At 43.5% G+C, this 144,179-nt stretch overlaps 4 protein-coding genes and 1 long non-coding RNA gene across 12 annotated transcripts; 4 read left to right on the forward strand and 1 right to left on the reverse strand.

The window, feature by feature from the left end:
- The first annotated feature begins 394 nt into the window (after positions 1–394).
- Positions 395–6,548, forward strand: dera (deoxyribose-phosphate aldolase (putative)). The gene is made up of 9 exons (XM_041030219.1): positions 395–528; positions 1,542–1,639; positions 2,019–2,166; positions 2,496–2,591; positions 2,734–2,868; positions 3,315–3,443; positions 4,734–4,846; positions 5,284–5,433; positions 6,267–6,548. The coding sequence occupies exons 1-9, from the start codon at positions 498–500 to the stop codon at positions 6,321–6,323; spliced, it is 957 nt and encodes a 318-aa protein (XP_040886153.1). The 5' UTR covers positions 395–497; the 3' UTR covers positions 6,324–6,548.
- Positions 6,549–21,744: 15,196 nt separating this feature from the next.
- Positions 21,745–23,626, forward strand: LOC121175964 (microsomal glutathione S-transferase 1-like). Of its 2 annotated transcripts, none has more exons than XM_041029859.1 (4): positions 21,745–21,890; positions 22,393–22,525; positions 22,831–22,922; positions 23,166–23,626. In XM_041029859.1, the coding sequence occupies exons 2-4, from the start codon at positions 22,409–22,411 to the stop codon at positions 23,410–23,412; spliced, it is 456 nt and encodes a 151-aa protein (XP_040885793.1). In that variant the 5' UTR covers positions 21,745–21,890; positions 22,393–22,408; the 3' UTR covers positions 23,413–23,626. The 2 variants fall into 2 exon arrangements, with proteins under 2 accessions (XP_040885793.1, XP_040885794.1); XM_041029860.1 differs by lacking the exon at positions 21,745–21,890 and adding an exon at positions 21,974–22,127.
- A 146-nt stretch (positions 23,627–23,772) lies between these two features.
- On the forward strand, positions 23,773–26,244 carry LOC121175963 (microsomal glutathione S-transferase 1-like). 2 transcript variants are annotated; one of them, XM_041029857.1, is made up of 4 exons: positions 23,773–23,900; positions 24,511–24,654; positions 24,757–24,848; positions 24,934–26,244. In XM_041029857.1, exons 2-4 carry the CDS (start codon positions 24,529–24,531, stop codon positions 25,178–25,180), a joined length of 465 nt encoding a protein of 154 aa, XP_040885791.1. In that variant the 5' UTR covers positions 23,773–23,900; positions 24,511–24,528; the 3' UTR covers positions 25,181–26,244. The 2 variants fall into 2 exon arrangements, with proteins under 2 accessions (XP_040885791.1, XP_040885792.1); XM_041029858.1 differs by lacking the exon at positions 23,773–23,900 and adding an exon at positions 24,241–24,372.
- Positions 26,245–31,094: 4,850 nt separating this feature from the next.
- On the forward strand, positions 31,095–92,548 carry LOC121175965. Of its 6 annotated transcripts, none has more exons than XR_005892842.1 (15): positions 31,095–33,872; positions 39,039–39,125; positions 41,549–41,693; positions 41,884–42,076; positions 49,336–49,419; positions 56,312–56,414; positions 57,027–57,166; positions 65,088–65,225; positions 68,006–68,299; positions 68,457–68,666; positions 71,166–71,283; positions 74,383–74,465; positions 79,472–79,571; positions 89,871–90,294; positions 91,826–92,548. It is a non-coding gene; the product is annotated as an uncharacterized LOC121175965 (long non-coding RNA). The 6 variants fall into 6 exon arrangements; XR_005892840.1 differs by having other exon boundaries at positions 68,453–68,666; positions 91,826–92,546; XR_005892841.1 differs by having other exon boundaries at positions 68,453–68,666; positions 89,871–89,954; positions 91,826–92,545.
- Positions 49,372–84,421, reverse strand: lmo3 (LIM domain only 3). Its single transcript, XM_041029856.1, has 4 exons — positions 84,226–84,421; positions 80,552–80,765; positions 57,015–57,140; positions 49,372–49,941 (listed from the first exon to the last, which is right to left on the reverse strand). Exons 1-4 carry the CDS (start codon positions 84,248–84,250, stop codon positions 49,836–49,838), a joined length of 471 nt encoding a protein of 156 aa, XP_040885790.1. The 5' UTR covers positions 84,251–84,421; the 3' UTR covers positions 49,372–49,835.
- Positions 92,549–144,179: the final 51,631 nt, after the last annotated feature.

Consider the following 144,179-nt stretch of genomic DNA (forward strand, 5'->3'; position numbering starts at 1 on the left):
AGAGTAAGCAATTGGAGCAATCAGGAGTTGGGATTCTGCAGACCCTTCACATGTCAGAATTGTACGTGCACTCCCTGTTATTCTGTCTCACATCATATTCAAAAACTTTCTTCCAGCAACAAAAAAATGGCTTTACTTTGAACATCAGACATTTTATGATTCTGTTTGTAGAGTCTCAAAAACCAAACAAGGTTTTTAATATAGCCTTGATTTATTTATTTTTCTGTGTTATGTCCCTTTATATGTATAAATACGGCATATGTATTTTTTATGTTCTTTCTCAGCGCCGTTAGTTTGCCTTCATGTTAATAAAGTTAATTTAAAAAAAAAAAACAACAACAAACAGAATTTTACTTTGGAGGGATTCCTTTTCCGCAGGGCAAGCGTTCCATGTTGTAGTCCGGAAGTGGAGTGTTGACAGGTCAGTTCGGCTAGCGGGAGGCTGTTGCTGCTAATTTCAGTATCTGTACATCATTAAACACTATCCCTCCTTCAACATGTCCGCCAGGAACCCGGGGACCAAGTTCGGTAAGTAAAAATCATTTCCTGGAGCATTTACTGGAGTGTATTTTTACGCTGTTGCTGTAGCTCAATTCCTTTTGAGCACGTGTGGTCGTCTCCGTTTTGCTGTGACTTTATTCCCCACTTCTCATTTCGCTAACATTACCTAACGTTTAACCAAGGAATACTATAATTCTGTGATTTGCCTTGCACCACTTTTCAGCTTGTACCGTTTAATGGTTAAAAAAATCGAGCAGCTCAGAAAGACAGCGACGTTCAGCGTAGATTTAACTCCTGACAGTTTAATGAGTAACATGTTAGAGGTGACTGACCTGCTGAACATCGAAATGTTACCGTGTAACTTACTATCATACCTACCACGCTGACATATTATTATAAAACTGCTGAGTTTCAAATGACATGTATCGTTATATAACACTAACTTAATTTTTACTTTAATATACATGCTGTGATAAGGTTGCCATGACTACAGTCTGGGCCCCTCATGACTGTAATTGAGAACTCATGACAGCCCATCTCCCCCTGCTCAGCTGACTAGTTAAACCCATAGTTTGTGCCATAGCTCAGTAATGGTTTTAGTACAGTAAAACCAGTTCTCTGACATGGTTTGGTTTGATGATGATGTTATTATGTGACTCAGTTACATCTATTTCCTTGCCACCTTTTTCATGTTCATGTGTTCTCTGTTAAAGACTGGCTTGTTTAAAGTCCAGTTGACACACTGGGGTATACGCTGGATGTTAAAGATTAAATAGTCCATCTATGCAGTGTGGCAGACGGTGAACTCATTCTCCAAATCCTAGGCCTTTTAATTTCTAATTTGAATTTCTGTGCACATTTGTTCCTGGATGTTTCTGCACTACTTAGTCTAATGAGAAAATCTGTATCTCTAAAGTCTTAAACGAGTAAGCAAGGAGAATACTTTCAAAAGGTTTTGAGGGCAGAAATAGTTAATTGTAAACACACTGACCTATATATCTATATTTTTTTTATGTATGTTCCCTACTGATGGGCATCAGACCCAGAGTGGATATCCAAAGTGAGGGTGAACACTCAGGCTGTCCTGAAGAGAGCTCAGCAAATCCAAGGACAGAAGAACCTCAAGAAACAGTGGCAGGTAGAGTTTACCTTTCACCTGCATCCAACATGATGACAAGAAGTCCATATTACTTTAACAGATAATGATGTCCATATGCATTTATCCATCTTTACCTTTATGTATATGTATGTTAATGTCTATTTGTTTGTATTTATATTGCATCTATGTATTTTTATATTGCAGCATTCATGTATATTGTGATATAAAAAGAGTTTGTCAATCAAGAAACTCTGCACAGATGCATAATCAGACACAAATGTCTCATTTTTGGGTGATCACTCTAATGTCCACACTGTTTGTTTGACAAAGCATCTGTCAGCACTGAGAATTAACTCTGAAGCTGGAGTCAGATGAAAACTGTTTACTCTGATGTTGTTTCTGTGGGTCTGTCCTGCAGGCTGCCTGGCTGCTGAAAGCTGTAACATGTATTGACCTGACAACTCTGGCTGGTGATGACACACCATCCAACGTCCATCGGCTGTGTATGAAAGCCATCCAGCCGATCAGATACGACCTGCTCAGGAAGATGGATATGCACGACAAAGGTTTGCTTCTGCCACTGCCAGAAACACCACATGTAGACCCAGGACTCAGTCACTGCAGCTGGACACTACTGTCATCATACTGCTGACTGTTACAGCCACTGTGATGATTTACTTGGTTGTTATGAATACATGAGGGAATTGATGGAAGAAACAGGGCTTTGAATGAGTTAGAAATAGTTATGGTTTGAGCTTCAACCTAAAGCAGCAAGCTTGTTGAGGACTGTCTGGTCATACCAGGATTCAGCCTCCAGAGGGCGACAAAGACCAGTTTATTACCATGTTTCTTCTTCAACTCTCTGCTCCCTGTGTTGTGTTGTGTTGTGTGGCAGGAGTGACCACAGCAGCAGTGTGTGTGTATCCGTCTCGTGTGGCTGATGCAGCCGCGTCATTAAAAGCAGCCAACTCCAGCCTCCCTGTCGCCTCAGGTAAGTGAACTGAATCAGGCCTCATTTGCTTCAACTAAAGTGACTTTGTAGTGTAAGAAAGAAATGAATAGTGAGCTGAAATATGTGGGACTGTGTGTGTGTCTTGAGATTCACTGACAGTGCGTTCTTCCTCCTCTCCCAGTGGCCACTGGTTTCCCAGCGGGCCAGACACCGCTGGAGACGCGTCTGCAGGAAGTCCGTATGGCGGTGGCTGATGGTGCCACAGAGATCGACATCGTCATCAACAGGACGCTCGCCCTCACGGGACAGTGGGAAGGTAACGCTGTGATCACAGAGGCTAACTTTCTCTGCATGGATGGGTTGTTGTGTTCACTTGAGACAAAAGTCTGTTTTGCTTGTGACAATGTGGGAGTGAGAAGAGCCTTACTAAACAGCTGACACAGAGTGTGTGAGTGTAGTGGAGTCAACATGTGTGTGTGTAGGGGGGGGGACTTGTGCATTTACAGAAAAAGTATTTGCAAAACACTCAGAGAGGGAAGCTCTGAAGAACTGATCGTTAGGAGACTGCTCCTTATTGAGATGTGGTTGGATCTTCAAAACACACATCTGCCGCCTCCCGTCATGGCCGCCACTGTCGGCAGGGAAGGTTTGCTCACGTGCAGGCGGGTTGTGTCAGGTTGTTTTGGTAATAGTGGTGACCCTTTGTTCCCATTTTGATCCTGAATAAAGTATGTCTAAAGTGTTTCCTCTTTCCGCCTACAGCCTTGTACGACGAGATCCGTCAGTTTCGGGAGGCCTGCGGTGACGCCCACATGAAAACCATCCTGGCTATCGGAGAGCTGGCCACCTTCACCAACGTCTACAAGGCCAGCATGGTCGCCATGATGGCTGGTCAGTGTCACCACCTACACTCAGTACGGTGCCTTCATGCATCCAGTGTGTAGACACAGATGTAGGACACAAGCTGCTGCTGCTGCTTTGCTAAAGCTCGACTTATCGATTTCTTTGTGGTGTCAGTGGTCTGAATGGCACTGGAGAGGTTTTAAAAAGTCTGAAGTCAGTAAAAAGTTGAAGGCTTGGTGTAATTCCTGCTGCCATCCAGCTTGTGGCGCTGCCGCTCAGCGATTTCTTTTCCCTTTTGAAAAGGCGAACCTGATGAATGGAGCTCCCCCTCTCTCATGCACAGACACACACTTGCTCTCTCTCTCTCTCTCTCTCTCTCTCTCACACACACACACAGAGTGTGCTTAACTAGCCATCACATAATAAGCCGATTACAGAACCAAATTGTCAGGGGCTCTGATAGAGATCATTATTAAAATGCATTGCTTTTGTCGCCGCACTCGCTCCTTAATCTCCCCTTGTTCCTATGAATTGCGTATGAGATTCCTGAAATTGAATGATAATTTCACCTATTAATCTCTGATGCAGGCTATTTTACTCTGCTGTTCCCCGCCAGTATCCCCCTGCCCATGCAAATGAATAGAGCTTCATTACCGCCACCCGCATTTAATAACCGTTATCCATTATCTGGTAATTAAGACTCCCCATAACGAATCTTAAGGATTATGCCAGTTTGAGGAAGAGGGGGGAGAGAGGCTGAAAAAAAAGACCTGACTGGAAGAATACATAGAACATGTCTTTAATGAAATGGAAAATGTTCATCTTGTTCTGTTCAGTAATGAACAGTCATTATACACCAGGGAGGCAGAAGGGGCGATTTTTTTTTTTTTCCCCCTTTCCTGCAGCCCGCAGTTTGTGGGTAATCTATTAAAGAGCATCATTTCATCTTCTATTTTTATCAGGAAAGCTGGTAAAACATAATTGGCTGTGAAGGAAGGGAAGGAAAAATTAAGGATTTTATTGATGAGCGTGCAGCTGCCCCTCTGTTAGCCATCAGCGGCAGCATATGTTCTTGTCTGGCCAGGCCAGACTATCAGAGTAATGCCCTGTCCATCCTCTGTCTGCACCCTCACCCTCACTCGTGCTGCTGCTGACTCTGCTTCCTTACTTTAGCAGCTCGTCCCATGTGAAAAATCCTCCTGTGCAGGTTGGAAAGTAGCAAACACACTGACAGATGAATGATAAGTGCAACGTTGACAACATTTGCAGGACTGTATTACATGCTCCGCTCCGTGTTGCCGTGTTGAAGGCTACATGTCACCTGTTAAAACCCGACAGGTTCCGACTTCATCAAGACGTCCACAGGAAAGGAGGCTGTCAACGCCACTTACCCGGTTGCCATAGTGATGGTGAGAGCCATCCGTAACTACTTCTTGTGTACAGGCCACAAGGTACAGTACTTAACTCCTGCCTTTCTGTCGGCCGTGAATATTTCCTGGTTAATGAGGAGAAGAGAATGTGGTTAGAGCACTGTAGATCAGCTGCATGGAGGTTGTCGTCTCTACTTGAAGTATTGTCTAATTTATTAGTTCCATTGTGTAACCAGCTGTAGGATTTTAAAGGGCAGGAACTTGTAAATCTGCTCAGTGTCAGTAAGTGGAGACACAAATGTCTGAGAAGATCAAGACCAAGAATCTACACAAACCTTAAAACAAGGACATGCAGTGTTTTTACTACCTGTATAGCCACATAGAAAAATACTATGTTATTTTAGTAACATTTATCAAATTTAGGGCAGTTAGCTGTTTTAAACTATTAAAGTTTCGAGTGTAGTCGAGCTGTAAGTGAGTTGGGTGTCCTGTTGACAGAGGTGTGTGTGTTCTCTCAGGTGGGCTTCAAGCCGGCAGGGGGGATCCGGACGGCTCAGGAGTCTCTGGTGTGGCTCACTCTGATCAAGGAGGAGCTGGGCAACGATTGGCTCTGTCCTCACCTGTTCCGCCTGGGAGCCAGTAGCCTGCTGGCTGATATTGAGAGACAGGTGAGGACACACACACACACACACACACACACACACACACACACACACACACACACACACTATGTTACTTTTCTGTATAACATGACCTTGGAATTATAAGGTTCTATTTTATATTTTTATCTAAGATGAGTTATTTACATTAGGAAACTATTCTTTGATGAATTGAGGTCCAAAAAATCAATGATGTGAAGGTTCACAATAGATGATTTTATTACAGACACTGTAAATGACTCTGTTACAGTTGAAAGTCATTATTTCTCTTGTTTGAACTTGGTGAAAAGCATCAGCTGTCTTACTTAAAAGCTAATGTTCAAACTGTAAATGCTAATGTTAATGCTCCTGCGGTGTAATTGTTCCTTAGAGAGATAGTGTTTATTATTATCAGCTCAGAGTTTAGAGACAGAAATTATGGCTGGAGTTTTAATGTCTAGAAATCAGACATGAAATCATATTTTTTTTTTTTTTTTTTGCTGCTTGTTTGTGAACGTTTTAGTAACCTTATGCTAACATGCTCCTGCTACTTGGGTTGGCGTCTGTTTTCCTTGTACCTTGTGTATCTCGGCACGGCGTAAACAGATGACAGGGATTACACTGAGAGCTCAGACTCTGACAGTGAAAACTCCAGCTTATTCAAGCAGAAAAGTAGAAGAAGCAAATTTGGGAGCAGAGAGGAGAGCAGACGAAAAAAGATGAACCGGCAGACGAGAAGGAGCGGCGAACGTAAAACAGCAGCTATCGACAGAAACCGATTAGGATAAAAACCTGTTGCTGAAATTTTTTTTTGTGGTAAATCTTTACAAACTTTATTGACACAGTTTGTTTTCTCCGTGCAGATCTATCACCACGTGACTGGACAGTATGCAGCCTATCACGAGCTGCCTATGGCCTGAAGATGTGGACCTCCAGTTTTAATGACCAATCAAAACCTCAGACTCACCATACACGCCTGTCAGTGATTGTCCAGGGGACACACTTTGACTGACTCATCTAGTCTCTTAAAACAATATTTATCAACGTGGGTTTGTCCTTTAGATCCTGAAAGTCTTAAAATGATAACTCTAGCACTTGTCTAAAATAATAAAGATAATGTTACAGAAATGTGGAAAGATAACTGGCTCCTGTTCTTCCGAACTCAAGGACTCATTGACAGATTGGATTGCTTAGAAATTGAACTTTGAAATTGAACATGAAATTTTTTCATGTATTGCAACCCTGGGAAAAAAAAAAGGGTAGCCACAGAGCGAGAATCACAGAGGCTCCATCGCATCCATGAGGCCTCTTGTACAAGCCACACGTGTGGTTTTTTTTCTCGTGTGCGCTCGTCAAGTCTCCGACACATTCCCGGCAGTGTGCGCTGAATCTGTTATCGAGGCTCCCTGTTTGCGCTTAATTTCATAAGCGGGGGAAGCTCGGCCAGCTGAAGAGCGCTGGGGATTAATCAGGGGTTAAGTGAGTTTAAAAGATCTGATTGAACAGCTCACAAATTTGAGGCTTCATTTGAAGACAGAAAACTTTTCTTCTCCCTTCCCTCTTTAATTAAGATATCACAGGCCTTGACCTTGACTGGAACAGAGGATAAATGAGTAAATTAATTGTGTGAGGGATGGGTGTGTGTGTGAGCTTTTGGTGTGGGGAGGGGAGGGGAGGCGGGGGTGTAGGATTAGGTGTCAAACTCATGGGAGAAGGTTGGCTTCAGAGCGCAGGGTGGAAGTGCTGGGAATGGGGCCATGCTCGGTGAGGAACTGTAGGCGGTGCGTTGACAAGGGCGAGTACAGGAGTTTGAATCATTTTGTGTGAATCAATTTGTGTGATCTGTTTAGAGTGAAACGATGCAAACTGTTCCAGCAGCTCTGCAGCAAAATAGTTCTTTTTGTTTTAAAAAAAGAAAAAAAAAAAAAAAGAAACCCTCCCCCATCCCTGTGTGAGGTGTGTAAGCGTGAATGATGGAGTGAGCCTCTGTGGTCTGCTCTTGATGGATTAGTCCCACTTACGTAAAGGCATGTAGATCATCTCAAATCTGGTCCATCGGTCAGTGCGCTGCCACTTGATAAGACAGAGGCACGGAAGCTGGAACTTGATTCTGCTTGATTGATTCTCGGGGCTATTCATAAAGATCCCAAGCGTGTGCTCGCACACACACATGCACAAACACACACACAACAGCAGAGAAGTAGACTGCTGCAGGACTAAAAGTTTAGCAAGGTGTGCCATCTGACTAGGTCCTCAGGTTTGGTGCTCAGAGTTTTACTGTGATTACATTTGACTGAGACTTTTTATTTTCATAGGTGCGTTTCTTTAAAAGCCCCATCTTTACTCAGTTGTTGTTTACATACAGAAAGTCACAGAAGAAAGAGCCCCCGCCCCCGGTTTGGCTCTTCATTTGAAGCTTTCTTTATTTTCATTTTTCAAAAAAGTAACCTACAGAATCCCTTGATCGTGAGGAACGTGCAGTCAAGAAAGCAGTTTCAGAATTTTGGAGAAAACATGTCTGAGAATTTATCATGAAATATTAACCAGTGTCTTGTCATTGGCCCTCTGATCATTTTAGACTGAAGCCACTGCCAATCACTGAGCAGGCTCCGGCCTGTTTGACATGAAGGACACAAACGACTTAGTGATGAGTGATGGAAGCTGCTGTTGTAAAATAGCAAATGATGAATTTTCAAACTTGTCCACAATGTCCACACAGGTTTAGGAGCAGCTGTAGTGTGACTTGTTGGACATCATGAGGTGCGTGTGTGTTTGATGTGAATTAGACAGCGTGTTAACTTGACAGTGTGCAGGTCTGGATGAACACCCCGGCAGCAGCAGCAGCAGCAGCAGCAGCCGGGGCTGAATTTGTCACAGGCGGTGATCCAGTCGCTCATACCTGACAAATCGGCTCGCTCAGATTGATTGGTTTCCTGTTGTTTAATTCATCAGTGTTTCTTTAGCCTGAAGCAGGTGTGAAAAAAATAACACTTTCTGAGCCACCAGCACCTCACACATAGTTTATGATGAAGAAAAAATGGCCGGGGCGGGGAACAGTGTCAGTAATGGCCTGACTATCCATTATGGGCCACGGCTCTGATTTGTCATGCTATTTGTGGCCCGCAGAAGACACACCATGTACATGCTTTTATTAATATCCCCAGATGCAGCTCTGCCATTGGCCTTCACAGCCAATTTGCTAAAGAAGGACTTATTTGACATATTTGTGTCTTTTTTTCATTTTCCCAGAGCGTAAGTAGATATGCAAATCAATATCCCATTCATGTCATTCCGTTTTAAAATATTCCTCTAATATGAAATGTTTGAATCAGACGCCAAACATAAATCAAGTTTTTTTTTTTTTTTTTTTTTTGTGTGTGATGAATTTTTTCCTTTGAGCTAAATAAATTCATTAGCCACGCTGTGGGGAGAGAATAAAGACGTGGCAGCTAATGTAGGAGGTCATGTGTCCAGCAGCGAGCACACTCATGTGTCCCAATGAAATGTTTATGGAAAGACATCAGGACTGGTAGAACATGGGAATAGTGTTTCTAACAGATTTATTTAGTTTTTATTATTTTGTTCTATGTGAAAATTCAGTCCACTTTTCCACATATTTGAAGCATAGTTGTGTTTTAATATCCATGTTTCTTTCCCCCTCTTCCTCCTCTTTAACTTCTGGTTTTATCAAACTTTCAGATTCTTTTAATCTATTGCAGTATATCCAGCATCGCCAGCAAAGACCCTACACTCATCCGCCGTGTTCTCCGGCGGTTTTTGTGTTGAAGACGTGAACTTGGTTGATTTTGCCGTCTCTGATCACCGAGCAGGGCTCCTCCAGGTACCCTTTCCTGTCTCCTGACCCCAAACCCTCCACACTGATTCGCTCCCAGCCCCTTAAATTCACCCTGTCTTCCTGTTTCTGTCAAATTTTTAAAAAACTTCAGACACATTTTTATTACCCACGAACACCAGGGGCCCACTCTCGAGCAGCTTGTCAGTGTTTTGTAAATATTTTAGATTCTATAGTTCCTCTCAGAGTCCGAAAAAATCCGAATGGTAAGTGAGGAATTTAAAAAGACAAAACAGGAAGGCAGAGTGGAAATGGAAGACTACTCTGTACATGCTACCCCCATAAACTGTATGTCCTTATCAACTCTGGTACCACCGATGGTAGGTACATCACCTGAGACCTGTAACCTGTAAGGTGCTATTTTCAACACCTGTTTTCCTGCTTTGACCAACTGAGATGTTTAAACAAGATCATCTGCAGATCTAGAAAAAGTCATCTGTCCTCAACAGGCCGCAAACTGCAGCTGGTAAAATGGCTGGGAGCCCCCCGTCCCCCCCTCCTCACCCGCTGAGCTCGACAGATTCAAAAAGCTCCCGGCTACACTACAGGGGGAAGTTGAAAAAGGCTCAACTTTATGTAAATATCCTCTGACGCAGTGAGAGCGGCAGCCTGGTGAGAACCAATAACTGTATATATATTTATATATCTTTGTATGTAGCCATTTGTGAGAACCAATTGCTATCTTGTTGATTCCAGTGGAAATGGAAGCACAGAGTTGTTTACTAGTCCACTTCACTACATGAAGGAAAAAGCTGGTTGTTGCAGTCTCTGACTTCCCAGTTCTCTATGCTGCTATCTGCAACAGGTTTTTATGGTGAGGGGACATAAAACAGAGGGACAACGTGTGGAAACAAGTCTTGGACACTGTTGCTGCGTCCGGCTGCAGCGGAATACATCAAAGAACACCTGTGCAGTCGGTGTACAAAGTACAGACGCTGCCAACTCCTGTGTATCTGTATGAGTGACTGCACCATGAGAGAAGAGACCACATCACACCACACCGATCCTCGCTGCAGCTGACCCGTGAGTTCTAGAATGGATTTTAAGATTTGACTGCTTGTTTTTAAAGTCTTAAATAACCTGACTCCCGTCTACATTTGTTATCTGTTAACCTCCTATAAGCCAGAATCCTGCTAATGGTTTCTAAATCTTGTTGTAGATGTATATTTTTGGATTTTATTACTTTTATTCTTTGTTTTTCCCGTAAAGCACTTTGTAACTGTGTTTTGGATGATGACATACAAATGCCATAATTATTAGTATTAATATTGTTGTTGAAAATACTTGATTGAACAGATTTCAGTGATGTTTAGTGAGGCCTCTTTCCTTCTGCTCCTCTGTTTGTGCCGTGTACCACACATGAATACAGCCCCGTGCATCAAAATACATCTTTAATGAGACTGAGAGAGATTATCAATAATATCACCCACATGATCCTGCAGAAGAATCAATACAGCTGGTCTGTGTGATGAGTGAACTACTCACAATTACTTGTGTAGACTTTGGCATCTTTTCCTGTCCGGTCGACCAAACTCTTGCAGCAGGAAAGGACACGTGTGTGTGTTTTTGTTGTGTCTTTGTTGCTTCTTTGTGGGGTCATTCATAGAGGGCCTGAGAGGAGCTAATGTGATTGGTCATTACTGAGGCCTCCACCTCCACCTGCTGGTTCTGTATTCCTGCTAATGATGTATTCGGGCTCCTCTTCTATGCCGCTCCCTGTTGCGTCTTGGCTTTGCTCGCCCGTTTGTGTTTGCGCCTGCTGCATTTTGCTTGCGTCTGTGCCCCAATTTCAGGAAACCAGGTGACCTGGTGCGTGCGAGCATGTGGTCAGCGCCTGTATGTACCCGATACTGTACATTAGACTGCATTGATTCCTTATTAGAAGCCACTTGAGGTATGTTGCGCTGTTGCGCTGTTGAACTTGGCTGCGTTTTCAGGCCGGTCTCCAGCATCCACACGGCTTTGATCACAGATGGCTGTAAAGCTCGTCCATCGCTAACACAGCCAGGCTGAGCTCGAACATCCGAGCAGAGCCCCCGATTCAAGGTTGAGGCAGGTGAAACTCAAAGAGAGAATAATTGGCCCTCAGATTGCAATGATATTAATGATACAATTAGAGCCGGCCTTTGGTTTCCTCTGTGCCAGAAACAGGTAGTGATAGGTGATACCGGGGGACTTCACTAGTGTCAGTCTGATCCCTCTGATGCCGTGCTGATCCCACAAAAGTGGGAGGCTGGCACACTCTTGCTCAGGCTCATTTCCCATGGTGCACTCTTTGCCTTTGAGTTCTGACCTTGGTTGGAGGCTCCCTTGTGGTGAGAGAAGAGATGGAATACATGTTTGAAAGATCAAAACGGTCCGGGCTCACCTGTCTCCACAAACACTGGCACAGAGTTTTCACCAGCCCACGTTCATTATAAGAAGATGATCAGCATTGATTCGGCCCAGCTCCAGGACACAGCTGTGCACTGTGGAGCGAAAAAAAAAAAAAAAAAAATGACACAGTTTACCAGCACTGAGATCTGCTTTACATGGGCTGACTCTGAAGTAAAGGCAACTTCAGTCCAGAATTAGAGAAAAAAAAAAGAAGATAAAAATTTCATCTTATACAAGATATGAGAGAGAAAAAAGGAACAGATCATCAGACTGAAGCAGCTGTAAATAACAAAAATAAAAAAAATACAATACAAACCACAACATATTAAAATGCTTTGCTTCTCTAATGCAGAAACAAACAGCAGTAAAGTCTGTTGGATTCATGATCTCGCTTCCCTGACTGAAAGTTGCCTGTAACGCGGCGTATCTCAGGTGGGCCTGGTCGGGGTTTCAAACTTCGCCTCGGAGTCCTCCAGCAATAATCTGAAATTCAGAGTTAAGAAAGTTGATGCATTTATTTATTCATCCATGTTTACTCAAATTCTTTTTTTCTTCCTCCAGGACATAGGTGCAGCTTCTTGTGTGTCTCCTCAACATGGGTGGTTACCTGAGGGAGGGAGGTGCTGTGTTTTTTGGTGGAGCTTCTTTTAAAACACCAGCCCTTGTTCTCAGCAGTAGCTTGTGAGGGGGGCCTTTGCTGGGACCACTGCTGGGGAAACTTCACAATACCTTCCTGTGGCAATAGAGAGGCTTTCTTATCTATTTTGGATGATACAGTCACACATCATGAAAGAGCCCCCCCCACCAGCCCAGGTGGATGTGTCAGGTATGGAGGCCAGAGAGGTTGCAGGATTTCAGGGAAGGAGGGGAGAGGTGGGAGAAATAGTGAGTTATAAGTTAGGTAGTAGTTGTGAATTTCGACTACCCTCCAAAAACAAAAAAAACAAAAAAGGGTGTGAAGACGCCAAGCAAAGATGAAAAATCTCCTACATCTAAACTCTACTTCTCCTTAAATCTGCTCTTTCAAATCTCACTCCTGACTGAGCTGATTTGAATTAAATCAGTTCCTAGATCCCTCTATAGAGAATAATCTACATTCAGCTCAAGCGTTGGGTCAATAGCATAACCACTGTGAAGCACGAGGCACCGCTGAGACAGTGGGGGAAATTTGATTCATGGCCTAGTAATATAAATCTAGAGAAATCTCTGTCAAAAGAACCATGGTCAGAATAATTGTTTGCAATGGGAAATCTCAATGGAGTCCTCAGAGCTCATTCCGAGGCTTTTGAAGTGAGCGCTGACATTGGAGAAACTGAAGGGCGGGGAGGGAACGAGGGGCCTCTCAAATGAAGAAAGATGAAGCCGCGCTCACCTCTGAAATTGTAAGCAGCGCTTCCAAGAAGCCGTCAAGTTTGCCAGAGTAAACCGAGGTGCGCGGAGGGGAGGGGGCGGGGGGTCCTTAAGCAAAGGAAGACCTGAATATCTGCACTTGAGGAGATCATTAAAAATGAAACAAGTTGTGTTTGCAAGGCCGGAGAGTGAGGTGGTCTGAACCGCGCGGATTCAGCAGAGGACCTTGTCATTCCCTTCAATATAGTGGCATAACAAAACAGAGCTGGGAGTCCAAGAGAGAGAATTTATTTTAAACATTATAAACCACAATAAAAATGAAAAAGAAAGAAAAATCTGGAAATCATTAAAAACCTTGAATTTATTATCAAATGCTTTGATGCCCAAGGTCCCACCACAGCGTGCACTACGCTGAGTAGAAACAGTCGGGAGGCCGATGAGGTCCGGACTGGTCTTCAGCACCACGTACAGTATAGCTGCTCTTCCTTCTTTCTCTCTTTGACTAGTTCTGCTGTGGAGCCACAGCTCAGGATTCAGTGATTCAGTATCAGACCTGTCTTCTGTTCATGCTGAGACACGCTTCCAAACTCCTTTTAGAAATGCTTTATTTACCACAAACCTTCGTCTCTTACATGAAGTCATACAGAGTAAAAAAAACTATTTACCACTTGATTATTTTTTCATTTTACCTGAAATAGTTTTTGTAATAACTTACTAGAACTTTTTGATGCCATTCCAGATAAGCACAAATGTTTAAAGGAAGGACTTCAGCATTTTAGGAAATACACACACTAAGTACAGAGCTGGAGTCATGACTTGGTTAGTTTGCAGCTTGCCCACTTCCGTCCAAAGTGCAGAATATAGATAAGTTAAAGAAAATACTTTAAATGAATCATGTTTCTGTGGATGTATGGAGAACACGAAACAGCACACAAAGCCAAAGAAAAAACTAAAGGGAAAAAAAATCTGGCATAAAGGACACGCCAGGATTTCTTCTGGAGATTTATTTGCTTAAAACAAACAAAAAAAAAAAGCTAACAAGTTACGATTAAACAGATCCACGCTTCTGAATGGATCTGTCGGGAATATGAGGGGGAAACTTTGTCTGTCAATCACAGCTATGACAGAATTGTCACAGTCTATTTGAAGTCTGCAGCAGGAGTCAACACGGGACCCGCAACGAGTAAATAAAACATGCTGCTTTACTTTGTCTTCGCCGGGTTCATTGGGCGCCCCCCACCCCACCCCACCCCATCCCTGATCAAAAGAAAATTGGCTTTGATTAATCAATCAATATCCCGGCGGCCTCTGTCCCGTGCATTGATCTGCCGACTGACCTGCCCTGCACAAAAACCCACCCCCATCGATTTTTCTTTCTTTTTCCGCCTTTAAAATGTTCTTCTGTTAAAATGTTGTTCGTACGGAGGAATGTTCTGCAGGTCAAGCTGCAGCCGTGTGGGTTCCGGGTCATAACTCTGTACTTTGTGAGAAATCTTCATCTGAGGAAACCAACATATTTAAACTTACAGAGGCTTCTGTGGTCTTAATTTCAGCTTATGTCTGCCTTTGAATTAATATGAGTATTCATTGCTATGGGTAATGTTTGTTTTTTTTTTTGTTTTTTTAATTTCACCACATTATGACGCTTTCCAACCTTATCTTGTAGAAATTCATTAAGTTTTATATACTAATAATCTGCAACAGCAAATACATGTGGGAAGAAATGTGATTCTGCCTTAATTACATTTTTTAATCAACGTAATGAGGAAACATTTTTAATGAATGTACAGTATCAGACAGCTTTAACTCTGGATGCATTTGTGGAAGGTTCACTGATGATGTGCGTAACTCGTGGCAACTAAAGCGTGATTAATGTTTTTATGATTATGTTTAGGAGACTCTCTAAGCACTTGGTGAAGGTTTGGGAAAGACTGCAGTGATAGTTTAATATTAGAAGATAGTTTGGGCGTCAAATGTTGTATGTTTCTAAATATAATCAAGCAAATGTAATGAAGTGGAAGAAAAAAAAAAAGGAAAGGAAAAAGATTCAATCCTCACTGAAGCAGGAGCTAGAATATGTTGACTTTTCTTATGGACGAATCCCTGTCTGTGAAGTCAAATTCACCCCAACCACCTCCTTATAGGCAGCGTTTCACATAAGACTGTAGCACAGAAGAGGTAGCAGTTATTTATGCTTCTTGATGAACGGCAGTGCATCCATCCTTTCTGCACGTGTTCTCTGCAGATACGATTCGTTAGCATGATAGTACCAAACCAGTCATGACAAGACTCCCTGAAGCTGTGCAAACTCACTGAGTCCAGCTGTAACACAAAACTCCCTCTAAAACCACAAACTGGGGTAACAGTGCAATGAACTATATTTATTAGTGAGCTTTAGAGGCGCTTGTAGGTGTGTTTTTGAACTTTGTGCAAAGCTAAGCTAACCCCTGCTTCCTAGCTAGGCTAGGTTAACCACGTGATCTCCAGCCTCTCGTCTCACTCTCCGAGTGTCACCGAATGTGACCGGAGGTGGACGGTGAGGACGTCATCCAGTGGTTACACCCAAACTAGCGTAAGTGAAGCAGAACTCCGGAAGAAGCCATCTGGAGAAGTTTCTCCTTCTCCTGATTTACGGATTCTTTAAAACCCTGCAGGGGTGATCACCAGACAGTTTATCTCATTGAAGTGCTCCAAGGTTCCATTTCAAAGACGCGTCTACGCGCTCCTCTTGGTGGCATCGTTGTTTTTCATGTGGTCCCATTCTTCCGGAAAAATGCAAATGAGTGTAATTTCAAATGACAACGAAAGTAAACTTCTTTTCTGAGTTGTGTGCGCCAGGTTCCCTGTGGGGGACAGGGAGCCGAGAAAAACCCTGCTCTAATTCTGTCATTGTCAAACTTTGACATAAGCGATTGTTCAGTTGCCTTTGTTGAGTGATACAATGGGTAACAGGGTCCCAATTCCTCCATGTTAATTTTTTAAAAGAAAGCACAAGACATGTATTCCTTGAAGAAATGTTTGCCGCTGCTTATGCTAAATATTATAACATTCAGGCAGTGATGTCTTTTGTTTTTTCCCTTTTATCTCCTCTTATCCACAGGAGGCCTTTACCTTTGCCACCCAGCCTCATAACAGCATCTCAGAAATAATTTAAGTAGCCCTCTTTAAAAAAAAAACACTAAGACAAGTCAGAAAAATTCAGATTCGAGATCAAAGTGCGCAGTTTCTCTGCAGCAAGGGCGAAGGCTGACTTCCTCCAGCTTCCTCTCCGACAGTACACGATGATCAAGTGCGCTGTTTTGTTAAAAGGATCCTGTCCTGGATTCCCAAGATCTACCCGCAGTACATATGTCTGCATATTTACCAGCATATGTGTGTGTGTGTGTGTGTTTGTGTGAACAGCAAATGAAGTATCAAGTTGAATGACGTTCTCTGATGACAGAAGCTGCACAGTGTGAGCACCATAATGTTCTGCCACAGCTCTACAGCAGCTCTGCCACCGCGAAAATGTAAATACGTTATCAACAGTGACCGTTAGCTTCCGCCGTAACCTTTGTTTTAGATGGATGTGAGCCTGACTCGTGGCTTGAGGCCAGGTGAGGCATGTACACACTGCGTTCAAACTCTATGTGGATTTATGGAGTCAGGCTATTATAGACAGAAAAAGTTTCTCAGACTTTCAGTTTCTCCTTTTCCTTTTTTTTTTTTTTTATTTCCCTCTTCCCCTGTCACATAAATCTGGGGAGAAATCTGGGGGAGGAATTTCACAGAGAAGAAGTTCTTTAATTTCATCAGGCACTCCCTGACTGACAAGCATCATTATGGATAAAATTATCTTGGTAATTATCCTGCCCAGAGGAGATTTATATCCCTTTGTGAGGGCTGAGAGGGAAAGCATGGGATGTTGAGCCGTGGTTACATGCCTCTCTGCGGTGTGTGGAGAGAAAGGGCTTTGTTAAAATAGCGCCCTAATGAGGCGCAGCCGCTCCTCCCACCGCACGGGAGCCTGGCCTGGCCTGACCGCCCGGTGTGCGTTGCTTTTGTTCAATTATCTCCGTTTGTGAAGGAAACCTGGCTACGCTCATATCAGATATCCACATCACTGTTAGCTGGCTTTCATAAGCAGGAGTTTGATGTCAAATGAAAATATTCTGCTGTAGTTTCTAAGGTCTGGTCTTATGTCAGTTCTTCATCTTGATGTTTCTGGACTCCAAACAGAATATTTAACACAGGACAGTTCATAGATTTTAATGCCAATATTTGCTATTTGTTATCTCAGATGTAGTGCAGTGAAAATCAGTGTTGTTGTTAAAAGACAAAGCAGGTTTTTTTTTTTGCATGTTTTAGTTCCACAAATCACTGGTCAGTTTGCTTGATTTGCTCATTTTCACAGTGAATATAGTGTAAAAAAAAAAAAAGACATTTGTGTGCTTGTTTCCAAACGTGGATGTGGTGGCAAACGCAACTAATAGAAACACAAATGCACTGTTTGGTAATGGAGAAGTAATTAATTTGTCTTTGTCTTGTTTATTTCAGGCACCAGGCCACAAACTGCAGTGTTGCCTGTGAACAACCCTAACGAGGCATCATGGCAAACTCAACTGAACCCAACTGAAAAGCTCTGCAGAGATAAGATAACCTGCTCCGACTTGTTTGGCGCGACTACTCGGAAAAGCTTACTGCAGAACAAGTGTAACGACCGAGGTGAAGGCTGAGAGGATAAAGGTCATCAAAGAAAAAAAAAGGAAGTCCTCAGATGAAAGGATCACTCAGCGTGAATGCTGCCTGACACGCATTAGCATCACCCTCGCTTGCCGTACACGCTGACCATAGTGACAGTGCGCTAATCAGCTCTGAAACAAGCTCACTGAGGGAATTCATCCACGGGCCTGTCCCGCTCGCTCACGGAGAGCGGACGCGTTCTCCCAGCATTCAGCGGGGGCTATTAATGCTAAGTAAGATCTTATTATTCACTGAGGGGCCCCAAAGTGAACCAGAGATAAGGAAGGCTTGATGACACATCCAGAATCACTGAGAACGCAAAAGCACGGCTGATTTGGATTCTCTATCCACTTCTGCTCATCAGCCCTCACAGAAGGGGGAATGCTGGTGAGAACAGGAAGCTTCTCCCTTATCAGTTTGTATTCCACACGACATATGTTACACGGCGAAGGCGCAATTCAGTTATCTCAGCATTTAATCATAGGGTTAGGCAGCAAGGATGACTAATATGTTTTCGTGTACTCATCATAAAAACATGTAGGGGAAAAAAAAATTGCTGTTGTCATCATTACAGCTCATTTCAGGTGCTACTTCCTGTGCTGTATAAAGACAATTCCCACATGTCAATTAATTCATATGATCTTAGGAGTTTGGAGGCAAGTATTAACAAAGGTTTTTTTCGTGACCAACAGAATCCAGCCAGCATTATGCTGCTCTCAAAATGTATTTGCTGTTAAAAACAAATAAATAAATAAAGGAATGTAGAGAACGTTGGAGCCTCTCGGAGCTTTTAGCTCCGTTTGACCTTTATTCTCTTTTCAAACATGTCCGAACCTTTAGCAGCAGCCGGTGACAAGAATTTTAAGCGCTGCCATATGTACGTCTACCATGTAATTTGCTAAAAAAGGTGGATGTAAAGAAGGTGCTGAGCCGCTATCAGTGGCTGGTGAAAAGACAAAGCCTAACGGCCTGAGCCTAATGAGCAGCTGTGTGGTCCTCATTAAGAGTGTAGAGTAACCGCTGATCCTTAATGAGCTTCTTCATTAAGATCCATTTGGAAGGGAAAAGGTCTGAAGGCAGCCAGGCTCAGCACCTGGAGCACCAGGGGCCGGGGTGCCCCCATCAGGAAAAAAAAAAACGTTATACACTAAGTCACTGAATGACATGGCAGTGCAGGCATCATTGGTATCATGTACAAAAACATTTGATGACATTATCTATCTATCTATTTTTAGGTTTCCTTTCTTTTCTTGCAGTCTTTCCTTTCTATCTGAATGGCGTGAAATAATTTGCTGAAGTCCTTTATGAATAATTTTAAGTTTTATCCAGCCTCATGTCTCAGACTGTGATAATTCAAAGAGTCAGTCCAGAGTGTTTGTGGCACTGAGAAGACTTTATTCATTGTTTCAAAGCCGTTCCTTTGTCTTTATCTTTGTTTACAGCCATCTTTTTTCTTTTTTTGGGACTTGTGTGCGTCAAATTACCTGCCAGTCACTTTACAGTCCCCCTGTGCTTCTCCTGGGACACTTCTGCTGACTTCTTCTTTCATTACAGGTCCCAAGTACAGACAAACACACAGTGTGAAGAGTTAGAATATTTCTGTCTTTTAGATTTACTTCCATGTTTAGGATGATCGTCCTGCTGCATCACCTGAGCTTCAGCTGGTCACAGCCCCTCTGACATTATCCTGTAAGATACATTCATAAACTTGGGAATTCATGTTCTGTTCGATGGTGTGGAGCTGTCCAGGCCCAGAGGCATGCACACAGCAGCACAGGCTGCTCTTGGGCAAACTTCAGGGGTTTTTTTTTTTTTTTTTTTTGGAGAGCATCTGCTTCCTCCACTGCAGGACACCATGCACTGTAACTGACCTATGGTAGACTCATGTTAACCAGCTGTAGTGCTTCCTCTAAAGCCTTTATTCGTTACTCTGTGGATTTTTTTTTTGTTTTAATCTCATTGAGTATTGATTGAGAGTCGGGCCTTTGAAGTCATCTCAGCTAGGTGCCCACTTCCAGGGAGAGTTAGCAGTAGTACCAACCACCGACTCCCCTGTTATGAATTGAATGTGTGTGATGTTCAGATCATTTATTATGCAGTTTTACGGCCGTTTGGCATCATGACACGAAATCAGTCTTTGGTGACAATGCCAAAATCACCCGGGGGCATGCTGTGAACACCTGAACGAAATGGGGAGAAAAAGAGGGGGAAAAAAAAAAGAAACAAAAAGACAACTCATCAACAGACACACACACACAGTCTCATTCAACAAACTTGTAACCAAGACCGTTTTAAGCATTTTATTCACTGAACAATTAAACCAATCATTAAGATAATTACCATTTCACTCACATGCCTCCATGTCCCATGAGGCCGGGGCTCAGTCTCTGATGGGGGGAGGAAGGGACATAGACGAAGCCATTTCCAGTCCTATTTAGTTTCCAGTGCTGTAATAAAAACTCTACAGACCGTCAACAGAGCTGCTTTACGTTAGCATCAGGTAGGAAGTCAGACGACTATCCACAGGTATTATGTGCTGACAGACAGCGTTCAGGTCTATGGATGCATCAGTGAAGGAGTCATGTATGATCTAATAAGGATTTGATAGTTGATTACATGTGTTACTTGTATTATGGCTTTGATATGATTCCTCCATTTGGGTTTTTTTTTTTTTTTAAGCTGAACAAATTGCTACCAACTCATCATCAATACGGTCTTATCTGAGCGGTTTCCTCTGCCTGGGTGCTGGTCTGATTTCTTATTTTCTCGCTGCCCTTGGGCACACAGAGATGTGAATAGGGTCAAATGAAACCCTATTGCACGAGTTAATCACACAGTATCTACAGCTTATCCCACAGGTTGCAGCAAAAATGCTCGCACTTATCAATCCTCCGGGACTGGGGTGGGGGGTGGGGGGTTGTTGGGGGGGTCACCTTCCACACCCTGATTATGTGCTGCCAAATTTATTGGGCTCCACTGTACCTATGCAATTCCATGCACTCAGCATTCTGCTGTCATTGATTGGCTGCATGTGACAGTGCTGCAAGTAATGTGGACACCGCCGCTGATCAATAAAAAAATGTATGTGCCTCGAACCTAGGAGGCATTCTGTAATGAAATCAATAGCAGTGCTTGGCTTCTGGCATTAAGATCATTGGCCAGGCTGTTATTTAGTCATTGTTGTCCTACACCAGCAGCAAAACCTGGCCACCATAAGAAATCAATGGCAGCATATCGCAGCCAGCATCCCAATTACTGGCAGGGGCTGGTGAGAAATCAATGCAGCTTTTTTGCCATTACTACTCCTTGTGGGAAATCACAGGACATTATTTTTTACTTGGGGAATCTGCTGCACACAGGACAACGCTTGGCTGCTGATATGTAAGATCCATCTGAGGCGCTCGGCTTCCATTTCATGATATGTGATCATAATGTATTGATCATTGGCAGCTCCTGACCAAAAAAAAAAAGAATCAATTTCAACTAGTAAACTGGTTATTGCAGAGAAATTAAATGTTACGGCCGAAAATCTTTATATGTCTTCAACTGATAGAACCACTGCTGGGGTCTAAAGTATCAATGCACACCTTGCAGACAGATGTTGTTCCTGCAGGACCAGATGTTAAAGAAATATCCGAAGGTATCCCACAAACTGTAGGCTTGACACATTCTGTGAATGTGTAGAATAATTCTGCAGAAAAGTTAATTATACTACTACTGATTTAATAGTCAACCTGCATAAATGAATGCCACCGTTCTCTCTTTTTGTCAACACTGAGTCCACAGAGTTAGGGTGAGGATAGGTTCAGGTCATAGCCCATATCTGACACCAGAATCTGATACCAACCAAGCAGAAAGGCCAAAGTCTAGTGTGAGTTAACACAATATATAGATCAACAAAAAATGCTCTGTGTCTGCTGAGCTTTAAACCTGATGGATTCTAAAATCTAAATGCAAGTCATTGTCCTGGAAAAAAAACCTTTTAAATACACTGATTTCATGTGGTCCTCATGTGTGAGGAAACACAGGAAAACACACACACACACACCCACACACAGGAAGAAATGCTCCGTCACTGTGCTCGTCCCCGCCCCCCCCCTCTTTGGGTGAGGGGTCGGACTGTTTTTTAGTGCAGATCCAGATCAAGATTCAGACTCGCGCCATTTCTGCAGAGGCACCACAGGACGTAAGTTGAAAAAACTTAGTTAAACTCTGAGCGTATTTTTGACAGTAGACCATTTGTGAAGCTTTGTGAAGCTTACTGAGAGTGTTGTGTTTAGACACGACTTGCTTTGACACCCAGGGGTGCAGTTACAAACTGAAACTGGTTTGCTCAGTCAGACGGGCTGGGTCTGTTTTGTTTTCACGCTATCTTACAGACTGACAGTAGCCTACTCTCCACTCTATGGTATAAGCCACAGCTGTAAGTAGTTATAAGGCACAAGTGCACTCTGAATAATAATAGTGTATGAATAGTTTATTGTGTTTATAAGGATATTTTTATACCACGTTTGTGTAGGAACTTTGAAGGCTTTTATTTTGGCAGCCATTTGTTTTTGCTGTTTTATTTATCCTTGTTTACTTCAGATTTCATTTCTAAACTAGAAACTGATTTAAATTGTGTGAAATTTAAATGATACGAGACAGAACGGTGAACTAAACTTCAGCCTCGTCCTTTTTCCGTCCAGCTGGAAATCAGCAGAGATGGAAAAGCTGATGGAAAATGAGGTATTCATGGCTTTCGCCACCTATGCTGCCATCGTCATCATCAAGCTGTTGCTGATGGGGCCTCTGACTGGATACTACCGCGTCACCAGAGGGGTAAGTAACAACAGTGGTGCTTTCAACACCTGCTAAAGCATGCTAGGTCTTGTTTTGCATTAGTTTTTATGAGTTTACGACACAGGGTGTATAAGGTCTCTGGATGTGTTTAGCCTGCACTGGACTGAAAAAGAGAATGACCAGAAAAAAGAACTTTACAATGGCATGCCACACCTGTTCTCCTTGTGCATTTGCATTTCTGCATTATAAGATGGAACCTTTTAGCCTGACTTGTGGTACGCAGAGGGAGAGGCAGAGGTAAACACTGCCGACTCTGAGTGTGTGCCATCTCTCCGTGTATTTAGGCCTTCTCTAATGAGGAAGATGTGGGCAGAAAGTCTGAAGAGGAGAAGAAGAAGCTGCTGAAAATCCATCCAGATGTAGAGCGTGTTCGGAGGTGAGATGATCTGGCTTTGAAATGCAGATGCTACAGTCACACCGGTATTTCATCAGAAAGCAGAGGTTGATTTTCAGAAATACTGTGTGGGAAAAGAATGATGTGCAGTAGCACGGCCTTCATCCTTCTGATGGTTGCAGTAATTATGATGGGGTCCAAGGAGGAAGTGAGGTGATGTTAAAAAGTTAGTCATTAGTTAGTTACGTTATATTCTGCGTTGTTGTTGTTGTTATTGTTGTCCAGGTGTCACCAGAACGACCTGGAGAACATAATTCCCTTCGTGGTGATCGGCCTTCTCTACGCTCTGACCGGACCCGAGCTCTCAACCGCCTTGCTTCACTTCCGCCTCTTTGCCGGGTCTCGGATCTTCCACACCGTCGCCTACATCGGCGCTCTGCCTCAGCCCAGCAGGGGTCTGTCCTGGATACTGGGCATGCTGGTCACCTTCTCCATGGCTTACAGGGTGCTCAGCACAGCTCTCTTCCTTTAGAGACGACACTGGAGCAGTAGACCCTGCTGACCTCTTCTAAACACACTTACATTCCTTCATGAAATCTGAAATTTCTTTGCTTCCTTTTTTTTTTTTTTTGCTACAGCTTTCTGAGCTTGATTATTAAACATTCTGTTGTTCACTCTTTGCATGGCCTTTGACTTGCTGTGGAACTATGAATGGAAACTATATTTTTAATAAACATTTCCATCAACTTTATGTCAGGTTAATTATTTGTATCAAGGTAATGGGGCAGGTACTAAAACTCATAAGAAAGTGGTTGGAAAGTGCAAGTATACTACACCAAACCCGCGGCAAAGTTGTTACATCTGTCATTGGCAACAACAGTGACACACAAACAGTGTCCGTCCCCGGGCCAGGACTCCTCCCACAGATTACACAACCTGAGGATAAATTCCAACCGTTCATGTTTAACTGACCTTAACTCGACGTGTGTCTGCTGTTCACAGTGACTGTGCAAAAACAAGGTAAGATCCACATGCTGCATCCTACACTGCATTATACAGAAACTCTAAACACTGCACACCTCCCAAAGTTAAAAGAAACAAGTGTGTGTGAATATGTATAAATGTCTTTACGTGCTTGTGAAACAGTTTTGTTATTGCGTGTCAGACCACATTCAGGGGATCATGGTTCAGTTTTCAGATTTATCTACTTTGTCGGGAAGGTCCCCGTTAATAAACCAGGACACACAGAATGCAGAACATACACACTTTAGTTTTAAATTGAACTTTAATGTTGCATATTTTAAAACAAATTAACAATCAATCAGCACACCAAAAAAAAAAAAAAACAAGTCAGGCGTACTGGTTTGTAGTTTTGGGGCCTTGTGGGGCTCTGGGCCCCTGTGGTGGGCTTCCATTTTACCCAGGAGGCCTTTCAGCCTCGCCTGATGGAGGGGTCTAGGTCTTTGTCTGCTAGACCTGCTGCTTAAACACAGTGAGTTTAAGTACAGATAATATGAACATGCACAGTGTGCTGTGGGTTAATGTGGCTCAGCTGATCTCAGATCAGCTTTCTTACATTCTGACATGTGAAGTGTAGAAGCTTTAAATTTGTGCGTCTGTTGTCGTGCAGTCATTTCTCACAGGGACAATGTCACCAGTGAGCAGCGTGATGGACAGCCAGGTCCTCCTGTCGTTTTCTACCTATGCCACCATTGTCATCCTGAAGATGATGCTCATGTCACCTTTGACCTCTTACTTCCGCCTGACAAGAAAGGTACTGTTTTCACCCAGCTGCCACACAGCAGTATAGGACATCTGTAAAGACAAACGGTGTGAGACAGCTTTGGACCTGACCTGCTCTCCCATGTCTCTTCAGGTGTTTGCAAACCTAGAAGACACCAAATTTGTTTCGCCAGTGGAAGACAAGAAACTGGTCCGCACAGATCCTGACGTGGAACGAGTCCGCAGGTGCAAATCACCACCCACCAGTGTCCTTTTCTGTTGTCCCACTTCTCTAATGTAGTGCTTCACATGTGTTGTTATTGTTGTCCAGGTGTCACCAGAACGACCTGGAAAACATAATTCCTTTTGTGGTGATCGGCCTTCTCTACGCTCTGACCGGACCCGAGCTCTCAACCGCCCTGCTTCACTTCCGCCTCTTTGCCGGGTCTCGGATCTTCCACACCATCGCCTACGTCGGCGCTCTGCCTCAGCCCAGCAGGGGTCTGTCCTGGATACTGGGCATGCTGGTCACCTTCTCCATGGCTTACAGGGTGCTCAGCACAGCTCTCTTCCTTTAGAGACGACACTGGACCACACATTCACATCTACATTTCCATCTTATGTTTAATTTCTGTGAATTCTAGCTTTGGAAATTTTGCTGGAAATCAGTCAGGCCTTTCTTTGCGGTGCACAGCATCATTTTTACCCAAAATGCATTAACAAATATAACAAAAAAGAAATAAATTACATTTTAAAACATATTCAAGGAAAAAAAAATAGAAAGGAAACGCAGGTGAGAGGGAGAGGATCACAACAAACCATTAGGCCCTGGAAACAATTTCAAACAAACAAATTAGTAAAGCAAACAGACACCAAGGAGATATTGATTTTTTTTAAACTAAAATACTAATTAAAATAATTTTACTTGGACTCCCAACAATCATGGGAAAGTCATAACTGAGCAGCAGCTTGTATTTACTGAACTTTTTAAAGGTAGGTTGGTTTATATTCATGTAAACAAATCTACATTTTCCATCGTCTTTTCCTCTCTGAACTTTCATTTCTAATCCACTCACTGTTCCATTTTCTGCTGGTGTTAAAACAGTGTGATGGTTCAGACACTATCACAGTTTGTGTTTCTCAGCAGATTGTAATGTAAATCCACCATTTCTAGAAATTAAACTCATCATTTTGATATTTTTCCTGTTATGAAAGACAAAGTATTATTCAAAAAAGCTACTGGTACTTTTATTAGTGTTGTGTTTTATTACTGGAAATTGTGAAACACATCTGCCTCATCATGTATTTTTACATAATTCAGAGTGGATGCCCTGCTGCATTGGTAGCAGCTTAAGAGCAATTCTCCATTTTTGATTTTGACTTTATTACCACAGCAGAAAATTAACTAAAAAATCAATATGTGAGTCGTATTTTATCTGTTTTTTTTTTTTTATATTATAACACATATTTGGTTCATTATTCATTTCCTTTAGAGACTGAAACCGAGATAAAACGAATCACACTTTGATTCCCTCAGCAGCTGATGTCAGGATGAATAATGTGTAATAATGTGCTGCCAAATGATAAAACAAACACAAAGAACGGCGCCATGTGAGATTGGGAGATGGGGGGGTGTATTAAAGAGCCGTTTCTGAAATTCACAGTTTATGCTGCTCTGTACTCCTCACGTGTTAATTACTGTGTACAACTCTTTTTTTTTTTTTTTTAATTCCCTCCTATGTTCAGCAATGTGGGAGTATTCCAAATAAAACAGTGTCCACGCTCTGTCTGTGGGAGAGACCCAGGACAGGAAAAAAAAAGACGGTGATGCTTTGGAGGCCTGTGAACCTTCCACTAGAGGGAGGCATTTTAAAAGTCAACTGAGTTGCTCCTCATTAGGAGTCATTTATGGACCAGGTGCAGCTCATAAAAGAGCTTCAGCTCAAGCTATTAACTTCATTAGCTTTGCAGAAAACATTCCTCTGCACATCCGTCGATGCACTCTGCCAGGTGGAACATATTTATGCGGAGACTTAGTGTTGAACTAAATGTATGAAACAGCAACAGCTTTAGTATCATTTAACCCAATTTGCTAACATTTTCCTCCAGAATAATTGCCGTCATCCGATTCCCACTCGCACTGGCTGCTGGGGAAAGGGAAAAAGTGCGCTGACATGTTTTGGATGTGTCAGCTGCTGATATGATGAATGCCTCACGCTGCACATGAAGGTGACTGGCTCCAGCACAGAGCAGTGAAACCCATGGGTGGGCACTGTAAATAGTGGAGTGAAATTACCATGAAGGCTGCTTTTGGCGGCTCCTCGTCTTGCATTGTGTCCCGTCCCTGTATAAGGAGAAGAGCTTTATGGGAGCTCATTTGTTCGGGACCCTTGGCCCCTCCAGGGTCTGTCATTCCTCAGACGAGCCAGGCATTTCACAGCTTGGGCGATGGGGGCGGAGGGGGGGTGTAGGAACACCCTCAACCATCTTCCATAACTAACAGCGTCAGACACACCCAGGAGCCTTACTCACACTGCATACAGTGTACGCTGGACTCAACCTCTCCAATGAATGTGCTCAAATACAGCTATTTCTCTTAAGCACAATATATTTTTTCAGCTTTGTCTGGATTGTATTTTTTCATGTATCTTATTAACATCGATTTTTTTTTCTGCAAAAACTCGTAGCAACTGCAGGTGTCACTTTTTAAAAAAGTTAAATTCAAATGAACTCAAACTAACACAGTTAACAATCCGTTCAGTATACTGAAAGCTGTGTTGCCTAAGAATATGGGTTAAATGACAGGTGTGTCAAAGGAGACAGGGTTGGTATGGACACGCATACAAGCATGCAGCTTGTATTGTGCACTGTGGGCCTGTTGTACTGCAGGCCCTCGTGTATGAGAACCTGATTAGATCCCAGTAGCGTCTCCAGTTGGAGATGCTGCCTCTGTGTGTCTGTTTCATTAGCCGTCATCCACATACCTAAGATCTGCCCTGCCGCCTTATTGTTCCGCTGGTTAACTGTACAGCCGCTTCATTAGGCACAACTTCAAAGTCGCGCTCCACGTCGGCACGCCGAGGTGAGCCAAGATATTTATATCGTACAGCGGCCTTCCAAAGTCCTGAAAAATTAATGGTTGGAAGGAATCAGACTCAAGGCTGGCAAAGACAATTATGAATCATTTGGGGTCCACCAGGTGGACATTTTGAGGCCACGTTTTCTTTACTCTGCTTTCTTCTCACCAGGTTGAGACAGGGTGCGGTTGCAGGATGCGGCGTGTTATCCTCCTGAGCATTTTCAGCAGGATGAACCAAAGTCTGCTTTCATCCCAGATTCTACCAGCTGTCTGCGCGGTGGCAAAGCCTGGAGTACAACACAGGTAAAACACAGGCCGTGTTATGACTCTGCTTGTCCTCTCAGCACCGCACATGCAATTACATGACTTTTTTTGCAATGCAATGCATGCAATTACTTTTTGTGTGAACACCTGGCAGGAACAGGACCAACGTCTCTGAGGTGATGGAGAGACGAGACAGTACATGCTGCAGCCAGGGGATGACGGCAGACTTTCCCCCCCCACTTTTAAGCAAGATGATCCAAACACTTACATACATGTATGTATGAATTCTAGAGACTATACTTTGACTTTGAAGTTGCTGTTTTGGATGGTCACTCCTCCCACATCTCAGCTGCCCTGACCTCAGAAACTAACCCTCCTCCTCTTTGTTACTTCATCTCTCTCTCATCTACAAAAATGTCATAAGACCAGGCTGGTGGAGGCGTGTATGCATACCCACATTCACACTGGTGTATAAACACAAACACAAGCACAAACACACACACACACACACACAAAATCCAGCCTGATCCTTCCAGCCAGCTGACTCCTCGTCATATGTTTCAATCTGTGGCTGAGCATGGCTGGGGTCAGCAGATTGCTTATGCTGATCCCAGTGATTGGAGTGCAGGTGATTACCATAAGCAATTTAAATGTTATTGATTTAACCTCCTGCGTGCTGTAATTGAACACTGTGGCCGAGCATCCAACTTTACCCTCCCCACCCACCCCTACACACACACATACACGTACACATACACACCTCCGGATTCTCTTCTTTTTTTTCATTCCAGCTTTTTCTTCCTCTCTTTCCCAGCACTTTTATCGCTTCAGCCCTGTTCTCCTCTGCTTCTGTTCTTCCTCTGCTCACATTAGTCTCCATGCTAAACATGCAGGCCTCGCTGTCAGTCTGTATCCTCGGGCAAGGGAAGAGGTGGAAGCACCAATAGCCAATCAATAGGCAGTCTGTCATGGTAACAATGGAAATGTTCAACTGACATCCAGCAGCGGATAATTTACAGTCTCACCATCACTACTTTTCCATTGTGCGAGTGTGTGTGTGTGTGTGTGTGTTAGAGAGGGTTGGCGAGTGGAAATGGCACATAAAACTTTTTCTTTTCTTTTTTTTTTTTGCATTAATAAGAATCATTTTCTGATAATTCCACTCTTCAATAGACCATCATTACTAATCACCAACCTTAACACAAAAGCCCAATTTTTTTTTACTTAATTACAGTTTGGGTGTTTTTAGATAACAAGGACGGCGTGATTGTAAATTACAGAGTGGAATTGACAAAAAAAAAAAAAAAAATGATACTGACAATTCTTTCATTAAAATATTCCCAAATCTGTTTCATATCTTCTTCATTATACCGAGCAATAATGGAGGACTAGATTCAGCACTCGATCAATTAATAAATGGAGAAAACTCCACCTGGGAGACACACTCGTGCATTCTCCATTTTTCATTACGCGCTGCCATTCCTCATGAGGGATCACAATTTCTTGTTTTAATATTTTAGTGTTCTAACTTAAGCTTCAGAATTCTCTCCAGGTAGCACACTAGATCATCTTGACATTTCAAAGTACTGAAACCTTTGGAATAAAGTGTTTTTTATTAAATTCTATTAACATAATTTATGCTTGTCAGGTGCCTCACCTCAGTGGCAGCTGGGTTTTGGGGGTTGGGGGGGTGGGGTGGGGGGGTGCTGTGGAGAGACTCAAGTACCATATTTCATCCTTTGGTCCCCTGTCCGATGGAAGACCGGGCCCTCTAAAACACGTGACACAGCGGTGATGATTAGTGCCGGAGACAAACTGCCCAGCGTTCAGTGTCATTTTTCACTTCCTGTTTCAGCGTGGCGTCAACCACAGAGAATTTCTGAGAGGGAGCTCTTCATTTGGCCATCACCTCCACAAAGAGTCTAACAATGACACCTTGTGCAATGGCACCTTTGTCATTTATCTGTATATATACACATACAGTATGTTTCTATGTAGTATTAAGTGAAAGTGACAGAGATTCAAAATCCTGTCTTGTGTCTTGTAACAACTCTAAGGAAACCTCCTCTCTTTGCTGCAATAAAGGCTCCTGACTTCCATCCACATGAAATAATTCAAGCTATGTCTGTGATTAATAATATGCAGAAAGTTCAGCAGCGCAGACATCCCATGCAGCATGATGAAGCAAATCGCAAACCATGCCATTCGGAGCGGCCTGTTTGGAGTTTAATGAGTTCTGCGGGAGGAAAATCAATAACCTGGAGGGAGGCTAATTAACTGCTAATCATTCAGCCCCGTTTTGGCAAGACATAAATGTTGCCAGTATGAGAAACCAGAGTTGATAATAGATAAATCCAGCTACCTTTATTAAAGAAATAAAAGCTGCTGGGTGAGCTGTCGCTGCAGGGAATCACTGCTTAGCCTCCAAAATAAGGTCCATAATACACCAAGGCTGCACTCAAAGACGTTATGTATCAGAAAGTTAGGAAGATATTCTCATCAGCTCTATGTGTGAGATAATGCTACCATATGAGACAAAGATTTAGATTAAATTTAGTTCAATAAGATGATTCATTAGGATGATGAGGTACAAACCACGACTGTTACTATGGTGAATGTGAGATTTGTCCCAAATAAGATGGAGGAGGTAACGGCGCTGACTAGAGGGAGAATCCAGAGTGTGGCATCATGTGTGGAGGAGACTGAATATATACAGAAAAAGGATCAGTAGACATAGAAGATGTAGGTGAGAGGAGGATGTTAGCCAAGCTGTGTGTAAGAAGGAGCATGCTGCTACACTCTGTCACCATCATCCACCACTTATAGCATCACTGATACTTAGCACCGTGGTACACCACAAAATTGTGCAACTGCTTTTGTGTTATTTTAATTTTATTTAATTAACAGACATATTTTTTTCAAGGTCTAATATTATAATACTGTTTTAATTCTCACGTGTATTGTGCAGAGGGACATTGCATGTGAGCAGCAGCCAGGTGGAACTTTTGGCAGGGGGAACTGTTGCGCACTGGTTCGTCTAAGAGGGGGAAGTTCCGTCCACACCCCAGAGGCAACGTGGACCACGCACAGGTAACTGTCTTTCTTGCAGCTCACCTTTCTTCTGTATTCTACAGGTAAAATGTGCCAGTTTCAGTTCTTTGAGTTTTGCTTCACGTGGGCAGTTGTTACAAGGACACTTGAATGATGATTGAGGATTTTGTCGAACTTTAAATAACTGAAGAATCTCGCCAGACGCTATGTTGCGGGTCTATTTCGCCCTCTACCTTGTCTTGCAGGCAGGTCGCTAAGGGTTAAAGGTTTATTTGTTTTACACACTGTTTTATTTGGTCTCCTGTACATGAAGAAAGCTGTGACAGTTCAAAGGAAAATGAAAGTGTTTTATTGTTAACTACTTATGCACTTTTGTGAAAAACCCTATAAAATATAACAGTTAGACTGGGAAGGTTAAATATTCCTCTGGGAGTGAAAGCTGTTTATTAATTTAGTGTGTACATCCAGAATATGAAAAATGAGTGATTGCTTGTTATAGATGATAGGCAGATGTATCCAAACTGTTCCACAAACCAAGCAGCAGCACACCTGACTTAATCAACTGATCTCAGTCTTCAGACAGCTGATTGGTCAAACGGTGTGCTCTTGACTGGTTGAAATAAAAAACCTGCAGCCACACGGCCCTTTGAAATGTGACTGTGAATGGATTCTGTGTAGTACTATTGAGGTGCTGATATTCTTGGATTCTTGTTTTATATTTATCATCATATTTATCTGATGTGTCACTATTGTGCAATAAGACTTCATACCATTTTTCTGTCTGTGCAATTGTCTTCCAGTGTGATATTTTCTTGCAATGCTACACACTGTGGTCATATCTGTAATAGGTGTGTATCATGTACATAGTTTTTATCTCTCACTCAGTCTTTTTCTTCTTCTTCTTTTTCTTCTGAGCTGCTGTAACAAGTGGATTTCCCCTGTGGGGCTCAGTGGTAGTTTCATCTCATCTCATCTCTCATCTCTACGAGGACTAGAACAGAGGAATATGTGGGGTTGAGATGTACTGCAGCAAAGTCAGAGAGCATCTCATTCTGCCGACGCCTCCATTTGTTACCGAGTGGTGTGCAACTAGTGAAGCAAAGACGCTCTGCTCGCCACCAGCACTGATGCACAGCAGAAAAAAAAAGATAAGTTTAATAAATGTATATTGATTTCATAGTGTAATATTGTTGTCACTCTGCTCTACACCCCCCCACCCCCCCCCCCCACCCCCCCCTCACACCCCCAGCAACATGACAACACAAAAACATGGGGTTTTTATTAATGATGATGTTGGAAATATACCCTGGCTCTCACCAAACAGGCACGCTGAAGAGATGAGAAGGTGATGTCAGAATTTGCTGAACACGCCTCCGTCTCTTCTCCCACATGCTATCGACACTTTGAAGCCTAGGGAATGTTTAAGTATTGAACCTGAGCAGGTGCACGGGTGCTGCTGATTGCATGCACGTTGAGATGAAAGATTATTTTCAGTTAGATCCATGTTTTGTGAGAGCTCCAGGTGCGCAGGCGGTCGTTGGTCCCTACATGCAGCACTGTGCAGCAAAGTCAGAAGTGTGTCCAAAGTGACGGGGACTGTGGCTGCCATAGACCTGTATTTACGTTGACTTTGTCAGACGATGTTGTGATCATAAAGTAGCGTACACCTGTAGATTTTTATCAGCAACCAGCTCGCAGTCGGCTCTGCTGAAACCAAATCCATTTCTTTGTATTTCTTATCTGCCCCCCCCCGCCCGATGTCTGCATTAAAACACAGCAGAGGTGACCACAAAGAGGACAGGAGCGTGGGTCTTCATGCATTAGTTATTAATGGTTGAATGCTATCTCTCCACAGAGAGAGACTGTAAAAACTAATGTACGAATAAAAAGGTCACAGCTCCTGTCCGAGGTGTTGAACCTGGAGGGGGGGGGGGGGGGGGGGGGGGGGGGGGGTGTAATCTCTTTCATAAGCTCTAAATTATTGATGTATAAAATTAGCTGCAGTATCATTGGCTGCGTTTACACACAACACTTTCAGCTGAAAGCATCATTGCACATGATGCAGTCGAGAGGCCTAATGGGGGGGTGAACATTCCCAAACAAAAGAAAGGCAATAGAAAATAGATTTTCAACTGTCTGCAATTTAAATACTGCTGCGTGGTTTGTGGGGGGGGGGGGCTAACAGATCAAATATGAGAATGTTGCACCAATGGACCATTAGTAGAACAACGTATAACATTTTGTGTTAGTGCAAGTCTGATAGATGCTGCATATCGTGCTCTGTTGGTACTGTATGGCAAGGGGATTCATCAGAATTGTGGCTGAGTTTGCATGAGGAAGCCGTTTGGAATAATTCTTGAGTGAATATCCTCACACACGAGCACCACTTTCCACTGCTGGGCTCCTTTGAAGAGGCTCGATCCTGCACAGTGCTCCAAGGCCACAGAGGTTTCATCCATGAACAACAACATCTCATTTTTTCTCAATGCCTCTGAAGAGCCTGTGGCCTGGTCTGATGAATCCACAGTGCTTCTATGGCAAAGGACTGAAAAGAAAGTATTTATAATTACATATCCTGTGTATATGTTTGAGATGCTGCAGCTTTGATACATTTAAAAAAAAGAAAAAAATCTATTTTCATTTCAGCAGCAGCAGGCGGGAAAAGTCCCCCCTCGTCAGGAAGAAATTGCTGCTTTTTATGATGTGTTTTATTCTTCATTTACCAGTCTTTTACCTGTGCTGTGTAACCATAAGCTAAGTCAGTGTGTTTTTCCTCGTGGCAGGTCGCAGTTTGTTCCCACCCCAACGCCTCTCCTGCTCCAGAAGTTGGTCCATGCACACAGCGGAGACAGGGCAGTGGTGAACATGTGTGCACGGTGAGCTTAAACTGCTGGCACGCAGAGCAGCGACTGATCGCAAACACTTTCTGCAAGACACTGTATTCACTGCAGAGCTGTCAAATGTTTTTTTTTTTTTTTTTTTTCCCATAGAACTATTATGGTTTCTGTACTGTACTGTGCAGGAGTTAGGCAAGGCAGGTATATTTGTACAGCGCTGGTAATACGAAGTGCTAAGAAAACGAATCGTATGATACTAGTTAAACTGCTAAATTATTTTGTTAGTATTGTGTTAATTGCTAAATTATATGCAATTGTGTAGACAACTCTGCATTTGTTGTTTCTTCACTCTTATATTCAGGTTTTTCTATTAATTTGACATTAGACTAACACACATTCACACCTATAGGCCATGTTAGAGTTTCCACGAAGCCCAAGCTTATGATATATTGTACTAAAGTTGTATTTATATTTTCTAATTTAAGGGTATTTGCTTGACAAGTTGCCAAATGCCAAAACACAGTACACTGTGTGGAGAATGCTTTGACAGGCGGTTGTGAGCTCCCTGAGTCTGAAGACTTTACTCAGGTATAAGTAATGCATGATGATGGTATCACTGTAGGTTGTTCGGCGTTCAGCTGCAGTGATGTATCTGCTATCCTATCAGCTGGCGTGTGATCATTTCGACGTTTCTTCAAGGCCGAGGAGCCGTAGACAAATCTGCTCCTCGTAGGCGAAGACGGGAGTACAGAAATGATGTCAGTGTGTTAGTTGTGTTGCCATCCCTCTGACAGATCAGATTGTGAGGGATGGAGGAGGGTGGGAGGTATGAGGGGGTGGAGGTGGGGGGGGGGGGGGGGGTTTGCATCTGTCACGGCAACATCCCTCGTACGCTGTAGAGTATGTCACTGATGCTGCGGGTGGCACGGCGACGCGGTGGAAAACCAGAGCCTGCCAGCAAAATCTGGGATCTGGAAACAGCAGCATGAGGGAGAGAAATATGGAGACAAAGCCTAAAAAAAAAAAAAAAAAAAAAAGTGCAAACAGATTTATTTGGCCTGTACGTGGTGTGCTTTGGCTTTCACCCTGTGGCACTTGTAAATCAATAATTGAACGGAGCGAGGATAATAGCTACTACACACACCGTACACTCTCAGCATGGTGAAGAAAACTCATTTGGAGGCAAAATAAATTGCTGCTCGTGGTCCAGAGTTGCTCCTGTGCACCTGTCTCCTTTCAGGAGGATGGATGGAGAGTGCTGCCGGTTGTGCACACATTAACTTGTATGCTGCGATTCCGTCCAATGCTATACATGTCCTCCAACATATAAAGCATTCATCTGTTCCCTCTCCCACTTACTGTCACAGTAAGTCTGAAAAGGTGTGACCTGATCCCTTCATCTCTCAGATTAGAAAAGCTACCGGATCCTGGCGACACCCCTGCGGTGAGGTCTGCTCTGCTGTGGTTGTTCCATAATGAGATTGTGAAATGCTGGCGCAGGTAGAGCGTCAGCTGCACATTCCAGGCTGCCAATCTCCTGTCCTACCACATCCCAGATCCTGAGTCCTACTTGATTCAGGTCTGGAGACTGGTGGAGGTTCACTGAAGTTCACTGAACTCACTGTCATGTTTGTGAACCCGGTCTGAGGCGACTTTAGCTTTGTGACATGGAGCATTATCCTGCAGGAAGCAGCCATTAGAAGATGATAGGCTACGGCCATAAAGGGATGAACATGGCTGCAGACTTTCAGTATCAACATTGTTTCTGGGCTGATGTTCCAGTTTTGTCTGGAGTTATATCTGCAGCGTTTTGATTTTGGTACAACATGAGCCACGTTACCATGGCATTAGGCATCAGTATTCATTAATGATTGATACTGATGATGAAGGTGTTCCCCTAACATTTCAGCCATTCCCAAGAAAGGAGCATGTCACTTTAATTAAACTTTAGTTTTTGTACAACAATGAGATCTGTATCACAGATAAAAAAAATATATATTACTACTAGCAGTAGTAGTACATTTAATTCCATCATCTGCAGTTTTCTTCTAATGCTATAAATACACCCCTTGTTTTTTTTTTTTCATTTATCTCCTGCAGCAGGCTGTATACATACCGAGGTGCATATGCAACTCAATTTAATTGTCCCTGCAGAGATTAAACCAGAATGCACAAAAATAAATATCAGGATCAGGAGTTTATGAAACTGCATCCCAGAGAACACGGGGAAGGTAAAGGAGAGTTGGGGAGGCAGCACCGATGAGGCCTGTTCCTCTAACTGCTTTTTGATTTCTTTACTGTCCACCGGCTTTGGCAGGAGGAGCGCGGAGAAGCAGATTCATTTTTGACGATGGGATCAATACAGAGATTTTCACCCCCCCCCCCCCCCACCCCTTTTCCTGTCCTCCTGACACAGACACATCTAATTTATTGTTTACCTTGCACTTATTGAGTTTTGAACATTGTTAAATCATACCTTTCAGCTGTTTAATTTCACCTTGCGCTAGACCTTCATTCCCCCTGAGCATTCTGTCTTTATACATGCTATCTGTTCTGAGTACAGAGGAGGGATGAAGAGAGTGGAGAGAGAGAGAGAGAGAGAGAGAGAGAGAGAGAGAGAGAGAGAGAGAGAGAGAGAGAGAGAGAGAGAGAGAGAGAGAGACAGAGACAGAGACAGAGACAGAGACAGAGAGAGAGAGAGAGAGAGAGAGAGAGGAGAACAGAAGGAGAGGGTGCTAATGAAGCTTTCCTCTCCATTATTTTGGTCTCTCCCCTCTCCTATGGCTTAGGTGCTCCTGCATAAAATGCTGATGCGCCCCCCCCCCCCCACCAACCTCCCTCCTCCCTCCCCCAGGTCTTTCTTCTCCATCTCTTCCCTGTGGCAATAGATCAGATTTCCTCCAGGGAAATCATTACTTGGCATCATTACCATTCCCAACACTTTTATGTACTACCCCTTGTTTCCTCACTCCATTGCTTGATTAAGTTTAGGGAGGGGAGCCCCAATAAATAGGTCTTGGAGGAGCTGCTTTGACTGGGGGGGGTACTTTGAGGGTACCAGAGTGAACACGCGTGTCTTAGGGGACAACTCTCTTTTCTGTCCAAAATTTCAAATGAAAACCTCACCAGAGTTTCCAGTGAGAACCAGGCGAAACTCCTGTTTCAGCCGATGTTCCAGTTAAACCTTTATTAGCAAATGGTAATGACTTTAGCAGGTTGCTGACTATGCAGAAGATGTTTGTTCCAGCTCAACATAGCTAGACTGTTTTGATCAGAGGGGGACGAGTAGTGAAAGGAGCGAGTAACAGTGAGTGCTGTTCTCAGTGTGTCATAATCTTTTTTTTTTTTTTTTTTGTGGTGTCTTTGAGACATGATTTGTGTCTTCAGACTTGGACTTGCATTTAGTGACCCATCAACGTCTCTGCTTCAAAGGGGTACTCCACTGATAGGCTTTCAGTGCATTGCCCGTGCTGATTCTTTTAAAATACCCTTCCTGCAGCATGTTGATTACCGCTGTAACTCGCTCCCTGAATGGCTGTATTTTTAAGATGTGAACCACATATTGATAATTCATACCCATAGTTTTGGTGTCTTTGTTGTCCCTGCAGGCAGTCCCAGGTAAGTCTTGATGCCTCAGTAGTGCGAGGGGCCCCGGGATAAAGCCTCGGGCAATGGCTTTGGCCTGGCCGCTCTCCAGAGACAGTCAGCCGGTCTGCTCTATCTCTAGAGGTAGAAATACAGGCACTCCAGTCTCTGTCAGCAGCTACCCTGTCTCTCTCTCTCTTCTTCTTCTCTCTCTGATATTCTGTTTCTCTCCTCCTCTGCCCACATATTCAACCCAAAGTGATTTTACACCCTGTGAGTGCTGCACGTGGGCGTGCTCTTTCAAAATGTGCAAGTAGGGTCAAGGGTTCAGCGGCGGAGGCGGCCAAAAGATGTCTTTCATGATTTCGCCAATGCAAATCCATCTCAGCGAAGAGAAAGGGGGGACACGATGAGAGTCATGTTCACAGCAGCTGTGTGAAGTACGAGGAGCAACGTGTGTGTCTAAACACGTACTCGTTATTTAACAACGGCAACAGCCATCCCTCCTCGCTGCAAGACTGAATCTACACAGCAAACCATCCCAAACTGTCACAACAGTAACTCCCACGTGTCTGCTGGATCCAGTGCTAACACGGCTAACGGCGCCGTTTCAGGCGTTGGGGGGTTGATTTCTGCGGCAGCCCCACAATCCCACCGACTTTCCTCTGTTCCTGCTTTTGGAAGGATTAGAAATGAAGCTCCGTCAGCCTCTGCAGGCCTCTGCGGGCCACCTTGGCCTTTCAGGCTGGGGCTTGCCAGGGTATTAGGGGTGTCAGGTTCTATGACGGGACGGTGAACAGTAATTACAGCGAGGCCCCGGCCCCTGTCAAGATCCCCCCCTGGTGTCAAGAGGACAGCGCTGTATTGGCAGGAGGAGCACCGGCCCCGGAGTCTCCAGAGGACCCATTAGGACAGAGGCCCAGTGTCCTGATCAAGCCAACCCCTGTGCACTTCCACTGCACAATTACAGCTAGGCCCACTCATTTGAGGAGCTCACCACTGTTGTTAGCGTCTCCTCAGCCCACAGCCTCCTTAATAACGCACTCAGTAGCGAGAGCTAGCAGACCAGCAGTCAGCAGGGTGAGACGTGCAGGGTGAGTTAATGATGGGGGGTGGGGTGGGGGGGGGGGGGTTACGGCTTCCGTGTGATGTTACATAAGATCTGATTGGAAGAGAGAGATCCTGACCTTGTGGTGCACTGGAGCCATTACTGAAAAAACAACAAGACTGCAGGCTTTGTTATGAGGAGGGTTTGGGTTAATATTCCATTCAGGGCACATTGTGGACGTCTTAGCTCAGAAATAAAGACATAACAGGGTTACTGAGGATCAGAGGTGGTTTCTTTTTATCGTTTGCTTACTTTCATTCTAATTATGTTTGTCAGTAAAAACATTATGTGGCTAAAAATATGTAGACATGTGAAAAGCATGTGATTATCTGAACATATGCGTGAAACGTATCTGAATAAGATAGATAAGTAACTCCTGAAAGTCTCGTCTTGTTTGTTTTGTGTCATGTTGTGTAATTGATGCTGCCATTAATCTAGTATGTTTTCAGGAACCGGTGAGTACATCTATTGCATCTGTTGCGTTTACTGTTTTCCAACATCTGTTGCTGCAGATCTGGGAGTAAGATCCAGCCTATCAAGGATCCGACGGCTCGAAGAATCAGAGCAGCAAGGATTTATCAAAGCACCCACAGCAAAGAGTAAGAAAGAGTGGTGTGTGTCTGTGTGTGTGTGTTACAGACAGACCTGCCATTAGGAATTATGGACAGGGGGACAAAATCTTCCAGCATGGTCAGTTTAAGATAAGTTCTTTAAGATAAGCCTTGTAGTGACACAGATGGCGTCTCTGTGACTGTACACAGGTTTTTGAAAACACCAAGGTTCAAAAACTGAGTTTACTGGAGGATCATGGGACATGTACCCCCCCCCCCCCCCCCCCCAAAAAAAAAAGAAAATTTGGCTTTCCTCATCTACATACGTGCATTTTAAGATGTTTGCAGGGTAAAACCATGTCTGTGGGAATTATAGAAATGTGTCGCTGTTTGAATGTGATCAGGTCAGTCAGTTTTTCTTTGTGTTGAACAGCACAGGGACATAATGCTCTTCCTATCCTGGACACGGTGGACTGTAAGTCCTCTTCCTCTCTCGTCTTCATCACCTTCTCTCTTTCTCTTCCTCTCAGTCTCATCATCTTTGTCCTGTATCTCTTCTCTCTCCAAAGCTGAGCTTTGATTGATGCAATCTTTTCATTTTCGTCTGTGTCAGTGAAGAAAGTAAACACAGGGTCAAATCGATATTTATATGCAAATGTTACCAGCCTCTGCTAGGATGCACCTGCAATGAAAATAAAAACATATAGGGGTATGTACCTCATTGAATTATTTCATGACTTTTAGCATATGCACTCAATATTGTTATGGATTTGAGACGCATCAGCTGTAATGTGTGTTTGTTCTACTGAGGAAAGGATTTGGAATTTTCCTTGTTAAGGTCTTTTAAAAGTTTTAAAAAGAAGTGGTGATGATCAGTTAATCCAACATGGATGCAATCAGATTGGGATCATCACCATTGGTGTTTCTGAGGTTGCTGCGATGTGAAAAGCAGAACTTGCCAAAAACATAGTCCACCAAAGTCTTAAGTGTAAGTCAGCGCTGCTCGCCATACGTAGTCAGAGGTGAAAGACAAAAGCGAGATAAGGCTTTGTGCTCCGAAAAGGAGAAAATACGTGCAAATAGTAGCACTGAAACTCTCCCTCTACTTGCAAATGACTTGCAGATTAGAAGTTCCAAAACAGAGCTGATAAAGATAACAGGTGTAGAGATGTAAAATGTAAACACATGTAAATCCACTCTCAGTACAAACTTTAGTGAATGGCCTCCAATCTCATATAGCAACAATTTATAAATACTGATCAGCAGACAAAGACATTTACACAGGTCAGACACACACACAAACACACACACACACAGAAACACAGCGCCTCCAGCAACCCCACTGGGTTGTTTACCTTCGCTATCTAGCTCTGAATAGCTGCTTGTTAGGATTGCTTCAGACTCTCTTCAAACTTCATTTGAACCACGTACTCCTGTTCCACATTCCGAGTTGGGACGAGTCCACGACAGTCATTTTGGCTTGTTGACCCCCCGAGTTCCTCCCTCAGTTCCTCCTCACGTAGTGACTCAGAAACCGCGTGCAGCGCTGCCTCGAATAAAAACAGCATCGGTTATCACAAGAAGCAGTTAAAAGCATTAGGCCTGTCATCGGCTGTACTAGGCGAGTTTATTTGTATTCACCTGTCAACAACAAGGCAATTCAAAGTGTTTTACACAAAGGCTCGAAGGAAAGAAACACAAGACAACGTAAGAGATACATTTAAACCGGATTTAACTCGGTGAAATGAAATAGAAGATAAAAATAAAGACTAAAACAGATGAAACAGAGAAAAGAAAAATGACAGCGCAGTTTACAGTTATTTTACCGGCACTTGAAGCCAACCCACCTGGAGAATAGCGCTTTGTGCTATTGTAAAAATCTTCATACAGTGGTGGACTTTGTTTGTTTTGTATACATGTTCAGCTTTCTTTACTATTCCATTGGATCCTCATAGCTAGTACCTCCTTCACCTTTGGATGGTCAGCAGTGTATGGCAGCGAGCTGCCCAGAGTTTTTGGGAGTTGCTTGCGATGTGTGGTGCGGTGGTAAAGAGAGATCTTGATGACCTTATGCCCCCTGACGGGAGTGCATTGCTTCAATTTGCCGATGATCTCCTAATGGCCTCCCCTTGAGAGGAAGCCTGCAAAAACAGACTCCATTCTCCTCTTGTAACGTAAGGCCAAACAAGGTCACAGCGCATCGCTTGCCAAGCTATTCTTTTGTCAGCCTGGGGTTACTGACTTGGTGTATGTTTTGGAAAATGGACGTCTTCTTCTCTCTCCAGACAGAGCGCCTCCTACTCAAAGTTCTTTCATAGGAATGACCAATTATTGCCAATATTCAGCAATAATCGGTCATTCCTAAGAAATTCACAACTGTAATCCAATGGACCCTGTACCTGACCCCAGTCAATAAACTGAACACATGACATGTAAGAGACAGAGTCAAAGTGCATCTGGTGTTTTCACAGAGGACAGTGCCTGGTACTGCTGAGCACGAGGACCATCCTGAAGGTGGAAGGGAAGGTGGAATGGATCCACGCCACAGAGCGAATCCTCTGTGCAACCCTGTATCTCCTCCTTGGCGTAGGAGGAGCTGCCTTCATCCTCCTCAATGTAAGACAGTCACCAATCAGGATTTATGTATGTTATACATCCACATACCTCTCTGATTCATGTGTTTGTACATGAATCACAGAGGTAGGAAAGATCACAGCTGTAGGAGCTAAGACACTGGACAGAAGATACCAACACGCATGATTTACCTGAAATACAACTAACCCTTGCAACTCTCCACCCTCTTCAGCTCCAGGAAGCATCCAAGTGAAAACCTTGGATCACGTCCAAATAAGACCGTTGCAACGAGATTTGGACGAACTGCGAAACCTGTTGCAGGGATGACTGCAGAGCCGGGCTTCAGTGTCATGGTTTGAGGGCAGAATAATCTCTTTCACCCCAGGAGCGCAGCCAGTGGCGTAGCCAATGAAGCCCTTACACAGGTAGGTTTTCTGGGTTTGTTGTTGGGTTTGTAGTTCTCGTGCTGTCAGTAATTGTATTTGGTTAGAGAAGCCGAGACTCTGTTCCACTTTCTGAAGAAATAAAATACTAAATTATTTGTAGTGACAGTGTGACTGAGCCACTCTGCGTTACTTTGATCTCAGACTTTACATCTAGCTAAAGGCAGGACAAGTGATAATAATAGGACTAGTAATAGGACAAATACTAAGACTTATAAAACAACAGTAAAGCTAATGATAATGAGATTAATAGTTGGACTAATAATCCAGATGTCCATATCCAAGTGTCCACACACCTTTGGCCATATATTGTGTCTTGCACATATACCCTTTGATTTCCGTTGGCTGCTCATACATGTAACTTGAAAGTTGTGTGAGTGTGTGTTGTGAGTATGTAGGAGGCCTATTGCTTTCTGTATTTTCTAAAACCACCTCCGTTTATCGCTGATACACACATTTCTCCTCAGATCCCCCCATCTGCCCTGTTTGATTACACTCATCCTCTGGAGAGAGGGGAGGAGAGAGAGAGAGAGGGGGGGGGGGGGGGGTTGCAGTGCCTTTGAGTCTCCTCCGCCATTTCACACAACAAAATAAGACGTTTCATCACACAATGCTTCTCCACCAAATGAGCTGGGTGAAAATTGCCTTTTGAATAATCCGCTTCTTGATTTTTTTTTTTCCTTTCTTCCTCCTGAAAGGTTTTCTGAAGGTTATTGTTGAGAATAATGCAGCTCCTGCCCCCCTGCAGATGACAATCATCTTTCCAATTTGTTTGAGATTAGGTCATATGGAAACAGCGCGTCGTAAACACACAGTGTCTGCATGCCGGCGATGGAGAACGGAGAGGGGTGGCACCGCTTCCCCCCTGTTCTGGGTGCATCCAGCTTTGATTGCCATGACACTGGCAGTGGGAGAAACCAGGGCAACAAACAAACAGAAATCCACAGATCTCTGTTACTAACTGGGCGAAAGAGAGAAGCCGAACACCCCCCCTCCCACCTCCTCCCGAAAGCAGCATGACCAGATTGGATGTTTGATTTGTGGCTGGATCAGTAAACACACTACGGCTTCAGCTGCTTCTTTTGATTCAACATAAATCATATCTGAGCAAACAAACGAGTTCTCAGTGTTTGAGATACGACAGTATTGACATCAGCGGTGCCATCTGAAAAGAACATTAATATTTCTCTTAGCGCTACTAGAGGCAGACTTTTATCACCGAGACACTTAAAATAGCATTGCGGTGCATGGGTTCTGTTGGTCAGCTGTGGTGTGTGTGTGTGTGTGTGTGTGTGGGAGGTGGATTGCAGTAATTTTCCTTGCATGGTTGAGATGGTAGACTGCGGCCTAACAGGGCATCTGCTAGAGGTTAACCTGCTACATCAAAAGAAAGATTTCTGAGACCCTGGAAGCTGAATGCCTGCAGAATCCTGACTGCACCCAGGCTAATGGCAGGCAGATTCCTCAGCGGTGATAACTCGCCTAATGCCTTCTCCGAATAGAAGATCAGTTGACTGAGTCAGATTAGTACTCGAACATGTGTTTGAGATGCAGCTAACGCAATCAATGTGGGTGCTAATTGTTTGTCTCCGAGACACATTGACATCTTTTGCTATCTAGAATTGTCAATAATCAGCACGACACCACAAAGCTCAGCGATAAAGATTAGCCTGGTAATTACACAAAATAACAAATTTAATCGACTGCAAACCTCGTGTAGAATATATTTAATCGTTAGCAAGTTTATGGCGCGTGCTACCGCAGGTAGGCAATTTGAACAGAATTAAAAATTCGAAGGCCCTTCTGGCAACCCTAGAAGACGGCGTTCAGTGTACATCACAGACTACTAGACACACGTGTTCGACAGAGTGAACAACTTAGTGATATTTGCGTCACTGAGCAATCGCAGCCGGTATACTGTATGTTATCTCTCTATGGAGGCACATTATGTGGGGGACCACAAAGATCTGTATTAAATTCAGCAAGGAATATCTGGATACCTGAGTCGGGGATGTCAGAGCGGCTGTTTTGACTTTTGACAGTTGAGGGAAAGTGGCTGCTTTGACAGGAGCCATGACTGAGGTGTAGCAGGAGCTGCGCAGCTGTTATCTTTGAGTATTGCCTATAAAAAATTGTATAATTCACTGTCCATTGCTCCCTGTCCCCTTCCTCTGTTGTGACTGAGATTAAGGCCCCAAAATGGTTTTGACTGGCACTCAAAAGCACCAAAGTGGGTCTGGTTTAAATGGACTATACAGATAATCAACAGAGACGGAACATCTACATGCTTAGTGATGATGTTGCTCTTTAACAACAACTTCAGAGAGCCATAACTTTGGTACAAACAACCATTATCCGGACAATAATGTGTTAATTCAATGTTTGCCTTTTCTTTTTGTAGCGCAAATGTCATCATTTGTTTTGACTGGTGAATGGGTAATGGCGACCTGAGCGTTGTGCATTGCTGCTGAGGGCTGACTAATCTTTCGGAGGGTTGTACTCGGTTGGGCAGTACACTCAAATCAGACCAAAAATACAAAAGTCCATTATCCCTGCAATAAAGAGTTAATGACCCAACAACGGGAATATATTTGCCAGGGCGCCCATCTCCTTGAAAGGGCCAAAGGATAAGGAGTCATTAAAGCAGTGTTATCTGGTCCAGATAGCATTGGCATGTCTGTGAAGATCATTATTTTTGCCCCTGGAGCCGTTTGGCAAAGGAGAGCAGGGCTAACTGCACACCCAACGCTTACTCCAGGGTCAGCTGTGACACAGGGATGAAGACGCTAACGATACACAGCCTGGCAGTTAATGCTTTTTCTAAATGGTCTTAATGACTATGGACCCTAATATGGTAGAGCTCGGGCTCTCTGTTTTTCTTTGTGCTTTGTCAGCTCACTATAGCTGCCAGGGACACAGCCGAGTTGTTGCTTTTTTCATTTTCTTTACTTTTTGAAGGGTTTCTTCGACGTTGATGTGTTTTTTTTCTTTTCTTCTACCGGGAGGGGAGCACACATCTCGCGGCCCCTCGGCTCATGGCCCCACTGAGCCGTGAGCGGTTTATATTGTAATAAAGACTCTTAAATAAAACACAGTTTCGCAGTGTTGTGCCTCCCAGTTCAGCCTTCCCTTTGGTAAAGCTGAGTGTTTATACGAAGGAATACCCCAAATTTCAGACAGATGAAAGGGAGCAAGAAGAAGCTGACTTAAGTAGCTCAGACTCAAGTAACGTGTTGACAGAGGAAATCATGTTTAGTGAGGCTCAGACCTTTATTCTATTTATGAAAATGCAAAACGGGAGAAGATTTCACTGCTCTTTTCATGCCTAGACCACATTGGACCAGGTTCAGATCAGACACCACTTAGACTCCTTTAAATATTCTTTAAGACACAGACAAACAACAAAGGTCATATTGTGGCAACACTGTAAATCAGTAAAGTTAGATAAAGTTTTCACAAATCTCAAACTTTCGAAGAGTCTCTGGCTTCTCTGGGATAATCTAGTCCAGATTTGGCCAGTCTAAGTGTAGTGGTTTTTGGCTGGTCAGCCCTATAAATGCAAATCAAGACCTCAGAACACTCTGGAAGGCAATGAAGGAGGCTGAATTTTTGAAGCATTTTTCTCACATGGAAGTAAATTGCACAACAAGCAGCTTGGTGGTTTGGATTTTGGGAGATACTCGTCCAATCATTGCAGAAGTTTGAGGAAAAAATGATGGTAAAAGCTTTTCTGAGCTTTGAGGAGCCATCATCTCTATTGACGGAGGCAAGGGCAACAATCAATTCAAGATCACTCATTTTTGTCCATAAGGAACAGGAAGAACCTCCTCCTCTGACACCAGCTTACCCTGTGATTGGCAGCTTTCCTCCTTTTCATCCTTCCAGTCAGGCCTCCAGCTACAGCAGAGAGGAGCTGACCCGTAGATAGAAAACTCACCAGTGCCTTCTCATCGACTTCTGGGCTTAATGGAAAAGCGAGTATTTGATGGAGATGAGATCCACCAGCACCAGAGAGACCCCATGCTGTACTTCCCCAAAAGAGGGAGATCTGGTTCTCACTGTGAAGAGTGAAGTGGAAAACTGGAACGATCAAAGAACTGTTTTTTAGAAGAGGTGGATCAGGCAAATATCTCAAAACCCTAGAAGAATTATTATTTAAATGTACTCCTTGAAGTAAGTTAGACTTTTTAAAGTAATTTGGGTGAACTTAACCTTTAAAATTAGGCCAAACAAAAAGGAAAATACATCGGTATTGGCTGTTGGCAGCTTCATTTTCAGACATTGCCTTCCGTAAACTGGGCTTGGTGCCATCATGAAAACATAGTTTTTACCATAATGCTCCTTACATTGTTACATACACCTGTTATATACTGGTAAACGCTTCTAGTATTCTCCATTGGACTTCTTCTTCTTCTTCTTCTAAGCCAACAACAGACCTATGTTTGCTCAGGGCCCATAGAAAAACCACCGTCATTTATCTGCATATGTTGTAATGTTGCAGACGGCCATCACATTGTGTTTCATCATCCCTGTGACCACAGAAAACATGGCAGTAATGATGTTACATTATCAGCAGCAGGACTCAGGGGATAACATCTGACTCCAGGGCAGCTGAGCCATAATAACCCCTGACACATGTCTGCCGTTAGTGAGAATTCTTCTTCTGGTTACCACGCTTTCTTTTAATTTGACTGGGCTGTAATCTCCATCTACTGCGAGTGTTTTCATCTACTAAAGGACTTTCAACAGCTTGAGCCTAATCAAAGAGTTTCTCTCTCTTCTTTGTGTCTGTGGATAAGGAAATTCAATTAGCTTAATTGGCCTGGATATTATGCTCTGTAATGTGGTGTCGACAAACTTCGCAGGGCACTTTAGAAGCACCTCACTAATGAGAGCAATAACTTTAATCCAAATGTTTTACCTCGACATTCCAGATGATTCTAAATTGAAATCCAGGTAATTAGTTGAAATAACCCACGAGGAGATAGATGGCAGCCCTTCTTGAAGTCTGCTAATGGCAAAGTATAAATGAAGTGTTGGGTTTTTTTTTTCTTCTTCTTCTTCCATGTGTGACACATGACAGCACCAAAATAGAAGATCCACTTTATTTATTATATTTTTTTTTACTCTGACTAGATGAAAGCCTATTGTGTTTTTAGAGCTGAACAAGAGATGGATTTAAAAAAAAAAAAACGTGAGTAGGTCTCATTTGAAGGGGAGATTTCAACACTGAAACCAAGGCTCTTCGCTGAGGCAACATGCTTAGCTGGTTAGGGTAATGAACAGGGAACAGGGCTGTTTCTGACAGCTGGTTTGCATGGAATGCTGCGCTGAGCTAGATACTTAACCTGTGTTGCTTCAGTAAACATAGCGACTCATAAATGGATAGGTAACGTCTGAAAGTGCAGACTTTCTTTACCTGTAAGTCTGAGCTTTACAACAACTGAAAAAACAAAACACAGGCTTAGGAAAACAGGAGAAAAAAAAAGGACACCACACTCACTGGTAACACAATAAAACTGTATTACATTTGTGCTTAAAATTATTACAATTACAGTATTTACAAGCGTTGTCCTAAAAATAAACATCTCATGCTGGATGACACATAAAAAGAAATCATTATACAATAGCAAGCAAAAATGAATAGTTCTTTTATGTACACCCATAATTTACAAATTAGAGAAGGATCTTTTCTTTTCAAGCTAAGAAATGGTGGCGGGCGCCGTCGCACGCACTCAGATGCTGATGTTTAATATAGAAATATCGATGGGTTGCTTGTTTCGAAAAAGGGTGTAACTCCTCCGCAGCAGGGAGCCATCGTGGCCGAGATGACCGTGTCTTAAGGTCAACTGACCTGTTGTTGGACAGGGTGGTTTAACTTGAACCCAAAGCTGTGCGTGAAAATTACAGGGCCGCCCTCAACGTAAGCCAGCGATTGAGAAATCAATCATCGATTCGAGTTACCAGCATGTCAAACGATGCCAAATTTCGGACAACCGGTGATGCACTGAATGCTTATCAAATAAATAGTGTACAAAAAAGGTAAACAACCCCCCCACCACCACCACCATCCCAGACCGATCCCTACACCTCTTCAACCGCTACAACAGCCTGCCTTCATGAGAATCTCCCCACGTTTCACTTTGACCAGTCTGAAAGAAAGGTTTTAATAAATAGAAAGACTGTTTCCTGCAAAAAAAAAGAAAAGAATATACAGTCTTCGTTCACAAGAACAGAGCCTGGAATCACAGTCCAAACCCAGGTTGTCCCAAATACTGCTGAAAGTCAGAATGCGTTTTAGGAAAGGAACTGACTCTTGTTACCCCATGAAAGATCTCACACAGCCAGACCGGTGACCGGTGTCCACAGGCATGAAGTCTGGTCCATAACGTTTAAAGCTGCTTTAATTTGATTCTTTTTGGCCACTTGGGGGCAGCAGAACAAGCTGAAAACATAACATCTCACACACACACTGCACTATCAAACAAATTAGCAAACAGTTTCCTATTTACACATCCAGCAGACAAAGACAAAAGTTGTGTTTGTCTCCACCTGGTGAATGTATGTCCAATATTCACTCTCCTTTTGGGTCTGGTTTTGGTCTCCACCGAATAATCAACTCAGTGTGACCTCTGGTTGGTGCTGAGTAGGCAGGAGGCTAAAAAAAACCCCCACAGCTGAATGTTGATTCATTGCTTCATCACTACTAGAGGCGCCTTTTGCATTAGAACTAGTGATTTTATGCAGTGTTAATAAAAAGATAGATCCTGATTAGTGTAGCTTTAATGTTTTCAAAAGCCTTTCATTGACATTCTAAAACAGCCAACCACAACTTTTTGCTCGTCGAGTCTGGAAACCTATGTGACACTAGTTATCCAGAGAAGAGTCTGATTGTTTGCCCGTTAGCCGACGCAGCTTTGTGATTTGGTAGCATGTCGATATACCTTGTGATCAGCTTTGGAATCTTAAGGTTCTGAAAGGACTAATATGGACCGGACCGAGCCTTGTGAGACTGCGCGGCAGACTAGTCCTCAACCTGAAGAGGGATCCACATGCTCTCTCTCTCTCTCTTTCTCTCACACACACACACACACACACACACAGCAACAAATCAGTCATCCAAAGGCGTTATTTTTGCCGCTCTTCAGTTTACATTCACTGTGTTTTTAATCTGATATCATACAGTAAAAAGGTCTTTATCGCAAAATTACATTGATTGACAATACCTCTGTGTGTTTTAGATTCAAGTAGAAGTGGCTGGACTGTGCAGTGAGATGGGACGCTGTCTGTCCTTGTCAGATGAAAGGAGACAAGTCTGGTTTTGGGTGAGTTAATTTTTTTTCTTTTCTTTTTTTTTCCCCCCCCCCCCAACAACTGGGAAAACACCTCTTAGTTAGAAATTGCTCTGAGGCCGGTGTTTGTTGGCCAGAAGGAAAGAGGCAGCAGCCGTCAGTCACAAACAAAGAAATGGACAAACTATTTTTTTCATAGTTGGAGTTGGTTGTATGCTTCCAGGGCCTTTCCCTGCCACACTGGCGTCTCTATGGCTATTTTGTACAGCAGAATGTGTCCACCTTCCCAGGGAGGCTTGCTTAGTTATGTACATGTGGGGGACAGGAGATGGACAGGAGGCAATAGTGCTTTTTGTTGTGTGATTGCAAGCTCTCCTTCAGTCTCTCTCTTTCTCCCACTCCTCCTCTTCTTCCTCCTCCTCCTCCTCCTCCGTGTCGGCCTATGAGGGTCAGCGGACCTGGGGAGCGTAGCCCTCCTTCATCAGCCCCTCCTCGTAGTCTGTCTGGCACAGGATCATGTTGTTCTTCAGGAAAAACTTGTCTCCCACACAAAACCTGCACCACACAAAGAGACAGAAGGGGGCGGGGGGGGGGGGGGTTTACATAAGCATCAAAGCCAGAATCTCATCATTAGTACTGAGCTGTAGGCTAGCAGCCCAGCCGGCTGCAGTGGTAGCTTTCTGACTATAGTGCAAAAATCTCTACCTTAGCTACCGTAACCCCCCCTTCAGCTGCAACGGTGCTGTGTGCAGACAAGGAGTTCTCCTCTAGGAAACAGTCAACTCAATTACATGGGGGAGGGGGTGCAGGGCTTGGGGGAGGTTGTTAGTTTGAGTTGGGGGGTGGGGGGGGGGGCTCTGGTGTATATGAATGGAATTATCTCTGTTTCAGGCCAGGGTTCCTTTCCACCTGCAGCTACTACAGAAACCCCCACCGACCACGGCAATCCTGTCCTGCTCCAGCCAGGGGGGCCCACAGTTACGCTTGACCTTTCAGTACAGCACCAAGTGGAGATTATGTTGAACACGTAAGAGTGGTAACTCTCGCTGTATTGTCCTGAGGGCTGCTTATCTCCCTCAATGTACAGGTTGGACAAGGTCGGAAAGCAGCAGTGCCAGTGTTTACCAGGGGGGAGGTGGGGGGTGGGGGGGTGGGGTGGGGACAGCGAGTCTCGCCTCCGTTTGACTTCCCTGGATGTCAAGACTGCTGAGTTCAGTGCTGGGAGCTGCACTCAGCGGATGCAACTCCGGGTACCTGACGAGCTCGGGCTGTTCGCAGCATTTATTCAGGGCTGCAGGGCAGATTGAGAGCATGATTTGTTCCATCCACTTGGGACCAATTAACAGGATTCAAATACACCGTAGGTACTGGCACAAAATACTAAAAAAGCGTGAGAATGGTGTGGAAATAAAGCCAAATGTTCTGAGGAAGGGATGACATTTCGTTTGAAATGGAGTATGATATAAAGCTAAATGCTCACAGCGCTTAAGGTTTCTTTTTTTTTTGTGTGAGTGTGTGTGAATTCATGAACGTGTGGGACGAGGTACGAAGTACATACGAAGTACATAGGGATCGGTAAACCACGCTGATTTTAGGCATGCCATCCTGCCTATAGGAAACGAATGGAGCAGCCCTTTTCGATTATTAATTATCTTAGTCACGGCTGACAAATACAAACTGATGTGTTTCTAACAAGAGAGAAGAGAAAGCAAGAGAAGCCAAAGTCATAGCCTAAATCCCCCAAAACAAGTGGCAGCACCTTAATTTCCCCCCTTTATTTTCTTATGTAACTGCTCCAATATATTTCGTGTGAATTTTTACCTTCTTAAATGACCATTTAAAGCCTTCGCGCTGCCAGGAATGAAATTCTGGGATGAGAAATGCTTAAAACCCCTCTATGAAAATTTAATTTAATGTAATCATTTTTTTTTTGTCAAGAGAACGAAGGCCTCAGCACATTTAGGTGCGATGCAAGAGCAAGTGTGTACAGCCCTCTTCTCTCAAGATGCGATGTGTTTTGCCTCCTTTAACTTTATCATTATGTTGTGTGGAGATCAACTAATAAATATTTATAGTTTATAGATATTAAATCTAAAAAATATAAAAATGGATCTTGAAAGTATTTCTCCCATAGCCCTGAGTTAGCTTTGACAGGAGTCTGATGCTGTACTTAGCCTATAACACAGGTGAATAACAGCATAATGAGCAGCTGCTTTAGTCTAAACCTTGATGAATTATACAACTCAAACTGGATTTCTGAGTTGGAGCTTTTCTATCCTCAGCTGATCCCATACCCATCCCATCCCACTTTACCTTTATCATTTATAACGATTTTGGGTTTTTTTTTTTTACACCTTCTCCCCTCTAGTCACACCGCCTCTCCCTCTTCATCATCCTCTTCCTCCCCCTTCTCCTCCCTTTCTTCTCACAGCTCTTATCCCTGCCCCGCACTTATTTCACACGGCCAAATTGTTTCTGCTCGGTGAAATGTCAACAGCATATGTGACATATGTGCACCAGTTATGATGAGGATATTACACTGGGGCCCATCACGGGCATGTCTAATAAAGGACCTTGTGATGCCCTAGTATTTCCACTTTCTTAAAAACAATTGCATATATATATATATATATATATATATACATACACTATAAATATGTATACACACTTGGGTTGCAGCTACTAGATTTTCAATAAAAATTCATATATGAGTGAGTTTGTGTTGTTCACAGCTGATATAATAAATAAGGATAAAGATTTTACTGTATTAGATTCAGCAGTATTAGCCTATAAAACCTAACAAAGAAGCCCGACTCACCCTGATTTAGAGGAGTGATGTTGTGCTTATGTTAGTGGATTTTTCGGAAAGCGAAATCGGAAAATGAAACATTAGCCAGGAGCAGATACCACGCTGGGTGATTTTAGTCCCATCTACAAAGGGATGCGATTGGTCAATTTTTACTTTCAACTGAGGCAGACAGTCGCTGACCTTAACCAAACCATAGATTCAACTTAAACTCTTTTTTTAAACTTAAACTTAGACTTTTTTTTAACACAGATTTTCCTTTATTTTGACACCCATCTGTACCTATACTATAAAACATGTTACTGCTCAATACCCATCACAGGAGCTGGCTATGGCCAAGCCTCCATCAAAGCCCCCCCCCCTGTGTACAGACTGTATGATATTAGGTTGTGGATTCATATCATGGTTCCTAACTTTGCAGTCACTGGGCTTCTGCTGGCGCTGTCTTCCCCTCCACCTGTACCGCCTTCACTTTCTTCCCTCCATCTTCCTTCCTTTACTTAGAGGTGACTGTGACTAATGAGTCTTTAGAGACCTATTGTTGTAGGAGGAAGAGAAAGAATGGCTTCCACAGGCACACACTTAAAAGATGTATTGCGATGCCAGCTATTTGCCTCGGGGGCTCGTGTTAACTAGAGTATTCACTTTCCACACAAATGAAGAAACAGGGAGATTGTCAAAGAGAGAAAATAGTCTCAACTGCAGCAAATCTAATTACTGTTAGGATGCATACAGGTTCAGAAACACTTGGCCCGATGACACTGATGCTTAATTGTAACACTATGTTGTAAATCTTCTCTGGCAGATTGCTGCTGGGCAACCAGACAGCAGCAGCAGTAGCAGCAGCACAAGGACATGCTGAAGATGTTTTTCTTTGGGGAATGTAATGTAGAGCGAATATAATTTCACATTTGGAGAAGATCAAAAATTTTTTTTTTTATTTATTTCGTTTCCATCTTCGGTGCTAAACGTCCACTGCTGTTGCTTTTTAAAATGCTCCCATGTTTTGTTATTTCTGTCTCCGTCTACGACGCTCAGCACTCACAGACTCATACAGAAATCTAGTTCAGATCTAAACTAATGACGTCCACCGAACTATTCAGCCCATTGTTCAGTCTTAAAACTGGAACCTGCTATCAGGTGACCACTGATGGTACACAGCTAAGATCTTTAGAATTCGGAGGATTTATGAACTGGCTGTTGGTTGAAACAGTGTTCTATCTTCTCTGTGAGCTGAGAAAAAAAAAATTGACGTTTATTTGTATAAAATTTGTCATTTTTTCACTTTAAATTGTGATTTCTCTCCATAGTGCAGGAGCATGTAGTTGAAATTGTATTCTCTAGTGGGCTGGCTGCACAGGCTCTGAGTCCTCAACACCAATCATACACAAAGTGACAACTGTGTCCCTTATTGCCTATTAGGCCCCTGTCTAACAAGCCTAACTCATGACATACAAGGCACTAGTGGTTGAGCTTAGCTGTGCTGAACCCAATTGGTGTCAGTTTCTCCTTCCAAAGCTCCAGTGTGGAGCCTCCTCCTCATATCAGCACTGACCTTCCCCTGCACTGTCACCCGTCCTGCTCTCCTCTGCTCCCCTCTACTCTAACCTTCCTCCAGCCTCCCTAGACTGTGGCCTCCAGCTCATCAGGGGGAAATTGGGCCAGCACTGGCTAGATGATGAGGCTGGACGACAGCCCCATCGATTAGCTGTCCCCCAGGGCTGATCTGTGGCTAACTGCTTGCTGGATGGAGTCTCATATCACTTTCCTTATTCCCAACACCCCCCCCCCCCCCCCCCCACACACACACCCTCACCGACACCTCCCCTCTCCTCAGAACCAGCTACCCCCGCCTGTTCGGCTCTAAGTCCATGGTGGTGCTTCCTTTCCACCAGCTCAGGTAGGGGAAAATAACAGGTCTGACTGGTGGGAAGGTCACGACGGTAGATTTATGTCCAGTTTAACAGAGTAAGGCCACAGTGGGTGCAGACATGAGCAATCAGAGCCAATGTAGGATCCTATATTTTCACTGATAGACCAGGGACAGGAGCTATTCACTCGCCTCAGCTTGATACCATTTCAAAGTCATGCACAGAGTGAAGAAGAAGGGGGGGGGCTTTTGCTCTCTGGCAGATACACAAGTAAGATAACTGGTTAGGCTGTTCCATTTATCTCATTCTGAAGTCTTCTTTCGTGGCAAGCCAGAGATTGGCGACAATTTGACGGAGATGATGACAAAGAACGAGAAAGCGGTTGCAGGTCACGATCACAGTGACATGTCCACCCTCAGCTATCAGGACAGTCCTTCCACCTCTGCACTAATTAGTCTATCATTTAAGCAAGGCCCTTTAATAATAGCCGAGCACGGCAACGGCCATTAGAGTCCTCCAGTGAGTCCCTGATGAAATCTGAATAATGACTAGCTTTGGGTTCCTTGTCCTTGCACAGTGGGATACAGTAGGGTGGACAAAGCTATCCAAAGTTGGATAGATGCATGAGTGAGAGTGTGTGTGTGGTGGAGTGTGTGTATGTTCATACTTGATTGTAGCAATTCAACCTTCAAACGCCAACATGGGCTGCGGCTGACCTGCAAGGAGCAGTGGATAATTACACCGCGTGACCCCCGGTGACCTCGTGATTGCCTGCTCTGTTTATCAGATTTCACGTTTTATGACAACGTTCCGCAGAGAAATCTCTGGGCCATTTGTGAGATGGATTAGATTGCCTTATCGAAGGGGCCCGTGGGGCGGTGGTGGTGGTGGTGGTGGTGGTGGGGTGGCTGGGTTTTCATGTTTGTTTGAGGCTGGGAAACAAGAGGGGGCAGAGCTGGTACAGACGAACAAGGCGGCAGATCGGTATGCCAGACAAAGAACTGAAGCCCATTTCCAGCACGGCTGCAACAAGATGTTGAGAAACTATTCAGGGAATCTTAAGTGAGATCTCCTGATAGATCGCAGGCTGAGCCTGAGAAAATTTGTAAAGGTCATTCTATTAATCAAGATACAAATGTTGAGAAACCCACTTAGACTTATTTAGTAATGGTGTGGTCGCCCCTGAGAGCGCGTTAAAACAAATCCCAAATCCTCTAACAGACAGCCATCAGTTAATTCTGTCACAACGTTAGATTCAGTACTTCAGAGATGACGTCTCGCTGTGGCATTAAACTCAAAGACAGCTCCTCTCAGAGCAACAGCCTGCCTCTAGATAGACAAGAAGGAGTAAAAATAGTCATTTGTGCATCAGAGTTTGATTTCAAAGTTTAAGTCCCTATTAAAATATGTGTTCATTAGTTATTTCAGCTGCCTTTTTGGCACGGCTGTTCCACTTGAATGTGAACTCAGGCAAAACAGAGGGATCGGCTAAATTTATATTCCTGCACAGGTATCCTTGCCCCCCCCACAACAGCTCTATCAATATAAAGAAACAAAATGGAAACCAAAAGTCAGAGGCGAGGAACAGCTTCAATTAAAGCCGGTGCCATGCGATAAATCTTGGCCCGGGTCCCGGTGAAATTGTGATGGGCATCTGAACGCCGCTTGCCAGGCCATGGCGGACCACGTGAAACACACTAAAGTCGATTTTATTCAACAGTTCAGCAACTGCCCTAATGTAAAAAGAAAGATTTGCTCGCGCTTAAATGGGTTTTAATGTGGGAGAGCAGAGTTGGCCTGCCTGGGCCTGGCTGATGAAGATTAGCTGACTTCTTCCATTAGGAGAGGCTGTCTGGTGCAGCCGGCTGAAGTGGCAAGACAATAACCGAGTGCTAATTGTGCGTAACCAGGTCCTTTGCCTTTAGCATGCACAATGTGTCTGGTGTGTGTGTGTGTGTGTGTGAGGGTGAATGTGGGTGCTTGTGTCTACACTGGTAGGCTGAATGGTGTATATATATACATTATATATCTATATATACTGAGTCTATATACAGCCACAGTATCAGTATATGTGTCAAAAACAAAGTCGAGTTCTGGAAGAATGATGAGAGAAACCCAGGAACCCAGCCAGCACGTAACCATCCTGACGTTCCCCCCCTAAGGTTTTCTGTTGGATAGTGTTTCTTGTAACCTTCAAAAAACCTTTGATAACATTCTTTTTTTTTTTTTTTTTTTTTTTGTTCATTAGCTTCAAGAATGTTCGCAGAAAGTCTTTGCGGTGCTTGCATCATGTTCAAGTGACTACAGACTGGGAATATGGCTCCTGTGAGGCTTCCCAGAATGCCGGAAGGGTGAGTTTTCCTGCAAGGTTCCCATAACTATGCACAGGAATGTTTTACATATGTCAAAAAGAAAGAAAGAAAGAAAGAAAAAAAAAAGACAGGAGGAGACTATGTAGGGAGACTTTTTTGCCATTCAGGACAGGTATAAACTCTGGTGTCTTTAGATGTGGTCGGACAACATCATAACCTCGTTATGATGTGCACTGGTTTGGTAATGGTGACAGTGGAGGGTTTTCCTAACACTGAGTTCAGTGCCTCCATACTGCTCCCTCTCCGGTGCTGTGGCCCTGAAATCTCTGACCACTTCCTGATGCAGGTAGAGGCCCCAGTAATGAAGACGGATGGGAAGCATATGTACGGACACGTAACTGCACCTGTAGCTCTAGGTCGACACTGTACAGTAGTAGTGCAGGATCATAATCACCGCGCTGGTGTCCAGCAGGTGTCCTTAAGGCCTCGGACGTGTCTGTTTGGTCACCGGTTAGAGTGATAAATCTCCGGCGTGGGACTGTGAGCAGCGCTCAGGAGTCGCTGTGCTGCAGTCTCCCAGCCGTCTTCCTGGACTCAGGTATGGGGAGAGGAGCACGGGGCGTGAATCTAATCACTCACCTCTGATTGCAGAGCTGGCACGCGAAGCAGTCCAGGTGGTAGACGTTCTCCTTGGCCCTCATGACCATCTCGAAGGCTGGAATTAGCTTGCTGCAGGCTGCGCAGTTCCCTGTTACGCCAAACAACCTGAGCACACAAAGAAGACACACGATGTAAGTCATTCCTCCAAACCTCAGCACACAACTGTAAGTTTGTGACAAGTACAAATGATTAGTGTATGAGTAAAACCGCTTTGTGCTAAGCTAAGCTAGGCCAATACCCCGTTTTCCCATAAATTCTGGGTGATTGTTCCTTTAATCTCACACATACAACTTTCAAAGGGACAGATTGGACACATGAAATGGCAGTGAAATACTGTGAGCTGGTCTCAGAGCATGTCCTGGATATACAGGTGCGAGTGTTTACCCACTGACTGTTGAATGCATGATATGTCATTTAATAAGTTCATGATGAAAGCTTCAGAGGATCAGGAGATTCGCCTTTCTTCCATTTGCATTTGCATTAATTCTCTTATTTTATAATCCAGAGTTTGCAACCTAAAGGACACGAGCACATCACATTTGAACTTTTGAACAATTCTGGCTCCACCCACCCCTGTGTCCTCCCCTTTGCATCCCATCATTCCTGGAAATACACCCAAAACAGAATAACAGGAGTGCGACTGCTCCTGCTGCTTCTCGGGGCGGCTCTCGGAGAACGAGAGTGACAGCTGTCAAAGCGATTGCGATAAACACACTAACACGCGCTGCTGAGACGGATAGGGTCTCTGAATCAGTTACAAAAATAGGTTGGACAGAGCTGGGCTACAGTAGCGCAGCGGAAAAAAATAAAATAAAAAAATAGCAGGGCCACAGCTTGTGCCATAGAAATAGATGGGACACGGCTACCACTACTGCCCAGGGAGGACCCTATTATTTCCTCGCCTGCTCCGGGGACATTAATGTGAGTATTCATTAGGGATTCAGGGCTGTTACTACACAGCGACCTAGACCAGGCTAGCAAGGGAGGAAAAAAAAAATCTGATAACAAAATCATATAACAAAATAACCTATTAGGCAGACTTCTTGAGGCACTTTTAGCCGTCGTTGTTAAAATGATAAAACGGCATGCCACTCTCAGAGTCTGTAAGAGATCGCAATCTGATAAATGATCTCAGGGCTTGGGATATGCAGGGTTGTTTATTAACCTTCAGAAAGTATGTTTCCCAGAGGCAAAGGAAGCAGATAGATTGTGCCCTCATAAATACCTACAGAATTAAGGACCACTGTCAACACACCGTGAGACAAGGAAGGATATCTCTTGTAACGTGGTAGGTGGGTGAAAAGACGTAGAGGGCCGATTCAGTGGATTAGCGCTGACTTAATTAAAATAATTATGCCCTTTTTTTTTTTTTCCTTTGAGCAGTTTAAATTTAGATACATTTGTGCTGCTGCTTGTCCTTTCTCTTTTCTGCACCAATGTGCATTGCTGGAAGGGCTTCACATGAAACAGATGAAATGCTGAGTAATTGATCTAAAAAAAAAAAAAAGAATAAAAAAAAAGAACAAGAAATGATAGATTCAGTGTGAGGTAATGAGCTGGGGTGTTTGAGCATAACAGCAGCACTTTGTGTGGCAGCTTACGACAAAGAGTCATAATGCAGACGCCTCTCGCTGTGCAGGGGCCAGTGTCCTTGTCTTCCACTAACCTGAATCATTTTCAGATAGCATACACTCAAGGCTCTGGATTATAAATGATGGAGGGCATTTGTGTAAAAAAAAAAAGGAAAAAGAAAAAGAAAAGAGAAAAACAGCATTTTAAGCTTTCTGCCTGTCAGCTTGAATCAAAATGGTGTTCTGTTTTCACCGTTCGTCGTGTCTGTCCATGCTCTTCTCTCATCTCTTGCAAATTTAAGCTGGCCTGTGCTGCTCAAAAGGACTGTCACACCACTTTGCTCTGAGAAATTCTGGGTGAAAGTCTCTGTATCTGTGAACATCCAGCGTTTGTGTGTGTGTGTGTGTGTCTCCCAGTCGGTGAGCACTTTTTTTTAACATCTTACATACGCTGTGTTTCAAACTGCTATCCTCTTATTTACATTCGGTCAGGCTCTGCTGGTGGAACTGGTGAGATAAATGTCAGCATGGCTTCCTCTGCTAGCAAACAAAAGTCTGAAAACAAACAAAGATCATAGCAATAAAAAGATATTTTTATGACAATGGACAGAAGGGTCAAGGTCACAACTCCTTAGTGTCCTCAGTTCCAGGAACTCGTGCCCAAAGCAGACGGAGGACAGTGGAAATAAAAGTAGAACCTGTGACAATGGACGTGTGTATTTACATTAAGTTCCCGCTGTGGAACAGGTGAAACCTCTTGGTTGTAATGTTCCGCTGTCCAGAATGTGTGTTCTTATGTTCTTCACTTTGAAGAAAATAAGTTGGGCCAGATGGATAACTCAGCATATAAATGACATCACTTTAACATGACGTGTGTTATCATTACGGGCGACGATCTGAAGCCATTCGTATGAAAAATGCCGCTGTTGGCCCAGCTGTGATAAAGTGTCTATCTCCCTGTCAGTGTAGGCTTGTGCGTAGCAGTGGAAGTGTGTGTGTGTGTGTAGCTTTTGCTCGGTTCACTCTCAGTCTTCGTTTAACTGAATTTCTTACAGAGGTAACTGCATTTAGAAATGTTATTACCGCCAACGTTCCACTTTTTAAAGCCTCAGTTATCAGACTCTGAATATACATATTCGGCTTTATGGTCATTTTGGAGGCTGCAGTTTGTGGTGCTGTTGAATTGTACTCAATAATACAGGTGTTTCTATTATTTTTTCCATCGTATTTATATCCGTGGGGGTAGGCTAAATAACAGAAACACCTCTTTGTGTAATGCAAGACAGGGATTATTTTTTTTTCCATCCAGTGCATGCTTTTGTTATTAAGGAAATGGTATCCATGTGAAATATTCACTCAATAAGATAAAACTGAATTAAAACAAAAATCCCAAAGACCCCCGACCAAACTTCCAAACTTCTGGCAGCTTCTCATCCACTTGTTTGCTGCATAATTCATCCCGTACCTTCCCGTGCTTCTTTAACCGCTGCTATAAATGATTAAACCTCCTAACCTGTGCTGACTTATGGGAATACATACATCACCTCCTCAAATCAAACAATTTTTCTAGTGTCTCTGACAAGCTGAGCTTTTTTTTAAAAAAAAAAAAAAAAAAAAAGTGCTGATAACAGTCTTCAGAGGTTTAACCAAGCTGCATGTCTGGCAGCCAGAAACACCCAGCCAGCCTGACTTGCTGGGATCTTGTGTGGCAAACGCTCTTCAAAAAAAAAACGGCTGTGCACAGGAAGCCCCTGCCTCACCCTGTGGGGAGGGAAGATAGATGGAGCGTACCTGCCACTCGTCTTTCATCGTTCCGCCAGTTTGATGCTACAGACGCTAATGGCTCTCAAGGGAGGGGGGGGGAAATTAAGCGTGGTTTGGTTATAATGAATTCAAAGGCACAGGCTAAAACCCAGGACGCGGATGATGGTTTTTAGAGGCCTTGTGTGGAAGACCCAGGGCCTGGGACTCTGCGCTTTTAGCACCGGATTATAATTTGTGATAAATAATATAAATTTCAGATGCATCTCTCTCAGGCTGACAATGACACAGCTGTGTGCCATATCTAGGAGGCAGCAAACTGTGGCTCTGCGGAGAAACAGAGCAACATATGTAGAATAGAGGGTTTGACATACTCTTCGTATCCATTGCTGACAAGACAGCATGTATATTTAAAGAGGCTGAAGATACAACATGAAATTAAAATTCAGGCTTTGCTCAAATCTGAATTTGAAAGAGAACAGAGGCAGTCAGTGGCCAATACCTTGTTTCAGTCAAAAGGCATTCACTGTGCATTACAGCCTGGTGCAGCTCAGTGGTACCTATTTGATGGGAGAAAAACAGACACCAATTAAATTATTCCACAAGGCTTTAGCCCAGTGGACCCCAAAAAAAAAACCCAGTCTGTGTGTGAGCCATCGCCCACTGCCCAGCCCGCCCTAGGAAAATACATTGGTGTCAGCCCCCCCCCCCCAACTTCCTTGGTGATTACTGGGGTGTAGGGAATAAAATGAATAATCCTTGACTTTCTACATGGAGCCACAGATACTGCTCAAGGCAAACACGCCTGATGGTGGAATGATTTTTTCCAAAGCGTCCTCTCTGAATGTATATGCTATTTTATATTATGTCATGGTTGGATCGCGTCTGAACCCCCACCCCCAACACACACACCCACCTCAAAGAATTTACCTGCACTGCTTTGAGGTAGAGGAAGAAATCTTGTGCATAGATGGATATCAAAAGATGGAATAGAGAAAACATATATTTTTGTTGTAAATTGGGTGAACTGACCCTTTAAATCTGATTGGTGAACGCTGCATATTGAACAAACTTTGGTCAAACTTTGAAACGAGCATGAACCAATTTACAGTGGCGCTATGCTCTCCCCTCTCCTCTCTCCTCTCTCCTGTCTCCTCTCCCCTCTTTCCTCTCCTCGTCCCTGCCCCAGCCCCCGTCTCTCCCATCTCTCCCACCACTTCAATTGCTCCAGCCTCGCCATGCATTTATCAGCGGCTGGATTAGAATTTGTTTCCTCATAAACCATTGATCATCGGCCTATTACTAGGCAAATGACAGTTAATTACCCACTACATTAACCACCGGGACCTGGGGACCGACTCCCTGTGCCATCAGTCAACATGATGAATGTGGCAAGTTCAGTAATGCACGGCCATTCCCTCATCTGCCTGCCACGCTGAGAACAACACCTGGATCTCACTTCCAGGCACCCAGGGAAAATCTATGGCAATCTGCATAATTACAGGCTCAGGGTTAATAACGGACAAATGATTTGCTGCATCTCAATGTAGGCTTTTTTTTTTTTTTTTTTTTTTAATGGGGACTGTGCTTTGTCCATTGGATGATCCACCCTGGCTGGAGCTGTTGCTGGTGTCCCTCTTGGAATTTAATCACAGTGAGGAGAAGCTAAAGTTTCAACAGTCCGTCCATGCAGCGGGGGAGGGTGGGTGGCACGAGAGGCGAGAAATAATTGATTTGATTTGATTTGCCCATCGATGCTTCATTACAGGAAAATCCTGACATGAGCAGGGGAACACAAACTGAAAGGTGGGGCTGCAGAAATCCGAGGCGCTGATGTGAAGTGTGGTGGTCGGAGGGGGGTGGGGGGGGGGGGGTGCGGGAGAGGAGAGGAGACAGTTAAGGGTGGCAGATGTAATCAGACTCATGCATTGCTCAATTTAGTCCTCCCTGCATGTGTGATTGTCAGTGATTAAACAACTCTAGGGGCAAAATTATTTCAATTACTGCGGGCATGACCTGGGAATTGTCCCTGGGATAAGATTTTCCTCCTTGAGTGCCCCGACTTGCCTGGCTGCCGGCTCTATCAGTTCTCATCTGCACCTGGACTCTGATATCCTAATGATGAATTATGGCCTGCTTTTTGAGAGACTGCCGACCATACAGAGGAACGTTCCCCTGAACTGTCAACCCCGAAGAGCAGCCGTAGAGCGCTGCCTAATTAGCTCCTATAGAAACTCCTTGAAAAAAGAAAGGAAAGAAGAGAGAAGCTACTGGTGGCATGATACTGTATTAAATATATGTTGCTATAATCAAATGTTAGCTTTATCCAAAGTGAGTGCTTTGACAAATCTTTGGAAATGTAATTTTTTATTAAAATTATGTCCTAACCTATTAAGAGATTATCCCTTATCTTTAACCTTTAACCCCCCCCTTTAAGCATCACATCATTTGTGATCAAAATGTACTGGTCTGGTAAAGTTTTTCTGTCCTTCAATGAGAAAGAACTCTTTAAAAAAAGAAAAGTGTACTCCAAACAAAGTAACCAGGAAACGGCTTTCAGCACAGTTTGTTTGGCAGTGCTGTGTTTGGGTCCATTTTGGAAAGGGTGTAATGAAAGATTTTGACCACCACAGGGGCCAGATGTGCAGTTCGATAGGCACTTCCCCGCGCCAACCCACCTGCAATCCCAAACCGGGTGCCAGGCTGTAGCACACTAGCCCTGCAATTATCTGCACCAAACATGCACAGTCCCACAAGTCACTGCTCTTCACAGCTAATTTAGCTAATCTCAACTGGAGGGGACGGTCCAAAAAAATAATGTGTCCAGGCGACTGAACTGAAGCATTTTAGAGAAAATGAAAGTGTTGTGTCCCGCACAGAGACAAAATGGTGGCTTTGTTGTTCCAGGACAGAGAGAGAGGGACAGAGGTAGAGATCTGTCAGTGCAGAAAATGTTGCTGATTCCTATAGAGATGGACTAAGTATGTGTTTTAGAATCAAGACACAACCCACAAAGCTTCATTTTAAACTATGATGCAAACTGACAGTGACATCGCTCATTTAAGCTCTAAGGTACTTTCACATTTTACAAAGCAGCGAAGGCTCAGTTGTTTTCCGTTTTGCTATTAGCAAAGATAACAATAGCCTAGCTTTCTAATAGGCCGACCGGGTATAATGACCTAAAAACAGTTCGTGTTCACGTGGGCACCTGACTATCACCCTGAATAACTCTGAATATTTAATTACAGACACCAGCAGCTTGATACTAATTAGATTTTTAGAGTGTGAGATTTCAGGAAAAGTCACAGTAAAACTCTTGATTACTGTTTAACCCAACGTACAGAGACTGGCGTAGGTTTTGGGATTAGTTAGTCAAGTTCATCACCTTGAAGGGGTTTTTAGTTATTAGTTAATGGGGGAGCTGCTTTACTTAGATATTGGAAATGACAAAAGACTGCTGAGCTTTGGTTTAATAGCTTTCTCCCCAAATCATAAAGGTTGCACTTCAAATGCAGGCTAAATGATGTTGCTAACGGAGGCCTATCATTTTTTGCCATCAAATGGCATTCTTTCTGTGCTTTCGGGAAACAAAACAAAGGCACCCCACTCTTAACCTCTTCTTAAGGAAATGTGACCCCTCTCATCAGGACAATTAAGTGCTGGATGGAAACAGACCCTCCAGTATGCGTGACCCTCCTTCAGACTCAATCACTCGTGATTACCGGCACCCAGTTTGACCCCTTAGCATTTTCGGATTACATGTGAAAAGCCCAATTTAATTACAGAACTTCAGAACACACGCATTTTCGAGCTCTGGCGTTATTGGTGAGGTAATTGCTAGATGTGTGAAGAGAATTGTGGTGTTGGGAGGTTAATGGCAGCCAAGCTTTCCCAAGCACAACATAACAATTATAGTGTGCTTTCAGAGCTTTTAACATCTATGTGCCATCTCATTAAACTGCAAACTGAGGTGGAAGCTGCCGAGGTACACACACACACACACACACACACACCATACACACATTTCTTTCTATTATATTTTCTGCCATTTGAACCTTTAAGAGAGACAGAAAAAAAAATGACAGAGAATTTCCAAATGAGTGATGTGTTCACAAACATTAGACTTATTCCACTTTAGTGACAGAACATGCACAAAAAAAAAAACAAAACATGCACAGCAACTTCCTGTTGTTGGTTCATCGCTTCCAAATCAGCATCTGGAAGATGCTGGCGTGACACATGGCCCCATCAGGTGAAATCTGATTTGACTGACACGTTGTTGAAACACTGACATGGATGGGAACATTATAAATATTCCCACCGCTGCCTCCAAGCCGACTGTCACAAGCTGTCAGCAGCACAATCTTTTCATAATCATTCCATTCTCTTATTATGCTCTCTGCTACATATCAGAGGAAATACCTGAACTGTCTGCCATCAAAAAAAGGTCAACACTCTCTCCCGACAGTTTTTCTTTGATAAATGCTGCGGCTTTTTCTGTCATTCAAGGAAACGGCTGGAAACTAGGCTGATATATCTTAATATTCTCAAGAATACCTGCAGTGAAATGTTTCTGTATTAAGAGGAACTTAATGTGGGTTTTAAACAGGTAGAAATTTCTGGCATAGTCTGTATTGAACTGAATATTTCCTGCATTTGTAAAACAATTAAATCAACATCGAAATTAACACGATGAAACTGATGTTATGATGTTTTTCAGGGCAGTCGGCCTGCGATCAATAACCATCACGAGGCTGAGGCAGAGCAGAATGAGGGTCTGATGGCAGCGAAGGTGGCAGATGTCCCTGTTTACTGTCCCAAAAACCTCCACCAATCCGATGATCCACAAAGTGCTAAGGTCTGTTGCTGTGTTGTGCATAGCAATAACTGAAGTTGATGTCTGAGCATGGCTGCATTTTTATGAAATCCTCTCCCTCCCCTCTTATCTGGATTCTGGATTAGGGCGGCAGGACATCGTTTAGAGAAATTTTATGGCTAAATCAAGGAGCGGAGGGAAAAGAAAATTTAAATATTCAGCATTCCTGTTGCATTTCGGCATGCGCGGTGAGGCACCGTGGACAGGAACACCTACATTTACTGGAATGTAGTGTGGTGGTGAGGCAAAAAGATGTGTGTGAAAATGAAACCAGGCAAGACGTAGAATAAAAAAAGATCTTGATAATGAATGGACTGAGTGCGGCCAATTAAATTAATGAGAGCCTACAAAGGTCTGGCCTAGCCCAAATATGGAAAACCATTAAAGCCGGAGAAGCTTTCTATAGCACTGATGTGCGGCAACTTTTAACTGTTTGTGTTAGGAGTAGCCAGAGGAGAGCCGCTATATCATGAGCAAGAGAAAGCAGGACTTAAACCCTCATTAAAACCACTTGTCCTGTCAGACCGCAAGGACAAATGTGGTCTGTGTGAATGTGAAAGTTAAAACAAGTGCAGCACAGATATTAAAGGCTGATACCAGTGTGTGTCAGTATTTCTTCACTCATCGGACTTTTCGCTCTGGGCCTTCAATCTACTTTTCAAGTGTTCAGCAGTGAAGAGTTTACTCTGCTCGATGTCAAGAATAAACTTTCCATGTAATTATTTTATATCAGTGCTACAAAATCTGATCACATCATCAGTGGTGATGAATATAGAGAAAATGAATCCGAGCTGTTATTTCGGGCCTGTGTGACATGTTGTGAAGACAGCTGGCAGGATGATTCCTGCAGCCCAGCGCCTCTTGCCTGTGTGCAGCAGAAGGCCCTGCCCCAGCTCTCTCCCCCCACCCATTGATCCGACTTCCTTAACGCAGTGTAAGGTGGCTGAGAAATCACCTGGACACTGCTTTGACAGCGCGGCTTTGATTGCCTCTTTTTAGTATTTCACAGATTAAAAAAAAAAAGGCATATATGGAAAACGGGTGCGAGGTGCAATCAATGCGGGAGAGGGCCCCTCTGCAGTCGCTGCTGTGTTCTCCAGTCTCTCACCGCCGTGCGCTCAGATACGCATCAAATATACCAGACGCAGACATGACCTCTGCAACACATTGATTCTTTTATACCCCCAAAACCAATTATAGATTGGGTGTCTTCTCAATAATGAGCCTTTGTATGGATTTCTTGCAACTGTCAGGGTCCTGGCTTGGATAAACATCCTGAGATGATGCCTTCAAAGCAGTTTAAACCAACACTGTTGTTGAGTTATGTTAAATCTGGGGAAAAAAAAGTATTTCTGGCACCTTCTGCAGCCGTAGAAAGCTCTTGCATCAGCCAGTACAGACAAAGTGATGCAGGGCTGGATGTGCCAGCGCTGTCAGGTAACTTAATGAAGTTGTTAATTCCTTTGCTGAGTGACTTGTTTGTCGATGTGCCCCGGCCAAGGGCAAAGCCGTGTGTAGAATTAGCATTCTTCTCTTTCTTTTTGGCTTCTCCATGAATAAATCAGGCTGTTAAAATTGCCGCATTTACATCTCATTTTACACAGGCATAGCGCGGCGGCTACGACTGGCTCAGCTTGGTTACACAAGCTGGGGCTCTTTCCTTCCTCATTGTGGCGCGCGTTATCGCAGAGATTCAGGTTTGACCCATCACAAAGCATCAAATACCTCCATTCTGAGCACTGTGGTTATCAGGAAGGAGAGTACAACATCAAAACCATCATATTATGTTCACAAAGCTTTTGCGCTATGAAAACAAGAGTCTGAAAAGTGCTTTTCAGTGACTTGAATAACTTAACCAGTGCTGATCAGTAGAGAGATCTGGCTGCTATGCAGCCTGTGAAGCAGCGGCTGGATCAGGGCTGGATTGTGGGGGTGTGGGTGGGTGGGGGGGGGGGGTTGTTGGGGCACACAATAGTGTCTGGCAGTTCCGCTAGGCCGCCCACTAATTGAGAAGTCGCTGAGGGGTTCAGCGCAGGCCTCACAGCTCTGCCTATACCATCCAAATAACGCCTGTAAGTGGGGCTGACACCAACCAATCAGCATTTTGAAATCCTGTTTTCCACAGCCCTGCCCCTGCCCCTCTCCACCCCTCACTGTTCTAACAGCTGCACAGCCAGCTCCCGTCTCCCTCACTGGCTCTCGTCTCCACATCCTGCTCTCCTGCAACCCCCCCCCCCCCCCCCCCCCACACACACACTTCATCTCCATAAAGGCCTCATTAACCAGGGGTGGCACAGAAGGCCTGGCTGAAGCCCACCACATCCACACCACCATGTCCACACACACACACTACCACCACCACCACCTGTCAGCTGAGCTGACTGACTGCAGCTCAGATTCAGTGTAACACATGCAGACGTGCTGCTTTCATGCTTCCATAATAGAGCCTGACTCCATCTCCCACACTTCCATTAATGATATGAGTTGACCTTCTTAATGTGAGACACCACCTCTGACATGGGCAGGTTGCGGGGCGACAGTGTTTGGGCAAAAAATTTAATGTGCAACTGGGTCTAGTGGAAAAGTCTGTAGAGGAGATCTTAGGACACATGTTTACCAAGAAGAACACAGTCTCTGATTTTTTTTATATTATTATATTATCAGACACTATAGGTCCTGAACAGTTTTCCTATTTGGACTGGACTCACTGCTGCAAACTAACATTCGCTCTCTCTTCTGTCTCTGGGTTCAAACTAATCCAGGTCCTGCCGAGACTCCAGCCCACAGCTACCGCTGCAGACGTTCCGAGTGAGTGTGTGGAGGCTGAGCCCTGAGCAGAGAGGATGGAGAGAGAGAGAGAGAGAGAGAGAGAGAGAGAAAGAGAAAGAGAGAGAGACGGAGCTCTCAGGTCACAGTCACTGGTTCTGTGAATCTACAGCAGCAGCCTCTCTCGTCGGCCTGAGCCTCATCGGCCTCGGCTGATCCCAGATCAGAGCCCTGGTCTCTGAGCTGCTCTCAGCCCTACAGCTACATCTGATTGGATCTCCACTGAGCTGGTAACTACTGTTTGCACAGAGACACACATACACACACGGAGAGGTTAAAGGTCACACTAGAGGGGGAGTGTTTAACTAACAGGTGCTCTTTCTGTATCTCTCCCTCCTCTGCCTCATCTTCTCTCGCTGTCCTCTCATTGGCGGGGCTTGAAGCCAGACCCTTGTCTGTCTTCATCTGCTCCGGCGGGCCACATTAATCATGCATGGATCCCGCCTGCCGGAACACACCTGCTTTTGTCACTTGGAGCTATTTAGCATCAACGGTTAAAAGGAGAGAGAGAGCGGTGCAGGTTCACGGCGGGGGAAAGAGCGTTGTCTTCCCCCTCCCGGGCATCAGAAAGGTTCCACCGCGCTCCACTTTCCAGAGGTGAGGAGAATTTATTTATTTATTTATTTTCTTTTTTTTTGAACCCACTACGAGCGGCGCGATTGTATACAGGCTGAAAACTGTGGATGATTCCCAAACACACACAGCCCCCCGAAACAAAACAAAACCACCGTGTGCCAAAGCCTGTGGGGGCCGAGGAGGGGGGAGGAGGTGCCGCGTATCACTGTGTGTCAAACAACAGGGCTGTTATCACGCGCTCACATGCCTGCAGAGGAGAGGTGGCAGCCAAATATGTGGCGGCGCTGCAGCCAGCGGTGTGTGTGTGTGTTCCAGGCGAGGCATGGGGCCCCGCGCTGCAGAGGCAGTAACCGCAGAGAAAAGCCCTTTACCCGCACACAATGTTAAAGATGACAACAAATCACAACACGCTGCTGCGGAGTTCAGCTGTGATACAACCAGCACTGAATGGACACATATGTAGTGTAGAGTCAAGATCATCTGTATCTTTCAAAAGGTACCAAGTATGTCAGGATATATTTTGGGCAAATGTGAATCTGTCCTCACACCAGGACTGTAGCTGCCACTGAGGACACTAAGGTCATGTCCCCCCCTCAGTGTTGTGACTTGGATTTTGGTGAGCGTGAAAGCTTTAAAACAGCTTTTAAGCGATTAGATTTATAGAAACGGAACATTTAAATCCATTCCTTGATTTCCATTTCCTGTACCCGGCACATTGCATGCAAATACTTTTTTTTTTTTTTTGGCACACTATGAATATTTGCCCTCTGTACATTTTATCCAAAGCACTGATTGAACTGCACTAATCTCTCTACGTCCCTGCTATCTCTGCACAAATGTACTCCCTCTCTAAACTTGCTTGCATATATTGTTGTGAGTCTTTGCAGTTTAACGTGTGATGCTTTTACACATTTCTATTTGTTACTCCTTATTTTCTGTACTGACACTTTTTCTGCACCAATACAACTTCTTTATATGCATGTCATACACTGATTAAGGTCTGAAGAAAAAAACAAGTTTATCCATTAAAGTTTTTTTTTGGGTGGGTGTTAAAAAATATCTTCAAGTGGCACTGGAAGGGGGGGGGGGGGGGGGGGGGATTTGGATTCACAACTTCAAATCTGAAAATCCTGCCTACGGCAGCGCTTCCCCCAGGAAAAATGGTGGCATCTCCGAATGGATTTAAATGTTTTACTTAATATAAGCATCACACACTGCACCTTGTATGACACTGAAACAATCAGATACAGAGCATCAACATGAAATTACCAAAAAGTGAAGGAAAACACAGTCACTTCAAATACATTCTCCCTCAACCGTTTTCACGAAAGCCTCCAAATTTTTATTTTTTTTTTGCTTTTTCTCTATCAAAGAACTTCCCACATAACAGATTAAAAAGAGGGGGTAATACTCGAGACCAAAACCTCTCCTTAATCTGTAAAGCCTTAAGGATCATTGCCTAAGAGGAAAAGGGCCATTAATATATGCATGGAAATGACCTGCGGCACTCCCTGTGAAGAGGGGAGGCCAGCAAAGGTCAAATAGCCTCCAAACTGCGCTGGAGTTTAATTAAAAAGACAAAGAAGAGCATAATTTCGAAGTGGACAGCCGCGATTACTGTTAGGTGAGAAGGGGGTGCTAGACTCAGGCTCTTTCAGTAGGCCCCCGTGTTCCCTGTCCCCATAAGGCACAGCGCCATCTTCCCATCCCTTTGATGTCAATATAGACCATTTATTAGGGCCATAAAGGTTAATCTGGAAGGAGAGAGGATATCAAATAGTTGGGAATGAAGAGAGAAATCCACATGAGCTATCACTGTGGAGGGAAGTTAAATTTAGCCTGAGTCCAGTCAGCAGGTAATGGAGTTCCCAACATCAGGTTCTACACTGTTTGAAAATTAAATGAAAACCTTGAAAGAAATTTAATGCTGACACTCTGGTGCCCGTGACCAGAGTAGGGCACAGTGGGCTCAAGACATTTAAAAGGCTTGATTTGCTTGAATGAATTTAACGCCATACGAGTCAATATTCATTACAAAGAGGTCTGCCTGGTCAGAAGGCAAAGCGGGGGTGGGTGGGTGAGGGGGGTTCGTGACTGGGACGGTCACATGATTTACAATATTACAAAAGTATCAGGAGATGATGGATGTGTTCAATTGTACAAAGTAACTGACACAATGAATTTTTCATTACCCTGGTGTATATGTTTGGGACACCGCATTAGATAAGCCCACTGATGAAACACAGAGCTGAGGATGTATATCAGCTGGCCCTCAGGGCCATACACAAGGCAACACACTCATTGGATCTCAACAGATAGAGATAGAAATACGGTCAGGTTTGGGTTGTGTTGTTCACGTGTACGGCTAAACACGACCTATACTGTAATTACTGTTAGAGGGCTCCATGGCAACACTGACTTATTTTGAGAAATAGTGGCTCATTAGCCTGTTGTCAACAATAAAAAAAAAAAATAATAATAATAATAAGTAATAAAGACTATTTCTGCCCGTTTCTACAGGTAGCGATGGCGAGCAACGTTGTGCTGATGGGTCAAGAAACGCGAGTCAGGCGATCAGACGGGGGTTGGAAACAAACCAGCAGTTTCTAAAACCACTTCACTGGAGGTCACACTGAAAGTGAGCACACCTGAAATGTCACTAATAATTTCTCATTTCACAGGAAAGCTGTGAGCACAGCCGCCACCACCACAGCAGGTACAGCAGGTCAAGGTTGAGGCAGGAAGTGGGTGTTTTTTTTTTTTAACAGCAGACAGTTTGGCTAACCCGAGGGGGACTGCTCTGACGGCTTGTGTGTCGTGACACAGTTGGACTTAATAACACCGTGTTCCCCGATTACAGTATTTAACTTAGTGACAATAACACAGTTTTTACTGATAGAAATAAAATGAGCTTTAAATACAGTGATAGATTTAAAAGAGGAGTCTCCAGCAGCAGCAGCAGCAGCAGCAGAGAGCAGGGTAAGATGAGCCTGTGTGTAGCCTGATCCACCTCGTATCCACCGGCAATATGATGAACAATTTGTGTCAATTCACGTGACCACGAATTAACATGACAAGAGCCTTTCATTTCATTACGTCTGTGATGGAACCCGACACGCGATCAAACTTACCCAGGATTCCTTCCACATGAAACCGTATGTCATTAGAATGAGTGTCAGCTGTGAAATAGAATTTTTTTTAAAAATCCTTTGAATGTGAATTATGTCGCATTATGTGACTGTCGAGCAAATGTTGTGCAGTTTAAAAGGGACGGCGATTTCTTGAGTGACGTGGACATATGATAAGGATTTGTATTTTATTGAGATATTACACCAATCAGCTGGTGGCTCAGTTACAGAGTCTCAGAAAACTGTACCTGTAAGTCAGATCCTATGTGGAAACACAAAGGTTCATGCCAAACTGTATCATCAGTGGCAGAAAATACAAAAGCCAAATACAGGTACAGAGGATTAACTACCTTTCTCAGGGATCTAAGAGTTAACAGATTCAGTCTTTGAGATCATCCCTCTCATGTAACGACCTGAGCCATCAGCCTCTCCTCTCACTGACGGTGTGAAGGGGAAGGAATCGCTGTAGCAGAACCCATCCCGCTTCCCTTCAAATCCCCTAAACAAACAGGACAAAGTCATTCAGTAGTTTTAGGCCTCTGCATCGAGCTATGAAAAAACACTACGATAGCAGCATGTGGAGGATCGGTCCCTGTTCTGTTCCTCAGCACAGATCAGGTCAGTCCTTAAAGAACTGTGTGTTAGACATAGCCCCTTTAACACATAGAGCCCAAACTGGAAGTAATTGGACACTTGGAAACCAAATGCCTCTCGGGCAGCTGTGTGTGCTCACACGAGGCTAAGAGGTGACTGAGCATTTCCATTTCGATTGAGGTGGACTTGTCTGTCAGTGCGAGGGGTAAAGAGGTGAACATGAAGAAGAAGAAGATAATAATGAGGTTATAAAAAAGAAGCAAAAATCTATCAGAGAGATATCAAAACAACAACAACCGAGAGCTGAAGGAGGCTGCAGTGAGGGGAGAGCATCACCAGGGAAGATACGAAGCGTCCGCTCACGTCTACGTGTCAAAGACTTCAGGATATTTATTAAACGTTAAACGAAAAATATTAAATATGGTTAAATCTCACACACATTTTTTTTTTTCTATATGTAAATCTACTCAGATTCAAACCGAGACCCAGCGCTTTGATGTGGTATTTCTTATTTTATTTTAAACGAAATGTACTGGAGCACAGAGCCTGAGGAGCAAAATGTGTGCAACTGCCCAAATACTTCGGGTCTGGACTGGACCAAATGTATTTTCACCAATTCTACACTGCTGTGCTGCACGGCCCAAAAAAAAAAAAAAAAAAAGACTATAAAACCCGCCCTGAATTCCTCTAACTAGATATGTCCCATAATTTGACTGGTGATTAGCATTTCTCCCAGTTTTCATCTCCGCTCCTCCCGGTGGCTCTGCGCACACCAGCCGTTTGAATTTAATGCTGCCATCAGAAGTTTAACGACAACGCAGGGGTGCAGAGGAAGAGACAGAGGGAACGGGGGGGGATGATAGCCCCTGCCTACTCATATTCTAATACCTTCAGCTCCGTGGTAAAGGTGTGCTTAAAAGCACCAGGTGGTGACATCTTAATTTTTCACGTCCGAAGAATGTCGCCGTGCGGCTCTCCCCTCTCTTCCCCCATGCATTATTCTTGCTTTAAACAGCATGTCTCCTCAAAGGGGAGGAGGGTGTGTGGGGGGGAGGCGGTGTTGGTATTGTTTTACAACACAGCCAGTTGTGGCCTACTTGCCTTGCCCGGGGTTCTTTTCAAGGAGTAGTCTTAGGTGACCCCTCTCTCTGGCAGTTATTAATAATAACATATGCCGGGGAATAGTTCACCTTGTAGCGCTGAGGCCGCTTCGCCACTGTGTGTATATCTAGCCTCATACAGAGGAGTCTCCAGGGGGATAGGGGAAAGAAGGCTGAGGTGGGTAGAAGAGCAGGACGTGTGTGTGTGTGTGTGCGGGGCAGGGTGGGAGCTATGGGAAGCCGGAGAGCGAACGCACACAAAAGACATCAAAGAAAGTTTCCCCCTTGTATGTAATTAGAATCAGGTAATCATCTATCTCCTCTAAAGTGATGGAGAGTCTGATTAGCAGCATCAAAGAAGGCCAATGGGGCTGAGACTTAAGAGGGAGATGGAGAGGTACGGTGTTGTGTGTGTGTGTGAGTGTGTGTGTGTGTCTGGAAAGATGAAGGAATAAGGAGGTAAAGTGGCAAGGCTGACAAACTGAGTGCTGCATTCTCCACCTTAGAGGTCCCATTAAAAGCTCGAGCAGGAGAGGCCCTTTGTGCGCGCTGAGTGCTCTATTGTAATAACAAGCAGCGGAGACAGGATTCAATCTGGCGCCTGAATGAACCGACGCAATCCAGGCAAATTTCCACCCCCCCCAATCCCTCCTCCTCCTCAAGAGCACAAGGGATTCAAATAAATTAAAGGCTGCTTCTTTTGGAGGCCTCGGAAAACATTTTGTCCTCAGAGGCATCTTTTGAGTTCAAGATGAAGAACTCCACATACCAACTTAATCTTGGAGCACATACGTGCCATTTAACATAATAAATGACACTATGATTTAAATAAATGGGAATGTGCTAAATCTGGGAAATTCAATAAGCGGATGAGCTAAAGCGTGTGACTGACTCCATGTTTTTTTTTTTTTTCAGATTTAACCTGCAGCCGTTAACCGAGCTGCAGGTTCTGCTGCGGTCACACCAAAGACAAAAACGTGGCGAGGCGCAAGGACAGAGTAAGTAATGACGGTGGCATTCAGAGAACCACATCCTTCAAAAACACAAAATCCTCCTCTTCCTTCTTCCAAAGGGGAAACATCTACATTCAAGAGCAGTCAAAGGAGAGAAAGAAAGAAACTTTATCTTTGATGTCAACACACCCGCTGAAGTTGACCTTACATCAGTTAGAGAGGAGAGCGAAGGGGACGCATTGAGCTAAACAGGTCCCCGAACCAGCTAAATTACAGCTGTCCTTGATTCTCATTCTTGGTTTCTCACTCACGTTTATAAGATGGTTAGCTTGTAACTAAGGAGACTGTGACTGTAAAAAAAAAAAAAAAGACCCCACAGGTCGTCTGTGCAAGCAGCTAATTACAACCCATGGTTACGCTGTATTGTTGAGCGTCCTCCGATGGTTGTTGTAAATATAACGGCAGTATAGGAGGATAAAGCGTCCACTTTAGGAGGAGTCTGGTGTGAAGGAAACTGATGAAAAAATGGTATTAGCATTCAGGTCACAGAGGTAACCACTGGTTTCTGTAAGATAATTAACTGGCCATGTTTTGAGGAACCCAGAAGGTCACTTTAAAATGCTCACCACTCACTGTTACCATTACCATCAGGATAAAAAACAAAATATTATGTCCACTGAACAACACCAGCAAAAAAAAAAAAAGATGTTCAATCCATTTCCAAAGTTGTGACTCTGCTTTCTATCCAGGCAGCTGGCAGGCTGCCATCTTTGTTTTTTGATTCAGAAACAGAGAAAACAGAAACTGAGGCGCGACTAGAGAGACTAATGGTTACCTGTGTTACCTGAATGTATTCTAATACACAAGAGGTGCAAACTGGGGCGAGGTTAAGGGTAGAGAAGACTGCTCACCATGGTAAATAGAATACAGTTAAGGTATGGTTAAGGTTTGGCAATAAAACACTTGGTTAGAGGTGACAGGAAGTGAACAGTCTCCTGCATAAAAGTGGGACAAGCTGTCCATCTAGCTCCCTGACCGCGACCATCCAATCTGAACATTACTCCTTGGGGAAGCAGACAAAAAAAAACACAACTTGTAAATCAACTACATGCTTCAGGTCAGCAATAATGTGAAGTACTGACTAAAAGATGTAGGAAGATTAGTACAGTTCCTCCTCCTCTGAGCCAGACCACTTCACCGCAGCGAGAGCCGAATAAGAGTTAAGCTCTGGTGTCTCTGACCAGCGGCCTGGCTGAGGATGTCCTTGTGCCCTTCAGTTAGGTGGGAGAACAGCTGAACATCTGTGCTAGTCATTAGAGAAAGAGAAGCTGCCCTGAATCTTTCAGCCTGCAGAGAATCGGGGAGGAGAGAGAGAGAGCTATGAAAGACTATACCCAGCTTCCAGCAAATCTCCCAGGAGCAGTGCTATCATCAAGCCAGTAGGATTTTTTTTTTGCAGTGGAAATCACTGGCTTTCAGCTTTTTGTGGGGTTGTTTGCCATCCATCACTGCCTTAGTAATGACTGATCTAGCTGGGAGTCCAGTCTGCTCTGCCGAATGAGGCCGCACTTTATTTGGGCAGAACTAAGCCGTGTCTTTAGCCTCATATTCACGCTGAACTGCCACTTAATTACCGCTTCATTACTCAGTCTGAGGCTTACTACTATTTTTGCTGCTTTTCCTATAGCTGTTGGGTGGGGGGGACGTTTTTGGGGTGGGGGGGACGTTTTTGGGGTGGGGGGGGGGGGGGTGCAAAGATGCGAGTGGTTGTGAATTCGCTGTGGGCAACACAAACTGAGGCAAAGACGCATCCACACGCATAGAAAGTGTTTCCAAAAAAGAAAAGTGTGCTTTTTGACTCCGAATCATCAAGGGAGAGGGGATCAGTCAGAGGCAAAGCAAGTTACACCTACACACACACACACAGTTAGTGTATACTGCTAGCTAGCTACATTTATACAGTTGCTCCATTGGCTGTTTGATGTGATTAAACACACTGCACAGTCCAGCGGTCAAATAGGAGGAAAATGTTATAGATAAATTAGGAAAATCTTAAGCGACATGAGCAGATTAATGTCTCATATTGAGAGAATAAAATGAATGAATCAATAATAGAAAAAAAAACTAATTAAAAATTAAACAAACAAGGTATTGGATGAACCTATGCATCTGTAGAGCCGATCTTAAAATCAGAATCCAGGTCATGGCCTCTGAGCTCAGAAAATTACATTTTACTTGCATTGTGAGTAATCACTCACTAAACTTTTTTTTTTGTATTAAAGGTATGACATGTGATCGTAAGGACGAATGTATCTAAATGAGATTTTCTGAAAAGAACAGATGAGTTTCAGACAGCCTCAGCCTTCTTCTCTTCCCTCCCTGCCGCTCCTCGGAGATAAAGCTTTGACTTGATGTCACATTCACGCCTGATGCCCGACATACAAACTGACAATGCTTCATAAGCCCGATGTCAGATCAAGAAAAAAAGATACATTTTTCATTTACATTTACATATATGGTTACACAAGGTGGCTGCGGCCTACAAAGTTGATTCTGGAGAAGGAGAAAAATGTAAGTTATTACAGCGAACCATGCTCTACATGTTGGTTATCTCTCACTGATAGCCAGCTTTCCGTTAATAAATCCAGCCATGTTGACAGCTCTGTGAGTTTGCTTGCATTTACAATCTTAGTAAAACCACTGTAGAGGAAAATTGAAGTTGGATTAAAAAAAAAAAAAAAATGAATGAATAGATAGATAAATAAATAAGTGTTCTCCTCGTGCTGTCTTTAAAATGGATGTCTGGAATTTACAGTTTTTCATTAACTGATGCCCAACAGCTTTTTTTTTTTTTTTAACCCGGTCTTGGAGCCAGCGCTAACACGTTTTGTGTGTGTGTGTGTGTGTGCAGTTCGCACTCAGCAGGCCTCGGTGCCGCAGTCTTCATTTTCTTGGTGTTTTTTTTTTTTATTTTTTTAAACTTAAATGTGTCAGTCTGTCTGCTCTCCTCCCTCCTCTGGGCTTTCAAACATTATCGCTCCGTACTGAGAAAATCACACATCAGCATAAACAGTGGCGTCGCGCCATTACCAGTATCATCAATGGAGGCTTTGGTTTCAAAGGGATCATTTGTTGATAAAAATGTTCTCGCTGAATTTCTCCATATTCAGAGAGAGCAAAGCACAAATCAAGCTCTAGCAGATAATACCTGTAATTATAGTTTGTGGCTGCAGCTTTATGAAGGGATAGCTTGGTTACACACACACACACACACACGCACAAATGCCTCTCATATTTGATCACAGAGGGACTGCTGAAGCTATAAGTTTTTCCTCCCTCTGTTTGTTGTTTTTTTTTTTGCCCATGTGTTGTGTTGGGATTATTATTTTTTCTGCTGGTGGGATCACATCGCTCATGGTTGTAGACCCCTGAAGGATTCTGTTAGCCCTGATTATGCCAGGCCTAATAACATGCCACCCTGCTAAGCAGAGTAGAATTGACTTGGAGAAGGGGTTGGAGGGGGTGGAGGATGGGGGATGGCGGTGGGGGGGGGTATAATGAAGGTCCAAATCATTTACTTTTAAGCCAGTGGAATGTAAAAATGGACTAAACGTGAAGTCATCATTTTTTCTTCTCCTGTCACTAACCTGGGCTGACAGGCCGAGATAAACATGAGTAGAAATAATATATTGGAGGTGGCCTTTTTAGGAAGCAAGTGTGTGCGTGTGTGTGTGTGTGAGAGAGAGAGAAACTGTATTGCTTTGTGATGTTGCAGCAATTGATTGCCTGAGTGATGGAGCCCGGGCTTTCTTTGTTGCTCTGCGGATCAGATGTGGATTGCTGCGGTTTGCTAAATTTGCCATTCATTAGCCAGCAGTGAGGAGATGTCAGGGCGCATTCACGGGGGGGCGGGCCACACATGTGATAGCGGGCGTCAAGTCAATTCAATCACCTTGAACTTTGAAGATGAAAGAATAACATTTCTGAAGCTCGGCTACACAGCTGTAACCGGGGGGGAGAAACCTGTGGACGCCGGGGACGCTGGGTGGACAAATACTTGGATGGAGGGCCTGGTACTCGGCTTGAGGTGTGGATATATTTACATCACACCTAGACACTAAAGCACGATCATATCCAGGGTAAGGAAAACACAAGGATAGATTTATTTAAACATTACTCAAACAGGAGGAAACCAGGTATCAGTTTGGTACTATTTTCAGAGGCGGATTAATACACATTTGGCGGTCTACTGTGGCCTTTGAGCAGCAGGACAGTGCATGTGAGGTCAAGTCAAAAAATAAACTAAAGTGTGTGAGCTTTGTCGCTGGGAGGAAGTTAGTATTTGGTCTGTGCACGTGTGCGTAGAACAAAAACAAAGACTGGGATGTTTCACGTCAGTAAGATTTCACATCTCTTAGAAAAACACCTTTAACACTTCCTCACATCCCTGTTAATCTCTGCTGCTGGTTGTAAAAGAGAAGTTGTCTGACTGCTTTCCAAAGTAAACCCTGACCCTGCAGCCAAACATGTGAAGTGCTTTACTAACTTTACTGTAAGCTGACTGCAACGTATTCACCATGCAGCTGTGTTCGGAACTGAATTCAGGGCAAATATTTAGTATACAAGACTCAGATTGTTCATCTGTACTTTTAAACCACTGACCATACGACGGGATTATCACTTCAAACATAGGGTGTGGTGCACGGTGTCCCCTGACCTCTTGACCCCCCAGCCTGTGTCTGATAGAGCACCTGTAACTGTGGCACATCAGGGCTTTTCTTCTCTGCTTTCCACCTAATACGATGCTATCAAACCACAGAGCTGATTAATGGAGGACCTGTGCTCCCACCTGAGCTACAGCAGCTGCCGCCACTTCACTCTCACTAATGTTTTCAGTGGTGTTTTTCTATGTGAAAATGTAAAAAGAAATGATAAAAAAAAAGTGTGTTGAATGGTTTCCACCTCCAACCCCCAACCCCTGACTGCATACTCAGCTGGTGTGAGTTTACAGGCCTGAGTCGGTAACGTATTACTTATTTCCTCTGCTACAGAAGCTTCTCCTCAGAGCCTGTTAGTCTGCAGCACCTAACAGTGACTCGCTCTCATCACAGAGCTGAAACGGAGCGAGGTGCACCCGGGCCCCTACAGCAGGTACACACACACACTGACATACATTAGCTACAGTACACTGTACATGTTCCCAGAATGATGTGCTGCAGTGAGTCAGAAACAGAGGCAGGAGGAAGCCGGAGACATGGACATGAATGGGAAACTCATTCATGTGAAACATGTCCTAAAAGCAGCTTTAGGCATTAATATAAAAAAATGCTCCGCAACCAGCAACAACACGAGAAGCTCAGAGGAGAAAAACCATCTTGTACTCACAAAACCTAAATAAATCTCCACTTTACCAGTCAAGTTAAAAAAAAAACAAACTCCTTTGACAACATCTGAGAAACGCGTGTCAGTGAAAATCTGATTCTGATTTCCAATCAGCTGATTCTGATTGGAAATCATCTCACCTGCTGTTCACACATCACGTCTAAAAGGCTCTGTTTCTAATGAGATACGCTGAATGTATGTTCAATGAAATTAAAAATAAAGGATTAAAAAGATGCTAGTGTTCCAGTCAGTGTAAGTAAGGACGCTGTGTTAAGCTTCAAAAAGTTAAGCTCATAGCTGAAGTCAGATTTCACTGACTAGTTTGATTACTGTTCTAAAACTTAAACCTAAATTCTACATGTATATAGGCCATTCAAATCTTTTGTCACTGTTCACAACAAATGTTATTTGACAAATCGATATTTGCTAATAATGAAAATAATAAATTTAAGAGATGGCAACAAAATACACATCAATGTAAATGATTTTATAAAATTGGAAATCAAAAACAAATTCCATACAGCAATTTACAGAGAAATTAGAATCTGGCTTTGCTCCTATTCTGGCAAAATAAAAATAAAAAAGGAGCTCGACTGGAACTCTGAGTGCGTGTAAAGTGGATTTCAGTGAGCTAACTCTCTAACACCCCTGTACCACACTGTGACCACACCGTGCCTTTTCTGGATGGTGCGCGGCGTTTGTCGAACATCACACACAGACGCTGTAAAAATGTCAGCTGTCTTTCTTACCGTAGGTAGTCTCTCCGGCACAGGATGAGGTTGGCTTTGGTGTAGAGCGTGGAGCCCACCTCGCCCAGCCTGCAGTCACAGCAGGCACACTTGAGGCAGTCCTCGTGCCAGTACTTATCGAGGGCCTTCAGCAGGTAGCGGTCCTTGATCTTCCGGTTGCAGCCGGCACAGCCTTTTGGCTTGGTGTCCGGCTGGACGGAGAGCATTTGTATACCTGGGAGAAGGACAGAGAGAGAGAGAGAGAGAGAGAGGCTTTAATGTGTGGTGTATGATATTTTACCAAACATTCTGTTTAGTTCACAAGAAGAGTGAAAGAATGACAGATGCACCTTAGCTGGACTGTCAAAATACAGCTTCTTACTTGTTTTCATTGTTGATTTTCATTATTGATTTTTAAGCAGCGTGTATTTAACAATAATTTAAAATAACACTGAAATGAAATATGAAAAAAGAAGTGAGCATGAGCATACACACACTGTAACATTAAATTGGACATGTTCCACCTGTCAAGAAAATAAATGATAAATGTCATCACTTGTCTGTCATTTTCACAAAAACGCTGCTTTAAAATCTTTAACTGTGGTTGGTCTCAGACTTTGGTACACGAGGGGCAAAGAGTTAGGCAGAGCTACGTCCTCACAGCGCTACACAGTTCTCAGAGGGTTGTGACTGAGTAGTGTGTTCACACTGGAAAACCCCCCCCAAAATATATCAAAGCTATAAGTATCAAAGAAATAAATACACAACAAAATGTAAAACGCAAATTGTCCCACAATGCAAAGGAAGAACTGCTCATAGAGTTTAAATGTATAAAAATGCAAATACACCACAAATGGTCCAAAAAGAGAAGTGCATCATTTCCTGTTGGTGAAGTATGTTGACTTCTTATATGCTAACTGCAAAGCACAGTGTGCTGTAGCATTTAGTACAGGACAGTTAGTGTGGTGTTAGGATTTAAGGACCCAGTCCAGGCCTGTGTGAAACACAAAGAATTACTCTCAACTTTGAGAACGCAGACCAGTGTTAGCTTCAGTCCAGGTCCATCAAATTTAAAATGTCCTCTCCAGTACTTTACTGGAGACCAGCTGTGCTGTGTGTTTACTGCTGCTGGAAATACAAAGGCTTGAAACAGGTGATTCCACTCATTAGCATTTTCCTCAGCACAGAGGACGTAGTGTTTGGTCTGCACACAGGAGACTCTGCACTGATTTGGCTTTCGCTAAAATTCCCGACCTATATTTTATGGTGTTAAACGAATTTTAACTTGAGTTTTTAAAAAAAAGTGTAGAGGTTACTTTATTTCTTCCTGGAAGAAAACATTCAAAGTTCAAGTTATGGAAACCAATGAATAGAAATGTCAGCGTAATTTAAACACTGCGAAAGTGAAGTGAAGTGAACAAAAACCTGTGAGTACATTCCTGTAACTAGTCTCTGTAAAATAACAGCCATGGACTGATTGTGACAAAGAAGAAGAAAGACACGAAAAGGAGAAGAAGAAGTGAATTCCGGCTGGTTAGTGGTCAGCAGCCTGCACTCTGACTGCTGAGATCACTAACCTACACTAACAGCAGTCCTGTTTAAGTGTTATGAGACCAACAAGCAGCCCACACAGACACAAAGCCACAGTTTCACAGTTTTTGCCTGGACACTGTTTTTTTTTTTTTTTTTATTGACCTTCTCTGTGTTTTTAAGGGGGCGTGGCTACAGGCGAGGAGCTTTGCAGCAGCCCCCGTATTGTTTGGCCTGAGCTGACTGTGGAGAGCCTTTGTAGGCCCACTGGGGGTGAGAGGGGTGGGGGCAATGTGGCTTCGCACCAGGCTTGGAATTAGTATTCTCCTACTATTCCCTGAGGACAGGCACACCCCCACTCCCCTTTGTCCTCCTTTCACCACACATACACACACACACACACACAAGCTCAATATTTTTACTTAAAGTATAATTTTATCTTTAACTTATTCTTAAACACTGAAACTTTCTATTTACCATTTTAGTTTGAACGTGTCAGGATGCAAATGCATTTAGTGATACTTAGTCAGTCGGCACCATTTCAAAATATAAAAATAAAACACACACACACACACACACATACAATTTAAACTAATCAAATCAAATCAAATCATTACCGCTAAACCAAACAGGTAAAATGATGCTGTTTCACTTTTTTTTTTTTTAATGTCCTTCCCTTAGAGTCAGTGGGTTTTCCAATGATTTCAGTACAGTTAACTTACAGGAACTTTAAAGTTGTTCCATCTCAGTGAACGCGGTGTTGTCTTCTACCATCACATGCTGCTGTAAGTGCAGACCGATGTGAGCAGTCTGTAGCCTGCTGACCCCCAGGACACAATGAAACCTGGTGTTTACTGGAAGGAGTCATCTGCCTCTGGCAGGTTTCAAGTTTCTGCACATTGTAACTTCATGTTGTAAATGAATAAACTAGCGGATGTCTTGAGAGTTAAGCAGGGGGAAAAAAACCCATTTTGAAAACTGCAGATAAGCTGCATCATTAACTGCTGTGATCCTTTAATAGAACATTTCTGCCACTACACTTAAAAACAATCTTTCTTCACCTGCTCCACATTCTGTTACAACTAATATATATATATATTTTTTTTAGTTTAGAAAAATCATTTGCAGAGACCATATCAAACAGGTTGCAGAGCGGTGAGCAACTCGGCTCATTTGTTCCGGTGCGTCGGGGCTGCTGATCTGTTAATTGGCTGGATTTAGAGAGCGGTGCGCACGACTGCTCGGCCGGCTGCTCTCCGCCCGCGCCTGTTCAGCGGCACTGATCCGTCCAGCCTCGTTACCACCACAAAGTCCCCGCTACTCATTACCAAACCAAAGGAAGGAAGAGTTTCGACTCCCCTTCTTCTTCTTCTTCTTCTTTTTTTTTTTTTTTATTGTGCAATCAACTCGGGGTAGAAGGAGACAAGCATGGCAGGAATTCGGCCGCTTCACTCTTCCGATTGCCGGGGGGGGGGTTGGAGGGGGTGAGGGGGTGCTGAACAAAAGCCTCATTTCCCATAAAGGAAGGGAAATCACAGCTGCTCGGAGCCCTAATGATTTCTGTTTTATTTGCTCGCTGGCTCGTACCCTCCCTTTCCTCCTTTCCATTCTCTCATTGTGGGGCTTCCAGGCTGCTGCTGCTGCCGCTGCCGCTGCGCGTCCTCGGCCACATGAATCATCATCTGAGCCCAGAGCGGATGGAGGATGATGGAGGGATGGAAGCGGAGAATAGCCTGCTATTTCAGTCCCAGCTGTTCGCCAACGAGATGCTGACATTTCACCCTATCAGTTTAATTACTGTTGCCATGGCAGCGGAGTGCTGGTAAAGGCCACTAACGGATTTAACACACAGACTCAATTTGCCATGCAGCTTTCACAAGCACATAACAGAGACCGCAGCCGTTCTGAGCGCGGTCACATATCAGCTGTATGATCACTAACATAACATCGCAGCATATCTCATCAATGCTTTGATGAAAGGTTATCAGGGGAATAACAGAGATAATGGATCAGAGCAGCAGAAGCAGCAGCAGCAGCAGGTCAGATCTGGACACGCAGCGATGGAAACAGCGAGATGCTGGAACTTGCCGTCGCGGATCACACCAAACACACACACGAAACGTGCCGTTCATACAAGCCGAAGCGCAAAGAAGAAGGCGTCTTACCGAAACTTTTCTCCCTTTTCTGCATTTGTTGAGCCGCTGAAGCAGCCGAAGCACCACCATGCAACCCGAAGCCGCCTGGTCCGGAGAGCAGCTATGTGCAGGGCAGACTGGGATCGGGCTTTGTTAGAGAGAGGGAACAATCCAGCACGGCGACCAGAGAGGAATGAAAAGAAGGGGGGAAGCACCGGCCAACAAAACGCAGGCGGGGGAGCTAGAGCGAGCTGTTCCTCCGCCGTCGGGCGTCACACGGCGTTTGAGAGAACGTTTATCACCGTCCGGAGCTGCGTGTGTGTGTGTCTCTATGTGTGTGTGTGTGTGTGTGTGTGTGTGTGTGTGTGTGTGTGTGTGTGCAGAGAGTGATGCAGGCAGCGAATGACAGCACGACAAAGAGACGATTCTCTTCCGCGGTGCAGCGACCATCTAATCCTACTGGCCACCTAATCACACAGGCTCCTGCTGCATGCTGCTTCACTAATTAGCGCTTTTGACGCGCCAGCGGTCACCGTGCACACGGAGCGACAAGAGGAGGCACGGTTCCCTCAATCCGCTCTCCCAGCATCACCACCGCTCTCCCCCAAAAAACTCTGCGCGTCCGCTCACGCGTATTCACACCTCACAGCCTCGCAGTTATGAAATCGGATTAAATATCAGCCTTGTTTTAAGCACTCTAGGGGCATTCAGGCACCAGCAAGACTGTTGCTTCCAAATATTCCATAATAATAATATTAATAATAATAATGATAATCTCCTGCTTGCTCACCTTTCTCAGCAAGTTAAGCAGAAGCCTCAACTCCAGCCGCGGATCCCAGTTTCAGATCCCCTATGAGGAGGAAAAAAAGTTTACCAAACTGACAATGGCGCGCCGCACCGCACCGATCCTCAGGATGGAAATAATGAGCTCCACATGGATCAGAGCGACCAGTTGTTCGCAGGATACCACACCAGCCACAGGTGTTCATCCGCCCGCCGCGCGGAGCACGCAGAGAGTGTGCGGGGCTGGCTCAGGCCGGCGTCCCCATGCATCAGCGAAGAGAGCGGCGAGAGACGCGGGGGTGGGCGTAATGGGGGTGGGGGGCGCGTATGGTGTTGGTGTTGGTGGAAGTCAAGCTTTATTATCTCCAACTCCCCCCCTCAATCCCTCACCGGTGAAACATTACACCGTCACGATAAGGTCATTCACTTATTACAAGACGCTCCACTACAACGGAGAGCATGCATCGCGTGCGCGCCCCCGGAACGCCCACTTTTTTTTCCCCCGTCGTCCTTCAATCTTTGGGGCGCGCGGAGGCACGGCGCTCATTAGACTACATCACAGAGACAGGAACACAGGTAGGCTGCGTTTGTTTGGAGGTGCGCGCGGAGCAGCCAGGGCACCCAGAACAAGTTGTTATCGGTATTTTTTTTATTTAAGGAGGACTTAATGCTGTGTTCAGGGGCGCAGTGGTACAAGGAGACAACAGCTTTCCCCTCTGACATCAGAGATTATTTAGATGAGGAGTTTAAACGCAGCAGTGTAAAAGTGCAGAGTGTTAAACAGCTCAAACACCAGCCGAAATCTCAGCTCTCCAAACACCTCACGAGAACTAATCATCCACATCGTGACATGATTTAAAGTCGTGCAGTCAGACCGATGGTTTAATGAGTAAGAACCAGGCTACTCACAAAGGACTGTCCGATTTATTAGGAACCCCCCCTTAACGCACCTGGAAACAATGTGTCTGTGCCAAAGAGTGCGAAGAGTGTCAGTCAGCACAATGTGTTTTTATCACGTTTAACGGAAGGCTAAATGATAAATCAAAAATATCAGAGTGCAAACAGGAAACTGATCTAGTGTGGACAACCACATCGGTCTTTGGCTGTGCCATTCTTTCTCCGTGCGCGCACACGCACACGCGTCATGTGAGGTCCGGGGTTCCACAGTGGCTGCCCGGCCTGATTATCTCCTCTCCACAGTCTTTATTTAAATCATTCCTGTAATTAAAGGACGGGATTATTCTTCGCCCTGTTATTGCGACAATCCCGCATCAGTCAGCCGCCCAGTTTTGACTGGCTGAGGCCACGGTGAGGCCCACATGTTAGGGGCACGGTGACACCCCCCCCCCCCCATCATCATCACCACCTCCACACACACACCCCTATGCCACTACCTCACGACTTGATATTGCGTACACACACACACACCTCGCAGTGTTCCAGTCCACAGCCTGACAAGTTAATAGTTGGCATGCGGCTCCAGCCTAAAATGCAGCGATAATGAGATGGGTCATAAAATGCTCTCCGCGCCATTATGAGTGATGAGATGCATTAAAGTTGACAGGGTATTACCTGCCAGTAATTAGGTTTTGTCATGGATTGAATTATTTCAAGGCGGCCTATCTTGGTAATCATGCAATTTGCTGCAGAGTGTGTATAGTGTGTGTGAGGCTGCCACCTCTCTCTCTCTCTCTCTCTCTCTCTCTCTCTCCCCCCTCTCTCTCCCGGTGCCCTTCCACTCTCCTTTCACTCACTGCGTTCCGCGAATTATTCATCCTCCGTATGAATGGAAGATGGAGACAGAAGGCGGCGGTGAGAGTGGAGGACGGAGGAGACCGTCACATGGCGCGGATCAAGTCTGCACATTCAGCGGGAAACACGCACCTCCACGTACCCATCATTTATGCGCAAACGGAGAGAGGGGACGATTGTTATGTTTGTACCTGACCCACACACACACACAGACCCCCTCCCACCCACCCCTGCTTCTGTCTGTAATGAAGAAATGTGATGACAGCGCGGACCTGCATCAAAACCCGGCAGCCCATCCTCAACACCGGCGGTGTTTTCACCACCCGAGTCTCTGATGCTGAGCAGAGGATGCAGCCTCGTTGGAGGAGAAGCCAAATACACACACACACACACACACACACACACACACACACACACACATATAGGTGTTATATGTCCTCACCGGCCATATGCTGCTCGTGTTTATGTCTTCTCGCGGAGCTCGCCCGGACACTTCACGCGCAGCCCCCCGCGCTCTGCAGAAAGCTTTAAACTCAACTCAAGCCAGAAACACAAAGAGGACTGAATACGTAAGCCTACCTTGAAGTAAAGCCAGGGATGTCCAAAAAAAAAAAGAAAAAGAAAAAAGAAAAACAAAGTGCTGCAGCGGCTTGTGTCTTCTGCGTTCTCTCGACTTTGAATCAAAAGTGTCCACAAGGCAACTTTTCTCAGAGCTGGTTCAACTCCAGATCGTCTGCAGAAAACTTGGCGACAGGAGTTTTGAGAACAGTTCTGCGTCTTCTGCTCCAGTTGTTGGGATGCCCAGATCAAAAAAATATTAAAGCCGGCTTTACCCCCCTCCCGCGGCTCCGCGCGTCCCGGACCCGGCTCACAGGGCGTCTCTCTCCCCCCTCGTTGTTGCCTCCTCACCTTCTCCCTCCCTTGTCTGTCTTGTCTCTCTCCGCGCGTTTGTATGTGTGTGTGTGTGTCTCTCTCTCACTCTGTGGATCTCTGGCAGGGAAAAGCGGTGGAGAGTCGAGCCTCCTCTCCTATTTAAGCCCCTCCACCAGGTCCCCAGTCAGCAGCACACTCCAGCTCATCCAAGAAGCTGACAAGCACCGTTAGGGAAGGCAGCGCATGTTGCTCTAATGGACCTCATTAAGCTCTACTTACAGATGTTCTCTTAACATAATTGATCTGCAGCGAGTTGAGAGGACGGCAACCTATTCCCCAGCCCCCAATTATGGCCCGGTAATTAGATCCCCAACCTCCAGCTCTCCACACTCACCCTTCTAACATTCCGAAATATCAAAGTATCTTTCTCTCAAAGCGACCGCCCCCCCTCCCATCCCCTCCTCATCCCACCCCCCCCCCCCCCCTCCACCATCACCACCACCACCACCTCACCTCCATGTCTCCTCCCCCCACCCCCTACCCCTCCCACCCACAAGACACTATTGACAGTCAGATCTGCTAACCTTTGTAGTGTAGCCAGACTTAGCAGTGCACTGACTCCAACTGACAGAGCTCACTCACTCTTCTATTCCTCTTTTCTCTCTCCTTGCTCTTTTCTTTCTTTCTTTCTTTTTTTTTTTTTTTTTTTTTACCCGTTGGGACACAGAGACAGAGAGACAGAGTGAGTGGCACACAGATGGAGAAAGAAAGAGAGAGAGGAAGGGAAGAGAAAAAATAAGTTAGCACTTTCCATAACGGTTGTAATGATAATATCTGTCAGGGGATTTTTTTTTCTTTTTCCAGTGGTGTCTTTTATCTTAAATAATTCCTGTGATGGCAACTTTGAGCGGGTGGGGGTGATGGAAGTTGGGGGTTTTTTTTTGGGGGGGGGGGGGGGGGGGGGTGTAGCTTGGGAAGGAGTGAAGAGTGATAGTGCAGCTTCTATAATGCCAATCAGTGCCACTCCTATCACCCATCTAATTAGCTACAGACTGCTAAAACAGAAAGCCCTTGATATGTGAAAAACTATCTGTGACGGGGTGTCACCCAGTATTTTCTGAGCAAGCAGTGGCGGGTAAAATGTTCACACATGTTTATATGTTGTCACATTTGTACTGCACATCTTTTTTTACAGGATGTCTAGATGCATGACCCAAATTGAAATGTTTCCTCACATGTATGTGTGTGAAAGTACAGCACTTCCTCCTGACCAGAGGACAGACATCTTCAAGTGTGATGGCGACAGTGCATCGGTAATGTACTATTTCTATTAGCTAACATTAAAACCCTTTAACTCTGATTATTTATTTTTTTATTTTTTTATTACTGACAACAAACAATGAATATCTCCCAGTAACTGCAATACTCAAGTACAAGTTCCTCAAAATGAAACTTAATAACCGTACTTGAGTAAATATTCTTCAGTTACTTCCATTGCTGGTTTTCACATGACAACAGTGAGATGATAATACAGATACATACCCTATGTGTGTGTGTGTGTGTGTGTGTGTGTGTGTGTGTGTGTTTATTCCCTCTACATGTAATTGGATGCTGAGCATTTCTGTAGTGTCGCTCCCATAAGATACCTTGTCAGTCAAACTGAGTGTTCAGTTTGACAGCAGCATTACACCATGCATTTCCTACACATGCATCCCAAACACACTCCTAATGTAAAGCATAGGACCACACGCCTCACCTCGCACACTTCAGCTGTTTACAACAGGTTTTCATGAACTGGCTGTGGGTTGTGATATCAAGCTGTCATGATGTGAGATTTGTCTCAACAGTAACATTTCAGATCTCTGTCCTTCTGAGAGAATCGCTTAACTGAGGGCCTTGACATTTACTAGAGGACACTCCAGTCCCCTCACTGCTATCATTGTCCCTCTATGGTTAAGTCATCTCAGGCAATCCAGGTGCTTAAGGACTGGATACTGCACCGTGGTCCTCCAGCCTCTCTCTCTCTCTCTCTCTCTCTCTCTCTCTCTCTCTCTCTCTCTCTCTCTCTCTCTCTCTCTCTCTCTCTCTCACACACACACACACTCCTCCCACCCAGGAGGATGGCAGGAGGAGGAAGCCAGAGGACTGTCTACTCCAACGACCAGCAGAAGCTCTCCTTAAAGACGCTCTCTGTAATTGCAACCAGTATACAACCTTCAAGTGGGGTCATGGGATACGCAATTTTAATGACAACCTTTCTCTTGCAGGCCCGGTTTTGTCCTTTGGCAAAAGAGAAGAGGCAGAACTAAGTTCCAGAGCAGAAAAAAAAAAAGTCTGCAGAATCACCTCTGGTAATATGTCAGAAGGGAGCCGTCCAAATCCAAAGAATAGCTGGGCCAAAGAGTATTGACCGTTCTTATTAGTCCACAGAGAGTTAATGGAGATTACTTAATTCAAGCTCCTATTCATTTCGTCAGAATATAAAACAAGAGCAGCAGCAGTCAGAGAGAGAGAGAGAGAGAGAGAGAGAGCGGCGAAAGGCTGTCTCATTCTCTTCGACTCTGAACAGGAAATAATAGACAGTGGCCAGCAACAAGTGGAAGATGAAAACAGCAATCAAAGAGAGGCTGCAGCTTGAGCTTCTGAAAACACCGGACAGCCAGACATGATTGATTTCAGCGAAACATATCGGTAAAAATCTAATGCAACAAATGTCTTTGTTTTTTTGTTTTTTTTATGTCCACTTGATCATTATCATGGGGTTGTTGTGCTAATGGTAGTTTAAACCATATATGTGTTAATGATTCAGTATTTTGACATAAAAAAATGCTTAAAAACTATGGTTTAGGGGTGAAGACGCCAACCATGATCCACAGCGTCTTTGGCTGGACATCGTTCCTCATCTCTCTCTCTCTGTCATTTTCTGTAGATTCTTTACTAAATCTATTTTTTATGAAGGCATTGGATCCACAAAATATTTGGAAAAGGGAAAAAAAATGTACAATGTGAGCACAGTGTAAACTAAAACAAGGTCTGAAAACTACACAGGCCTCCTCTGCACTGTGTGGGCACAGGATTAAGTAATAATAAAGCAGGATCTGCTTTAGATGATATTGTGCCTCGGTGGTGCACATTCTCATAACTACACAATTTGTCGATTTTCCTAAACCAGCGGACAAGCTGTGAATATGGAGCTAATTGAGGCCCCCCCTGGGGGTCTGGGGTCCAGGGCAAGTTGACTGCTGGGCCCCCAGTTGATGAGTCAGCCTCGTTAGAAGTATATTTAATTTAACAGCATGTCCAAGGCCAGGAAGATCTAGAGACATCTCAGAAGTAGCACTACTGTGCTGTGTAAAAATATAAAGAATGCTTTAGGACTGGAATGATTGTGTTAAACTGATAAACACAGGGCTCTTCCCATCATGATGGACAAACAGTGTGAGAGTTGATTTAACTTTCCAACCATGTGTCTGTGTGTAGCAGTGCTACAGTTTCAGTTTTCATTATAAAGATCTTTTCAATAACTATCTGCAGTTCAGTTCCACAGCAGCACCATAAACACAAAGCAGAAAGTAGAATTTTTCTATCCTGAAATGATTTTTCAGTTCGATTTGACATGCAGACATGTACTTTTACATGCATAAATAACTGCTGACACCGGGAACAAAATATTTTGCCTGTTTAACCTTGATATTGAGACACCAACTTGATCCTGGTAATGATCCGCAAAGAAATTAGAGGAACACCACTTTTAATCACGTCGCGTCGGTGATGACAGCCTCATGTACCGCTGTATTGTAATTAAAAATGCCAAGCTGTCACCGTCCCTGGTTACCACAGTAACCTGGTGTTTTGGATGGAGATTGGAAGTAATGGGAATTATTAGTGGAGACAGAAGCCTTAATTAAAACCTGACATTTATTAGTTAAAATGCATTCTACTTAGTTATTATATTAAAATAAAATTTTGAAACACAGCATTCTCATTGGCTGAGAACATTAAGTTGTTGAGCTCCATTATAATGGAACTGTAGTCGTTTGCCAAGTTCTGGAAACCAGTAAAGGTGACAGTTTGCCACCAAAACATCTTGGAAAAAGCTTTAGCAAATCATGCTTATCTATGGTTCTGTCAGACAAATGAAGCAGCTGCTGGAGCACCCTGCTAAGTAGCTTAATGCTACAGGATCTAACAGAATGACTCTTTGCTTCTATGTCAAATCCAGAGTTTGCTCGGCTGAGATGACATGTGACAGACGCAAACTGCAGAAAGTGAGAAGACGGAGAACAAAGGAGAGCCTACTCTGCAATTCCTCCGACAAACTTCAAACATCAGACTGTCCCGGCAAGCTCTGAAAACCTGCTCTGCACACATGAATCGGCCCCCGCGTGCTCTCAAACCTCAACTTTTTTTTTTTTTTTCCCCCAAGCTTAAGACAAAATATTAACAAAAGTGATTTAATGACACAAGATCTGTGACTGAGATTACATTGGTTTGAATTTTCACTCTTAAAAAATCTATATCTGTGTAGTTTGTCTTTAGGTTTTGCCACATTTGTATTGTCCCCGTTGATTTTTCACTGGTGTCGGTTCAGGTGCTGTTCATGGTTTTCCCACAACAATAACAAGACACGCAATCTAAAATGGCCGACAAAATTAACAGTAACTTGTGAATCGATTACTGTTTAAATTCATTTCTCGTTCCCTCAATTATTTTGCCATGAATAAATATCCACTAAGTGGAAAGTTCAGAGCCTGATAATTGGAACAACTACAGCACAAGTACTGAGAGACTTCAGTTAAATGGCAGAACACAGTTCATCCAACTCAGACTCTATACTGGGCTGGATATTGTTTCATCATTTTCATACAGGTACAAACTGAAAATACCTCAACACCAGCTGTCTCTGTCTGCATCGTATATGGTACTGTGTATGGTGCCATACTATTTTTCCAAGCCTTTAATGGTAACCTTGAACAATGCAATGCTGGTAATTGCTACATTATATCAATCAGTTCCATCCGGTGTGATTTCCTTGAGTAGCTTGGGCTGAAATTACTCGTGTGTTCAGAACTGAGCATTTCAAACAGACTGCTGTATGCCTCAGCAGCAATCAATCATCCTTAATCCAAAACCAATTTACTCCGCCTGAAGAGGAAAATATCTTTTAATCTCTCGCCGACAATCCCTGATTGCAGTGCCGAGCTTCAGTTGACAGACAAACTGTGCCGCTTAGAATGGGGACGTTTATATTGGATTAGCAGTTGCCATCTTTACATTCACACGAATGAATAGTAAGTACAATAGCGAGTACAGTTTGTTTTTTTTTCCCCCCCTGGCTGATGATGGGATATTGCTTTCCCCTACATCTTTTTTCCACAATCTTGTGGTCAAGGTCATCGCTCGCTCACACACACACACACGTGCAAAATGGGATGTCAAGCGATTCAGCCAACTGACGTCAAACACCTCACTACCTAAGACGTCTAAGATTTGACCAAACCTCTGAACACACACCATCGATTTACATAGACTCACAATGGAAGCACACAGGTGATGCACATGTGACATACAGTAGGTGTCACGTTGGCAGTGGCACGCATATGCCACATAAACTTACTACAACTTACAGTTTCATTGATATCAAGGCTTGCACATAGGTACTAATTATAAATGTAGAGCATGTTGTGTAATGTGAATTTATTGTGTATTTATTGACCAACAATATCTGTAAACACCTTAGTTTAATTTTGATGGGTGTCTCAAGCAGCAAAGACTCTTCTTGCTGTTAGTGGGCTGAATCATTTAACAACTCATACACACACACACACACACACACACACACACACACACACACACACACACACACACACACCGAGTCCACTTCATGGTGGCATTTCAATTTTTTCAGGAGAAATTTCAATTTTGTCTTTCTTGTATTCAAAAACACAGCCTCTCACAGAGAAAGTAATCAAACTAACACTAACACAGTCCTGGAATAAATCCTCCTTCATGAAGGTTAAAATGTTCAGTTTTTAATGAAACTGCTTCAGAGAGCTGTTGATTCAACCGTATGATCATTCTGGAGGATGCAGTTTGCGGTGCTGTTTAACTGTATTATGCAGAGAGGTGTTTCTGTTATGCTCACTGATATCGGTGGGATGGACAAAATAATAGAAACGCCTGCAACACAAACTGCAGCCTCCAAAATCACCATAAAGTCGAACCAACGCCTCTCTGAGACAATTTCAGTAGAAACTGAACATAATGCATTTAGAATTTGTTGCATGATTGTCGTATTAGCTTACATTCGGTTTAGAGATGATAACAGACAGAGTTTGTTTTTGACTCGACAGTCAGCGTGTACAGCAGGTGACCACAGGGATGGAGGATAGAAACACTCGGACACATTCTACTTCCTGTAGCCGGAGTGTGTTCACAACAGGAAGTTCTGGGCCCATATATACTGTATATAAAGGATAATAAAGAAACACAGAAACACCTGTTCAGCTGCAAAATTGCACCATCAATAAGCCACATGCCAGTACACTGTACACCTGTGTCACAGCAGCAGGTTGTTCACACAACTCATTGCGGGGGGAAAAAAGTGCACATCTGTTCTGTTTTGTTGTCAGACTGTTTTGCAAAACCTACTCTATCTACTCTAATCTAAAATATATATATATATATATATATATATATATATATATATATATATATATATATATAAGAATACCAGGGCCACCATATTGCCAGGAGGGTGAAAAGAAATCTAAAGAATAATAAATATGACCCATGAGGACATCACTTCTTTTATAATAACAAACTCCTGAACTAAGCTGTTTTAACAGCTTTCTTGCTGGAAACTAAAACTATACTGTGCGATGGCCATATGTAAAAAAAGAGTAGCCAGAAGGAGGAGATCAAATAAATCTCACCCCCTTTGGGAGAGATAACCATAGGAGATAACGGCTCTGATGTCCTTAATAAAAACATCCCCCACGTCATGCGTGTCAGTGAAGCCTTAAGCCAATTAGGGCAAAGATCTGTCGTCAGCGGTGGTTCCCAGTCGCCGCAGCGCCTGACTCAGAAAAGTGCAGCCGCCTCGCTCCCACAAGGTTTTAATGTCAAGTGACACGTTCTACAGCTCCGGCAAAAAGTCAGACAACATTTTTAACCAGCATGCTTTGCTGTAAGTCCTGCGTATATCATGCAGTGACACCTTAAGTCGAATGAGTCTGTTTGTTGCTGCTGTTCAATGGTCCTGTCCCCCCCTGTCCAGCTCCAACCAGCTGACTCTGTCCCCCAGGTCACGCCTGTGCACTTGGACTGGGTGAACAGGGTTCGAATCCCAGTTGAAGTTCAGCTTCAATAAACTGAAATGACAAACTGAGTAAGATTTTACTGATTACATGGCTCCTATGCCACCCCACCCGCCCACACACATGGGGACCACATGCCCGGGCCATACCCCTGTTACCCCAGCTGACCGTGCCACTCTGACAGCCAGCAGGCGGCAGAGGGGGCCCCGCCACTCCTGAAAGTTTAAAACTGCAGTGATTGTTGAACAGATTGCATTTTGCTCGTCGAATAATTGCAGAACTTATCCTCTTCCAACAAGTGCTTCATGAATACTGTCTTTGAACAACGGCTCACTGTGAGATTTAGAAATTTATAACAAGCTTTGACAAGAATAAACCTTCATCTCTGTGGAAGACTTTGGTTAGTAGGTCCTTTTCCTCACTCTCTCTCTCTCCCTTACACACACACACACACACACACACACACACACACACACAAATTGGAGAGGAAAATGCCAAAGTGTTCCAAGACACCATATTTTCACATTTTAACAAATCTCACTCTGGATTAAAGATTTAAAAATCTTTAAAATATTCAGAGCACCTCTGACATTCAGCCATCTGTTGTACATGGGGATTGTTTGTGTTGTACTTCATCCTTCAAAGCAGAGGTGGTTACAAGACAGTGGTTATACTGAATCCATTATAACTTCTAACCTCAGACAGAGGAGTTGGAGATGTTCGATGATTCTATCTGGTAGCAGTGAGTCTTTAAAAAAAAAAAAAGAATGGATTTATGTAAAACTATGTCAAAATACTGGTTATGTGAAAGAATAACAACTAAGTAGTTAAATGTGGTTATTACTGGAGGTTGTTGAGGCCTAAGACAAAAACTTGCAGACACTGGTTTTGACTTAGGGTTAGTACATTAACAATGCCTGGTCTGATGGATCTGCTGACCATATTCATCCCTTTATGGCCACAGTTCACCATCTTCTAATGGCTACTTCCGGCAGGATAATGCTCCATGTCACAAAGCTAAAGTCTCAAACTGGTTTCATGAACATGACAGTTCAGTGAACTTTAGCGACCAGACTCTGTTTAGTGTTTCCTGTTTTATTTTGAAATCAACTTCCTTGTGTGTCTGTTTTGGTATACTTCCTGTCTTTGTTTGTTTTTCCCTCTTCTCTGTCTGCCCTGCTCTGATGTGTTTTACCTGTTCTCCAGTGGATCGCTGCCTCCTTTATTGCATTTGAGTCTCTGTGTTCCCTTCCTGTGATGGGCAGTAAACTACTCTGTGACTGGGAGAGAACACCGAAACATCAAATCACCCTGTTGTGCTCATTGTGTGAAGAGTTTTGAAAAAGTGAAGTCAGCATAGAGAAATGGGAATTTTAGCAAATGTAAGAACTTTCGAGAGCAAACTTCCCACCCACGTCAAAAGCCCAGGCAACATCAGATGGTTCAGACCATGTGTTACCGGCCAGCTGGCTGGTCAATGCGGAGACACTGCAGACAGTTTGTTTTTTGTCAAGGTGAGTATAATTTTATTCCCCTTTTCTCCCGTGTTGCTTTCTTACCTGTAAAACCATGTGAAGATGTTTGTATAAAGTGTCTAATTGTGTTGTGTTGATTGTGTGCCTTATTGTTTAATGGAGAATTTAAGAGAATATTCACCGTCGGTAAAGAGAACTGTGTGAAGGTGTTCGAAAAACTGAAGGCAGTTTTCAGAGAAATGTGGGTTACCAATCATAAAAAGAAAAGCTGTAATTTGTGTTTTTAACCAACTGCGGTTGCTTTACAACACTGAGTTCAGCATTAGTTCCAGCAGTCTGAGCTCAGCAGCATGCCAGATTATCATCATGCAGTGATTTTCTCTATATTCACAGCACTAATGAGAGGACAATAACAACAGTCACAATCTCCTCTGGCTATGAAGAATAACGTGTCAGTCATTTGCTGTAGTACATTTTCTGGTGCAGTCTCTCTGAGCCCCACAGTAACCAAACTAATTGAGGGCCATATGTAAGCAAGTAGTTCTTGCTTTAGAGTGGGCGCAGGGAGGGAGTCTTACAAATGAGCCCCCCTGGAGGGGAAGCACAGCTGAGCCACGGTCAAGCAGAACATCACTACAGAGAACAGAGACAGAGCAAGCCAGGGACACTTCACCCAGTGGTTTCAGCAGCCGTGTGTTTGGCATGACGATGACACTCAAGCTAGTGAAAGGAACGCAAGGGCTGCGTGTGGTTAGTGGCGCAGAAAGAAATGTCGAAGCGGTTTTTGTTACACAGTTAAAATGAAAAATTCTCCACACCGATGCCCACACACAGTGTGAAAACATACACAGTAAAATGAGGATGTTTCAGACTCTGCATTATCAAGACCAGTCCACACTGAGGTTCCTTTAAATGTTCCAACAGTGAGCGTCAGTGAGGAGCAGGACTCGTGGCTTTGGGAGCGAATGGCCCAAAACAAATGGCTGCTTCAGCTGCTGGTGTAAGTACTGAAATAAAACACACATACTGCACGGTGTCACACGTCCAATGATGCAGGGACATAACGTGACGGACAGAGAAGAGGAATGGGCTGGGAAAGGCTGTGGGTGGATTTCAGGCTGGATGCCGCCACAGTCCAAACAAGTTCAAACTGGTGCTGTCGGCGGGTTGTCATGGTAACTTTGGATTGAAGTACTTTCATGGAGTTTTGTGAGCTCAACTTCTTACAAAAGTTAAAAAAAAAAAAAAAACAACAACAAAGGAAATGTTAAGTTGATTGAATCTTAAAACTTATTAGTTTGGTGTGACTTTAACAAAGGAAAAGAAAGATGATTTATTTGAGCAAATTGACATTTTAACTGTAGGTAGTATGAGCACCATCTGTGAAGAGCTTTTCACAGCATAATAAGTGGTTATTAGATGGGAAAAACTGATATCAAAATAATAACAGCAGGGCCACTTTCAACTGAAGCCAGCATTAAATGACACTGGTTCTCAGGAATGTACGTTATTAGATTTTGGCAATGCAGCTTGTTAAAAATCACAAAATGAAAAATATTAATCTACCTTGTTAATTTTCTGCGGTATTTTGAGCCACGGACAGAACATTCAAGAGAATATTTTAGACGGGAGACAAAAGTGACCTACCTTTGTGTTGTCTTTGCCAAAAAAAATGTCATGCTTTTGTGCAAAACTGAAGAATAAGATTCTTGTGCCCTGCAATTTCAGAATAAAATCAACACAAATGTAAAGAAAACAAGATGTTGATTAGTTTACGGCTACAACGTTTTTAAACCAAAACACCCGCTGTACAATTCCTTTGATTGTTATTGCACACATTTCTAATTCACGATACCCCCCCCCCCCCCCTGACCTGCACTATATCCTTTGTCATTGAATCTTTAGTCATAATATCAGCCTCAATAGTTAACCCTGTGAGCCCGTACGTATCATATATGATACCCACATTTCTGGGACTCATTGCATCACCATCAAGCATAAACTTTGCATTTAACCCTTTTAGATGAACTCTTATGCTCGTATACTAACTCCTGGTGGACACTCCTCACTTTCCAAATGTTTTGACATGTGTTTTTTCTTTCTTTCAAAATGGCTGCCTCGCACTAGCACACATTTGTGTTTCTCAGGGTCAAGAAAGTTGATCATTTCATGGTTTATGGTGAGAATTTCTTTGAAACACTTACAATATTTTTTAAATGAATAGTTAGTTTGTCCTTAAAACGTTGTATTACTCAGTTTTATAATTACAGTTAGTAGTTATATCGAGCAGAAAATCGGTGTATAAAATATAAAATATACTTAGAATTTATTTTTTTAATTATTTTTTTTTACATTTTGTCAAAGGGACAAATAAAGAGTTCATATCTGAAAAATTAGAATTTTCTGACCATTCTTTCATAGTTCAGGTCTCACAGGGTTAAAAGTCCATATTTAAATTTTACATTTATTGATTTGGCAGACGCTTTTGTCCAAAGCAGCGTACAAATGAGACACAAGCACCACGAGCCTCGGAGGTTCACGAAGTAACGAGCAAATGACATTAATTAGATTTTTTTTTTTGTTGTTTGCTTTTTGAAGAGAAAAATATGACACGTACTCTAGTATGTTAATTATTTTTCCTGACACCAGTCAGTAATTGGTGCTTTTATTTAGTATGTCTGGAGACTAACACCAAATTACAGTTCAGTATTTTGAATAAAACCTATCTGCATTACCTGCTTTTACTGTGGCACATACTGGGAGTCATATAGAACACTGGGAAATTAATCTTTCTTTGTAAAACTGGTTCCCTCTCACATACCTCTGCTTTTAATTGAATTTATTTTTCAGTCTATACATTTTAAAGGGCACATCCCCTAAGGAGTATGAATAAAGAAGCTGCTTGTTTGATTAGTGATAACCTGAGGGGCTGCACTGTGGTGCATGAATGTCCTCAGTAAATTATGACCATTATTTTGTCAGACTATCCTGAGCACAAGTAGAATTTTAACCTGGTGGTGGGGGTCAGCATAAATGGATCAACCTCTGGAGTCAATGAAAATCCAGTTCAAAATGGAAAGGAAATCCTGTTTGGAGAAACTGAAAGACTGCGGTGTGTGTGTGTGTGTGTGTGTGTTATTCCTCCATTATCCAATTAAACATTGCAGAATAGTTTCCTTTGATATTGATTCATAGAGGAGGTTAAAGGTGTTGAGTTCAACAACGGTTGATGTAAGAAGCAAGAAGTGTAACACATATTGACTGGATGAATAATGAGGTGAGCAGATGCCAATAGAGAGGGCACACACAGTGTCCTCTATCCTAAACAGCCTTGCCCACCCTCGCTTTCTCTCTGTTTTTCAGTTTCCAAGCAGAGGAATGGATGATTAAGAGGAGGCTTGTGGGTGGCTGTTGTTTTACTCCCTATTGATCCCCAGAGCACAACTTTCCATCATGCAGAGAAGGCCAGGGCCAAAGACGACAGCTAATTAAGATGGCTAATCACTTCATTTCACAACGGCTGCAGGCTCTGTCACTCTTCTTCCCAGCATCTGTTGTTTGGTATCAGTGACATGATTAAAAAAAACAAGCTGTAAATTTCTAACATTACTGATCTGCAGTGATGGTGAGAAAATCAGGGGGCGGAAGGGAGAGAATATGGCTCAGGGCAGGCTTTTAAATTCTGAATTTCTGGGGCACGATGGCCAGCCACTGATTGAACCCATCTGATTAGACCCTGACAGGGAGAGCCTGGTGAGCTTTAGCAGGGCAAAATAAATACCCTCATTGACACATGACACATTTCGGTGCCTTTTGTGGTTTGCAAAGTTTGGGTGTTCTGGCAGTAAGCATGGTCTGGGTACAAGAATTAAAATTCTATAACATGAATGTGGTAGTTGGTGGTTGAAATTTGCTATTTTGAAAATGTAGTGGAAAAGAAGTCTATCATTTAGCCTGTGACAGTGATACTGAGCAGCTGAATGTGGTTGGTCAATGTGTTGTTCCAGAGAACAGTTAGGAATAATGTTAACTTTTGGAGGATTTGCTGGGATCCGACCCAGTAAATATCTTTAATCACCACATTTAAGGGATCATTTTCAGATTTGGTTAGATGTTCAAATATCAGTATGACTCACAAATGTAAGATCTAGTGGCGTTTTACTCACTGGTGCTCTAACTGTTCAGTAAACAGTATCATTTTCATCAAACTAAACCATGTTATATATTGTGACTGCTCAGCGAGCCCAGTTCCCTTCCCTGTGAATTTAGCTGTATTGAACGACTGTATATGTGAGCACAGAGATCACTGAAAGCAGTTGTTTAAACAGTTTAAAACTCCAGCTTTAGTTCGGCACATTGACCATACGCAGTCCAGACACATACTTGGCTTTGACTCTTTATTTACAAGGATCACACTTAACACAGACGTGTAGACATGTAGGCAAATACACACAAAGTGTCACGGTGAGCCTGGTCTCGTCGTTTCGTGGCTTCTGATGTGCAGACCTGCGAGGATTTGATGGGAATCCATTGTGTCGTCAAACTGCAAATTAGGCATGTAGTTCATGCTGCTTTGGGCTTGAAAGCCCCTCAGGATGGAGAGGGCTTTAACTCAAACACGGCACACAGCGGAGGATGACATGGTTGATGTCCAAGAAAACTCAGTCTTTACATCTCCCTCTGTCGTCGTCTTTCTATTTTTTTATTTTTTTTTTATTTTTCAGCAGAGAGCACCCGTTCTCCTCCTTCATGTTTTAATTGACTGCTCTCTTAGAGGGTTTGGGGGAAGGGGGGGTGGGAGGGGGAGACCTGCACAACCGTCTGCTAATCCCCCTGTGATCATCACACCCCAGCCCAGCCTCAGAGGGGACCTGGCAAAACTCGGATCCTTGTTCCATGATATCTGCATGTCAGTTGTGACGCCATCTCCCGTGGCAACAACCTCCTCGGCACACGCTGCAGGATGAGAGCTCGCTCCACAGTGAGGATGCAGGAGGAAAGCAGTCACCTCGGTCCGTTTCAGAATCACTCTCTGTGACGTATTGGATTCTGCTTTTTTTTTTTTTTAGGTGAAGTGGACTTATTCTGATTCTTAGAGGCCGCTAAACATTACTCAACCAGTGAATCTGGAGGAGCGTGCTCATGCATAGCAGGCACAGGATGACAAGGAGCTCCATCTGGAAGGCCGACCTCGGCCTCAGTGTTGCTCCCATCATTTATTTGCTCTTTTTTTTTTGACCAATCTGAAAAGTGATTTGTGTGTTGGGATAAACACAGTGGAGCTAAGCCCCAGTCAGCGCTTATGAAAGGAAACTGTAAGGGAATGATTTCCCATCTGGATTCAGCCTAGATAAGCAGTTTGAAACTGCAGCTGCTCATATACTGTTGACTGCATTACACTGTGTGTGTGTGTGTGTGAGGCCGCAACATTGCGTCTCTGCTTCCATTGTGTACCGTGGCTCAATTGAAGAGGAAAAAAAAAAAAAAATATATATATATATATATATATATATATTCTAAGAGAAGAATGTGAAAAGTTGAGTTAAATCATGCCAAGTTGTACAACATACAAACTTAGCGAGAGATTATAGCTGGAGTCACTTCACAACAGGCAGATCCACCAGGGAGCTAATAGAGAGAGGAGAAACAGGAAGAGCTGTCTCCTCTCACTCTTATCCATCGTGGGAGTGATATGCTGGGGAAAAAAAAAAGAAAAAGTAGACGAAGAAGAAGAAGGGAATCACAAAGGATAAAGCTGAGAGATCCAGGCTTCTCTACACATTGGGCCTGTCATCTTCTGTAGCCATTTTGACACAACACCCCTCCTCCCCCCCAAATCTTGGGCTCCTTTCAGTTTGGCTAAGGGCTGTTTTCAAATGCACTCCACTGATCAGTTCTGGGGGAGGATGAGCAAGGGAATCTGGCAGGTTTGGATAACCAAAATAGTTGACTGATATAAAAAATAAAAAAGAAGAAGCAGAAGAAGAAGAATTTGATATTTAATATCCTTACATGTCAGGTGTCAGTTGTCAGCACGCTGTAGCTGCCTGTCTTTTGAATGAGAATTCATTTTAGCGACAATGTGGGTGACACATCTAATAGGCATTTAGCCATCATTGTTGCTTTCACTGCTGCTTCTGCTGCTGTTGCTGAAGTGTGCGTTGAAATGTTGGCGCGTTCTCCAAACTGGATGAGACTGTGGCTGAAAAGGCTGAGAGAAAGCAAGATAATTGAACTCCTATAGATAGACAGGGGGAAAAAAAAAACAAAAAACTGCAAGATGTGGCAAATCTGAGCGATGAGCCCCCGTGTCAGGTTGTATTAAATGAAGCTAGGTCATCTGTAATTATGCCCCTGTTGCAAGGAGCAAGACATATGATCGTTGTGTCGCAGTTTTGGGAGCTTTTCAATCTCCATTTTGATGTGAAGGCTTGGGCCACCAAAAGGGAGCCTGCTGCTGACTCAGGCGTGCTTCTCTTTCATTTCTGAGATTGTTTTCCCACGTTGAGAGCTGATTGGTTGATCCTCCTCCACCTCTGTGTACACAGGATGGGCAGATGCCCCCCACCCCACCCCACCCCTGGCCCCAGAGTCTTACCTTTTTCCTTCTTTATTGGTAGCAGCACCGCTGCAAAGAAATGGGATGCCTTCACATAGCCTTCAGTCATTCTCTAAAGCAAGCAGCAAATAATCTCTGCTGAGGGGGAAACTTCACGGAAACAGTCGCCTTGGAATAATTGCTTCAAACAAATGAGCTCTTGAAGGTCCATTAGGCAAGTATTGTTCCCATCAAACAGTGTGTGATAGCGAGGGCTGCTCAGAGGGGCCTGTGTGAGACAGATGGGGGGCCGCGCTGTCCACGTTTCAAAATGAGGATTCAAACACCACCCAAGGCCTGTGTGCTGCCTCAACATAAAGACATGTACAGATCTGCTGGCTTGTCAAAAGACTCAAGTCCCCTGCACCTAGAGCAGCATCCACACTTCTTATATATTGTTATATAAGAATACCACAACCACGTTAACGCTGCCCTCAGTAAGGGCTTGCAGGTGTATTAGCAGGCGATAGGGAAGCATGGCTAAGTTTTCTGGTCGCTTACTCTTTGATCTAACATGAATATTATGCCCCAGACGAAGGTTACCAGACGTATCATCAGCAGATCATGAGTACGCGGGGCTGAGAGCTCTGGCTCCTTTCAGGATACAGATTGCCAACTGCAGCTCGCTCGCTCAATTATTACTGATTTTCTTTTATCTTTTTTTTTTTCTTTGTGTGCTTTGTTGTACCTGAGTTCTGCCTTTTAGCTATTACTGCTTTTGTTCCTTTTGATTGAAGTACTTTAACTGATTGACATTTTATTGCTTTTTTTTGGTCCACTTTAGCCCAGACTGCTTGTTTCTTTCAGACCGCTTTTAGTTTGAATCATTTTATTTTATTTTAATTTATATTTTAGTAACCCCCCAGCTCTAACTTCCGGCATAGTTTGGACAAACTAGTTGTGTCTTTGTAGTGAGTGATTGCAGCTGTTATTAGCATAGGGGGCATGCTGTATGTAGCAAGTGCCTCCTTTTATTTTTTATTATTTGGGTGCATTGAATGTGCCCTTGTGTTTACCTTGTTGTTTTATTTATTTATTGCAGCGCTCATGTGGTCTTTTTGTGCATATGGAATCAAAAAGGTATTTGCCAAGCGAACCCCCTTCGTGCAGTCAGCTGCCTGCTGTCATTAACAGACATTTGTATGTTGTTGTGGTGTTTTCTGTATTTTAAACTTTAGGTATTTTAATTTTTTGTAAAAACAATAAGTTATTTGAAACCCTTCACTGACACAAAAATACTTATCTGACTTATCAACAGCTCAGGTTTCCATCTCTGTGTCTTGTGCCTTATTATTCCATATTCTACAAATACTGTTTATGCATAGATGTACATGCATGTGCTTGACAGGAAGCAGCTCAGTACTCTGAGTAACCTGTATTTGATCTACACAAACTGGCTTTTAGGTCATTTATTCTCTCAATCTCCCAAATGTTCGTGATTGATATTTAGCCTGAGCATCTCCTGCTTGAGTTCCTGTATTGGTGGTGTTAAGGGTTATGGTCAGCTGCTGAAACGCGGTGGGTGCACAGCAGGTATTTTATTGGCTAATTCCAATATTTTAGACTCAATATACTAGCAACGTTCAGGCTAACAACATAAACAATTAGTTTCCTTCCTGATTGTTCAGAGAAGGTTTAGAAATGACACTTAATTACAATTTACAGAAAATATATGATCACTGTCGGACTTCAGTAATGGCTGTGCTACATTCTCTGCTTTTTTGTTAAAGATTTACATAATTTAGCTATCAAAAACAAAAACAGCCCCATAATAATGATGTGCGAGTGTGTGTGTGTGAGTGTGTGTGCTTGTATCCATGTGCGCTAATGATTTTGAGAATTTCCCAGAGAGTTGTTAAGAGGGCGGCAGCAGGCAGCCCGGGCAGACTCCTTCAGCTTCGATTATGTATCCTCGTTTATTCAATCACTGCATTGCTCTATCGCTGACATTTGGTCAATACCGCAATCTTCTAGTGATCAGAATATGCCAGACAGTCTGCTCCACAGAATTCCATTAGTTTTGCCTTCAGATTGATGCGCTAAAACAAGATATTGAGTGAGAAACAACAATCTGATGATCGTCTCCCAGTTTTATTCTTGGCCTCTGAGGGAAATTTCTGAACACAGAGTCAACAGTTTACACGTTCCTTAATGTCTGCTGCAGATGTCCATATAGAATATTTTGGATTTATACATGAGATCTATCCAAGTTACAACAGAACATGTAAGAAAACTCCTGATTGGCTTTCGTTCAGGTCATTCTAAAGGGTTCACTTCCTTCTTCTTGTGACTGCACATCATGAATGATTCCCAGTTGAATTTCCAATTGAATGTGACTCTGTTCATCTTATATTTGGACTTAAAAATAAAAACTGAACATATAGTATGAGGTGAAATATGATAGTATGACAAAGTCTTGTTTTGGTGGTGATAATGACAATAGCCTTGGTTTACTCTATCTGCAAAAAAATAGAACACCACCTCTCTCCAAAGTTATATCCATGAAAATGTAAATGGATGTTCGGTAAGAACATTGTATGCTGGGCTATGAAGAGCTGAAATGAAACTCTAACTTTCTGTTTCAGAAAAATGGAAACTACGTTCAAAATCACACTGACTTTCACACAAATAACTAAAAGTGTTGCTCAACAGTATGTAGTGCCTCAGTATCATATCTAGACAGGGAGAGTGAATGGTTTTAAATTCTAATTTAGTTATTTTTGTTATCTTTAACCACTTATGAACCTTCATGTTTTCCGGTATACATCAACAGCTCAGTCATGGCTCACCTAGTTGAGAGCAAACAGTTAGAAAATGTTAATAATTAACTCCAATTTAGCTACTAAGCTACAAGTTCCCCTAATTAAAAGACAAAGTCGGTTGTTTGTCCATGTCCTGCAGAACAACACATCTGATCAGGACGACGTTATTTGTCTGTGCCTTACAAAACAGTTTCTGTCCACTTTTGTTAAAATGTAATAGATGATGTCCCCAGCTCTGTTTATATCAGCCTCTCATACATCACATCACATCAGTGATCTGATCCAAAGAGCTGTTCCAAGTCTTCTTCATGTCGGTGATTATTTAATTTATTTATTTATTGGCTTATTTAATAATTAACTTTTCTTTGGCTGTGCGTCACCTCATCTTTTGCTCTGGAGACAGAACGCATGTCTCCGTGGATTGCCACAATGTGAATATTTAAAGGAAACAGCATGAATAAATTAATGCCCTACAGCTGGGTGTACTTATCAGCAGCCAGGGCTTGTGACAGACAACTAGATCAAAACCCAAACAGCTTCTGGTTCAGATATGTCACACTTGGGATTTCAAGAGTGTATGTTCTGCAGTAATCCGGTACAAAGGACACCTGCTTTACGATCTTTGGAAAAACAGGGATTTTAATTTCTACTTTTTTTACAAGCTGTGTTATTAGTATCCAGTCATGACTGCTTTGCTTTCACTATGTGCTGGGTCTGGGCTTTTTAGAGATGGAAATATCACAAATATGCTACAGTAGCTGCAGAGCTGCCTGCTTATCAAATTGTTCCAGTGAAAACAGCACAAGAGTTCAGGCCACGGTGGCTGCAAATTTAAAAAAAATAATTTTTTAAAATTATTCTGAGTTAGAGAGAAGCCTTAGACACACAAGCCAGGACCCGAGTTACACAAGAGCTATCAGCCAATCAGCAGCGAAGGGACACAGAGTACAGAAAGCAGAATTAAGCTCTAATGAGCAAACCGTGATCAGTGACATGTGTGTCGCCAGCTTAAATTTGCCATGGATTCACCAAGAAGTGGGAAGCCATCCAGTCTCACAATCAGCAACAAACCATGATCCACCAAATCCCTTCATCTGTTTGGCTGGCACAGCTCCTACAAGCCACCAATAAAGTGTCAGGAATATCACACGGATGTTATTTGGTCCTCGTGTGTGCGTGTGTGTTAAGAAGGACGGTGGTCCTGTGAGTATGTATGAATATGTGTGTATATGACAAAAAACTACTACTTCTTTGATTATGTTTTTTCTACATTTAATTGTTTTGGGTGGGGTAATTGATTAATGAACTAATCACTGCAGCTTTAATAATGACAATATAATATAGAGCGATGATTTACAATAAGAATATGAAAACGTTTTTGTACAAATTCTATTGAATCAGTGTTGCTTTATTATGTAAGCAGCTGTACATAATTGTTTGTTAATGATAATTGTGTTAATGTCTTCAAAGAAATGTAGTGATAAATAATTCATAGTGAAACCTCATCATCCATGATACCTTCAGTCTTGACGCCGCTCAGAGGGTCACAGCCAGACGAGCAGAAAAGTTGCACACAAACAACAAAATGCAATCTAGGTCATATAAAAGGAGTAAGCAGAAGGGGAAACAAAATTATTTCCAAACATATATGTGAGTCTGTGCTGTCTATGTGGATTTAATAATGAAGGAACCTTAGCCTCCGCTGGTATTTCCCTCACTCACAATCCCACAGTATCAATTGAGTCAATCAGAGTTTATTCCAAAGGCTGGGGTAGGACACCGGGACCTTATTTTCCAGATAGAGGCTTGGCATTATCATTCATATTAAACAATAACCCAATGGCACTTATTTTCAGAGAACAATATCAGCGGTTAATCAATAATGCATCCAAGGTTCAATTTGAAATTGATATTCCGCTTGCAGTTAATATCGTGCGGCTACTCGGCTACAGCTCTTGTGTCTATGAAGAAATTACCCAGCTAAATAATCAAATGCTATAGTGTGAGTGGCCACACAGCAGATATTTATCTCCGGGGAGGACAGCTTAATATCGCAGGAAATATTAATGTAAGAGGAGGACAAGCAAATACTTGTGGAGATAAGATGACTGCTATCAAGCAGCTAAACGATTTTCGACTACCACATGTCAATAATAGGAAAGCTTATGCATTTGTAAAAGTTCTGCTTTATTGCCGATTTACATAGAAATTGCCTTATTTTAGACTAAATAAGGACTTCTTTCATTCACCTATTATAGCTTTTTATCCAAGGTCTGGGATGGGATATGGTATTGACTGAGAGTTTTTCTATGCTAGTGCTCTGCAGTGATGGAGCAGTTTTCAACAATTAAGAATGGCCAGTTTGGAAGTATTTGTACTGAGCACTGGTCATGGTTACGACCAATTCCAAGATTTTGACCATGTGATCAGTGTTTTTTTTTTAAAAATGGAATTCACAGAGCAAGGCCTTAATACATTCATAAACTTTGCTTCAGTGGAGTTTCCTTGAAACAAAAACTGTCTATAACCTATTAGTACTTTGGTCTTATTATGATGATTATAATGTCACATTCATATCATTGTACTATATACTGTATTATGAGTAATCTTCCAGAGAAAGCCTGGTTAAGCCTGCATTGTAGACCTGGAATCTGCACAGCTGAAAGTGTGTGTAGCTCTTGACATTTAAAAAAAAAACTTTACTTACTACATGCTATACTTTTAAAAACAACCAATCACTCATCAGTATCAGCAACAGATACTGACCTGGACTTGGACCAAGGCCTTTAAGATGCAGGGGTTGTATGTTTCCATAGTATGCATGTTGCATAGTCCTTGGTAACTTTGCCACCATTCATTCTTCACTTCTCGTCTCATGCTGTTTAGGAAATAGAGTTTGAAGCTAACTGTGACCTGCTCAGTCAAAAAAGGCTGTGTCTAATGCTACAGTACTACTACACAATAAAAGCTGGTACTGTAATGTGGTCCATCATGAGTCCATGTGGTAAATGAGTGGAACACTCCGTGGCAGGAGATATGTTCTCCCTGTAAACAGTGAGGCTGGCGACATGCATGAAATACAGCTGCCTCCACAGACCCCCACAAATGATTATTGATGAAAACATAATGGTGGATTGTGTTCTCCCTCTGTGGCTCAGCATCTCCACACAAAGACCATAAGAATAATTATTATTTCAACAGAACAAATATTACCCCTTGGGCTCCAATTATTTTCATGCATTGGCTCCTTCGGTGTCTGACTAGATTCTTTTTAATGGTAAAAAAAAAAAAAAAAAAAAAAGTGTTTCCACCCTGTGTGTAAAAACGGATCTGCTACGTGATGCATAATGAGGCTAGGTCATGGAGATATGGACGTGATATATTCACTGTATGTCACTTAAACGCAACTGAACACGTGAAGCAAGACAGGAAGTGAAGGGAATGAGTTTGAGGTGGGAGGGATGCTGCAGGTGTTGTGTTACTGTCTGACATTTTACACTGCAGGTGACTGACGTGATGAAAAAGGAGGGCCCCATTCCTGGGTTTGCCTAGGGCCCCGCACATCACTTACTACGCCCCTGTTGTATACGTATTGTCAGCTTTGATAACGCAAGAAAATCCACAGTCCACAGTATACAGCAAGAATATCCATCCACAGTCATGTGATGGAAAAAATACTGACGTATAGCCACTTTAAATATTAATTTAGAGTTGGAAAAATATTCCTTTGCGGGGTATTCTGTAACATACATGTGATAACGCTTCGCTGCATGATGATGTGAAATATTCAAACATACTTCGACGTGCTTAAATATAAACATTAAAATACGTTCATCCGAACAGTCAAACGCCAGCCTGTTATATTTTTTTATTTTATTTTTTTTCCTGCAGACTTAAATCAAATGGAAATATTCAAGATGTTTTGAGCATAATTTAAACACATATCTGCAAAATCCATGTTTGGCTGCACAACATGCAACAAGTATGACTTAAACAACACATGGCGTGACTAATGATGGGTATAGCGGAGTTGATTAGGGCAGTTTAATTAATATGTGATTTCTCTGAATTGACTATTCTATTTTAGTATCATATATTATGGAATTATTTGGGGGTTTTTTTTCTTCCATGTAACTCCTCCATACATATTAGGACATAATTGTGCTGCCACAGCAAAAATCAGCGATTGACCCATTTAATGGGAAAAATGACCGAATGCAGCTCCGAAAGACTCAAGCCAACTTTTGCTCCATGCAAAGACTGGTATCATCAAAGACAGAGTAAAGTTTATTCCAACTAATTGGCAGCAACATAAAAGGGAGATTGGAAGACACAGAAAAACCTCCAATCTTTTTTTTTTTTTTTTTGAAATTTGTCTGTTTTCTTTCATACGGCAAAAAAAAACAAAGCATTTGCTCATTAATGATGAAAGAGCTCCATAACTCCCATGTTGATTGACGATCACTGAGATGTATGACACCTCTCAACTTGTCATAGAGGAGTTATTTGTACTCTGCTGCGATCCATTCTGTGAGGAAAGACCAGATGTCCCATCTTAATTAGGCCAGCAGTGATGTTTTTAATGACTTCTAGCCCATTACAGGCGACAGAAGAGTTTTCAGATCTTCCTCCTGTCACTCCTGTGGGCCTGCTGCTCTTTGTCTCAGGCTGGAATGTGAGTTTTGACACATATAAATCCTCCAAAGACAGTCAGGGAGAGACACAACATGCACTTCTATGCGTGTGTGTTTGTGTGTGTGTGTGTGTGTAGGCATGCACGCATAAATGAGAGCCGGAGACAAAGAGTAGTGAAATCCGTTGTCGAAAAAAATGAGAGCAACTTTCCCTAATGTGCTCTATGTTCGTTTATCATGCGCACTTCATTTATGGGAATGTGGGCATGTATTATAAAATATATTTAATTCATGGTATATAAAGTTGAAAAAGTAGGCCATCGTAGTTGATGCAGGTTCTGCTGTGTGTGCTCCTTAAATAATAGTGCAAAGGAAGGAAAAAAAAAAAAAGAAACCACCCTCCAAGGAATCCGTGTAGTTCTCTCTCTAAGGTTTTGAGTCAGACAACACCTTCTTTTCCCTTTCTTCTCTTCCCTTTTGCTTCAGCTTTCTTTTTGCTGTTTGGTTATTCTGTAGTTCTGCTCCCCCATCCATTTCTTACCCCCCTCCTCCTCCTCCTCCTCCTTCTTCTTCTTCTTCTTCTTTTTTTTTTTTTTTAGCAGTCAAGACACCATAATATTGTCTTATGTCTTCTCTCATTCATTTTAACTGGATCATGGCTCAAAAAAAAAAAAAAAAAAAAAATGCTCACAATGAAATAGCATCAGACAGGGCGGCTGATTTTCAGAGCTGCAGATCAAATATGAATGTGGTCTATTTGCAGTGATATCCTGCTCTGTGATGTGTCAATGAGCGACATCTGCATAGCAGCGCTGGAAGAAGGCGGAGGTGAAACGCCACCTTCCTGTCCTATCTGCAGCACGCCAACCACCTCAAGGTAAAGTTTCTGAACAAATGTTATTGCTTGCTGTAATGAGGGTATAAAATGTAATTAATATTTTAGAATAAGTCCTATTTTTCATTTCTGAAACCCACTGTGGGGCTTCTTTTCAAAGGGTTTCAGTCAAGACCCAATGGGAGATTCAATTGACTTTAATCTTGCATTCGTTTGAAAATTTGAGCCCATTAGTTAACTTTGCCTTCTCAGTGCAGTTTTCATTGCATTTCAATGAAGCCGCTTTCCTGTGGTGTTAAAACACTAATAGATGCTTCAAATAGCAAATGAGAGAGAGAGGGAATATGAGCATAAGAGAGAATAAGAGAGGAAGGAAAAAGGGAGACGGAGAGAGGAGGAGATGGTTAAAACAGTCAAAAATATTATTATGAAACATCTATATTTTCAATTTGAACATCACATACATATCTATCTATTGATAAATTCACCTATATAGAAATCTAATATGTGTATTTGTGTATATTTAGATTATGAAGTATACATATATATGGAGTATGTATACAATATACACACATACATATGTATAAATGACCTTGGGGGTTAGAGAAACCCCATACATTCCTGTGAGCTATGGTTACATTATGTTCTGGGGTGAATAATTTGCAGATTGAGACATTAGCTTTGCTGTGCCACCTTCAATTCTCTGACAGCATGTCAGCTGCATCCACATAGCGAAGCTAATGGGTGCAACATATTGTGGATGGGGCAACGAGAGGTCAAAATGACCATAATCAAATAAAGGAATAAGGGCGGGACCTGAATTATTCTCTTTGATGTCAGATGGACCTCGGAAGGGATCTTCTCTAATTGCCAGGGGCTCTGTTCCCTCTCCCTCCTCTCTCCACTCTTCCTGGACGGCGTTCGTATGTCTCTCTTTCACCTGCCGTCACTGTACTCAGCCTGAGCCGAACTTTGGAGATATCTCCACCTAAGGCTAGCTCATTTCCACTCAGTATGATGGATGTGAATGCTCTTCATGCAATATATCCCCTTTAGACTTTAAGTTCCGAGCATCTCAGAAATTGCCTTTTTGTGGATTCATGAGCGAGGGCATTGAAAAACCTCCCAGCAGTGCTTTCCCCAAACATTTTTCAAAAGGTGTTTGTGTCACCAAGCTCATCTAGCCTCCCCACTCAGCCCCAGTCCTCCCAACCAGCAGCCTCACCCAATCACAATAGGCAAGACACCCATGAGGGGGGGACGGGGGGGTGGGTCAGTGGATGGTTCTGCATCCACTCTGTGTCCACTGCCTTTAACCAAACGTCATTATGCTTTTCATCACAGGATAAACAGCTCTCTTTTTCACTCAGAATCCCCATTAATAAAAAGTAGGTCAAGTGCAGAGCTCCAAAAGGAATGCCAAAATCTCCCACCCCTGCACTACCCCTACTGCCAGCCTGACCCCATGGAGAAAAAAAACAAAAAAAAACAAAACATGCAGAGGAGAAACTCTCTCCCTAAGATTCGTCATGCTTCTCAGCAAGCTCTGGCTCACGTTAAATGTATGTACACATCAAAGGAAAATGATGAGAATGGCTATTTCACAAGCACTCTCTGCATTGTTAGATTCCTTAAATGCCTCTCCTGCTGGTGAGCAAGGCTGCGTCAAAGGAAAATGAGTCAACAGATCTTATGGAAATGCCAAAGTATCCCATGGATTTTATTTATTTATTTATTTTTATAAAAATCAGCCTTGGTTGGGTTTGTGGGATCCCTCCTACCTCAGCGCAGTCCCTCCTCAGAATGAAAGCTTGTGTTGTTGTTTCTGCTGCCTCTGTTTAATCAAGCAGCACCCCCCCCCCCCCCCCTCCCCAGCATCTTCACAAGCTACTGACACAATGCCTGACTAATCCCACACCCAGCTTTGGGATATGGCACCCACACAGTCAAATGAGCAAACAAAGAAGCCTAAGTCCTCTATACTGGATTAAGGAGGTATAGGAATAATGGTGGGCCATAAATACCCAGTCAGTGAGGCTGCTGCTGTGGGATAACCCCCCCCCCCACCCACCGACACCCAGTCACACCAAGTCAAGTGTCTCAGACTGTCTGAGCCCAGCCAAGCTGAGCCCATCTGCCATGACCCTAAAATGCAGTTCTTACGTGAGCCATCATCGGTCTTTTCAAAAGGCCTTACAGTAGAAGCCAATCAGCTGACTATGTGTTGATGTAGTTAGCTCCATTTGTACAATAGCTGGGAGGCCAAAACCAGAACCTGTGAACACCAGTGGTACCTGACAACCTGTGCTCGCGATGGATGGACAGAACTGGATACCTGACTTCGCTTTACATGTATTGTTGAACTTTAAACAGAATCTGGCTACCTGTTTCCCCTAATTCTACTCTTTATGCTAAGCTAAGCTAAGCAAAACCTGACTCCAGCTCAGTGCTTGCAAACAATCACAGAGATTCTCATACAGACAATTGCATACATTCTTGTTGGCATAGGATGTTATGATGTAATTATAGGTGATTTTTTTTTCCCCCCAACAAAAACAAAAAACAAAACACAGTGTAACCATATGATCACATTTTACATCACATTTTTTTTGCTGCCTACTATTCAACATGTTAAATACAGTGACAAAAGGATGGCAGTGGGAACAGGATGGATGATGAACAGACTGGTGCTCCAGTGTTGTGTAATGGAAGTTAGCGAGCAGCCGGCATTACAAAGTGTGGACTATCCGATAGATTATGGAGCAGGTGGGATTTAATGCTTGACTGGACTGTTCAAAGCAGGTGCTTTGGAGGGGTGTGCATATTCCTTGCAGCAAATGTGCTGGTGTGTGTATGTGTGTGTTTGTGTGTGTTGCTGTTGTGGTTTGTGTATGTGTGTTTAGAGGCAGCATTACTGTTTGTATTTGTGTGGGGAGGTGTGTGTATCTGTGCGTCAGTCAGTCAATGAGTGTTTAAAGGCTCAGTCATTGGACCCGAGGGAAAGGAAAATGAAGGGAAAAGCACAGGGCAAAGTTGCAGCGTGGGGGTCTGTATCGAACTCGGGCCATCTACCCACGATCCCTGCTGCATCCAATTTCAGCACCAACGCCTCCTGTTAAACCCCATCAAACAGACACATGGCGGCACAAAGGAAAACCTCATCTCCACGGGAAACTAATCCGCCGGTGTGCGCTGTAAGCCTGTCAGTTTTTCTTTTTTTCTTTTCTTTTTTTTTTATTTAAAGAAGTCATCACTCATTTCGCCAAAGATTAAAAGTATGGCTAAATTGAGAAAATCCGCTTAGGAATTCTGAATTTAAATAGTGAGTTGGAGGGGCAGCTAGGAGAGTTGCCAAGGCTTGTGGGGAGCACAGACAGGTATGGGAGGTGAGATAAATTGAAAATATACATATTTGTTTTGTAGTTGGATTTCCCATAACCATCAGACTGTTTTTTTTTTCTTTTTTTGTGAAAGCAGAGGGTGGAAGGGAGCTGGAGCAGGAGGCCTCCCCATCCTACACTTGACAGTTGTAGGAAATGAGAGCCTCACCTCACAAGCAGTCTCCTGATTGGAGATTTCAGCTGCAGAGACACGCATGCAAAATGACTTCCTGTGACTTTAATTGCCTTGCTGTTGGCAACAAGGTGTTTCAGCAGGGGAATGCCAATTGCTTACCAGCATGGCCGTGGAGGGTGGGTCAATACACATCTCTATGATCTGCTGCACACCTCGGCCTGGTTTCACTGCCACAGTAAGGCCCCATTCAGCAGCAGAGGAATCTATATCAGACCTAGATTGTCTCCCCATGAACAACAACAGCATCAGTGGACGGTTCAAATACCTACAAAAACAGCCTATGTTTTTGTGTCTCTAACATTGTCCTCTAGTGGCTGTGTGAATTATGACTCCGCTGTGTCAAGGTAGAGGTTGTGTGACATTGTTACAGAGCCACAAAACCTCATGGGAGTGGAGGGGGGGGGGGGGGGGGGGGGGGGGGGGTCTTCATGGTCGGATGGGCAAATGAAGCAGTGGACTTTTACACAGAAGACCACAGTCTGTTTCTCAGTTATGAGCCAACACTGGTGTCACCACCATTATTCGCTAAGCCTGTAGCTTTTTTAACCACGATGACAAAGAGTCTCTAACTCTTAAAGCTGAACTCTGTGGAGCATTTTAATGTCTTTTCAGCTCTTTGTTTTGGTTTTACAGGCAGTTAGAAAACAGTAATCTTCACTGGAACTGGTCTCATCATTTCCTGTAACATCTTTTTACTGGTTTTAGTAAATGAAAAAAAAAAAAAAGAATAAACCCAGTAGTTGATGAAGAAATGAGAACATTTAGCAGGGAAAGACATAGATATTCTTTAGACTACAATATTCTTGAGTATTAGATTTTTATATCTTCTGTCAAGGACACGCAGCTGTTTTGTATTGTGTCCAGCTTCTGGAATGTCTATGCACCTTGTATTATTTCCCTCTGTGTTTGCCTTGTACGACTGAGGACAGTCCGAAAGCTCGTGCGACCTAAACTGTGTTATTTGTATTTTAATTCATTTTAACCACAAATTCCACTCAGTCCAGTTGATGGACAGTACTGTATCTCAGTAAATACAACATGTTTGACTACGAGCACTTTCAAATGAATCCCCCCCCCCCCCCCCCCCCCCCCTTGTTCTTTCTGGTACGTCACATGTATCTGAGCTGTGTTTTTCCAAGCAGGCTGAAATCCCTCTATGAGATATTTCATGCACTGGCCAGAGAGCCTGTCTTAGGTGATAATTATGTCAGCTCCCAGACCAAATGATGTATTATTTATTTTGCAGTAACTCGCTGCTCCCCCCACCCCACCGACTCCCCACCCTCCATCTAACTGCTGGCTGAGATGTGTGCCCCTCGAGTGGTCATTAATCTGATATCTGGCCGGCCCGGGCACAGCCCCTATGATCCTGACCCAATCTCAGATCCTAATCCAAGGAGGAAGAGGGCTGCAGGCCAGGATTTGGAGGCCCCAGCTATCTCTCTCTCTATAATTGATAGGTTTTAGGCGATTATACGCTTCACGTGATTATGATCTATAACGATGTATTGATTGGACTGTACTGGGATCCAACCGGGTTGTTTTTCATGCCAGAGACACCTACACCTCCTCTCCATCGTCCAGTATTTGGCTGCTGTACGTTTTGGTTTGGAGCTATTTTGGACTTTGAAATAAGGAAGACAGGCACTGATACCGTGTGTGAAATATAATACACACACACAGAAGCACACACACACTTGCAAGAATTTATTTTAGAACATTATATGAGGCTGATATTGGCCTTTTATTCTCCATGGTATTTGGGTGGGTCAGTATCTTCCAGCTCCGATAATAATGGAGGTTCCTTCCTGAAACAGTCTGGAAAAGCAGACGTGACATTTCCCAATGAGAACTGTTCTGCTGATTTGTAGGTGAGAAGATATTTATGCTTCTAGGTTAAGACCGGATGTAATTTGGTTGAAAGTTAATTTTTTTTTTTTTTTTTAAGAAATCAGGTTATATATACATTTCAGTCATTGGTGCTTTGGAGAAAGAGAGAATTGGTACACCACAAAATTGTGCAACTGCTTTTGTGTTATTTAGTTTAATTAAACTAAACAGACAGACAAACTTGTTTTTTTTCAAGGTCTAATATTAATCTTTAATAATACGGTGTTAGGCACACTGTTTTAATTCTCACATGTATTGTGCAGAGGGACATTGTATGTGAGCAGCAGCCAGGTGGAACTTTTGGCAGGGGGAACTGTTGCGCCCTGGTTCGTCTAAGGGGGGAAGTTCCGTCCACACCCCAGAGGCAACGTGGACCACGCACAGGTAACTGTCTTTCTTGCCGCTCACCTTTCTTCTGTATTCTACAGGTAAAATGTGCCAGTTTCAGTTCTTTGAGTTTTGCTTCACGTGGGCAGTTGTTACTAGGCCACCTGAATGTTATTGGAGCATTTTGCCGAACCTTAATAACTGAAGAATCTCGCCAGACGCTATGTTGCGGGTCTATTTCGCCCTCTACCTTGTCTTGCAGGCAGGTCGCTAAGGGTTAAAGGTTTATTTTGCACACTATTTTATTTGGTCTCCTGTACATGAAGAAAGCTGTGACAGTTCAAAGGAAAATGTAAAGTGTTTTATTGTTAACTACTTATGCACTTTTGTGAAGAATCCTATAAAATATAACAGTTAGACTGGGAAGGTTAAATATTCCTCTGGGAGTGAAAGCTGTTTATTCATTTAGTGTGTACTTGATATCGTGTATGGGAATGCTGTTTGATGTAGAAAACTGATTTACTCCAGAAATGTGACTGTGAATGGATTCTGTGTAGTACTATTGAGGTACTGGTCTTCTTGGATGTTTCATGCACTTGAACTACAGTTATGGACTGAAAACAGAAACTGACACTCAGTGGAATTATGTTAATGTGTTTATTTGTTTTACTGTAAGATGGAAATAAGAAGCAACCTGGGCGACGCACAGATAACGCCGTCTCTTTCTTGCTGCTCATCTTTCTTCTGTGTTGTACAGAATTCTATATTGTTACTGTGGGACCAGTCTTGGGACCCGTAACATCAGCATAAACTTAAATTGTTCTCATTTGACTTTTTTTTTTTCATCCTTTTAAAGTGAAATAGAAAAAAATAACAGGGTTTTTTGTTTACTTGTTCTAGAGTTTTCATCTGTATCTCGGGCATGGTTTTAATCAGTGGAATAGTGAGGATACTCAGAGTGATATCCACACTAAACCGGTTAAATTTGTAAACACATCTTTGTCTCCATCCTTGTAGCCCCTCCATCCAGACTAAAATGGCATTTTTCTCATAAATAAAACAGCACTTTTTCAAAGCGGTCTCCAGAATGGATAAATCTTAAGACTTTGGGTTTCACTGTGTACGGGGGGGAAAAAAAAACTGAGCTTTTGCAAAACGATTTCATAAGCTGCCCAGTGAGAAGCTGTGTGGCAGTGAAGTAAAGACAGACTTTCCGTGGGATTGTGTCAGACTATGTCGTGTTTATAAAATAAGGATTTTTATCACCAATGGGCAGCAGCTTGGGAAAGATTGGTTAACATGTAGTGTTTCTGAGTCGCGATTAAATCATTGTTTCACACCTGTTCAGTTTGTCTGACAACAGAAAGTTGAATTTTTTTGCACCACAATCGTTTTAGTGTTATTTAGGCTTAAAATTCTTACATAAATTAGCGTGTGGTTTTGTTGAGTGACAGCCCCATAGACAGGCACGGGCAGTTAGCTCTTTGCTAAAGCATCGGCTGGGCTAGGCGGCTACATCCAGAGGCCTCCGGCTACCTCCAACGGTTGACAGGGGCTGAAGTGTCCGTGTTTGTTTGCCAATGTTCGGATAGGGTTTTGTGACAGTATGGCTTGTTGTAGTGTGGACTGTACTAACCGACCATTGAAGGAGTCTGTGTTGCAGTTTTTTCGGTGAGTAAATTTCTCACTATTTTACCTGGATGTTTGTACTAATTAGCATGTATTAGCATATTTTGCCGCTGGCTTATGACTTCATTGCCGATTTATGGTCGCTGCTGATACAGATAGAGGACCGGAGCAGCTAATGTTAGGAACGCTGTTGCGGTGTGTTCTGTGCTCTCAGTCCGTTTATTGAGGCTACTAGTATCCCCTAGTATACTAGGCTACTACTGTCTTAGACAGTCTATGGTTATACTGTGGAAAACAGAATAAGTGATGATAGAGAGCAGGAGGGGACTGAATGGAGGTTTAACAGTGGGGCAACTCAGCAGAGTAACCAGCTGTCTCTACAAAAAGAAGAGGGAAATGTTGTGTGGGTCAAAAACAGATGGAAAGTGCTGTTGTCAAGGTCAAGAACGAACTTTCAAGCTCAGTCCAGATAAAAGGACGCTTCCATGACACCTGAGATCTGGCTGTCCACTGATGAAGACTGTGATGAGGCTGAAAAGTTAGTAAGTGGACCTTGGGTTGAGATTGTTTTTGTTTAACTGCTGTTTTCCAAGGTCGGGAGTGAACTTTGATAAATGATTAAAACAAAGGTGAGATGTAAATGTAAAACATGAAATGAAAGCAAATTCAAATACTGAATCATTGACACCAATGATAAACCTTCTCCTCAGAAACACACAGGTGTCTTAGGTGTGAATCCAGGGCCTGTGAAGCCGTGGGTAGATGGGTTAATTATGGTAAGTGTGGACTGGGGGCTGTAATAACCATGCTCTCTAATCTCTATCACCTGCTCTGCAGCCCTGGTCTCTGAAACATGAAGGACAGCTGACAAAGAGAGGAAGCAAGAGGGTCTGCTCACTAACCAGCTCGCACCAAACAGCACTCCGTAACACAGCGAGAATACCTGCAGTATAACATCTACGGTAGGTACAGAAGGTAGGATGATGGTCAGCAGACATCAGTAAGGTGGTGGATGACACTGTGCTCACACGATGATGACATGATGATACCATTAGATCAGCAGACTCTGATGTTTTTTTTGGAGGACCCCGTTGTCAAAAATGACAACTTTTCTCTCTGCTAACCACTTTTCCCTGATCTTTAGGCCACGCTCAGAATTAGCACTATGTGAAAAACAAACAAAAAAAAAAAAACACGATGCCAAAAAAAGTCAAACCTTGCTCAACTTTTTTTCCCCACAAATGCAACTTAACGCAACGTCATCTGGCCAAAGAGAGAGAGAGAGGGAGAGCAGCAGCAGCAGCAGCAGCAGCGCTGCCTCTGACTTTCCCCTTCCTGAATCCATCTCTTTCAGCAGCAAGCCATGCAAGGAGAAAGAGAGGGGAATTAAAGAAAAGCAGACAGAAGCACTTCAAGCTCATTCCAGCATTATGGCACATTTCCATTTTTCGCCTCGGTCTTAATCTCCATTGAGTGACTGTCATCACCCTCCGGCAGTAATTAGGCATGGAGTCTGGACAACAACAGACGAGCCGGTCTAGCTCGTCTTGAGCAGCAAATTACCTTTAGCTTATGGTAAGCAATATTCCGTGCCAGGCAAGTTTTACTGCTGATTAGCAATTAGCCCAAACTAGCGGCAGCCGAAGCGCTAATGTTTAATTTGCTCCTCTAATGATATACGGCGTTATGGGGGCAGGCGGGTGGGGATGGAAGGAGGCTTGGAAACGTATGGATTTCTACTTAATTCGTTTTCATTTACGACCTGACAGGGCCCGCAGGTAGGAAAAGGAGGAAATTTCTTTGCAATTAGTAATGGCTGCTCCTCAAAGGGAAGGCAGCGAGCGAATGCTAAGAAGGCACACACACACACACACACACACACGCTTACTGTCTCATTTCTGGGCCCTTCCCAGCACATTCACTAGCTCAATTATTCACAGTGAAGTTTGAATAATAACAGCGTTTTCTCTGAGAAAACATAGTGATTACTGTGCTGCGTCTCCTCCTTCTGTTAGGAGAAGCAGTTGTTGCGAATATGAGCTAAACATACCTGGAGAGCTATTACGGAGACCCCCACTACTAAATGGATTGCGGCGGCGCTGTCATTATGATAATGTTGTTACAGCTATGAAGCCCGCGGCCTTCGGAAATATCAGGGGGAAATGAGGGAAGTGACATTAACGGGTATCGGTAAACATCTTAATGAAACGATGAGGTGATTCGGTGCTGACGATGTGCTTATTACAATGTATGGCAAAAAAAAATAAAAGAAAGGTGATTTGTAATTTCTGGCATCAGTCATTAAGAGGTGACATTTTGGGCGATAACAGCCTCCGAATTTAGTCCAACTTCAAGTTCAAACACTTTGTGTTGTAAAGGAGCAGCAGTGGCAGTTGGAAAAAAAAAAAAAAAAAAGCTTTCGCCGACTTATGCCAAGGTAATGTGTGTGCTGTATGAGGCAGCGGCTCTTTTAGCTCCTAATGCCTTGTTTACTGCAGAGACTTGCTGCTTGTTTGCAAACACAAGCAAGGCGGTGTCAGAGGAGGCTCCAGCAGGTCCCACAGGACCGCCATAATCTGGGGCGGATTCCTGTTTAAACTATAAGGTGCTAGTGGGCCGGACTCGACAAATCAGGTGGACTGGACAAATCTCTGGTGGGCTGTGTCTGGAATAAGGGGGCTTGTTAAAAAGTGCAATGGGCGCCGTGGGAGTAGCCCCCCTCTCCCCTCTGGGGTTAGGGACTCCTCCTCTCTAATGAAGCTGGAGGATGAGGCTCGTTATGTGCTGCCTCCTGTTATTCTCCAGGCCAAGACTTTTGCCTTCGTTTTTTCTTTCTCCACCGGCTGTAGTGCTGGTGGTGGCTGCAGTGGAGGAACCAATCAGGCGAAGCATTCTGGGTCCTCTCTTTTTTTTTTTTTTTTTCCTCTCCCTTTCTGCTCCGGCGTTATAGATGTTTCTGAGGGGAGTGATTTAGAGAAGATGTGGCCCCGCAGAAGTTGAGACAAATGGAGGCAGTCAGAGCTGCTGGTGAACATCCACACTCTGGACAGCTGTGGCGCTTAGATGGTGACGATAACAATAATACTAGTCTAGTGGGTCATTAGAGCTCTAACAGTGACAATCACTCACACACTGGCCTCAGACTTGTTGGAGGATCCTTTGTAGCATTGGAGCTCAAATGTGGTAACACAACAGGCTGTAGTGGGTTTTTTTTTCCCCCAGTCTATGCAACTGTAACACATATATATAGTGATCCATTACATTTTATAATGAATATACACCACATTGCAGTATATTTGAAATAAGCTGCAAAATATACAAATCACTGCAGCTTTTCATAGAAGGTACAAAACATTCCCACATCATTTATTTGTATTTAAAGGCCCTGAAAACTTATGTTGTACATCTGCTTCTTAATATGAGGAATGTGCTCCGACATGGACACACAATTTTCATGATGTTCTGTATATAGGCTTCATATTTTTTTCCTGGATCTTTCTCACTGGTTTGATGTGGGTGCGGCTCAGTTGGCGAAAGGTGACGTCACAAACCTCTGAGCACCAGTGAGGATTTTTGCAACATTTGAAGCTAGAGAAGAGAAGAGGATAGATGAACTGTTGTCAAGCAAATCAAGAACTACTACTAATCAAGGACGACCCCTGTCACCCTCCTCATAAGCCTCTATGCCCACCACCTGCACCCAGCTGGACAATGACACTCCCCTACTGTCTCCATTATCCCAACGGCAGGAGTGTTCCAGTATCTTTATAACCACAGAAATTTTTTATCCTGAAGGTTGAAAAAGGTGCCAAAGGTCTGGAAGACACCCCACATAGTCCCCTGACCAAGAAGGGAAGTCCCAGCGCTCTCAACAACTTCAGGCCCTTGGCTTTAACGTCACATGTCATGAAGACCCTTGAAAGGCTGGTTCTAGAAAATCCTAGGCCCCTGATAGACAACTTCCTGGACCTGCTGACATCGGTGTGAAGAATGCCATCGTCCACCTGCTTGATTTTACTAACTAGAAAACTCTCAAGTAAATGATTTAAAACAACAAATAAACCATTTGTGGATTTCAGAATTCTTAAAAGTGAACTTGGATTTTTTTTTTCAAGCAGCCACAGCCTACATCAAACCATTTGGAATGAATCACTGTCAGGGATGAATGTGGAGGAAGACGGCAGCATATTCATGAGCAAAATTCAGAGCACGGCTCAAAAACTTCACACAAAGTTCATTGGCAGGAGACGTCACACGAGCTAACCGCCCTGGCTGAGCACAGATTTACTGAAATGGATGGAGGCGGGTCATGTGTGGAAAAGTGGAGCTTGATAAATAGAAATTTACCATGTTAAGCAAAAACTTTACTGAAGAAATGAGAGCTCAAATGAAGCACAGGTAGCTAAAACTGTACTGTCTATATCCCAGTGATAAGATACACTCACATAGACCAGCAGGTGGGACAGAGACAGGTAAAGACAACAGGTAACTACACACAGGTAGCAGGTGGATCAGGTCCACGGTAAGAGCAGTGGAACGGGAAACACGCAGAGATGGATGGTGATGGTCCGAACGTGTCTTCAGTTCAGGAGGGCCGTCACGCGGTCAGGGCCGTGTGGTGGAGACCAGACGTAGCTGCTGAAGTTTACAGCAGTAAGTGAAGAAAACAAACACCAGCTGTAAATTTCAGATGATGAGAAGAAGAATACAGCTGTCCTCCCTGACTGTGCGCTACACTCCCAGGTTATTTGACTTTATATTTTTATTCCCATGCACACTCCGCCGAGGTACGGCTGTTGTGTATGTTGCTGTTGCGAAAGTTCAAAAGCGAGGTAGAGTTTTTTTTTTTTGTTTTTTTTTTCCTCTTCTCTTTCACCTCCCTTTTCAAAGTCCACAAACTCAACTTTTCTCCAACCTGTGCAGCAGGTTTGCCTAGACTCTGGAGAGAGGTAGCATGGAGGAGGAACAGGGAACTCTCAGTCATCGCCTCACACAAAAAACACAGAAAAAGACTGACAGGCAACTGGTTCAAAGCTCCCTCTCCTCTCCCCTCTCCTCTGGTGCTGAATTTCAATGCTCCATTTTTGTTTTTTTCTTCTTCTTCTTCTTCCTCCCCCCCCCCCACAAAAGACTGTTTCTCAATGATTCTCTGTCAGCCCCCTCAAAGCTCCCCCCTGCTCATTGATGAATTAAGATAAACATCAAAACTGTGGCAACGCTGTGCTCTCGGAATTGCGTCGCGAACACAAACGCATTTCCTTTATTCTCTCTTTAGAAAACATGCAAAATATAAATTTGCCGCACACGGGGGAATTACAACGCAACACTTGCGCACCCGTTGCACTGGCTCTACCTTTGCACACGAGCCTGTGCAGGTTGTGTATTAAAATGGAAATAGATGTAGACATTATAGATGACTCCCCAGTGGATACGACGATAAAGCCTGCATGATGAGAGTAACACCCTTAAGGTGGTTCGTATGCTGCTTATACTGTATATGTTTTCCTGCTGCACAAAAACTTCAGGTAGAAAAAAACTGTGCGCGCACACAACTCCAGCAGGTACAGTTGGCCAAAGTTGATCATGTGATTTTTGGTGGGCAGTCAGGTCATGTGATGACACCGCATTGATGACAGGAGAAAAACAGCTAGTAAAATGCCAGTAAGTGTAGTATAGTATAGTATAGTACAATGTTTGATTTTGGTTCCACTACATTTGTTAGTTAGTTCCTGGTTAAAATATAACATATGATTAGAGATTAAACCAATGCTTTCCTGCCTTTTTTTTCACTTATGATCTCTTACAAATCCACAGTGTCTGGTTTTTTGTTTGTATTTGTCTGTTTGTCAGTTCTTAACAGTTCCTCCGCTTTAAATTTTCAGATTGTTTCATTTAAATGACTGTTCAAGGCCCAAAGAGAGAAATGATCCTTTTTTTTTTTCAGAATGTGGACAGGTTTGTGCATCAGAACGTCGTAGCCCTTTGTTTTCATCCTTCTCCCTTTATTCATGTCGCACGACGTCGTGTCGTTGCTTTTCTACCCAGAAGAGTCCCATAAACTCTGAGAGATGTTCTGAGTGTTAATTTTCGCTGTTCACTTTTGTTTTCTCCTCCAAATAAGTTTGGATAACCTGGAGGTTTGTTTCCAGCCCGTCTGATCCTCAGACGTCTCATGTTTCCCGACATTTCAAACCTCTTTATAGCGACGCCGCCGCGTTTCCCAGATCTCAGCTATTAACTTGATGCGCTCGTTATTGTTATTATTATTATTGATGGGGAATGATCAACAGAAGTACAAAAATAAGAACCAAGTTGTGAGAGACTAGAATATTCCTTTGATTACTTTTCTCCGGTGATAAACTCAGATTTAGATTTTTTTTTTCTTTTCTTTTTTTTGTTTTATTGTGCAGTTCTGAGTCGTTGAAGCAGAGTGCGGCGGAGGCAGCGCATCATTAAATGTGACTGATGATACCGACGCAGCAGGGAGGAGTCACATCAAAAGGTAGTGACGACAGTTCCTTTCAGACTTCCTGCCAAATCTGACCCGGTGGCCTTTGATGTAAAACGAAGCTGACGGAGGCTGTAAATGTTCTTAGTCACGGCCTTGTTTGCTCTAAATGTAGATTCTTCTCTGACACGCTTTTCTGTCCAAAACTTCATGCAGCGAAAGGACGTCTGACCTCCGTGTCACCTCTGTTGAGTCCACCCAGAGCTGTGATGGACTTCAGGTTCACAGCTGTGGGCCAGCTTTGTTATCAGACCCTGACTACCCTGTGGCTGCACTGACAGGGACCCCGGCTAAGGGTCCTCAGCTACTCCACCGCAGTGATAAGGAAAGGTCAGTGTGCTCAAGTCATCTTACTGCCAGAGGCTGCTGAACATATCTGACAGGCAGTGATCCTCCTCCATTTTAAGATGCTCCAGCAAGAATCAGGCTGTGGGGAGGCTAACTTCATCATCAATACATATGACCTAAGCACATACACAGTATGTTATATTATACGAAAATTGATTCTATGGCAGCTTTGAAAGCTTGTATGACATAATATGAAAAATACATGTGACACAACATGTAAAAATGACCAACTGACAACATTTTCATGCTGGAATTTTGAGCCCAAATGTCCCAAAAGTTGCGCAGATTTTTTTTTAAATGCATGTGGTTCTCAGTCTTTTTGGGTTTGTGACCCATTGAAACAAATGAGAATCTGTTCACATGCATGGTTACAGGTGATGGTCTCAGTGTGGAGATGAGCTGTGAGCAGTTCAACCAGAGCAGAGGGAAACTTTTTCCTACTCTGATCATTTTCATTTTAAGTATTTGAGAGAAACATTAAGAAGAGAAAGTATCTAGTATTTCACAGAGTTAGTAAAGTTGAGAGTTAGGCCAGTACTTGATCCAGGAACAGGGGTCTGGCTCCTGTTCAAGCCAGGGCCTAATATACAGTGTAATCACTCCTTCTATTGCATGGTTCAGTGTTGATTACACCCTTTTGCATTTGCCTAGAGTGGACCTTCCTCTAAATTTTCCCATCTGGTAAACAGTAACCCTCCTCCCTGAGTAGTAACTCTTACCTTACACAGTAGAGCACCTTCTGGAAGTCCAGGACACCAGCTTGACCTGGGTCACATCTTGAGGGAAGAAGCTGTTGCAGAGCCGGGTAGGGGGAGGCCCTGATGCTCCTGTACCCCCTTTTCACGGTTGGTGGCTGGGTTGGTTGGGGTCCTTCACAATGCTGAGGGTCTTGTGGGTGCACCACCTTCTTAGGTGTGTTGTATGGAGGAGAGTCTTGCAGTTCCTATATCACACACTGCTGCAGGAGCTCAGGATGTTCTTACTAGTACCTCTGTAGAACCTGGTGAGGACAGGTGGAGGAGGTACAGGAGAGGTCTCGATGGTCAGTGGGGTGTGGTCAGTGTTAACCTCCTCTGTTTTCCCTGTGTTTAGGGAAATGTTTTGCCTTACACCACGCTGTGAGCGGCTCCACCTCTTCTCTGAAAGCTGTTTTCATCATAGTTGCTGATGAGGCCCCAACGCTGCTGTGTCATCAGCAAACTTACTGATGAGGTTGGAGCTGGATGATGTTGTGCAGTTGCTGCACACAGTCCCTGGGAGTCCAGTGCCCTGTCGCCTGTGATTCCAAAAATGTCTGCCCTGATGGCGCTACTACTACTTTGCGGGGGATGATCCTAGAGAGGGTCTTCCTCACACTGCAGGTTCTTGGGGCCTATGAAGCGTAGCAGACTCTAGAGTTTTGGTAGTCTGATCTCTTGAATCTCCTGAAGATCCCAGAGTCTGCAGCTGAGTATCTGCTGCTCTTTTTGCCGCTACATTTAAAGCCATAAAGAAAAGGTGTGTTAGTGAAGACAGTACTTAATCTCACAATTATAAGAAGTCACATATAAGGAAAATGTTAGAAGTTATTTTAAGCTTTTAAACAAACGACCTGTACCGGCCTTTTCTGATTTCCTCGCCAGCATTTCAGCCTTGTAACCATCAATTATTATTGCGGTTTATTCCCCAGTCTGGTGTCTTGGACTGGATCCTGATTATATACCATGCATCATCTTTGCAGCTAAGCTTGTAGCTATATATTCATATAGTGCAGGTACATGCTACTTTATTTAAAAATAAAGTCCAAACTAGTCCGAGCTCTGAGGTTGAATCCTGAAGGGAAACTGTGACGCTGTAACACGTGAAGGGGGCATCATGGGTAATTACTCCGACTCTGCTCTGCAGCGTGGAAACAAGACTACAAGCAGAGCCGAATATCTTTACTAACAGTCCAGTCGAACAGCTTTATGACAACAGCCTGATTTCTAATCAGTTCAAACATCTGAATATTTGAGTCCATGGAAACACAGTCACGGTCAATGACAGCAGGGTTACCGTCGGCGCTGACAAACCCCACGACGGCACAATTGTTTTCCCTGTTCAGCTGCTTCTAAGTTTACCCAGCACCAACATCACACACACACACACAAACCAATATTTCTTCCTATCCTGCACTACCCCTCCCCCCCGCTCGCTGTGTTATTCCTGATTAACCGTAAACGAGCAAATATTTTCCCAGTGTTCGCCAGGTTAGATCCCCATTTAATTAAACTGGCTCATTATGTCGCTCTCTGATTAGTGGAGGAGAATCAATTATTCAATTCACAAACATGGGCCGCAGGAGCTGGAGGTGCACAACGAGCTGCTCATTTAATTCCAAGGACACTAATTAGCTACAAAGCAAGCAGTGACTTTCCTTCTGGTTTTTTTTTCCCCTCCCCTGCCTTCTTTTCCAATTATCGCACATGCAGGACACTTAAAAGTTAGCAAGCAGAGGAGGAAGAATCACAGGCCGGGGCTGTGGGTGGTGTTTTAAGGAGGCGTTTTGGGAACAGGGATGGGAGAGGGGTGTGGTGGGTCAATCTTTGCCTTATTTAGCTGGATTCTCTTCTAGTTAGTGAGGTCAAGAAGGAGAAGCAAGTAGGGGGGGCGGGGGGGGGGGGCTTATTTGCTGATATGTAGATCACAGAGCCTAAGCATTCAGGAAACGACCCCGGGGATTTGCAGATGTGTTGAGCCGGGGCCCGCTTACTTTTGTTCTCTGCAATCAAACAGCGGGCAATTATCCGAATTATTGACAGCAGATTTCTCATTTCAACTGCAAATTAAGGCTATCAATAAAAGCTTTCTGATGCAAAAGTGCCTAATTAACCAACAGAGTGGAGCTCTGAAGCCTTGATATATAAAAAAAAAAAGAAAAACCTCCAGTCGGCTGCATGTTGTGGAAACACAGGGGAACTAATTAGTTTAATTATCAAAACAGCTAATTAAAATTACACAGTTGCCTAATTAGTTCTGTGCTTCTTGCTGTCTCCTCTCCCTCTGTCTTTTTTCTTAGTTGCCCTCTCACTCTTTAATTGACAGGTTGAAGTTAAATATAAAATAGGAGGAAAGAGAGCAGAGTGTATGTGTTTGTAAGTGTGTGCGTGTGTGTGAGAGATTTTGTCTATGCGTGCGTGCTCGGGAGGAAGCGGGAGAGCACAAACACCTCCTGCTGAATATCTCCTCCTGTGGCAGAATACTAACAGCAGAATAGATGACAGTTGTCCCTTTGGTGAGACGGTCCAAATTTTCCCCCCATTAATCTGTCCCCGGGTACCGGAGGAGACGGAAGGAGGGCGGGGTGAAGAGGCTAGAGAGAGACCGGGGGGGAGTGGGGGGGGGTGACAAATGTGGGGTTAAAGCTGACAGTGGGCCTCCTGTCTCTGAAAAAGTCTGTTTAAAGCATTTCTGATAGTTTCAACACGGCAGAGGAAATTGAATGAACAATAAATGGTCAGTGTTGGATTCGTCCGTCACCGTGTTTAAAGAATGAATCTGCTGCTTATATATATTTTACTTTTACTGCCATTAATCATTTCGCAACCCCTCAGATTTATCTTGTGACTCTTTGGAGGGGCCCTGACCCTTAATTTGGGCATCAACTGGATACACAACTGTAATTAAAACCAGCATTTTAATTTTTATTTTATTTTTTTTTTTCCCTGTGTGATCACTCAGTTCAAAACAGTGTTTTTCAGTGTGCAGTGAGAACAGGGAGAGGATGTTATTTAAGTCCAGCGCTGCTAAAACATTTACAGCAGCATGTGCCCAAGGCTATGCACTGGAACAATGTCAGAGCCATTTATAAGTTCACAATATATATATTTCACTGCAACACAACCAAACCCTCCAACCAAAATTCATTATGGCTGTTGCATGCGATGCAGGGAAATATGTCATATATTATGTATATTACAGAAAGCACAGACTAGGACAAAGTATATTCTTTCACTATGACTAATGCATATTTGTAGTGTTTATCCAGCCTGTGCATTATGCATCTGAACAACAAGTGTATAAGGAAATCAAGTAATCACTCTGTTAATACAGAGCAAAATGATTAATTTCACACTCAATAGAAAAATAGAATGTGAGGCAAGACTCAGAATGTGTTTATCACTGTAGCCTTTCATAGTATGATGGTCCTCTGCGAAGGACCTTTATGTTCCGTCTCGAGTGCAGCAATTAGTGTACAGAAGCCTGTGCAAAGCTCACAGGGAGCACGTCCTTGGTGATCATCTCCGTAATGAGCTGGGCGACAAACATCCTCTCACCTTTGTATTGTTTTCTTTTTGTTTGAGCTCGTCGTCTCGGGCTGCTAATGCTAGTAGTTGTTGTGGTTCCAGTGCGGCGTGCAGGGTTTGCAAAACACGAGCTCACATTTGCACACTGTTACCGTCCACTGTTTCCTGATACCCAGCATGTGGATGACTTCTGAGATTTTGATTGGATCACTCTTGCATTCAAGGCTGAAATACATACATTAAATGCCAACAAACTGCAGGGCATCTTAAGGCCTTCCAGGCTGCTGGACCTTCTGGATGTTGATACTGTGGTGATCCAACAAGGCTACCTGTATCCCCTAGAGTGAATTAGACTAACCTAAACCACGAGCGAGCGAGATCTGCGGGTGTTTTAGATGATTACTGCGTGATCAGCCAACAGCTGATTATCTGTCAGGTGCGAGGTGTTCTTCCCTTCCAGCTAGAGTTGTGCTCATCAGCAGCCTCCCAGCATGTAAATGGTCCGTGACCGAGCCGGGGCCGACCTGGAGCCTTTTTTTTTTTTTTTTTTGGCGAGGGGTATTTTTAGCCACACTAATCAGGGAGCTTATTATTTCTCGGGTTCACAGGAACTTTGAACCGCAGACTCTCCTGGCCTAAAAGATTCATGAAGGAGAGGCTATCGGGGGACCTCCTCCAGGCTCGAGAGGTCAGAGAATGGTGTTATCCCTACGGCAATCACAGAAAAACAAATTGCATTTGTTAAGGGTGCACAGCTTGTACATTTATTGTATGTGTTTAATGTAGCGTGCTGTGGGTGTAACTGATTTATGACTATGGGAAGGCTTATTGACATATACAGGCAGGTTGGATATATGGGATTTGTTATCTGTTACCAGTAAAGAAAAGCAGTGTAAAGTAACCAGGCTAAAGTCTATTAATGTTGCACAGGGAAAAAAAAAAAACCCCATTGCTTCCAGTGTAATTGGTCATGCTAATAAGCATCCAAGGCATAAAGTGATATGTTTTCATATAAAGGCAGAGCTCTGCTGTAAATCTCTGTTGTTAGGGATTAAAAAGTTTCCCGTCGCACTGAGGAACCTACTTGGACATCAACTTAACTATTATCAAACTCTTCCATTTCCCTTTACAATCGTTTTCAGAAGGCTTTCGCCATTCTCCGTGTGCGTTCTTACGGATGCACTTGTAAATCTCTGGACCCTATTAGATTGTGAGTGAATATGACGGGCCCCTCACAAAAGAAGGCCTTTTGTATATAAAATGCAATCTAGCTGGGGGCCAGCTGGTGAGGGAAGCATGTAGATTACAGGGTGAATTGCCTGCAAAGCGCCGTTCGATTTGAATTGTCAATGTGGCCCCTCCATTTAACTCATACAGAGACCCATTTTGGTTCAGATAGAGCAAAGACAGATTCCATCAGGTCCTTATCTGTTACAAGTTGCATTGCTTGCAACTGGATTCAATAGGTAGCGATAAAGGTGTTATTTTTTAAACATTAGGATACCTGGTTTTTCTGCACTGGTCAGCAGTGGGGTATATGAGTATGAGAAAAGCATATAAAACATGCCCAGCTTCCTTCCTCTCCCTGCTGTCCGATACCATGAATGGTGTATTATTCCTATCATTTTTCTGACTTTCTGGAGGAAAAAGTAATTTTATCTTGTAAAGGGATGTTTTTTTTTTTTTTTCTTCCTGCCCTCCTGTCCCCCCCTTGCGAGTGGTGTATATTGTTCTGGGATAAAGAAGTCTTCCTGCTGCATTGATACATCATCGCAGCCAACCACAATCACTGTCTGCGGACTGTCAGCCAAGAGACCAATTTGGGCCACATACACTCTGACCGTGACATTTAAGAAAAATTAATCCCACTTTAAGCCAAGGAGAATTAACTCCGCTGCAAAAGACTATCATCAAACCTCTACAGAGGGGCCGGCGGTGCGTGGGGTCTTATAATTCTACAATTCTCTTGTGTTGATCAATAGGAAAAGAAAGTGTTTGACAGCTTTTGTGTGAGTCGGCTGATTCTTTTGTTGTACAAGCAGATGACGCCAGCAGAAGCGTCTCTCTCTCTCTCTCACTCGCCCTGATTCAGATATGCCTAAAATTTGAATTGGATGACAGTCGGAGTGTTCTGAGTGACTGAGAAGCTCTGAGTAACCACTTAGGGAGCTGTCAATCACGCCACTGACATGGCTGTTTCCCTGCGCGTTGATAAAGCGAGATCGAAAGCGGTGGGAAATTCGCGAGGCCTGCAAACAGCGCGGAAGGTGCTGCTTTCAAGAGAGAGCATCCAAAGAGACAGAGCCAAAGGAAGCTTTCATCACTCCGGTCGAGGAGCAAATCTCTTCCCTCAACACCGGTTCACGCTGGAGCCAAAGCATTTGGATAATAGCTGTGTCTCCGCCCGTGATGGAGACAGAAAGGATTTTTGCCCATAAAGGCAATAGAAAAACTCACAGATACACCATCTCAGGTTATTAGTGGCCTTCAGCAGTCAGGAAAAAAAAAAAAAAGAGCTCAGAGACATGACAGTGAGACGTTTTACTCCCAATCAAACATACATCCGCCATCATATGTTCCCTCAGAGCTTGAAACAGGAAGGAACCGACTGAGAATCACTGGCCTCACTTATCTCTCTCACAAAAAAAAAGAAAAGAACTCTGTGACACTTCCCGGTATTTTCACTTTACATTCCCAAAATTACATATTTCTGCTGGTATCAGGTTGAACAATGTGCGCATCTGTTTCCAGACTCTGAATGAGACCAGTGAAACTTGCTTTGTGTAAAGTTCCTTTGATTGCTTAAGACGCCTTGCAATGCTCTGGTTTGCAGAGGAACCGAATGAGCCTCAGACTCCCATCTTATTTACATTTCCCTTTTTGTAACCCATTCTGCTCCAGCAAGAGCGTGGAGGGAAGGAAGCGAGAGAAGGCAGGAGAGGAAAACAGACAGGAGAAAGAAAGACTGTGCTTCAATGCCAAGGTGCCTGGGCCTCCTTTTTTTTTTTTTTTTTTAAGCGTTAAATGTTCTGACGGTGGTGGTGGTGGTGGTGGTGGTGGTGGGGGGGGGGGGGGGGGGGTTGCAGAGAGGAGAAGGTGATAATGAGTGCAGAACTCCTTTCCAAGACAGCCACACATTGTTTTAATTGTTCAGACCGGAGAACGGAGGGGAGAAAAGAAATCGAGTCTGTTTTCTCAGAGCCAACGTTAAAAAAAAAAAAAAAAAGAACAAACCTGGCTTTTTCCCTGCAACGTGTTGGAGCAATTATGTACAAACCCTGTAATTATGCATATCTTTTGGAAACATGTAAAAAGCCGCATGGAAACGAGACCGGGCTGCTTAAACAGCATGCGCGGCGGCCCCCCCACCCCCACCCCCACCCCCACCCCCCCATGGCTGTGCATTGTTTGATATTTCAGGGAGTTCGGGCGAAGAAACCTGGAGTTGAAGACGGTTCGCCGTCGCGTTGTTGTGTGTCGGAAAAGGCTCGTTTTTCCTCGGCGTGGACGTTAGCTGCTGGGCAGAAAATGAAGCACAAGCGCCACCTTTCTCGCTGTATCCCTGAGACCCCCACCACCATCAGCCCCCACACCCCCCCCACCTCCCCACCCCAACAGCATTTCCATACCTCCTCCTTCCTCCACAGATCCAATCCTCTCTCCTTCTCCTCACTCCTCTCTGCATGTGCTAGGTCCCACCCTTAATTAAGTCTGCTGGGGTTTAAAGTGTTGAATCTTGTTTAAAGCCCATCTCAGCACATTTAAAAGGACTATGAGAGTGTGCATGGTAATCAGGACATCCAGAGCCATTTGGGTAGGAGTGTCGGCCACTGAGAGCACGATTTCAGACTTGATTCCTTCACAGATGCTTTTATTTTTCTGCATATATTCTTGGGAGGGAGTGCGATTATTCCTAACTGTCACACTGTCATGTGTATGTAGCTTTTTGTGTGGACTTAAGGCTCCTACTGCTCACAATTACCACAAGTTAATCTTATCACAGCAAAATTCAATTACTTTTATCAAGGTTCTTTCACAGGCTACAGATGTAGCCTGGGTAGACCCTGTTCTGCCGGGCCATTGTGTGCCTTTCGCGTGTGTTTCTGTGCCAATAATTGAACTTTGCTTTTACCCGCAAAATGCTGTGTCCCAAGCAGCAACAATGCAACATGTAACAGCTCTATGAGGAAACCAATAATGGGGGGCATTGCTGCCGTTCAACCTCGGGGCCGAGCACCTGTTACCGTGTCTCCATTCTGGGCTCACACTGACATTTAAAATGGACATTTTTTTTGCATTGATAACAGGTTAGTGGCAGGGCTGCAAGCCAGGAGTCTGATGAAGGCTATTTAAATGTTTGCAAAGTGGTGAGATTAAAATCGAATAAGTGCAGCAACCCCCCCCCCACCCCCCACCCCCTCCCTTTTTCTGCCTGACTTATCTGGATTTGTTCCCCCAGACCCTCACTGCAGTGGATTCTGGGTAATTCTCCCCCACACCCACCCAACATGCCAATTACCCCTGGATGGATTTTTTTTTTGAATGAAGCAGGATAATTGTGTAATTATCTGGGTGAAATGGGAAGTCTAATGTGTTAAAGTGGGATTTTTTTTTTTAAGCCTCTGTAAGGTGGTGAAAAGCGGAGGCAGCAGGGCAGGATCGTGCCACAAGTAAAGCTGCTGTTAGCTCCTGCTAACACAATATAGAAACGAGTAGATTGTTACATCCTGTTTTGTTTTGGTGTTTCCTGTTTCGAGCTTGATCGGCTGATAGGCATGAGTCTTTGCTGGCTTAGTGGCTATAGGCAGGTCCATCGTTTCAGCTCTTTCTCTCTCCACCCTGCTGCAGCAGCACTCATTCATCTGTTTCAATAAACTTTCTTGCACATCTACCCTGGTGTCAAAAAACGCTGTGAAATCATCAACAGAATGTGAAGTAATAACCGTTTTGATGGTAATATCAAAGACATTTCTGTTTTGCGTTGCAGGGATTTTAGCATGACAAACCAGCCTCGCATGTCCGAGATCCACTGAAACCGCTGCCTGAGCAGCTGATGTCAATGTGCTTGACCGTGTGAGATCCTTTTTCCTCTCAGTCTGAAGAACAGCTCGGTATAGTTTGTCTTTTTCTTTCTTTTCTGTATAAAAGGACTGTAACAGCAGTTATTTCAGTATAACAACAGCACAAAAGCTTCATAAAAGCAGAAAGGGTATTAGAGTAGTGTTAAAGTGGTGATGGTTTCTGAGGTGTTGCTTGGTGGTTATTAAGGAGTCCGTGGTGGTGGTTGTAGTAGCAGTTGCAGTAGGACTTGTGGTAGTGTTAGTATCTGCAGTAGTAATAGTAGTGGTAAGTGATGGAAGCTACAGAATCATACAGTGATTAAAAAAAAGTGATTTTACTTGATTAAAGTAACATGACAGCACTTACACCTTGTACACTTGAGGATTAATTAGAACCATCACATCAAATCAACACCTGGAATGTGCTACATGTTCAACGCAAAACATTAAGGCTAATAATAATTTAGACAGCACAACTTATTTGTTAATAAAAATGCAAGTGCACATAATCTATATCAGGAAATATCTCCTCTTGTATGTGTCTCATGACTTGTACACTTCATTAAGTCCATTTTAGGGACCACACACACTGACTGAGGGGCTCTGAGCAAAAGATTAGATTCAGATCATTTTTCCGTACAGAGAAGGTGAGGTTGAGGTGTTTATCTGGAGCATTTTCATTCTGTCTAGACTTTTAAACCGATTATAAAATCCCTATAAATGTAAACTCGATGTAAACGTACCTACTGGAGCTTTGTATTCATGCATTTGAGCAAACTCAGGTCAGGCTTTTAAGTGTTTCTCTTTCAACAGTGGTGTCTTCCTGGGTCTTCTTCCATAGGCCCCACTTTCAGTCCGTACCTTGATCTTGGAGGTTTGCCTACAGTCCCCATCGACCTTAAACATGCCAGTAATGTTAGCAGCTGTGGTCACAGGAGCATCAAACGGCTCGGAAATGGTTTTTTGCAGCCTTTACCTTGACCGTGCTCAGCAATTCCTTCCTCCTTTATCTCCTCAGACATCTTTATTCATTTCCTTCTCTTGTCCGCGTTCGGTGCGGCGCACACGATGACACCAAACAGCACAAACAAGCACTTTCCCTCCATTAAATAGGCTGAATGACTGATTGTAAGATGGAAGACTCCCATTTTGATCTTTGTAGAACAAACAAGAATTCAGCTCTTTTCACTGCCTCTTTGTTTTATTCTATGGCAAACCGAAGCCATGCAGACGTGACAAAAGAGCTTTTAATTTCAACGCTTTTCCGGAAGAATGGAGCATTGTTTCAGTGAGATGCAAGGGTACCAAAAACACTTTTGGCCGCGTCTGTACATAACAGTCATATTGCCACATTTTCGACACAGCAATATGTAGAGGCCTAACAATGACAAGCCATAGGGGCCAATCCATTTATCAAAGACTGTGCGCCGGCTATGTAGTCTTAATTGTTACGAGAAAAGAAGGAAGAAAATACGAAAATCAATGGAAAGTCGCGAAGGTGTCACCCAAAAAAAAAAAAAAAAAATTCAACACATTGCATTGACCCTAATCCAAATCCACTCAGAAACCAGGCAATTTCTCACTGCCAGTCTCCAGACCCCGGCTCTCGTCATGGCTGCACGCGAGTGGTAAACACTCACATGTGAAGGAGGGTGGGCTGTGGTGGTGGTGATGGTGGTTGGTGGGGGGGGGGCATAAAATGAAAATTCAAGGAAAGGGAACATAAGATATGTTGTCTGCTTTCAGCGGTTGTTAGAAAATAAATTGCTTTTGAAAGTAGAAATGTTTACCTCAATTGAGAGCCGTTTTATGCCCTTGACAGGAAATTATTTCACAGCTTCTCTAGCAGTTGCTCTTTCCAGTGGTTATGTTTCCTTAACCCCACCAAATAACTTGGCCTTCACATTCAGCTACAGTATAAATAGCCTACTTTGCCCATGTTTGGGGGCCTTTCTCAATATATTCAACTAATTTCTGTCCTCTATGGAGCAGCTGGAGGAACAGAATAGAGGGGGAAATAGTACATTGGTGTTCCAGTAGCTCCGGGATAAGCTCCAGTATCTGACTGGCGCTGGAGTGAATTTGTAGGAAAACAATGAGAAGATCAGATATGGAAGAACACAGCAAGTGGCAGAGAGAGACAACATCAGTGAAACAGCAAATGGGAAACCGAAGATGTTGCCTTTCTTGTGTCTGTCTATAACTGCTGTATATACAGAAAGATACAAAAAAAAATGGATTTGAACATCTAACATGACTCAATCGTATTCTTTGCACATTTTAATTATTGGATTATTGCTTCAATCATTTTAGGATTTAATGAAAATAATCTGGGGTTGGATGGTTCAGATACGTCCCCCAGTTCCACAGCAGTTAAGCAGAGACTGTCCTCACCGGGACACAATGACGGCACTGGTCATTTGGTCTCGCAGAGAAAGAGGAGAAGAAAGTAATGTGATGTCTTATATCAGTGGCAAAAGCTCTTAGAGAGGAGGGTGGTGTGGCTGTACATATTGTCTGACTTTGCCGGCGGAGGACACGACTTGTATCTTATCTCCTGCCAAGAGTCGGACTTGATCTCTTTCAGCGACGATCACAATCTTCCACTAACCCTGACCACAACTGTTCCACTCACCCTTTATACTCACAGTGTGATGCAAATTACTCTTAGCATTAACTGTGAACTTTTATAACTTTAACTGCATTAAAATGACGTGGGTAAAGAAGAAACCGTATCAGTGAAATGTTCATAGACAGCATTTGGAGTGACCACAGCATCATTAAGTTGTTGTTGTTGTTGTGGTTCTGCTCAGACTCTCACAGCACTTGGTTCAGGTCAAAGATCCCGGTCAGGGACCACAGGTCAGAGACAGTGGGCGTGAGCCCTGGTCTTCTGTGTGTGTGTGTGTGTGTGGTTTCATTCATAAAAGGTCACTTCTGCCTAAGAAGGTTTGATTGGTTATTTCATCCAAGGCTTCATTAACTTTTTCTAACTGTTTAATGGGTGTGTTCAATAGACACATGAAATATTATAACTGTTTGTGTGTCATTAGCTTAAGCACATTGTGTTTGTTTGGTATTCTTTGATTCTTGGGCTTTAATAGTGAAGCTGGAGTCTTTTGCCACAGCTGATATTTTGCTGTAGTTGGGATACTGAGAGCTCGGAGCACCTCTCCACTCACACACACAGACAGACGCACACAAACACACACACACACACACAGCAAAGGCAAACAAGTAAAGGCAGCTCTCAAAGCAAAGACTACAAACCTCTTTCAGGCCTCACCAGTGAAATAAGAACAAACACAAATATGATGGTGACACAAGGATGTTAGGGCCAATTAGGTATGTTTTCACTGCATCACTTCTATCTAACAGAGAGTTGCCTGTAGCTGTGTGTATATACAGATACAAGCTTGGATAAAGGCCTATGATCTTCAGTTGCACAACCTGTCTATAGACAACGATGCTGCAACCAACAACGAGGAGAACGTAAAGCAATAAGTGTCCCACAGTGCAGCTACAGCAGGGTGCTGAGGATAAACATGTTGGCTTACCGTTAAACCAACGTCACGACCGACATATCGCCATGACAACTGAGCAAACTGAGCCAAAGACTGTGAGATGATACTGAAAGCAGGTGTGCTACTACTCACCTGACACAGCTTCAAATGTTTAAATCGCACATTTGACAACTGTTGTATCTTCTGAGGCAGCTCACATCCAAAGTCAAGGATGCAGGCCAGGACGACTCGAACAAGACGACCTGTGCAGGTACAGAGATGATATAAATGAGTACGACTGCAGGACCCCCTCCGTCGCTGATGCGATCCAACAATGAGTCAGACGTGCGTTTGCCTTTGCGGAGTCATTCTTTTCGTTATGAGCGGCCGTATAAATAAAACCTGACGCGATTTCATTTGATTAGGTTATACATCCTGATTTAAAACTTCACCAGGAAAGTTTTATCAGGCACATTATAACATGGTAATTTCAGCCGCTCAGGAAAAGCAGCAATAATCATGATTGAATAGTGATGACGACTGTCATAAAGCTATGGTTGTCTGATCGAGTTAGTTCACCAAGACTAACGACTGCAACAACACAGAAGAATTGACGATGACTAATTAGCAAATCCATAATGTTTCCCTCCTCTTAAGCATCTCCCTTGAGGCTGTTTTGAATCATTATGCAAATGATGTTGTCAAATGTCAATTAACGTGAGCAGAAATCCTGTGATTTATTATTTTGAAGAGTTGTGTGCAGGAGGAAACTTTCTTCTCCAAGTCATTAAAACTGTGTGGGAGACAAAGGTGAGCAGGGAGGGAAGCGGAGGAGCGGTTAGCTTGCATTTAGATGCAGAGAGAGAAAACAGCCCTGATGTTCAGACTCCACATCGCTGACCAGGAAAGACTGAGAAATACAGAGACTGATGATGGAAATACATGGAATGGACAGGAAAAGTGGGAGACTAGGACAAGGTTTAGGAGGCACAACTACAAACAGGAGAAAGTGGGAAGTTGTTAGCAATTGGAAACAGGTGGTGATATGTGTAGAAGTGGGGAAAGGACAGGGCTCTGTGGACCTTTAGGCTGAGTTCAAGATACTTAACAATGTCCGTCCCAATCTGTGTTGTGCAGTGTCAGTATTTTTTTTTTTTTACACTAAATAAACAAAAATCTACCAACTTGCATGAACTGTTGCAGCAAAAAAAACTAAAATGGCTGAAGTCGAAACACTGAGAAGCTCTAAAAGTTACGTGAGCTATCGTCCAAACTGCAGCAGCGAGTCTCTCCCGTACTCCGCTGGCAGCCGGTAATAGTGTCCACAGGCTAACAGCCTAACAAGCACTGAGTCTGCTGTCTGACTCTACATGAATGAATCAGGTGAGCCCTGAAGCTCCCAAGCCGTCTCTCTTCGGGATTCTTCGCCGTACAGGCTGCAATTTGGCCTGTACGCCGAATAAGTGTCAAGGGCAACAAGTATGTACGAGAGCTGGTGTTAGCAGCAGCACAGTCGAGTGGAGTATGTGGGTTTGTACAGATTACATTTGGTTGATTACATTTAAAAGCCGAGAGGGTGAAAGTTTTTGTCAGAGTGTGAGGCTATGGCTATTTCCTGAAGTCAGTCTAAAGTCCAAATGTGGCCAATGCTGTATAAACCAGAAGGTTCTCGCTTTAAAACTTTCTTTGGTTTATTTATCACCTAAACTTTTCAAACGTTAGATATAATAAAGTAGCTGTTTTGTGTCAGTTCAATGTCGTGTTTCCATCACATAATCAACATTTCAGAGTTCAAACCCATTTTGCAAAGCTTTATGAGACACCCGTGTCTCCTTGTGACACTGTGTTTTCGATGGCACTTCACAGATTCAGGAATTACCAAACAACAGCTGGAGAGCTGTGGGGAGCTTACCGAAGCACTTGTCGTTCATGTAAAAAAAAAAAACACTTACAACAATCAACAGCTCCAATCAAAAACATGATGAAATCTTTGTTCTCTCCATTGTTGTGTGGAGTACCCCCGTGAACGCAACGAGCGCAGACTTTCAACAGCGAGGGTGAAGTGGCTTTTTAGAGGCAGCACAATTACCCAATAAATCAAGCTATAAAAGACAATACAGGGTGTCAATTAGCTTGTGTAATTGAATAATTACTGGCCACAGAACTCAGGCACAGTCACTGCAGAAAGCCGTTCTCCAAAGGTCAAAAAGCAATTGAAATAAATTACACATCTCTCAGATCACTCCAGCAATTAGGACGGCCATAACAATTCCCGCCGTTTACCTGCTATAGTTCCCTCACATCAGGGTATCACCACATTGAATTGTGAGATATTGTGAGATATATAGTTGTGTGATATGTGTGTAAATGTAGTTGTGTGATGTTGTTGCTCTGCATTATCAACATGGCATTGTACATCTTGGAGGAATTCTGTATTGAAGCACGTGCTTTTATTTTGAAGGATGCGGGGTAAGTTCTTTAAGTGCTGTCGATACAGTGTCAGTATGTTTATTTATGATTGCGTACATTAGTATGTTGGGGTTCGTGTAAAGATTAGACACCTTCCTAAAAATGGAAGTGCTGTGAATGTCCTATAGCTTCACAACTGCAGCCGCTGTTGTTGTGGGTTAGACTCACAACAGAAACACAGCTGGAACACGGCAAGAATGTTCACCTCATAAGCTAATCAGAGCTCCCATCAGGGTTGTTAGGTGAACGCTGTGAATGAACGTAATTCCTTATCAAGCTTGGCCACAGATCATATTGTCCTGCTGTTCTGGTCCCTCTGAAGGACGTCACTAACAATGTGCCACATCAGCGCTCCGATGAAACACTGAAGGACTGTCTCTCACAAAGAATGCTGTCGTTTTTCCCCCTGCTCTGTTTCCATGGACTCCCATGAGTCTCCTTGCCCTCCACCATTGTCCACCCGGCGCTGGAGCCAGGGTTAACCTCACCTTATTGGCCAGACCAACCTTTGATGGTTTCCTGGGAAACAGTGAAGGGTTGAGGGCGGACTACACCCTCCCTCTTTTCAGTCTAATGCCTAATGAGCAAACATGGGTGGGGACTGGCTTTTGATTGACAGGCCAAACTAAATATGGAATATCAAGGTCGTCCTTAATAAGATGCTGTTGATTCATGTTTGTCATGGATCCACTGGGTCTGCGCACACGACGTCCCCTGACAGTGAGCGCGCTCGTGATTTGAAGAGAAACGGAATAGGATCAAATAATGAGCGTTCGGTACAAAGTGTTGCTTCATGGGTAATTTAGATATTTTTTTTTCCGTGTTCCGTTTGTTTGATATGTATAATAGTGACAGCTAAATAAAGAGTGACAGACTTGGAACAGCGAAAAATGAAAAGATTGACGGCTGGTTTGCAAACAGTACGGTGAATTTGAGAGACTGAGCAGATACAAAGAGCAGCTGAAATCTGAAATGATTCTCCCACCACCAACAACCCTGACCTGAAACCCCATTATCATGATTTACCCAAATATGAGTCTGCTTCTCCCTCAGAGTCCATAACTGAGTCCAATCTAAACACACAGGTGTCAGACACACACACACACCTGACCTGATGTGATCTGACTGAAGCCTGGACCTGTAGCAGCAAGACAGGAAACAGAGAAGCTGCAAAAACTGACTGACAGCTTCTGTTGTAAGCCCCGCCCACCTCCCGTATCATCCGAAAACCAGATGCAAATGCAGATATTTTTGTGACAGAAACATGCTTTTGCATTGCACCTCCTGCAGAGCAGAGGGGAACTGCAGAGCTGGGGCTCATTCTCTGAGGGGGTCTGTGAGTAAACACATTCATATTTGATTGACAAAAAAGAAAGAAATAAATAAAAATTCCAGAGCTTACAGGTCAATTTTAGCAAGCAGGGTGGAAAATAACCTACAGTCACAATAAACGACAGTGTTGTTGGTAGGATACGTTCTTTGATTGTTCTGGTCTTAAACTTAGTCTAAGCTGGATTAGTTAGGCAACATGAAAAATCTTCAGCAGACTTAACCTTTAAAGACGTCTCCATGCTGTGATCTCCGTTCGCATTGCGTTATCAAAATAAACTTTGTGTAGCGGATCATCCGCCTGCATCAGGCCTTGAGGTATGTGGAATCAATCAGCGTGGGGATGATGAAAGTCTGTTTTAGATCCTGGCAGAGTTGATGAGTCCTTTCTCCTTTAATTTCCCATCAAAGTGTCGGTAAGATCACTCATTTCCCAAATTAAACATCATTCACTGCTAACTTATTCAAGAGATTCCAATTAGCTGAGGAGTGGTTCTTCATTATTGTGTTCCCTACAAACCTCCCGCCCCCCCCGCGCCACCCCATTCCCATTCAAATACTTTAAAGAAAGCTTTAAAGGAGAAAGCTCCCTTCCCACCCCCCCTATCCTTCTTTATCCGGTGCATGTGTGCTGCTGCTAGTGAGCTCTATCAAGTGGTATAAATCTTTAATTTTGGAGATCAGCATTAATGGCCGAAACAGCCTCAGATCTGGGCTCAGCTCCCTGCTTTCATCCTCTCGGCTGGAGGAATTCTGCGAGGGGAGAGAGGAAGGGGGAGGCGGGGGGTAGTGGTGGTGGTGGGGGAGGGCAGCTACCCGATCGTTTGCTCCCATAAGTACACAAAATTAGCTGCTTATCAGTTGATCTCCATACATGATCCTTCAGAAATCTTTTCTATGCGTCCAAGGCCGCTGCCTTCGCCAGAGCCTCGTATCCTTGCCGGCCTCCACAGAGAGGAGGTGATGGAGGAAGGGGCGGAGGGGGGAGGGCAGGTGGGAGGTGTGGGGGGTGCAGGGAGGTCTAATTAAATCGCTTTTCGACACAATAAGGCCAGAGCTTCCTCTTCTTCCTGAACTTCCCCTGTCGCCGACGGACACTCAGCTTCAGCCTTTTACCTCGCAGCTCTGTGGTGTGAAAGGAAATTGAATTGTCCTGAATCTGTTTTAGCCTCCTGTGTTACCCCCGTCGCCTTGTTTTATCAAAATTCAGCGAGCTAAAATAAACAGGGAAGCGGACAGAGGAAGAAAGAGATGGAAGGGGAGGAGAAATACTGGGTGGAGAGTGAATCGGCGAGCACTGCAAGGCTGCTTTTGTTTTGATGTATCCCCTCGTTTGTTAACTCGGCTTTTCTCCTAATCAATCACGCACCAGACACATCATTTTGCTGTTCTATTTTGACTTCTTTTGCCAAATATGAGCATCAGTTATTCTCCAGGCTGTTTCATAATGTTGCTATTGCCCTGTATTTCTCCACATTAATGAGAGCAGGCTGTGGAATTAGGCCCGGGCGCTGCCTGTTAATGGGGCCTGTGAAAGCTGAAGAGTGACTGCAGCTCTCGTTAGCCGAGCCGGCTGCTATTGATTGCGGCAGGCCACTGGGGGCTCCCTACCTGCGGTTGACTTTGTACTTCTGCAGGAGTTGTAAGGGTCTGCTGAACAACAGGGACTACGCACATCTCAAACAAGGTCTATGAAAAGCCTATCAATTAGGCTTTGAAGGTCAAGCAAACTCTCTCCCCCCGCGCTCTCTCTGTCTCTGTCTCCCCACTCTTTGCCTGGTCTTGGGCTGGCGGTATCTCCTCTGCTCTCTCCAAAATACATCTGAAGACTCCATTCAATTAAATATCTCTCAGCTCCAGCTGCTCCCTAAGTGAAAGGTCAACTAAGTCCAGGAGGCTAAAAGAGAAAGGCTTGGCTCCTTCACAACCCCTCCCCACAACAAAGCTTCCTCCAAGCAGGCGCTCTCGCCCTTAATGATACCCACTGGTCAATCCCTAACTAGCAGTGACAGTTAGCCCCAGAAGCACCACTGCAGACCAGAGCCAATC

This window comes from Toxotes jaculatrix, chromosome 22, assembly GCF_017976425.1.
Source record: "Toxotes jaculatrix isolate fToxJac2 chromosome 22, fToxJac2.pri, whole genome shotgun sequence".
Lineage (NCBI taxonomy): Eukaryota > Metazoa > Chordata > Actinopteri > Toxotidae > Toxotes > Toxotes jaculatrix.

What these genes read in the sequence shown, in the direction of transcription:
- dera (XM_041030219.1), top strand. Translation starts at nt 498, where the DNA reads ATGTCCGCCAGGAACCCGGGGACCAAGTTCG. An exon ending in GAACCCGGGGACCAAGTTCG is followed by an intron (nt 529 to 1,541) that starts GTAAGTAAAAAT and finishes GATGGGCATCAG; the next exon opens with ACCCAGAGTGGATATCCAAA. An exon ending in TCTTGTGTACAGGCCACAAG is followed by an intron (nt 4,847 to 5,283) that starts GTACAGTACTTA and finishes GTGTTCTCTCAG; the next exon opens with GTGGGCTTCAAGCCGGCAGG.
- LOC121175964 (XM_041029859.1), top strand. Translation starts at nt 22,409, where the DNA reads ATGGAAAAGCTGATGGAAAATGAGGTATTCATGGCTTTCGCCACCTAT. An exon ending in ACTACCGCGTCACCAGAGGG is followed by an intron (nt 22,526 to 22,830) that starts GTAAGTAACAAC and finishes CCGTGTATTTAG; the next exon opens with GCCTTCTCTAATGAGGAAGA. An exon ending in GATGTAGAGCGTGTTCGGAG is followed by an intron (nt 22,923 to 23,165) that starts GTGAGATGATCT and finishes ATTGTTGTCCAG; the next exon opens with GTGTCACCAGAACGACCTGG.
- LOC121175963 (XM_041029857.1), top strand. Translation starts at nt 24,529, where the DNA reads ATGTCACCAGTGAGCAGCGTGATGGACAGCCAGGTCCTCCTGTCGTTT. An exon ending in ACTTCCGCCTGACAAGAAAG is followed by an intron (nt 24,655 to 24,756) that starts GTACTGTTTTCA and finishes ATGTCTCTTCAG; the next exon opens with GTGTTTGCAAACCTAGAAGA. An exon ending in GACGTGGAACGAGTCCGCAG is followed by an intron (nt 24,849 to 24,933) that starts GTGCAAATCACC and finishes ATTGTTGTCCAG; the next exon opens with GTGTCACCAGAACGACCTGG.
- lmo3 (XM_041029856.1), bottom strand. Translation starts at nt 84,250, where the DNA reads ATGCAGAAAAGGGAGAAAAGTTTCG. An exon ending in GAAAAGGGAGAAAAGTTTCG is followed by an intron (nt 80,766 to 84,225) that starts GTAAGACGCCTT and finishes TCCTTCTCCCAG; the next exon opens with GTATACAAATGCTCTCCGTC. An exon ending in TGCCGGAGAGACTACCTACG is followed by an intron (nt 57,141 to 80,551) that starts GTAAGAAAGACA and finishes TTGTGTGCTCAG; the next exon opens with GTTGTTTGGCGTAACAGGGA.